General features: G+C 38.0%; 1 protein-coding gene across 2 annotated transcripts; it reads left to right on the top strand.

The window, feature by feature from the left end:
- Positions 1-56,667: 56,667 nt before the first annotated feature.
- On the top strand, positions 56,668-118,701 carry HECTD2 (HECT domain E3 ubiquitin protein ligase 2; the record flags this gene model as incomplete). 2 transcript variants are annotated; one of them, XM_084245654.1, is made up of 21 exons in its annotated part: positions 56,668-56,817; positions 72,887-73,016; positions 86,728-86,863; positions 87,529-87,631; positions 88,067-88,156; positions 92,434-92,498; positions 96,925-96,970; positions 98,564-98,673; positions 100,020-100,168; positions 101,019-101,142; positions 103,398-103,494; positions 106,269-106,376; positions 107,175-107,307; positions 107,705-107,793; positions 110,294-110,452; positions 112,469-112,543; positions 113,189-113,276; positions 113,362-113,468; positions 114,686-114,801; positions 115,254-115,397; positions 118,581-118,701. In XM_084245654.1, 21 exons carry the CDS (start codon positions 56,668-56,670, stop codon positions 118,699-118,701), a joined length of 2,340 nt encoding a protein of 779 aa, XP_084101780.1. The 2 variants fall into 2 exon arrangements, with proteins under 2 accessions (XP_084101780.1, XP_084101779.1); XM_084245653.1 differs by having other exon boundaries at positions 103,395-103,494.
- Positions 118,702-144,179: the final 25,478 nt, after the last annotated feature.

Genomic DNA, 144,179 nt, shown 5'->3' with positions numbered 1-144,179 from the left:
TGTTTTAGAAGGATTGGCCCAGCCTGGCCTGAGGGGCAGTTAAAAGAAAGCTAAGCTGTCATCACCTATTTGTCCTTCCAGGCCAGCGGGCCAGGACCGGAGCAGCCTGAGGCAAAGATCACAAGAGGCACTTTTGCTTCCTGGGAATGACTCCTGCTCAGTGAGCAACTCCCTGTGGCTGTCCGTGGGACTGAGGACTGAAGACTGTAGCCCCCTGATTGGGCAAACCTCTTACAAAGAGGCCTTAGTGATCCAGAGAGTCAGCAGCTTACAAACTGTGCTTTGCAAAGCCTTGTGGACACACCAAAGAGTCACCACAGATGATGGCAGGAAAGGTAATGAGATAAATGGAGCTAAAAACCACATAAGTGTCTCATCTTTTTTTTTCATACGGCAGAACCCATTTAGAATAGGCAGGTTTGCGGGGCTTGGGCTACCCCTCTCCCTGTCCTATAACACATTCACATATTTAATGTGAAACATTTCGCTTTTAGGAAAAAGTGCTGCCCCTAAAAATTGTGTGGAAACCACTGCAGGGTATAAAGAGGATGAGCTGTGGAATCAGAGCCTATAAACTTAAATCTCTGTTCTATCCCTTACTTGCACTCACTGAATCTCTTTGACTTCAATTCTCTAAAATGGGGATGATGATGCCAAACTCATAGGCACAATGTGGACTGGGTAAGATTATATGATCAGACAGTCAGGCATACAGTAGTTGCTCAAAAAATGATAGCTGGGACCTTTTAAAGGGTCAGTGAATATGACCCTCTTTTTCTCTGCCTAAAAACACTCAAGAATCAGACAGATAAAAAACAAAAGCAGCAAGTTGTTTGGAGAGTGAGCTTTAACTCTGTGGGAACAGAGGATTTTTTAATACTATTCCCTAGAATTAAATTACCCTCTCAATCACAGATGGAGCAGGGAGTTCATCCGTCTCCATGGAAGGAAGGATGCCCTAGTATAATTTACAACATAGAGACTCTACAGAAAGCCAGGTTCTAAAAAATAAGTAGGAGAGGGGCTAGAGTTACATAGCCTCAGTTATTACTCTTAAACTCACAAACAGTAACTCAGGGGCACCATACAGTTATATGTGTTGTTCATTGCGCAACTGTGGATTTATATGTATTCTGATTTGCCTTCTAACAATAAATTCATAAGTTTTCATAGGTCGCAACCCACAACTCCACTGATTTCCAAAAATTGTATATGAGAGCAAATGAAGAAAAAAATATCCACTGGAAAAGTATCAAAAGAGAAATTTCATCACATCTCAGCTCGGTCAACCTTGAGAAGCAGTGTTTTGTGAAATGACAAATGGATTAATTTTTGTCAAAATGGACAATGCTGCTCACTGTCTGAGAAACATACATGAATTACAAGTTACCATTGCTTTCTTCATCTGGGATGATTTCCCCAGGACTTCACACACCTGCTGGGTCATATGACTTATTTGTTTTCCAAGTTATTTTTGGAGTAGTTCTATGGGCTACTTATTACATGGTTTTAGTGATATTAGTTGATGCATTTACTTCTGTAGTCATATAAAGACTCTCGGTCCCCTGACTCAGAGTATCTCTATCCAGTCCCAGGGTGTAACTGAGCTGGCATTATGCAGATAAAAAAGGCTTTCTAAAAACCCCTCCATTCTTCTAATATGAAGGCTAATCTTGGGAGAGTACAAACAGCTCACCCTAATGTCACAGTGTGTGATGTGTACATACCCTACTGAGATGAAAATTTCAACTCATTGTGAAGATAAGCATTACCCCATATCTCTCCGAATACATTCAATTTAACTAGTATTAACACAAGTCTTTACTTTCCAGAAATACTTGGAAAGGGGAGAAAAGGGTGTTTTTTTTGTTTGTTTTGTTTTGTTCCCTTTCAAACCTTCCTAGCTTTTTGCTGGAAAGCTTTTTGCCATATTTAGCTACATGAAATGGATAAGAGAATGGTCTTACTTGTGGGATACCAGTAAGAAAAAATAACTACGAATTGTTTTGTAAAACAGTAAGCCCTTAGAGGAAACAGGAATACTTCTGAGGGCAGAGGTTTAAAGGATTGGAAGTAGTTCTCTATAACTACAGAATTTCTCTGAATTTTTTTTACCTTCCTAAACTCCATGGATTTGAACAAGAAAAAAATACAGTCACTAGTTAGCATTTGGGGGAGATTTTACTGGGTTGAGTGCCTTCAGTATAAGTACTTTACTTTCAGTATTTCTTATAATCCTTACCATATCTTTAAGAAATCAGACTATTATAATTTCCATTTATAGATGAGAAAACAAAAGAGATTAACTAACTTGCCAATCGACATAGAGCTAGTAATTTTCATAGTGGTACTTGGATGCAGGCATCCCCACTCCTGAGATTGAGAATATGTAGCAAGGATTGCTGCTCTTAAAAACATTCAGACACACATACCTTGGGTTATATTTGCACAGATTTTTCTATAGAAAGGTCACTCTGGTTTCAACTGGAGTTGAACAGAAATGTGTTGGAAATTCTCTTCCTTAGTATTAGGAGCAATTGTTTCCCAAATTCATGGAACAAGTCAGATTACAAAAGTACGTCCAGGCAAGGAGCTCTGTGAAAGAAGATTGCTTCTGTCTCCGGGACAAGTCATGGATTATGAGCGATGGCACAATAGCCTTTGCATTAGATGGATTAATTTCTATTAAAAATGGAAATTCCACATAATCAAGTTATCTCACTTATGGGCATTTACCCAAAGGATACAAAAACACTAACTGGAAGGGATATACGTGCCTCCATGTTTATTGCAGCATTATATGTAAGAGCCAAGAGCCGGATTAAACCCTTAGTGTCCATCAACAAATAACTGGATAAAGAAAGCATGGTACACACACACAAGGGAATACTACTCAGAAAAAAAAAATGAAATCTTGACATTCACAACAACATGGGTCAACCGAGAGGGTACTATACTTAGTGAAATAAGTCAGATGGAGAAAGACAAACACATAAGATTTCACTCATTTGTAGCACACAGAGAAACAAAACAAATGAAAGAATCAAATAAAAATGAAAATAAACTTTTAGCCTGTAAGACCAAATTAGTGGTTTCCAGAAGAGAAGGGGGACAGGGATGAGGGAATTAAATAACAAGGGTCAATTATAGGGTGCAGGATGGAAGTGAATTTTTAGTGGTGAATGTAACATAGTATATACAGATGTTGGTTTATAATGATGGATACTGAGACTTATGTAATGTTAAAATACAATGTTACTTCAATTAAAAAATATTTTTAAAATAGTCTCTATATTGTACTGAAAATGTTCCATTTCTGAATTCCTTCCCCAATTGTAAGCTGGGAAGCTAGTTTATACAGTCAGGGTTGGGGTAAACCCCTGAATTCAATTTAAAATGCAAAATACACAAGGAGCATAGAAATAATTCCTAATAGTATTGATACTAACAGGTATGGGGCATCTGAGAATAAAATAATATAACATTGGGTAAATTGGTATGAAAATTAAAAGATGAGGAATACTCTTGAAATTTCTTAATTTTTATTAAAGCTGTTTATTCCTCAAAGAAGCTAGTGTGTTCTGCTAAGAAAGCCTATTGGAATAATTTTATATTGCATTGGATTGGTCTTCTGGTTAAGTTTTCAGGGCAACAATAAATATTTTAACATCAAACAACAAGATTTAGAAACATCTTATCCAAGGGTTCTACTGGCCAGCATCTTTCAATTCCCAGAATACAGTCTTCCTAAATAAGCCTCAACTGTAGATTATCCATTACTTCATCAGAAACAATATCTCTACTCAGGGCTAGGGAAGAGAGGAAACTGACACTGGAAACAATGTAGGAAGCATTTTGTGGGCAGCCCAAAGCCATAGCTCTGTCTCAAATCCCATTAAAATACAAAACATTCCCAGGGCTACCGGGAACTCGGAAAGAATTCTTTGTTTGTCTCAACTAAGAATCAAGGTTGGATGATCCAAGGGCTACCTATGGAGCTGATTCTATATATTTGTATCAATGCCAGTCATCACCATTATCATTCAAAACTCAATGAACTATTGAGCACAATGGTAGGGGCTGGGGTATAACACAAGAAAACTGAAGAGACAAGGGCACATTCATATCATAACTCAAAGCATCATTTGACAATTGATATATAATTGTCCAGAAAAAAACATATCAGTGGTTCAGGGCCTCCCCGGTGGCGCAGCGGTTGAGAGCTGGGTTGCGAAGCTGCCCGCAGCCTCTGCAGTGCCGGTTCGATTCCCGGCTGCTCCCCGGCCACCAGAGGAGGGTCCCACATGGCGCACAGACCTCTCCTGCCGCCCGCTGCTCCCCTCAGCAGTGTACTTCGGTCCTTCTGCCTGCTCTGCTCCCCGCTCTGGCTCTGGTGAATTCTCTCACCCTCCCGCGCTTCTGACTGTACCCAGTGCATGTATAAACAAAACAAACGAACAAACAAATAAATAAATAAATAAAACATGCCTCTATTAAAATAAATAAATAAATAAATAAATAAATAAATAAATAAATAAATAAACATATCAGTGGTTCAAATGAGGGAAATCCTAGGGGCTGGGAGGCAAATAAGTCTAATAGGAAGTAAGGACTTTGGGGAAAGTAGAAAAAAGAAATGACTTTCAAAGTCTAGATGTTCTATCTTGAATATGGCTAAAACACTGACAAAGTTTTAATTAACATAAACTCAATGACACATTAGTGAGAATTTATTGCACACTATAGTAATTATTTGTGTACTTTACTGATTTTAATGTTATGCTTTATGTTTTTTAACTTTAATTTAAAAATTGTAAAGTAATAGATGCAGTTGAAAATCCATGTATATAACTTTTGACTGCCTAAAAACTTCACTACTAATAGCCTCCCCTTATCTGGAAGACTTACTGACAGAATAAACAACTGATCAGCACATATTTTGTATGTTATATGCATTATATACTATATGATTATGATAAAGTAAGGGAGAGGAAAGAAAATGTTATTAAATTATAAAGAAGATAATATATATTTACAGTTATATACTATAAATTTATAAATATCCCAAGTTCATCTTATCTCTTTGCAAGAAAATCCCATATATAAGTGGATCCATACACTGAACTTGTGTTCAAGGGTCAACTGATCAACTGTATTGAACATACCATTTCAAATTACATGTGCCCTTTTACACTCTTGCCAAAATACTTTTCACCTCCTGTATTGGTCTGGTTCTTCTTTCATAGGCAAGGGACAGAAAAAAATTCAAACTGTCTTTAGCAAAAGAGAAAATCTAATAACTTCTATAACTGGAAAAGGCCAAATGGGTGTGATCTCAAGTAGGACTGACTCTAAAACTTCAGTCAATGTCACTTGGACTTTCTCTTTACTTATCATGAAGCATGTTTTTCTCTGTGGTTCACTACTATTTCCCAAAATCTAGAACAGTAACTGACACTTAGAAAGGATGCAATAAAATATAAACATACAATGAGATAAATGAATGTCCAAGCACTCAGGCTTCCTCCATACAGTTACTCACAGTCAAGTCTTGTATTCTAAAGCCAAGCAACTGACCTGGAAGCATCTGTCTTCAGTATCTCTCTGTGTCTTGCATACCCATACCTGTATCTATATCTAACCTCCCAAGAAAGGGTTTTTATTGCCCACGTTTTTATTGCCCTTTGACTAGTAAACCCTAGAAGGTGATAGGACACTGTGACTGAGCAGTGTTGGTTCACATGACCCTTATACTAAAGCAATGTAGTTGGTAGCATTACACACATGAATAGATAGCCATGAAGAAAAAAGTTCCCAAGGGAGCAGGATGCTATTTGCAGAAAAAGGCAGGTTAAAATACTCGGCGGGTAAAATCACTGAGATGCAATGAATTGAGATTCACTGTCCCAAGGCCTGTGCACTGTTGAAAATTACTGCAATATAAATTGAATCCTATAATTGAGGGTTTATGCAAAGAATTGATCCCACAGATTCCCCTGTGACACCTACAAAGTTCTAGTACTTCTCCAAATGCTACAACATTTTTAGCAGCTGTGTGGAGGTATAATTGACAAATAACAAACAATATATGTTTAAAATGTACAGTTGGATAAACTTCTAGGTATGAATGCTTTGAGACCATCACCACAGTTAGGATAATAAATATATCTATCACGCCACAAATGTTCCCTCATGCCCTTGAGTCATTCCTTCACACTTGCCTACCACCCATGGGCAGCTCATCAATTTGTACCCAAATTTGCAAGAAAATTTTGATTTTGATTGCATTGAATCTGTGGATCAATTTGAGGAGAACTGAAACCTTATCAATATCTAGTCTTCCAATCCATGAACACAGTATATCTCTAGATATTTCATTGCTTTCAAGAACTTTTATGGGTTTTAGTGTCTAAGTCTTGAACTACTTTTGCCATACTTATTTTTACATTTTGTTATTATTTTAAATTGTATTGGTTTCTCATTTCAATTTCCAATTGTTATTGCAAATATATAGAAATAGAGTTAATTTTTTGATGTTGGTCTTGCTGAACTCACATTAATTCTAGTAGCATTTTTATATACTCCACTAGATTTTATACAGAGGTAATAATCTCTGTGAAAAAAAGTTTTATTTCATTCTTTCCAAATAGATGCCTTTTATTTATTGCTATTGTCTTAATGTACTGACTCGAACCTATTCATTTTTCTTCATGGATTTTGAAGTTCTGTTACCAAGTTCATAAACATTAGGATTATGTCCTCTTGATAAACTGACCCCTTTATCATTATGTAACAAGCCTCTTTATCCATGGTAATATTTTTTGCTCTAAAATCTACTCTGTCTGATATAAATATAGCTATTCCAGTTTTCTTTTGATTAATGTTAGCATTCATCACTTTTTTTAGGCCATAGGAAAATGTCTAAGCCAAAGCAGCTACATCAAAACTATTTCATCAAAATGTCATATACATAAGTCATATTAATAGTCCTGCCTTACAGATGAGTAAACTGAAACTCTAAGAATGCAATTTACTTCTCCAAGCTCATGTAACTGGTATGTGATTGAGCTGGGCCTTCAACCCACATCTTCTGAATTCAAAATACCATTCTCTTGCACTGACACATTGCAGCCTGTAGAGTTTCCTTCGTGATTTAATGCTTCCTTTTAGCTTAAGGAAAAAATTGAAGGTTATTGCAAACTATATACATGTCATATTTCTTCTTAAGTGTCACCATTGAGTACAACTGGGAGTTCAATTCCTCTTTGTAATGGAAGTTTCCAGAGTGTAAAACAAGGAAAGAACACATGTAATTCTTCAAGCAGAGCTTTATTTTTTTCCTTATAAATCAGCATGCAAAATCCCATAGGAATGCTATGACTTTAATACATATGGAAATCAGATTGGCCTCTGCCATTGTAAATAAAGTGGGTATCTTGATAGCCTGTATTGTTTCCTGCACATGTGGTTCCAGCTATGTTGTCAGCCAATAGCACCACCTCAGTAGGTCCAAAGAGTGTCTTTCTAAAAGCATTGTCCTAAGAGCTGCTGCTGCTAGACCCAGCACCCTCAAAATCACCAGCTTTGTAATGTGCCCTGTGGACCTTAGGCAAAGGGATAAAGAAACATTGTCTTTCACACTTCAGTTCAGCTGGGAATCAGGAATCATATGGAGCCTTTGAGTAGAGTACTTTGTACTTTCATCCAAAAAATATTTGTGCACCTATTACATGCCAGCATTGTGCTAGGTACTAGGGATATGCTAATAAGAAAAACAATTCCTATACTCATGCAGGTATAGGGTGATTAGGTAGGAAAACAGGCATTAAACAAATATTACCATTACATAAGTAACTCAAATGCCACTGTTCCCACAAGCATCCTCTCTTTTGGTCTCTTGTTAACCTTGATGCAGGAGACAACATCTCTCTTCTGTCCATAATAACCAACCTACTCTGCATCAAAAGCATTCATGAATATAAAGATGTTGACCAAGATTCTTTATAAGTGATGGAGGAAGGAGTTTGGTTTCCAGTGTTACACACTTCAGCAAAACACTCAAAATCCTTTTAGGAAGAGTGTGATCCCCAAGTAGGGTTCTTCTCTTCTCTTTTCTCTGTTTCAGCTGTACTTGTATCTCTTTTTTCCCATTTTTATCCCTTTGGTTTTCCTGCCCCCAACCCCCACCCCCATGGTGGTGAGCAATTCAATTCTGCCTCTGAATCTGCCTCCAGTCCTCCTGCAACATCTCAGGGCTCAGCAAAGAAAATGCTCTCCAGCGGCTGGAACCCACCTCCTCAGGAGAGAGACTTGTGTGTTGAGGTGGATACAACATCACAAGCTGACTGCTACACTTAAATAGGCAGTAATTATAATTGTGATAATTTGCTAAAGGGAGAAATACAGGTGTTAGGAGACTGAATAAGAGGCCAGCCTGTGCCATGGCCAAGAGCAGCTGCCAGCCACACCGTCTCCTGGCCTCCTGAGTCAGTCTGCATGTAATTAGGTACAGCCACGATTGCCATGTGAATAATTCTCTGGGATAGTTTCTTCCTGAATGACTCGATTCACATGGGATAAGAAACTGTCTCTCTACTAGGAAATGGAATAAAACAACTGACTCACATTTCACACTGCTGTTTTTGCCAAGGGTGGATGATAATGTCTGTTACTCACATCACATGTGGGTTACAGCTGAAGCTGCTTTGGATTACTGATTGATCTGACTAGAAGTTAAATCCAGGTACCAGGCAGTTGAGGGAGGTGGCCTGCATAATTTCCTGGGCCCTCAATTCCAGTCAAGTTCTAGTGTATGACCATCCTCAGCCTGGCGACCTGGGCCCATCCACGAAGGACCGAGGAGATCCTGTTGATTCAGAAGTTCTCTCCCACTGAGCTCCATCCTCTCAGGTTGTCTGGTGGAGGAGGCACACATCCCAGACATTCTTTGAACATAAATGATGTCCTAGACCTGGAACATGGAGCATGAGGCTTCTGGGGCCAACAGTGAATGCCACTTATAGACACTCCGGAAGTCAGTGCTGAGAATGCATGGCAGAGATCAAGCCCAGGGAGTAAGCTGGAGGCAAATCTCACCACCACGGCTGAAAGCAAGAACAGTTCCCAGATGGAGAGTACTGGAGGCGAACCAGGTCTACAGTCCCCGTGCCCAAAGGTTATTAGGAGGTAGGGGCTCCGATCTGAAATTTTGTGGTTTCTAATTACTGATAGTGATGAAGGAGTCAACCAGTAGGACCAAATTTTTTCTTTTAACATTATTTCCTAAACATTTCCCCACGGTATCATATATTGGAGGCAAGGTGGTTCTATTAACTATTACAAAATATCCTATGATTTATCTGTACACAATTAAGCAGCAGTGGGCCCCCATAACAATATACCATAGGCTGAAATTTCTCACATTCTGAAGGCTGGAAAGCCAAGATCAAGATGCTTGTGGGGTTGGTTTCCTCTGGGGTCACTTTCCTGGCTTTGCTTGGTTGTGTTCCTGTGATCGTGAGCCCCGATATCTCCTGTGTTCCAAATCTCTACTTCTTATAAGGACACCAGTCAGATTGGATTAGGGCCCACCCTACTGACCGGATTTTTAACTTAATCATTTCTTCCAAGGACCTGTCTCCAAATACAGTCACACTCTGAGGTCCTGAGGGTTAGACATATTAATTTGGGGGTGGGGGGCAGGCACAATTCAGCCAATAGTAATCACATAAATAAGAGACACTTGTCTTGCTTATTTTCCCTCCTTCTCACCCCAACAAAAGAAGAGGGGACACAAAGAAATGAAAAAGTTACACTTATCCTTTTGTACTCCAACCCCCCAATGAAGCCAGTCCTCACTGACAAGTTTGAGGAAGAAAATGAACATTAAGTTGGGTGTGAGATTTAACAGTTTTAAACTGTTCTAGAGATGAAAGGACATTTTGCTAATAAAAAGTGACTAGAAAGATGTGAGATCTGCTCAAGATATCAAGGGCCATAAAAGGAGATTCCATGGAATATGGTTGAAAGAAATGATTAAAGAGAAAATTCAAAGTTTCATATTTGTGTTTGACTTAATATAGATTATTTAATAAACTGAACATATGTTGATGTGGAAAGAAGTCCATGATATATAACTCACTGATTAAAACAAAGTGGTGAACAATATGCATGTCATAATCTCCTTGAATTTTTTTTTTAAAGATTTTTATTTATTTATTTATACAAGCACTGGGTACAGTCAGAAGCATGGGAGGGTGAGAGAATTCACCAGAGCCAGAGCAGGGAGCAGAATGGGCAGACGGATGAGGTACACTGCTGAGGGGAGCAGCGGGCGGCAGAAGAGGTCTGCACGCCATGTGGGGTCCTCGCCTGGTGGCCGGGGATCGAACCGGTGCTGCAGAGGCTGAGGGCAGCTTTGCAACCCAGAGCTCAACAGCTGCGCCACCAGGGAGGCCCCTCTCCTTGAATTTTTAAATGTGAAAGATGCCTATTGCTTTTGGCTGTCCAGCTTTCTTTTCTCTATGTTTGCTGGTAACAGACACTTTTTCCAGCAGTGGTTGAACATGTGACTCCACTTGAGCTTTTCATAACACCTCACACCTATTGTCAGAGTGATTAATCTGACAGAGTAATTAAGGAATTTAAGACAAGCAGAAACACTTCTGATTTTTCAAATCAGAAGAATGATGCCTCCCTCCCCTGGTGGTCATGACATTGTAAGGCTCAGAGACAGGAGCTGTTGGTGACCATATTTCCCGACTTATGGAGAATAATGTGGAAGAATGAAGCCAACACACAGAGAGAGGTAAAGAGGGAGACAAAAAAGTGATTCCTTAAAGTACTCTACTTCTGATTTCAATCATCTCTAAGGTTAATTCTAGTCTTGTTCTTCCAAAATGTTGAATACTTGAGCCAATTGAATTTTTGTTTTTTCTTTTTTTTTTTTTTTTTTTTTTTTTTTTTTTTTTTTTTTTTTTTTTTAAAAGGCATGCACTTTATTCCATAGGCAATGTGGCATCCTGGAATGGCTAAAGCATGAAAACAACTGCTAAGTTGCAAGAAAAAAGGATCAGGAGTTCTGTGTAGATTTCAGACTTCACCATTCCCACAGTTGCTTAAATTAGCATTCATCCTTAATGGTACATGTTTGAACCATTCCTTTTAAAGTCAGTAATAAGACAGGATTACTCATTATTCCTATTTTTACTCAACATTGTATTGGAAATTTCAGCCAGCATAGAATGACAAGAAAAAGAAATTGAAAACTTAGGGATTACTGTACCCATCTAGAATTATTCATTGCTGAGTCAAGGAGTATACTTTTATAGTTACTTCCTTTTGTCTTTATGTTTTTTCCTGGAGTTTTTTTTTTTTTTTTTTTTTTTTTTTTTTTTTTTTAATAAATTTTATTGTTATATTCCCCATACAATTGCAGCCCCCCATTCTGACCCCAATCCCTCCCCTCCCGCCCCCGCCCCCCTAAAAGTGTCTCTGGTTCATAGTTTTTTGTTGATTTTGATTTTCACTTTCTTATAGTTATTCATTTTCCTGGTCCATTATTTAAGTTTTCTAGATTCCTGCTATGAGTGAGACCATCCGGTATTTTTCTTTTTCTTTTTGGCTTATTTCGCTGAGCATGATCCCTTCCAGCGCCATCCATGTTGCAGCAAATTGCATGTGTTTATCTTTTTTGAATGCTGAGTAATATTCCATGGTATATATGTACCACATCTTCTTGATCCAGTCATCTATTTTTGGGCATTTGGGTTGTTTCCAAAGCTTAGCTATTGTAAACAGTGCTGCTATAAACATAGGGGTGCAGGTGTTCTTTGGAATTGATGTTTCTGTGTCCTTTGGGTACATACCTAGGAGTGGAATTGCTGGGTCATATGGAAGCTCTATGTTTAGTAGGTCCAGAAATCTCCACACAGCTTTCCACAGTGGTTGGACCAGTTTGCACTCCCACCAACAGTGCAGAAGAGTTCCTTTTTCTCCACACCCTCGCCAACATTTGTTGTTGCTAGTTTTTTTAATATGTGCCATTCTCACTGGTGTAAGATGGTATCTCATGGTAGTTTTGATTTGCATTTCCCTGATGACAAGTGATGTTGAACATTTTTTCATATGCCTGTTGGCCATTTGCATTTCCTCTTCAGAGAAGTTTCTTTTAAGCTCTTCTGCCCATTTTTTGACTGGATTATTTTCTTTGTTGTTGTTGAGTCTCATCAGCTCTTTGCAGATTTTTGTGATCAGTCCTTTATCATTAGTGTTGGGTGCAAAAATGTTCTCCCAGTTGGTGGGGTTTCTCTTTGTTTTTGTTATTGTCTCTTTTGCTGTGCAAAAGCTCTTTAATTTGATATAGTCCCAGCTGTTTATCTTTGCCTTCACTATCACTGCTTTGGGTGATGTGTCTGTAAAGATGTCTTTGATGTGCAAATCACGTAGTGTTTTGCCTATATTTCCTTCTATATATTTTATGGTTTCAGGTCTTATGTCTAGTTCTTTAATCCATTTTGAGTTGATTTTTGTGTATGGTGTGAGGTGGTGGTCAAGCTTCATTCTTTTGCATGTAGCGACCCAGTTTTCCCAGCACCATTTATTGAACAAACTTTCTTTGCTCCAATGCATAGTCTTTGCTCCTTTGTCAAAGATTAGTTGACCATAAATCTGTGGGTTTATTTCTGGATTTTCTATTCGATTCCATTGGTCTGTATGTCTGTTCTTGTTCCAATACCATGCAGTTTTGATGATTATGGCTTTGTAGTATAGTTTGAAGTCTGGGAGTCTGATGCCTCCATTCCCTTCTTTTTTTTTCAGGAGAGCTTTGGCTATTCGGGGTTTTTTGTGATTCCATATGAATTTCATCAATAATTGTTCTATTTCTTTGAAGAATGACATTGAAATTTTGATTGGAATAGCATTGAATCTGTATATTGCTTTTGGAAGGATGGCCATTTTAATAATGTTTATTCTTCCAATCCATGAGCAGGGGATGTCTCTCCATTTCTTTGTGTCTTCTTCTATTTCTTTTAACAGTGTTTTATAGTTTTCTTTGTATAGGTCCTTTACCTCTTTTGTTAGATTTATTCCCAAATATTTGATTTTTTTTGTTTCAATAACAAAAGGGATGGTCTTTTTGATTTCTTCTTCTTCAGATTTATTGTTTGTGTATAGGAAGGCTACTGACTTTTGCGTGTTGATTTTGTATCCTGCCACTTTACTGAACTGATTGATGAGTTGAATTAGCTTTTCTGTGGAGTTTTTGGGGTTCTCTATGTATAATATCATATCGTCTGCAAATAGTGATAGTTTGACTTCTTCTTTTCCTATTTGGATTCCTTGGATGTCTTTCTCTTGTCTTATTGCCCTGGCTAGGACTTCCAGTATTATATTGAAAAGCAATGGTGAGAGTGGACATCCTTGTCTTGTTCCAGATCTTAATGGAATTGCTTTCAGCTTTTCACCATTGAGAATGATACTGGCTGTTGGCTTGTCATAGATGGCCTTTATGATGTTGAGGTATGTTCCTTGTATCCCAAGAACTTCAAGGGCTTTTATCATGAATGGGTGTTGTACTTTGTCGAAAGCTTTCTCAGCATCTATTGATATTATCATATAGTTTTTATATTTCTTTTTATTGATGTGTTGGATAACGTTGATTGATTTTCGGATGTTAAACCATCCTTGTGCCCCTGGAATGAATCCAACTTGGTCGTGGTGAATTATCTTATGGATACATTGTTGGATTCTGATAGCTAAAATTTTATTGAGGATTTTTGCATCAGTGTTCATTAGGGAGATTGGCCTGTAGTTTTCCTTTTTTGTGTTGTCCTTGTTCGGTTTTGGTATTAGTGTAATGTTGGCTTCATAGAACGTGTTTGGTATTGTCCCTTCCTTCTCAATTTTTTGGAAGAGTTTGTGAAGGATAGGCACTAATTCGTCTCTGAATGTTTGGTAGAATTCATTTATAAATCCATCAGGTCCTGGGCTTTTGTTTTTGGGGAGGTTTTTGATTACCATTTCAATTTCGCTAATTGTAATTGGTCTGTTTAGGTGTTCTATTTCTTCTTTATCTAGCTTTGGGTGATTGTAGAGTTGTAGGAATTTGTCCATCTCCTCTAGATTGTTAAACTTGTTTCCATATAACTGTTCATAGTAGTTACTGATTATTCTTTTGATTTCTGCTGTGTCCGTTGTGATTTCTCCTCTTTCATTGATGATCCTGTTTATTTGTGCTTTCTCCCTTTTTTCCTTTGTGAGCCTGGCTAGGGGTTTGTCTATTTTATTGATTTTTTCAAAGAACCAGCTCTTGGTTTCATTGATCTTTTGGATTGTTTTTTTAGTTTCAATTTCATTTATTTCTGCTTTGGTTTTTATTATTTCTTTTCTTCTACTGGTTTTGGGGTTTTCTTGTTGTTCTTTTTCTAGATCTTTGAGCTTCGAGATTAGGTTGTTTCTTTGCGTTCTTTCTTGTTTCTTGATGTGAGCTTCTATTGCTATATATTTTCCTCTTATTACTGCTTTTGCTGCATCCCATACATTTAGGATATTGGTGTCCTCCTTGTCGTTCAATTCAAAAAATTTTTTAATTTCTTCTTTGATCTCCTCATTAGTCCAATGGTCTTCCAGTAGTGTGGTTTTTAATCTCCATGAGGTAGGAAAGTTCCTTGCCTTCTTTTTATGGTTTATTTCTAGTTTGATGCCTTCATGGTCAGAAAAGATGGTTGATATGATTTCAATCTTGGTGTATCTGTTGATGTTTGTCTTGTGCCCCAGTATGTGATCGATCCTGGAGAATGATCCGTGTGCGCTTGAGAAAAATGTGTACTCCGTTTTTTTGGGGTTTAGTGTTCTATAGATGTCTGTTAAGCCCAATTGCTCTAGGTCTTTATTTAGAGCTTTGGTTTCTTTACTTATTTTTTGTCTTGTTGATCTATCCATTGTTGATAGTGGTGTGTTGAAGTCTCCCACTACGTATGTGTTTTCTCTGATGTCTGTTTTCAGAGAGGACAACAGTTGTCTGATATATTTTGGTGCTCCTTCGTTTGGTGAGTATATGTTAATTAGTGTTATTTCTTCTTGAAGTATTGTCCCCTTGATCATAATGTAGTGACCATTGGGGTCTCTTTTTATCTTTTTGAGTTTGAAATCTGTTTTATCTGATATAAGTATAGCTGTTCCTGCTTTCTTTTTTGGCCCATTTGCTTGTAGGATTGTTTTCCATCCTTTGACTTTGAGCCTATTTTTATCTTTTGTAGCTAAATGTGTTTCCTGGAGACAGCAAAAGGTTGGGTTTTGTTTCTTAATCCAGGCTGCAACTCTGTGTCTTTTTATTGAAGAGTTTAGTCCATTTACATTTAGAGTTAATATTGATATGTTAACATCTGTATTTGCCATTGTGTTTGTCTTTCCTTTGATTTTATTTATTTATTCTTTTAATAACTTTTTTTTTTTTTTGGCCTTCTTTCATTGTTATTCGTCGCTCTGAGGTTCTGGCTTTAGGACTCCTTGTAGTATTTTTTGGAGTGGGGGTTTAGTTGCAATGAAATTCCGGAGTTTCTGTTTGTCTGGGAAGGTCCATATTCTTTCTTCAAAGAGGAAGGAGAGCTTTGCGGGATAGAGTATTCTTGGTTGGCATCTGTTTTCTTGGAGTCTGTTGACTATGTCCCTCCACTCTCTCCTTGCCCGTAGTGTTTCTTCGGAGAAGTCTGATGTCAGCCTGATTGGTTTTCCTTTGAATGTTATCTGTTTCTTCCCTCTTGCCAGCTTCATTATTTTTTCCTTGTCCTGGATTCTTGGGAGCTTTACTATTATGTGTCTTGCTGTATTTTTCCTTTCGTCGTGGAAGTTTGGTGTTCTTCTTGCTTCTTGTATATCAATTTTCAGCTCCTTCTTCACATTTGGGAAGTTCTCTTCAATTATCTCTTTGAATATTTTCTCTGTTCCTACATCTCTCTCCTCTCCTTCTGGTATTCCTATAACTCTTATATTTCCTTTCCTCATGGAGTCAGATAGTTCCCGAAGTCTTTCTTCGTTCTTTTTCCTTCGTACTTCTCTTTCCTTCTCTGTTTTGGTTCTTTTTATTTCTGTGTCTTCAAGATTACTTATTCGTTCTTCCATTTCATCTATTCTGCTTTCATTGCTTTTTCCAGAATTCTTTAGTTCTTCCATTAATTCTTTGATCTCCTGCATTTCTTTTACTTCCCTCTTTAGGGACTCAATTTCTTTCTTCTGACCATTGTTTTCCCTCTCTAGGGACTCAATTGCATTCTTCTGATCGTTGATTATTTTTCCCTTATCATTGTTTTCCTTTATGACTTCTGTCAGTTTTTTAATCACGGCAATTTTAAATTCTCTTTCTGGAAGGCTCAGAAATTCTTCCAAGTTATTGTCGTTGCAATCTGGGGGCTGGCTTTCTTTTTGTGGTGTGCTTTTTCTCTGGAGAGTTGCTAGGTTGCGTGTGGTTCTTCTCCTCCCTACTGTCTGTTTTCTAATTTGCCGTATGCGTTGGGACACTGTGTTGTTGGGACTTGCCGGCATCTTGGGTGGGCTTCTCTGTTCCCCTCTGGTTCTTCCAGGAGTCATCTGTCAGTTTCAAGCAGCCTTTACTGGAGAAAGGTCCCTGTTCTAAAATGCCGATGTGGGGACACACTCCCCTGTGCGCCTGGTCTGCCCCGGCGGTGGGTTCCTGCTCCCCTCTGGGCTTGGACTGCAGGCCAGAGGGGGTCTGGCGTGGGCGAACTTCCCCCGCTCACCTCTGGCTCCTGGGGAAGCCTTCTGCAGGTAGTCTTTACTGAAGAAATGTCCCTGTTCTAAAATGGTGATGTGGGACACACTCCCTGCGCTTCTGGTCTCAGGCACTCTATTCTGCGCGCCTGGTCTGCCCCGGCTGTGGGTGCTCGCTCTCCCTGTGGGCTCAGACTACTTGTTCAGAAGGGGCCCGGTGTGGGCTAACTCCCCAGCTGGCCACTAGCTCCTTCAGTAGCCTGTGCTGGGGTCAAGTCGCTAGGTGGCACCAGAGATCTCTCCTAGAGCCCTTGGGGAGCTGATTTTCCACCCCGTGGGACAGGGAGCAGAGCGGGGATGGTAGGGTACACCTCAACGGCTTTAGGGTGCTGTGTCTGTCTTGTGCCCCACCGTCGTGGGGAACCCACGCCCCTAATTTCGTGCCCCGGGTCTCAGTTCCAAAGCCCTCAGTTCCAGGGCGCGGGCTGTAGCCCAGATCAGTGGCGCGGGAATGGCGCCTTTTGAATCCCGCTCCCCTGCCTGGGCGCCTTGTTCCTGCTCACTCAGGGAGGGCCTCCGCCCGGGTCTCAGTTCCACAGCCCTCAGTTCCAGGACGCGGGCTGTAGCCCAGATCAGTGGCGCGGGAATGGCGCCTTTTGAATCCCGCTCCCCTGCCTGGGCGCCTTGTTCCTGCTCACTCGGGGAGGGCCTCCGCCCGGGTCTCAGTTCCAAAGCCCTCAGTTCCAGGACGCGGGCTGTAGCCCAGATCAGTGGCGCGGGAATGGCGCCTTTTGAATCCCGCTCCCCTGCCTGGGCGCCTTGTTCCTGCTCACTCAGGGAGGGCCTCCGCCGTCTCCCCGCAAGCCTAGGTCGCAGGCGCGGGGACCTGGGCAGCTGCAATCCGAGCACCGCTTTCGCGCAAGCTTACCGGGCTGGGCGGCCGGGGCTGTGTGCTGGTGCTGGTCTCCTCCTGGGGGGCGGGGCTCTCTTTTTAATGGCGCGTGGAGCTCACCTCCGCGGCGGATCCTGCAGGGTTCGCCTCAGCTCCCGTTCACGGGGTGTGGTGGCTGCAATAGTTCCTTTCCACTCACAGTCCCACTTGCTGTGTCCGTTTTTCTTGTTGGGCGTTTTGGTTTGTTGTTTTCCTCCTCTCTGCCGGTCGGAGAGTGCCGCCTCTGTGGGCGGGGGAGGGGAGCAGGGTTCTGCGCTTCCCTCCCTTCTCGTCCTCTTTTATGGCAACTTTCTTCTTCGGGCAGTTTGCTGGAGTCGTCCGTTTATCTTCCGTGTCCCAGTTCTCACTGGGACCTGCCGCTTTTCCTCCCTATTAACTTTTTTTAATGGGAGATCTTACTCGCAGCGTCTCCTTGCCGCCATGTTGCTCCGCCCCTCTCCGAATTTTTGTTTTTTCTTAAGCCAGTTTGCTTTTGTTTCTACTTAGGAAATCGAAATATATATAAAATTTATATATAATTATATTTCATGGAAAAATCTGAAAATATACATACAAAATTATTAACAATGGCTAATTCTGATAAATGGCATATTTTTTCTTTATGCCTTCCTGAAGTGTCTCAGTTTCTTTTAATCATTTGTCTCTTTCACAAGACACATTTAAGAAAAGGAGAACATAAAATAGTATAGCTTTGATGACAGCCAAGAAAAATGTACGGATATACATTGAACAAGATAAGGAAATCAACTTGGAGTAATGTGCAAATTATCTTAATATTCTCTTTTTTTCCCCTAAAGATTTATTTATTTATGCATACAAGAACTGGGGTACAAGCCAGAAGTGTGGAGGGTGGAGGATTCACCAGAGACAGAGCGGGGAACAGAACAGGCAAACTGACTGAAATACACTGCTGAGGGGAGCAGTGGGCAAGACAGGAGAGGTCTGCTCTGCCATGTGGGTTGCTCCCTGGCCAGGATTGAACTCGTGCTGCAGTGGCTTGGGACAGCTTCATAGGTTGTATTTTAACCCCTTGCACCACCAAGGAGGCCCAATCTTAATATTCTCGATGGCCCTCTCCATGCAAAGTTGCTTAAATTCTTATATGTTTGAATAAGTTAAATATAGTGAGAGCACTAAATGTATCCGGGACAACCAAGCAATCCCTGTGGGATGGACCTAATGCAATGGACATGAATTTGAGAATAAAAAGGAAAACAAAACCAAGCAAAAGCCATAAAAACCTTAGGATCTTTCCCTGTAGGGGTTGACTCCATTTCACTCATCTACCTCCCCACATAGCACCAGATATACACTTGATGCATTGCTGGTCCTTGTCCTAGTTACCTACATAACAAATTATCACAAAATTTAGAAGCTTAAATGGACAACCTTTAGAATCTCAGTTTCTGTGCTGCAGGAATCTGGGCATGACTTACTGGGTGCCTCTGACCCAGGGTCCCTCACAAGTGCAATCAAGGTGTCACTGAGGGCTATAGTCATTTCAGAGCTCCTCAATGAGGGACATCTTCTTCCAAGTTCACTCACTTGCCTGCAGACTGGCCTCAGGTTTGCCTCAAGTTCTCCCTGGCTATTTGCTTAAAATGTGAAATGTTGCCATCTGACTATTTCTAATATGGCAGTTTGCTTTCTCAAAATGGAGAGGAGCTATTGAGAGAGACAGAGAAAGGAGAGCAAGATGAAAGTCAGAACCAACCAAAGGGTGGGGCACTATTGGCATCTAGTTTGTAGAGACCCAGGATGCTGCTATTACATCCTACAATGCATGGAAACTCCCCTCCCCTTACTCTGAAGACACCACACCACACAAAGAATTATTTGGCCAAAAATGGAGAAGTAGAGAAACCCTGATTAAAGTGGTGAATGTTTGCAAAGAATTTTATGTACATACTGTCCCAAACCTCATGCAACCTTATCAGGCAACAGTTACAGTGTCTATATTTTATTGCTGAGAACAGGGAGGCTTAAACAGTTAAATTATTTGCTCCAAGGCATATAGCAAACAAGCAGAGGGGTCGGATTTGAATGCAGGTGGTCCTATTTCATTGCTAGGCTCTTAAGCTGTGAACCAGAAGAAGAGAGAGGTAAAAAAGAGAGAAAAAGACCCAGGAAAGGGGAAGGGAACAATGCCCTCTCCACCAGAAAATGATCCAGACACCACTCTTGTCACTCATTTAAAATTTGCAATGAGGCAAGCACATGAAACTGAGCAGACTGTTTTCCCGGAAAGGACAGCCTGGCAAGGTCCTGGTTTGCGTCAGAATTGAGTTGGAGCTGTGGATCTCTGTAGTCCTGGGAACCCACAGTTCCCCACTGATGGTGCCCTCTCCCTACTTCTTGTGGGCCCAGCTGTGCCTCCAGATGAATCACTGGTGACTGCTGAGAGAGCCACAGCAGGCTCTCTGCCACTGTTTTCAGCATGGGGGTGGGGGCTGGCTTCTTTCACATCCAGGCACACACTACCACTAAGATCGCATTGTGAAACCATCTGATAAATACATTTTTACATTCCCTACCATTTCTATCTGATTTTATATTCCCCAACCACTCCCTTTTTAAGACTTCAGGTCTTATTTCCTCCTGATCATCTCAGTCAGGATGTGAACATTCCACTTTCACAAATGATCATTAAATTAAATTAAAATTTACCAGGTTTGTCATCATGTGAAAGCCCATAGTTCTTAGTGAAAGTTTTATATAAAACAAAAATGTCTTGGGGGGAAATTGTTTTCTCCATGTTGGAGCTGCAAGAATAGGTGAAGCTTTCATTAGCTGAGAATTTATAGGTGTGTGCCTACTGGGGTTTCAAAGGGCACACATTCTTTAGCCAAATATGTCCTTGGCATCCAGCCAATCTTGTAGGAGCATTGGTTCACAGTTCAGTCTGTGGTTGAGTGACTAAAGTCATCCTCTTGTTCTTACCCTGACCTACACTGGGTGGTGTGTGTGTGGGTGGGGGGGTAGGTAGGAGACAGGGGGAAGAAGAAGGAAGAGGGCAAAATTAGCCACTGGGGCCCTTTGTAGACCAAATGCAAGGTGCACATCCTACTGACAGATTTCGGAAATGACAGCCACCATTTAACAAAAGTGCACAGGGTCTTTAAGAATCAACAGAAAGGGCCTCCCTCGTGGTGCAGGGGTTAAAGTCTCAGAGCTATCAAGCTATCACCAGCCACTGCTGCCTGAGTTCTATCTCTAGCCCAGGAGCTAACCCACATGGCACAGCAGACCTCTCCTGTCTTGCCCACTGCTCCCCTCAGTAGTATATCTCAGTCAATCTGCCTGTTCTGCTCCCCACTCTGTCTCCTCTGGTGAATCCTTTCACCCCTGCACCTCTGGCCTATACCCCAGTTCTTTTGTGCATAAATAGATAAAATAAATATTTTTTTTAAAAAATCAACAGAAAAGCACAGGGAAGCAAACCCCTATAAAAGGAACAACAAATCAGATTATACCTGGTAACCTGTCCTTCTACCAAGTTATTTCTGATTTCTAACTTATTAATTAGCTTTAGTTCTCAGATTCAGGTGACCACTAACAAGCTTCTGCTTGGCAAGAATTTTTCATTCGAAATTATCTTGTTTTTTCCTTCAAATCTATTTGTTGCTTTAGTGTGATATATACAAATCATTATCTAGAGATTTTAAAACATTTTTTAGCAATGACCACTCTAAGAAATTGTTTTTGCATTGTGATTGTGACAGCTGTATCACAAACATTACACATAACACACACATAACAAACTCTACAAAACTAACTTCTATAAAAACATATTCACTCATACTATTTATGATTCATTTTTATACCTTCATTGTATTCCATTTTATTCTGACCTAACCTAGTTATTTAAAAATTCTTTTTGTTGCCCATTAAATTAATTTTGCAACCTGCTAAAGGAACATGACCCCCGGTTTGAAAAATATCACATTACTTAAACTGTGGTTTAAAAAATAGCAATTTAGCACTCTGATGAAATTCAAAGTGTAACTAGAGAATGGATTTAGTTAGAATTTTTCCAAGACTTTTTCTCCTGTATGATCAGTAATATTACTCATCCAGTTCTTTGGTGGAACTGCAATGTACCCATAATTTCACACTTTCCTCTTCCAATTCTAGTGATCGTTGTGAAAACTGGATAATTTTGTCAGACCTTTTTCTACATCCTTAAACAGAATGGGTCTTTTGAAGTGTTAAGTGACAAGACTGGGGGCATGGTGCTGCCTAGCTGAGGGGTGGCAGGTGTTAGACATAAGGAATCCATGGAGACAGCATACCAAAGAAGACCAGGGCTTCACCAGATCCCCCACCAGGAAAAGACAAACCCAGTGAAAGTCAGGTAAAATGGAAACTGTAAAAGTCAGAAGTAAGGAGAGGAGAACATAAGGCAGTTCCAGAACTAATGGGTAAAAGTTCTAGGGCTCTTGGTCCTGTAACAGGGTGGTCCCCAGGAAAGGGGGAGGTTCCCTCCCTTGGGTGGGGCAGGGAACCTCCCCTTTTCCTGGGGACCACCCTGTTACAGTCCTATTCTTATGGCCTTGGTTAGTAACAAGCTTTAAATACTCGAAGAGGAATCTCCAAAATCTGTTAGCCAGAGTGTCACACTAAAGGAAACCCTGAGAATCACCCATAATTAATTCCATGAGCTATTTTCCTTTAAGAATCTAATATTTACATTGAGTCAAATTCTGCATTTCTCTTCACCTATGTTACATAATGGCAAATGCCAGACCTTTTACTCATTCATTCATAAATATGTCTGCATGTATGTAAAACAATTTTTAAAAAACAGAAATGAAAGTTCCATCACTATACCTAACATTTTTTAATAATGATTTTAAATAGCAGTCAATATCAATTAATATGTCCTAAAATTTTTGTGTGCTTGTTTCTATATTTTGTCTATTCTAATCAGGGTCCAATAACTGGGGCTACACATTGAAGTTGGTTGATTTAGCTCATAAAACACTTTTTACTTGTAAGTTTCCCCAGGTTTTTTTGAGTGGTAACAAGGTAAACTCCAAACCTACTTAAATAATTTATACTTATTAAGTAATCATAATTATTAAATAAGTTTTAATTATTTATAATTTCCAAGAAAATAAAAATTGTTTACTTCACCTTGTCTGTTAGCTGAGGACTATAACTGCAGGTCAGCTCTGCATAGAGAGGTGGGGGAAATTTGTTTCTAGTGATATGGTCTCAAGGGTGATGAAGACTGTCTGCCTGCCTGGCCTCCATCACTTCTGATATTTCCTACATGAGAATCACTTTTTTTTTAGATTTATTTTTATTTATTTATACAAGCACTGGGGTACAGTCAGAAGTGCGGGAGGGTGAGAGAATTCACCAGAGCCAGAGCAGAGAGCAGAACAGGCAGACTGACGAAGTACACTGCTGAGGGGAGCAGCAGGCGGCAGGAGAGGTCTGCGCGCCATGTGGGCCCCTTGCCTGGCGGCCAGGGATCAAACCGGCGCTGCAGAGGCTGCGGGCAGCGCATCCCAGTGCTCAACTGCTGCGCCACTGGGGAGGCCCGGAGACTCACTTTTTTATACTCTTAACAGGTCTCGTTTAAAACAATGCTGCACTAAATCTCCTTGTAGCTCACATTCCATGAACAGCAAATCTGTTCAGCGCTGATATTAATGTCTTCAATTCTTTGCCAGCACAATGTTTGTAAATGAATAGGCCTGCCCGGGGAATAGCAGGCCTGGTGAGTCATAAAAGATTCAGCTCCATTCAGCAGATTTTCAGTGTTAAGTACATTTAGTTGTCTTCCAAGTCTTAGGAAATTGATAATGCGTGTGTTAATTGTTTTTTGTGTGTACTGCTACATGCCAGGATAGGATGTCAGTTTTTCTATTTCTAGAATGAATTTTCCTACATTCAGTGGGATAAACTAACTTTCCTGTCACTATTCAGTGATTAGTTCCTACCCTTCAAATATTATACACTCAGTGGACTACTACTCTATTATTTTAAAAAAAAATAGATAAATAGTGTCTTTTGGAACAGAATGGATGCATCTTGGGTGACTGTGCTAAGTGAAATAAGTCATAAAATAAAAGACAGGTACAGGATGGTTTCACTAATTTGTGGACTATAAATAACCAAAGAAACACAAACTGGCAAAGCACAACAAAAATAATTCTTAGACTCTGTGAAAAACATATTAGTTACCAGAGGGAAATTGGGGAGGGGAAAAAGGGTAGGGGAAGGAAAAAGATAGGACCTTAGCAGGCAGTTCTGGTGGAGGATAAGTGAAACTCACTCACATATGGAGGTGTGAAAATGTACCCTCCAAGCTATATAGATATGTAAACAACTGACAAATTAATGAAATTTGTGGGGAAAAAATTATAAAATATATCACATTTTTAAGCTAATAGCATTTTTAAATCATGAATTTTAGTTCTTCTTTTAATTATTTCTTTTTCCTTTGTCATTTTACTATCCCTTTATCTTTGCCTGGATTTCTGGATGACATAAGATCTAGAGCATATATCTAAGATAGACATGCTGTATGACAGCAACCCATAATAATGTGACCATACCGATTTTTTTGAGATATAATTTACATAACTGCATTTTGAGGGTACAACTCAATAAGGTAGATCTGACAAATGTATATACTGTTTAACTTTCACCCCAGTCAAGACAAATACTGAGCATTTTCATTACTCCAAAAAGTTCCCTAGTGTCTCTTTGCAGTCATCGATTTTTAGCCCCACGCAACCACTGATGTGTTTTCTATCAATGAAGATTAATTGTGCTTGTTCTAAAATTTCTTGCAAATAAAATCATATAGGATAGATGCTCTTGTGCCAAGCTTCTTTAGTTCAGCTTAAGTTTTTAATTCCATCCTTGTTATTGTGTGTATGAATACTTGTATGCTTTTTTAATTACTGAAATACACTCTCTTATATGGGTACTCCATAATCTGTTTACACTTTCACCTTTTGATGAACATTGTTTCCAGCTTTTTGCTATTTTGAATAAAGTTACTAAAACAAATGTACACAGGTTTGTGTGAGCATATGCTTTCAGTTCTCTTGAGTAAATAATCAGGAGATGAATTGCTGGTAAGTGAATCAATAATTTTAAAACAAATTACTGAAGTGTTTGCTAGAAAGGTTGTGTCATTTTACACTTCCATCAGTCACGTATAAGAATTCCAGATGTTCTCAATTCCAAAGAGCACCTGCACCCCTATGTTTATAGCAGCACTATTTACAATAGCTAAGCTTTGGAAACAACCCAAATGCCCAAAAATAGATGACTGGATCAAGAAGATGTGGTACATTTACACCATGGAATATTACTCAGCATTCAAAAAAGATAAACACATGCAATTTGCGGCAACATGGATGGAGCTGGAAGGGATCATGCTCAGCAAAATAAGCCAGAAAGAAAAAGAAAAATGCTGGATGATCTCACTCATAGCAGGAATCTAGAAAACTTAAATAAGGGACCAGGAAAAAGAATAACTATAGGAAAGAAAATATCAAAATCAACAAAAAACTATGAACCAAAGACACTCTATGGGGGGTGGGAGGAGGGGAAAGAAGGGATTGGGGTCAAAATAAGGGGGTTATAATTGTATGGGGACTATAAAAATAAAATTTAAATTAAAAAAATGCTGACATAAAGTTAGGTATAATTAGAAAGTATCCTATGGAATCTATATAAAAATCTTATCAAAGTAAAAATATGGATTGCCGTAATGATTAAAGATCTTTATAGCTCTGATGAACTTATAAAATAAAAAGTATTTGTATATATGTTTAGGGAACTTTTGGATCTGTGCCCCAGAAAGTATTATTTCTAGGAATTTTAAAGTATAATAGCTATGTGCATGCTACTATCAAAAGCAGAAAAAATTGAGCCATTTATTTAGTCAATATCACACACATGAATGGAACAACCATATGCACATAGAAACATACAAATGCACACATTTACATGTATATGTATGTACACACACACACATATCTATGGAGCTTATGAAACACTGAGTGGACTATCATTCAGATTATACCTGCACAGAGATACAACACTTATCTTTAGTAAGTTAAACTTCATATGCAAGTTAAACAAAATTACTCATCAGACACCTGGAAAATGAAGAAAATTACCTTAGATTTTCTCTCAACCTAGACATTTTCTTCACGATTCCATTATATTAGACCACTAAAATTCTTGACACAGGTCCAAGAATGCCTAGAGCCTATTTCATATTGCCAATAGATCATTAGAATAAGAATATGGAGATTTCTCAAACTACTAAAAATGGAGCTTCCACATGGCCCAGCAATTCCACCCCTAGGAATCTACCCAAAGAACACAAGAAACATTAATTCAAGTGGATACCTGCACCCCTTTATTTATTGCAGCACGATTTACAATAGATGAGATATGCAGGCAACCCAAATGCCCAAAAAAATATGACTGGATCAAGAAGACTTGGAATATATACACAATGGAATACTATTATTCAGCAATCAAAAACAGATAAATTCATGCCATTCACAGCAACATGGATGGAACTGGAAGGGATTATGCTCAGTGAAATAAGCCAGAAAGGAAAAGAAAAATATAAAAAAAAAAAAAGAGTTCCAGATGTTCTAGATCATCACCAACATTTGCTGTTATCAATTTTCTTAATTATAATCATTCTAGTGTGTTTGTAAAAGAATCTCACTGTAGTTATAATTTGCATTTCCCTGATAATGGAAGATACTTATTGAGCATGTTTACATGTGTTGTTGGCTTATTTGTGTATCTTCTTTTATAAATTATCCAAATCTCTTGCTAATTTTTAATGGGTTATTTGACTTTCTATTATTGAGCTGAAAAAGTTCTTTATAAATTCTGGTTTCTTTATATATCTATATATTGGTTTCTTTATATATTTATATATATAATATATATATAGCCCTTTGTCAGATATATATATTATCAATTTTTTCTCCCAGTCTAGCTTGCCTTATTATTTTCATAACAAAATCTTTCAAAGTTCAAAATTTTTAATTTTTTATGAAATGCAATGTATCATTTAAAATTATTTTACACTTTGTTCTTGTCACGTGCAAGCCAAAAAATTTTATCTACACGAAGATCAGAGAGATAGTTTCTTATGTTTTCTGTTACATAATATAGTTTGCATGTTATATAATTTATTATATAATATATTTTTTTAAATTTTAGTTTAGATATATGATCCATTTAAAATAAATTGCTTTATGCAATGGTAGAAATTCATTTTGTCCACATGAATATTCTAATTGTTCCTGCACCATTTATTGAAAAACTATTCTTTTTTCACCTTTATTGAGAATCCATATATATGTGTGAATCTGTTTACAGAATCTTGATTATTCCATTCATGAAAATGTTTATCTTCATTCCAGATACCATGTTCTCTTGATTACTGTTGCTTTGTAATTAAGTACTGAGTTGGAGTAATTTAAGTTCTCCAATTTTGCTTTGTCTGAAAGAATTAGACAATTCTAGTCCAATTTGCATTTCCACAAAGTTTAGAATCAAGAGTGGACAATGAAATATTTCTAGTAATAGAAAGGAATGAAATATTGATAAATGTAAAAACAAATGATTACACTGAGAGAAAAAAAGAGAGTATAAACTTTTTGAGTGTATTTATATAAAATTCTAGAAAATGCAAAGTAATCTATACCTTGAGAATTTTTGAACCCCAAGATGGCGACAGAAAATGATATCATTCTACAACTATGTAATGATTTCCTAATTTCATTCTACAAATATGTAATGATTCCCTAACTATGTTCTCAGTACAGGAATATATCTATAAACAAAATAAAAATTTCTGTTTTCATAGACTTTACAGTCTAGTAGAATCTACTAGATACAGAATAATTATATTGAAAGTAAAAGTACGATAAAAAGCAAATTTGAAGATGGATTCAGCTAGTTTTCAAACCTACTTTTTCTTCAGTAACTCATTTATTTCCCACATGCTTCTTCCAAGAAACAACCTACTGATATGTGAAATGTAGAATGAGATTTCAGAATACAATGTCAAACTTGCTGTTGCTAATATCTACCACAGATTATCAAAGGAAAATTTCCCCCAAATAATAAGATGGCATCAGGGGGAGCTGTGTAGCTCCAGTTTTTACAGTATGTTAGAGTACATAAAATCTTTGAGAAAGTTGCCCTGAAACAACAGAAGTTCACAGCGTAGCAATAAAATCTTCTAAAATTCTTTTTAAAAGTCTTCTTTTAGGTTATCAGAGGCTCTTACTGTTAAAAAGCAAAAAGCTGCAGCAAGAATAGGTGGAGAACATTGAGGGGTAGGAGGGCCAAGAACTCTCTCCAGCGTTGTGCAAACCACCTTCACCATCATCACTTAACAGAAGTATAGATTCTCCAGTTCTTTACTTGTATTTGCTTTAACAAACTCATCAGAACTGACAAGGGACAAATTCTTAGTTCAGGGCAGAAAAACCTCACTTTAATTCTTTAGCCCGAGTTGCTAGGCAGCAGCAATTCCCACGCTGAGGGAGCCAGCATTTGCTTTCATCAGCAGTTGTCAATCATGCCCAGTCGGCAAGAGCCTCCATGAAAAGCTTTTTTCCTCCACTCTCTTGTTGGCCCTATCCACACCAATTTTTCCTATCTTTCCAGGCCGACGCTTGACTTTCAGGGGCTAAGGAAGTGTTCCCCTTTGCTCAAACATTGCCTCTTCTCAAGCAAGACAGACTGAAAAACCAGAAGATTTCACTCTTGGGCCCAAAGACTCTACATTGAAATCCAAGTCTATTCCTTTCATTAGCAGGTTTGGGTGAATGACTTTATCAAATTGTCTTCCACTGGAAAGCTGGGTGTGATAGAGGAGGGGGCACATGAGCAGAAGACTATTGGCAAAGAAGGGAGGAAATTGGGGAAAGATATTGTCAAGGGAAAAGCTAGGTCCACTGATGACAAATGCCAGCTCCTTGGCTTCCCCAAGGGGTGGTTTTATACTTGGCAACTAAGCCACGGGCTCTCCACAGAAGAGAGCCTGAGCATCCTGCTGCCCAACCACACAAATCAGGAATGGGAACTGGAGGTCAAGATAGAGGTGAATGTGGTGGACACTGGAATGTGCTACCAAGATCCCTCTTCAGGAATGATGGACTAATTGTTTCCAGCTGCTGGGACAGCTACTATCTCTGCACCCTTTGCTGTGAGAACTCTGTGGGGATTGCCTCAGATGGAGGAAACTGCCTGACCAAGATTACCTCTCTTTCCCAAAGGGGTCTCACACCTAACTGTGACAACTCTGAAGTTTCATTCTATTTTTATAACTCTCTGTATGGTTGACTGAGGTATCTTTGAAGATTGTATCACAGCTCAGCTTCTCCCCCCACCCAATTATGCTTTCTTTCCTTCCCTTCCACGAGAGTTGATTTCAAAAGCGTGCCCTAGAAAGTCTGCAGACTAATCTCCAACTCAATCTGCCCCCTGGTACACCAAACTGAAATAACTGGCCAGGGCAGCTTCCTTTTCCCAGATGAAGCTAACCACGTCCTACACTGTTAAGCAGATGAGAAGATTAGCATGTCTTGGCTGTTATACATGACTACATACACCGCTGTTTGTGTTGAAAATAGGAAAACTGGTTCAATGACAAAAGTAGTCCATTAGGTCCAGCAAAGTTTTCTGTGTCCCCAAAATTTATCTTCTCAGATATTATACAACCACAAAAAAGTTTGTTTTATTTAAGAAGCATGCACTGAGTATGAGCTTTATATCTGTTGCCATCTTCATCACTGTCTTCCTCCTCCTCATTGTCATTGCCCTTATTATTACTACTCGGTAGTATTTCAAGTGGCATTTCCAGATCTGGTATTCCAGGAATTACAAAACAAATCACTATTCATTCTTGTTCTGTTATGGGTTTACAGACAAAGATGATATCCCTGTTAGTCTTTATATTTCCTGATTGAAGTATACTTAGTTCGAACTGTCTAGCTGTAGACATTCCCCATCTGCTTGAGCATTCCAATTGAATGCCTTTCTCTGGAACTGCTTCACTTTTGCTGGCTTTTTTTTTTTTTTTTGAGTAGCTATAATTCTATGTGTTTTCTTTTTACTAGATATGGGTGAATCATGATTTTGAATCCAGGGAAGACTCTATGCTTTTGGATGGCTTCCAGTGGTCTCACTGAAGATATCCAGCCAGCAAGTCACTAGATCAGAGTGACTTTAGGGCTTCTGTGAGCATATCTGGTAGTTAGTTCAAAGTCCATCCCTAAGCAAATTTGAATCATTTTATTTTCTCACAGGCTAGTTTACATTCACCATCACTGACACTCAGTTGCTACTTTTCTTGTGAGTTCTCTATGATTATCTTTGCTGGTTGACATTTTATTCCCTCAAATGATTTAATATCTCCTTGTAAACTTAGAGGCTTGATTACAAATGTTTCTTGCCAGTAAGTTTCTAATCATAAGAGAGAGTTGTGTTCTGATCTTTCAGATCTCCATCATTCACACCTTCATTTAATGCCCATAATCCTACTTTTTGTTTCTTGCCTTTTATTTATACTCTTTTTCCTTTGCAAAATAATACCTAAAGTTCCACAGTGATGTGTGAGGAAGACTGAGATACTGTGGTGGCAACCAAAGGGCTACCCTAAGTTATACACTGATCCAGACATTCCATGGTATGTTGATTGGTCCTCAGCCAAAAGAAGCTTGGGTACTACATGGCTAAAGTGGAACTTAAGTCTTTTCAAAGTCCAGGCTTAGCTTCAGTCCGTGTTTCTCTTTAGTTAGTCTGTGGTGGGTTCATTGGCCCTAAACTCTTTCATTGGCCCTAAACCTGTTCTACTTTCTGATTGTGACCTAATTTAAGTATCCTGGGTATGACCTCTCTAGCCTTGCTCAGGTCCAATTCCTCCTGGAAATTCCAGTTAAACTCAGAATAAAAACACATCACAGTGGTCATTTTTGCTATGTGGCCAAATTACCTTAGAAACAATAATCAAAGACTTCCAATGTAGACAGAAATGACACTGTGTAAAACATCACATTTGTCAAGATGTGATAAGTTAGCAAATCCAGGGTTACATTTCAAGCATACTTTGGACAAAAATCTTGACATTATACTACTTATTAAAGTCGGGAGGAGTAATGTGTACATAATTTACAACCTCACAGGGAGCCAAAGCACCTTTTCTCTCATATTGATCAATGATGAACTGGAAAAGAGTGTATTTTATAAGGTGCGAATATAAAATCTTCTTCCTGACTGTGAATCATATCTCTAAATATAGATTTGCGTGTGTGTGCATGCACACAATTGTGGCATCTTTCCTCTTAACTCAAAGGATTTTATTTCAACTTTTCATTTCTAAGAAGTCACTGTTCTCTCCTATTCCTGTATGCTTGAGTCACATACCCTTCCAACCCTACCCCCACCCACTTTGCGCCCTGTAAGACAACAGAGACAGATTTACACAAATAAAGTACAGGGTATTTTTTAGGAACAAGCTGTTAAAGTTAGCTTTCTTGATAGGAATAAAAACTATCGTACTTCAGTACAAAGCTTCTCATCTAATGTTTACCGATAAGCCAGCACGCCTTTCCCACATCTTGAGTTGAATACTTTAACTGAGATTCATTACTTTATTCTTGTAAATATCTAGCTATAGTATAAATCTATTTAAGCCATTGGTAACAACACATAGATTAGATAGGTAGGTGGGTAGGTAGTTAGGAGGGTGGGTAGGTAGCTGGGTGGATAGGTAGATAGATAGACAGGAAGATAGACAAGACAGGTAGGTAGGCAGATAGATAGATAGATAGATAGATAGATAGATAGATAGATAGATAGATAGATAGATAGATAGATAGATAGACAGACAGACAGACAGACAGACAGACAGACAGATAGATAGATAGATAGATAGATAGATAGATAGATAGATAGATAGATAGATAGATAGATAGATAGATAGATGAGAGAAATAACTTTATTTGCCTGGATGTCTTTTCTTCACTCTAAACATTTGACTTGGTAATCTATGTGTGCTTAAAATAGACTGTCATCTATTTTTATGTCCTTGTTAGCATTACTCCATAAGACACTCAGTGTTCCATCAGTCATGTAACTGAATGGTGGAAAGCTGGCAGTCCAACTACTTGGCAGCTAGCAATGATATATGATAGTAATATAACAGGGAAAGCAGACTGATTAAAATTACTGCTCCATAAAATGTTAAATTTAAGCAGGTCTACAAGCAGGAAGTTTTCAAACCTATGAGACAAGGCTGTCCGATGGTCTATGAGATTAACTTCACTACTAAGCCTAACTCACAAATGTATGACAATTACATCACTTTATGATGGTGGCAATAGACGACTCCCCCAAACCCCCCCCCCATCATAATGGAATAATGAGAAACGTGGACTCACGAGGTTATATAGGTGAATGGTAAGGTAAAGAACAAAACTTAGGTCTAGGAATTCTTACTTCCTTTTTTTGTTTGTTTTAACCACAGGTTTGGGTGTGGTTTTGTTGTTGTTATTGTTGTTTTAATTATTTATTTATATATATTTTACATCATTGTTCATTTTTTAACATTTGCTTTCTTTTCTCAGGTGTAGTCCCATAGAATTTCCACCACCAATTCACCCGTGCACCATCACCATAGTCCCTTGTGCTCTTTCCTACCTTATTTTGATACTTCTCCCTTCCCCTCCCCTGCAGAATGTCTCTGATTTATAGTTGTCTGTTTATTTCTATTTTGTTTTGGTCTTTATTGTTATTATTTTGTGTGTGATTTGTGAAAGTCAAATATTATATTAATATAGTAATATATTAATATTAATATAACAATACAGTAATATATGTATAGTAATATAGTAATAGTATTGCTATATTAATATTAATATAGTAATGCAAATATTAATATAGTAATACAATATTATTTTATTTTATTACTTGATTGATAAATTGTATTCATGCACACTGTACTAATATAGTAATGCATGAAAATATCAAAATGAAAAACAGAAACATTTCAAAGATGAGATTAAAATAAAATGCTATTTTATAATATGTTATATAACATTTATTTTTACATAAATGTAATGTTTATTTATTGATTTTAGAAAAATACACATTACGCTCTTTCCTCAATAATAGCTGGCCTTTTCAAAAGAGATTTTTAAATGGAAAAAATGTCTTTTGTATTAGCCCACATATTTACCATTTTAGCTACTATTTATTTTTTTCTATAGATTCGGATTTCTATCTGGTTTCTTTTCCCTTCTACTTTAAAAACTACTTTTGAGATTTCTCATAGTGCTGGCTTGGATTTTTGAAGCTTTAATATGCCTGATAAGTTAATTATATTGTTTTCATTTTTTCAGTATATTTTTGCTAGGTGAATCCAAGTTGACAGGTTTATTTGTTTATTTTAGCACTTTGAAGCTATTTTTCCATTATCTTTTTTTTTAACTTATATTGTTTCCAACAACAAATCTGCTGTCATTCTTATCTTTGTTCCTCTGAGGTTTTATTCTGGTTCTTTTTTAAAGATTTTTTTCCTTTATCACATACTTTAATCAGTTTGATTAGAATGTGCCTTTGTGTAATATTTTTCACCTTTCATCTTATAGGCATTGAAATTCTTAAATCTGTAGATACATAGTTTTCATCAAATTTGGAATTTTTTCAGTCATTATTTCTTCAAAACTTTTTGTTCTCAATCCTTGCTCTCCTTTTGAATCTCTATGTACATAGTCACTTAAAGTTGTCATTTAAAGTTGTTCTAAAACTCTTTGATACTCTTTAGTGTCTTAAAGGAGTAATTTCCATTCTGCTGTTAATCTCATTCAGTGTATTTTTCATCTTAAACATTGTATTTTTCATCTCTAGAAACTTAAATAGGTCTTTTTAATATCATCTACACTCTCCTAGAACTGTTATTTCCCTGTACACACTTGAACATATACAGTGCATAATAACTGCTATTTTAGGGCCTCCCCTGGTGGCGCAGCAGTTGAGCGCTGGGCTGCAAAGCTGCCCGCAGCAGCACCGGTTCGATCCCCGGCCACCAGCGAGGGTCCCACATGGCGCACTGACCTCTCCTACTGCACCCGCTGCTCCCCTCAGCAGTGTCCTCCATCTGTCTGCCTGTTCTGTTCCCCGCTCTGGCTCTGGTGAATTCTCTCACCCTCGCGTGCTTCTGACTGTACCCAGTGCTAGTATAAATAAATCTTAAAAAAAAAATAATAATTGCTATTTTAACATCCTTCTCTCATAATTTTATTTGATTGACCTTCTTCATTATGGGTTTTCAACTCTGTTTATTTGCATCTATGAACATTTTGGGTTAGATGTTAGACATAACAGTGAATTTTATTTTGGCATATTGGATTATTTTTGGTTTTTGAAATATTCCTAAACTTGTTCAAGAATTTAGTGGAGCGCCTTCAAAATACCTTGATTATTTTGTAGCTTGCTTTTATTTTTTTTTTCTATATAGAACCTAGCAGCAAATCTTGTCAGTTCTACTTTATTTTACTTTATTACTTTTTAGAGATTTATTTATTTATATATACAGGAGCTGGGGTACCAGCCAGAGAGGTGTGGGGGGTGAGAGGATTCACCAGAAACAGAGTGGGGAATAGAGCAGGCAGATTAACCAAAGTACACTGCTGAGGGGAGCAGTGGGCGAGACAGGAAAGGTCTGCTGCACTATGTGGGTTCCTCCCTGGCCGGCCAGGGATCAAAGTCGTGCTGCAGAGGCTGCAGACAGCTTCATAGGTTGCATCTTAACCCCTTGCGCCACCAGGGAAACCCTGTAGCTTGCTTTTAAACCCATTAGACAAGACGAGGGCAGCCTTTAGTCTCAGCAATTAATCTCAATCAGGAATGATTTTGATACTAAAGAAAGGGAACAGGTGGCAATGTATGGAGACAGTTATCATGATTAGGGCAGGGGGAACGCCACTGGCATCTAGCAGGTAGAGGCTAGGGATGCTCCTGAACACCCAATAATGCACAGAAAGGCCTCACAACTAAGAATTGTTTGATCCAACATGTCAGTAGTGCCACGATTGAGAGCAGTGTGGGCCAGAGCAATGTGGGGTTCACCACTGAAGTTTCTGAGATACTCACGTGGCATGGCAGACCTATCCTGTCACGCTGGCTGCTCCCCTCAGCGGTATATTTCGGTCTGTCTGCCTGTTCTGCTCCCCACTCTGTCTCTAGTGAATCCTCTCACTCTCCCATGCCTCTGGCCTATACCCCAGTTCTTGCATAAAAATAAATAAATCTTAAAAAAAAATTATTGGGCATCACACAGGACTTGTAATAGTTTCTCTTCCCAATAGCAAGGGCAGAAAAATCTGATACACAAAATATGATATAATCTTTAAGTCTATTTAACCAAACAATATAAATTTAAACATGTGCTTTGTGCTGAAAGGGCACAAAACTTGAAGGTATCAATGTTAGTCTCTGAATTACAGAGCTCCATTCCTACTCTTCCCTCAAAATACATCATGCTCCATACAGGACACATTGAACAGGTGGACCAAGTGAGGAGCCCAGGTCAATCTGTATATTATAGTTTAGAAACATTTCATTTATTTCTTCTTAGATTAAAAAATAATCTTATTACCTCAATGAAGTTAATTCAAAAAAATAAATATAATTATAGATTTTATTTTCACCCCCCAGTTAATCATCTTGTATGTCCCCAGTGAAGGGCAGACAGCACCCACTTTGGAGATCAGAGGATAAAATTCAAACTTCTGAACTTGGTATAACAGAAGATCTATCAGAAGGCAGCACCTGTTCATATTTCAGTCTTATTGTAAACCTCATGTCCCTTTGCTGTAGCTGTAATCAAGGCCCTGTGGTTTCCTTAAAAAGCCCTTCTGTTTCAATTTCCTTCTCCCTACTGGCCAGCACACTCCTACTGCTATGCAACCTGCACAATCATTCCAGGCAAGAATGCTTCTACTGCACTGAGAAGAGATAGCTCCTCTGTGAAGTCCTCTTTGGCTTTCTCAGGCTGACCTAGGGCATGTCTTCCTCTAGGTTCAACATGATCTCTATGGCAAAAGCACTCATAGCTTTTTAGAGGATCTACCAAATAGGCCTCTCCCCTGACTCAAGAATCATTCTGCAGTTCTCCTCTGTTGAGAAGGCAGCTTCAGAAGGAGACATAAGAAGTGACTGAGAATAAGCTCCATCCAGCCTGTGCCCAATTCCGCCATACTAGTGACCTGCCTGGGGGTCTCTCTGGTAGACAAGGGGTTAAGACGCAGCACTATGAATCTATCTCCAGCCACTGCAGCACGAGTTCGATCCCCAGCCAGGGAGCAACCCACATGGTGCAGCAGATCTCTCCTGTCTCGTCTGCTGCTCCCCTCAGCAGTGTATTTCAGTAAATGTGCCTGCTCTGCTCCCCACTCTGTCTCTGGTGAATCCTCTCTCCCCCACCCACACACACACCCTCTGGCCTGTCCCCCAGTTCTTGTATTCACAAATAAATAAATCTTTTAAAAAAAACAAAAACCAAAAAACTGGCGACCTGCCTAGAGAACTGGCTGAGGGATCAGAGTGCGGGTATGGCAGGCAGAAGCCTCACTTCATAGAGAAGTCAGGTAGAAGCCAGTGTAGAGCAGCTCAGGGAAGCAGAATATCATTGTGATTCTAGAGGGCAACTCGTATGCACTGACCCTCTTGGGGACAGCAGGAAAGGAGGAGACGAAAGCCATCTACCAGGGTGGCCAAATCCAGGTGGCTCAGCCTCTTCACTCTCAATTGTACCTTATCCTACTCCCACTATCCTGCTGAACCCCACCCCCCATGTCAGGGCCTCCCTGCTCTTCTCCTGCTTCAAGTCTGCAAAAGCCCCCAAATCTGATTTGTAACAGAGAACTGGGAGACCCCAGATCATTTGAAACTCTGGGTCTGACCAGAAAGTGCAAACCAAAAACAACATTTAGCTCTCCAGTGCTTCTTCTATTGAATGTTCAATAGATTAGAATCCAGAGAAGAGGAGGGATGAACTATTAGCGTTCCAAATATTATCTCATCAATTAATCAACTAAATGTACTCCTTCCCAAGAGAGAGTAAAAAGAAATAGTCAGCCTAAAACTGCATCCAGGCTTCCTAAATCCCATGAAGAATGTATTTAAAATGTAAGTTCCAGGACCTTACAGATTATGATTCTGGAAAGTTTGGGATGACACCTGGGAATCTAATACTTAAGTTTCCCCAGTGAATTTAGAGGTAGGTAATTTTCAAACCAGAATCTGAGAACCAGTGGCCTAGATGATTAAAAAGGGGAAATTTAAAACATTTAAAGTTTGGGGGCCACCTGAGGGGATGGCCAGTCTGTTTTGTAAATGATGTAGCAAACCGCCCTTGTTCTGATTGTGGGGTCATTTACAACGTCCGGGTCATAATTCGAGACTTCCCTCGTCATTTGCCTGCAAGAAGAGAATCTCCAGATGCACTGACTTGCACACTCTGCTCCGGGGACCACCGTCTTTCTAATCCTAAGTGAATAGGTGAGCTCTTGGCCGATATTTCCATCACCGTGGCTTTGCTTACTATGGGGTGACTTCTGAAAGGCAGAGCTTCTCTCATGACGCAGATGAGACTGTTTTCTGCCACTACAGAAACGGAGCCTTTCTGGGAGCTGATCATTCTCACACAATGACACGTCCAGAAGAATGTTCAGAACAGTAACTTCCTGCTCAAACCATCTGCTCTAATCCCAACTGCGTTCACTCCGCAGAGCTCCGCCCCCGCCCGGCCTTTTTTCTCCCAAGGCCACCCACACCGTCACCCCTCTCCAAAGGCCCTGGGAGGCCCTTCTTTTACTGAGCGCTTCTTGTCCCCCACCACCTTGTCTTTCAAGCCCTCAGCTCCTCTGATCTCATCTCTTCCAGTCTCGACTTTTGGTCTGTGTTGTCAATCATTCCAATCCATATGCTTTGCTTTGCTTTTCACACCCCCCACTCCCACCCCAGGATGGAATAACAGAGAGTTTCCAGTCCCTCCTGGTGGAAGAAGTCCTGGCAAAACAAAAGATTCCTTTCTGTTACCCATGCTTAGTGCTTGCCTGACCCTGGAGGGGAGTTGGGTGTGTGCCATGTGGGGGGGGGTGGGCAGGGGAAACTCCTCTGCCAACGGGGTTAAAGGCAGACCCTTAATTGTGTTCAATTCACTAGAGTAAATGTCACCCTGTGCTGTGTCTTGGCAGCCAGCTGGCTTTCCTGGGCAATACCCCTGTGAATTCTGAACCACGTGCATTAGCATTCACGCTGCATTACCACGCAAGGAAAAGAACAGAAGAAAAGCTGAACTAGATTAGACCAATCTTCCTTCCCAGGCAGTCCCAGGCTCTTAACAGTGGCCATGACTGACAGGTTGACCTTCAAGCTATTTACCTCAATAGATGAGGAACAGCCCCAAACAGCTTCTTTAGTAACCTGGTATTTAAGCCTCTCCTTTAGTCCCTCTATCAAATTTGCTATCATGTCCTGCCAATTTCTGATGCCACCATCATCATTCTAACAGTTCCAATCCTCAATATCTTACATCCTGGCAACTGAGAGGATCTGATTTCTGTGTTGTCTGTCCTCACCCCCACAAGAGTGATCTTCATGACTTTTGTTATCTTACTTGATGGCTCAGAATCCCGTAAGGCATCAGATCCCAAGCCCCCTTCCCAGGCCTCAACAGCCCTGCTCCACCTCATGATCTCACTTCCCAGCACAGACTCCTCTCTGCATTCAAGCCCATCTTGGTCCAGTGTCCCAAGGCTTCACACTCATACTTGCCTCCAGGACCCTCACGTCTACTCTCTTCAAAATTCTACCTCTTGTTAAAATGCCAACCACAAACCTTGCTCTGTTTCCAATGGACAGGTAGAATACAGTGAGAAGGCACTGGGCATCATGTCCCAAGTCCTCAAATCTCTACTTTTCAACCACATGACCTTGGGCCAGTAACTTAACTTCTCTGAACTTCAGCATTATTAGGAAACAATCATATTTCACCAGGTTTTTGTGCTTTTAATCAGCTGACAACTTGAACTTGATGAGGGATAAACAGGAGGTGGTTTTATTTTCCTCCAGTTTCTGCCTTCTACCATGTTATATCAAATCTCCCTTCCGGGTCTTTGAACAAACAGGTTTCTGGAAAATTTTAGCTTATAAGAGCAAGTCTCACTGCCAAATGTTAAAACATTCAGTCCAATTCAAACAAAAACCTAAAAGCTCTTCCACCCTTACTCTTTCCCCTCATCACCAACACAGGCTGCCTCATATTCAGGGATCTGCTGCTGTCTGCCTGCCATTGTGTCCTGCTCTTCTACTTTATTGCCTGCTCCTGGGTGGTCCAGAGATAGAGCTGGAGGAGGAAGAGAAACAGAGGAAAAGTGGCAAGTCTTTTTACTGAGCTGGTATTCTCAGCCACTGGCACCCGCTGTCATGATAGAAGACAAACGTTTGGCCCTTTCATGGGGTGGAGATGTGTGTATGTGGTCTGTTTGGAGGTACTTGAAGAAACTCTGCAGCACATAGTTCCCCAGGGAAGACAGTGCACTTTCGGGGGTCCTCAACTCTGTTAGCAGCCCACACCATTTGGCTTCTTTATATCAAGCCCCTTCTGGGCAAAATGGTCTTTTCAGAGGGTTCCCATTAAGATAGATGGAGTCCAGTTATTTTCCCCAACATCTAATTGGCCCAGAAAAGTCTTGTGTATTTTTCCCCATACCAGTGCCAGGCATGCAGGCTATCATCTCCACACTCTCTCCTCCCGCTGCCACTGTGGGCAGGTCCAGCCCAGCTCCAGCCTAGAGGATCCCCAAGCAAAAGCCTTCTCAGTTTCTGTAGCTCAACCAGGAGCCAGCAGAGCAGGTGCCAGTTTCCTCTTTCTGCAGCACTAATCATTCTTGTGACCCTCCCCCCTCACCTAGCTTAAGGGAAGGTGGAGCTCAGCGCTTACTACTAGTCCATATCTCTTCTTCCTCAATATTTTCAATCACCCCTCTCTTCCAGTCTTCTCTTGGCAAAGGTTACATGGGCAGTGGCAATGAAGGATGAAAGACAGGTTTGGCAGCCTCTCAGTCTGGAAGGGATGTGTCTAACAACTCCAAATAAAGATGTGGAGTTACTTATATGTTGACTAACGACATTATTTAAATTCCCTACACAAATCCTGGCATATGGTTTATACTCAATAAATGGTAATTGATTTACACGTTCTCTGAGAATGATTTTTAAAAGTATGAAAAAGTAGTGTGAATATATGAGGTAATCGAATGCAAGTCCTCTCTCTACACGTGTTGCGCTTGTGTAGTTTTTTTGCTATCTAGACACCCAGTCCATATGATCTGATTTTATCCTTCTTTCACATGTAAATACATTTAACTTAAATGAGTGTAAACCTTCTGAGAGTAAATGCTTTTACATCTATAACATCAAAAATGGGGCTGAGAGCATAATAATCGCTTCAGTAAATGTTTGGTTAATTTACGTCCTCATTTTCCTTTATTTGGTCAAAGGAAGGGCACTGATGTCTCAAGATTAATAGGGGGCCATCATGGAGAGCTCAAGCAGACTGACCCAGAACAGGCCTTCTCAGCTGGGCAGGGCCAGCGAATATTACTTCTCAGGGGACATTTGGCACTACTCGGAAGCATTTTTGATTCTCATGACAGGGAAACTACCGGCATGTAATGGGTGGACCAGAGATGCTGCTAAAGAGCCTACAATGAACAGCTGTAGTTGCTGTGGCTTGGTACAAAGTTCATGGCCTTCCTGATGTGGGAACTTGGCATATGTTTTAGACACACACACACACACACACACACAGGGACATGTGCTTTCTTTTGGCAATGATTATGCTATGGGATTATGGGCAATTTTTATTTTACTATATATGTCAGGAATGAAGGCTAAAAGAAAGAAGAAAATAAAGAGAGAGAGATGGAGTCTCAAGTTTTAAAAAATAATCTACACTCTCTTGTCTTTTGGAAAGAAAAATTCCCCTGGGTTAAACTGGTATACATCAGTAGATTGACTTGCCTCATATAAATGCACAGAACTATTCAGTTGAGCTTTTATATTGTTTCGGACTTTACAAAATACACAGAATAGAGCAGTCACTTCAAGTCTACTATTACCTGCTACCCAGGACAATGGCAGCCCACCTGGAAAGATATTATACATAGAAAAATACATCTTGAATTTCTTTCTTGAAACTTAGAAGGTAGGAGGAGAAATTAAAGGGACTAAGAAATGCAAGCAAATATGAGTAATTATATGTGCAAATGTGTACTTACTTATTCTCTTGGGGTGTTTCATTTTGTCGTTATAAATATATATTCTGAAACCCCCTAGATCTTGACCTTAATTGCATCATTGATTTTCGTATTCCATGAAAGAAAGTCTCAGGAAAGAGAGAGAGGTGATGCATTGGGGAAGGGGTTTGTATTTGCAACAGTAATTCTGCTATAAGACTTTATTTTTTATTTTTTAAAAGATTTATTTATTTTTATACAAGAGCTGGGGTACAGGCCAGATGCATGAGAGGGTGAGAGGATTTACCAGAGACAGAGTGGGGAGCAGAACAGGTAGACGACCGAAATACACTGCTGAAGGAGCAGCAGGCGCGATAGGAGAGGTGTGAAATACACTGCTAAGGGGAGTAGCGGGTGCGACAGGAGAGATTTGCCACACCATGTGGGAATTGCCCAGGCTGGCCGGGAATCGAACCTGCGCTGCAGAAGCTGCAGACAGCTTCACAGTGCTGCACTCAACCCCCTGTGCCACGAGGGAGGCCCTCTGCTATACGACTTTTTTTTTTTAAGATTTATTTATTTATTTACACAAGAACCGGGGTATAGCCCAGATGCACGGGAGGGTGAGAAGATTCACCAGAGACAGAGTGGGGAACAGAACAGGCAGACTGACAAAATACACTGCTGAGGGGAGCAGGGGCGAGACAGGAGAGTTCGGCTGTGCCATGTGGGACCCTCTCCTAAATGGCTGGGATCGAACCGGCGCTGCAGAGACTGGACAGCTTCACAGCGCTGCGCTCATGCGCCTGTGCCACCAGGGGAGGCCCTGCTATAAGACTTTTTAATCCCAAACTAAGGGTTAGAAATATTTGCCTCTAGTGCCAAAGTAAAATTATTTCTCAGTGTTTCAAAGAAACACCCAAGTAACATAATCTCAATATGTTAAATCAATTTCAATTTCCGGGAAGTGTGAAGGAGTGTGTGTACATGTGTGTGGCTGTGTGTGTGACTGTGTTTGTGTGTATATAAATTCTTTTCTAAGTCTCTTGGATTGTACTGACACCATTGTTATTTCTTGAGAATAGATCCTTCCTAAGTCACCCACTCCTATTTTGAAACTTGCCAGGATTTTAAATAATTTGATGCATTTTTAATGCTAAAATTATCCTTGGAGGAAAAGTTCTACGCACCAAACGTTTACCAAAAAAAGGACTCTAAAAATGCAAATGTTTGGTTGTTAGTGCCAGGAATTAAGGCTGAAGAAGTGAAATCGTCCCTCCAAGTCAGGGAGGGAAAATTCTGCTGTGAGTCTTGCAGCACAGCTCATCCCCATGGGCCCTGGGAGCACATTCCCCAGGCTCTGTGTGCTCACTGTTGACACTCTCAGGCCTGGCAGCGCCCTTTTCAGTTAAGCAAAAGGAGGGGAGACTCCTAGATGTCCACTTCTACTGAATAGATGGATTACTCAGAGGGAAAGGGCAAAGACAGGGTGAATAAGTGATCATATTGTTAGACAAGAAACTCCCCATTTTGAAAGGTACTTTTTGTAATCTAGAAAAGGTATGGATTTAAGGAAATGCACATCCAAGATTATCTGTGTCTATGAAAAAGTACTGGCATCACGACTTCATGAATGATTATTGCTACACTGATACGGATGATAGGCAGTCACTAAACTGGCTGCTTTGTTTTGGTTTTAACTGGAACATGGCTATTATTTGAGATCAAAACAACCATTTTTCTAAGAAGCTTCAGTTTCCTGGGCCACAAAGTCTATTTATTTTATAACACTCTGTTCACCCTTTACATAAGTGACCAAAATATGATGTCCTAGAGGATTCGTTTAATTGCAAATGTGGCTTTGTCTCCTAACATCAATAATTTGCATTTCCTCTTTCTGGAAAAGCTCCTTTCCCTGTCCTCACCACCTCCCCTCTCCTTATTCCCATCCCAACTTCCTTGCATACTTTCATTTCCCACAAGGAAAACAATGACTTATCCTTCCTGACTTAGTTTACCTGCCCACTTTACCCCAAGGGTCAACCTGAATTGGCCCAACTTCCTCTATGGAGGGTTCCTAGCACCCTCCACTTACAACTTAGCATTTAAGTTGAATTACAGTTGATTTTTATCTGTCTCCTCTCTCCTGACTGGGTGGAGGGGCGGGGGTTCTTCTGGAGGCCAGCAATTAAGATTTTTAATGCCAGCATTTTATTTAGAGTATACACTAGCTCACTAAATAATGTGTAAGACATGTTAAAATGTCCTTGCTGCCAGTGTTGGGTGAGGAGCCAGTGTGATAACATATTTGAGTCTGAACTCCAAATCATAAGTTTCTTTCCAGATGTTAGATAGTTTTAGAAAAATAGAATAAACATAAAAGTTGTTCTTGGACTCATACTTAAGTGGAAGTTGATTTAGCATATGCTGTTATAACGTATGAAGAAATCTGGGGATGGAATGAACTTTTACTGATGACTTTCTCTGCACCAGGTACTTTTCATATATTCTTATTAATCCCTCCAGCAATCCTGGAGGTAGATGCTAATATCTCCATTTTACAGATGAGGAAACTGGACCATCAAGACATTTGCCAACATCACACCGGTAGTAAGTGACAGAGTGAAGGTTTGATCCCAGCTCTGTCTGCCTCCATGTTTCAAACATATAGGATGCTGCTCTTGCAAAGAGAAGAATCTTGCATCATAGACAATTACCCTGCTGACACCTCCCCTTCTGACACCTCCACTTCTGTCCCATTCCACAGACTTGAAAAAAAAATACACCAGTAGATACTGCCTAAGGCATGCATCCCAATGGTGGCTACTCTGGAGGTAGCCCAGGACACTGTACAAATGCTGACTTTATACCCAGAAATGATTAAGGTGCTACATTTCCTGCACAGCAAAAGAAAAATATATTCACCCACAAAGTAAGTCAGCAAATCCCAAAACTATTAGAGTTTGATAGTTAAGTGGGTGTATTTTTCAAGCTGATTTCCCCCCACAAATTAAGGAACAATAGGAATCTCTTAAGGGCTGGTATAAGCAAGTCAGTATTATACATCCAGGAAGGTGAGAATGAGAACTGTAGTGTGTGTTATGTAACAATATTAATCTGGGTTATCATTGAGAACACAAATCATTTATATATTGCTATGAAATTATTATATAATGTTATATATTATTATAATAATCACAATAGAGCAAAAACTTGACTATGATGTAAATGATTATCTGACTAGTTTGTCTCAATATTTCTAATATACAATCTGCAGTAAGTGTATGGAGTGTCATGGGGACACACAGGGAAAAAGGATTACAAAATCAGGTTGGAGCACATTGTGAATATCACATAAAAGGCACCTAACTGTCGTCTAAACACAGTAGGCATTTTAACAGCTAATAAAAGATTAGCTTCCATTACTCTGATACTTCCATCTTGAAGCAACACACACACACACACACACACACACACACACACACCCCTATATACACTATATACACTTGGAAAACTCCTATGCATTTTTCAAGATACTGCTCATTGAAACATGTTTGGAAAGCCCTGCCAGTCTTACTTGGGGAGAATTAATTACTTTCTCCTCTGTCTACTCATAGACCTTTCAACATACTACTGCTGTAGTTCCTTTTCACACCATTCTATGGTTGAATGCAAAATCAACAAGAGTAGGAACTATTTCTTATTAACCTCATATTCGTGGAACCTACCTCAGTACTAAGGATACAATTTCACTGTAGATATTTGATACAATACATACAATAGGTGCTCAATGAATGTGGAATAATACCTAAAAGGAAATATTTATTGAACTGTATACCCTCAGAGTACCACTAGAGGGCAATGTAATCAAGTTTACAATAGTAATCTCATAAACAGCACCACCTTTGGGTTACCAGATGTATACTAGTAGATTTTAAAAACAAATTGAGGGCTAGAATGTCATGGATTCTAGGGATTATTAATTTCCTCGCTTGCAAAGAAGAAACTGCCAACTACGAATGAGGCAGGAGATGTTCTTTATTCTTCTCACACATCAACCAACTATCTATATTAGTGCCATTTCACATTTTAAAATGCTTATCTTCCACATTAATCTCACGGTGAAATTACACATTGTTGCATTTAAGATAAAACTGAGGAATAAGGGAATTTATGGAGTACGTACTGAGAGAATACAAATTGAGTGCAAATTTCAGTCTAAAAAGTTTTTGCATAACTATTTCTGAGGCATAGCAATTCTAAGGCTGGTTTTCCTTTTGTTTAGACTTCAGATCTCTGATGGGACAAGAATCCAAGGAGCATATTTCTAATAAGTCACCTCTTCTGTAAAATGTAAGTAAATGCTGGGGGAAATGCCACTTGATAACTGCCACTCTGCTGTCTGACGCCTTTTGGTGTAAGAAAGCTCTTCCTGGATTTTTGTTCTCACGGTTCTTGGTACCCCAGATAAAGCACCCCTCAAATCCTACCTCTTATTGTATTTATGTGGGCGGCTGCCTTTGCGCCCTCCTAGACTGGAAATCCTAGGGTGAAGACATGTTTGTTTACCCTCATAATCCAAAGAGTGTCTATGAATATATGAATATCTTACATATAGCAGTAAATTTTGTTTTATTAAACTGTGTGGAATTGAGTTCATATTCCAATAACTGTGAATTTGAAGTCTTCTTTTTTTAGTCTGTTTCCACTTTCTCTTCACACAGCTGATTTAGCAGTAGCACTTACCACTTATCAGTTTTAAACTTGGATAGATTTTTGCTTGATAAAAACTTCCTATCATAACATTTTGAATAGCACCACAATTTATTTACCAGCTACATACTTATTTAATCTGTCTAATTCCCTCATTTGTATTTTTAGGGTGAGGTGTAGACAAAAATATTATTTTTAAACATATTAATAAATAATCCCTTTTTATTACTTTCTCCTGCCCATGAAGCCTATGCTTTAGATGATTTGGCAAATCTAACTACACTTATACATAAAACAAGTGTGTTATTATTTCCCTAATGAATTCAAGACATAAATAAATGGCAACAGTTGAATAATTGTTGTTATACTGATTTGGTACAATTCTAGCCCAAATCATTTGTTTAGTCAATAAATGCTTATTAACTACCTGTTGGGTATCAGGTTCTGTTCTTGGTATTGGGAATAATTGTGAACAAAAAAGCAACATTCCTGCCCACATGATACATATATTCTAGTGGGACTGAAATCAGAGAGACTTGATAGTTATCAAGATCAAGTTGACAATGTAGCAGTATTTGATAATGTATGACTTCATGTTGGTTTTTTAAAGTTTGAAACAGCTGCGGTTTCATACTGTTTCCTGTGTCTAGAGACCTCCTTTGTCTAGGGAACCAGCAGACTAGAAACATTCCTAGGTCCTTTCTAGAATATTCTGGTCACTTTTCTTCTGACTATGTTAGTTTTGTATTGCAGTGTTAAAAATTATCACAACTGGGCCTCCCCTGGTGGTGCAGGCGGTTGAGCGCCACGCTGTGGAGCTGTTTGCAGCCTCTGCAGTGCCGGTTGGATCCCAGCCGGCCTGTAGGATCCCACATGGCACAGCTGACCTCTCCTGTTGCACCTGCTGCTCCCCTCAGCAGTGTATTTTGTCAGTCTGCTTGTTCTGTTCCCTGCTCTGTCTCTGGTGAATCCTCTCACCATCCCACACATCTGGCCTATATCCCAGTTCTTGTATAAAAATAAATAAATAAATCTTAAAAAAAATTTATCACAAACTTATCTGCCTCAGATAACACCCATTTCTGATCTCACAGTTCTGTAGGTTAGAAGTCTGGGTCATCTTAATGGTTCTCTGTTCAAGATTTCAGGAGGCTGAGGCCAAGGTGTGAGCTCTGGTCTCTTGTGTGGAGGCTCTGGGAGGAATTCCCTACAAGCTCATTTAAGTTGTTGGAAGAATACAGTTCTTTGCAATTGTAGATCTGAAGTTTCTGTTTCCTGGCTGGCAGTCACTAGGGCCTCTCTCTTAGCTCCTTAGGGCCATTTACACTCCTTTTCTTGTACTCCCTTAATTGTTAAAGGCAGCAATGGCACATGGAGCCCTGCCCACTCTATAATCTCTTTGACTTTTGTCACCAACCAGAGAATGCTCTCCACTTTTCAGGGGCCCTGTAACTAGATGAGGCCCATGTGGTTAATATCCAGTCTTCAGGTCAACTGTGTGACATTACACAGTCACAGGAGTGAGATCTCATCCACTAGGATGAACATCTTTGAGACATTCTAAAAATTCCGATTAACAGGATTTTGGCCTCATTTGGAGAGCTGTTGTTGCCAGGCAGAAAAATTTCTAATTCATGTCACAGGTTAGGTTTTTAGAATCATACAAGGTTATTTATTTAATGGATATAGAGGTCTTTTAAAAGTCATGAGGGATTTTTATAGCAGCCTCTTAAAAATTGCTTTGGTCCTTCTTCCTTCATGTCCTTTCCTTAGAAAACTATTTTTTAGGAAAGTAAAAGGCTAGTCACAGGTATGGTGAGCACCTTCAAGTAAAAAGAATATTAACACCAATGAATTGTCATTTGTTGAAGTCTTACCAGATTTAATCTAGGATTAGTTAACTGTAATCCTCTAAAATATTGGTCAACAAGCAATGTAATTTTCATTTGCCCATTTTTATCTGCCATTTGTTAAACTTTAGTATTTCACCATTTCATCACTAGAATACAGATATGATGAGCTGAAAGGGCAAGATGACAATAATGGTATGAACCAATTTTATACAGCATTTTTTATTTGTATGGAGTTGAAGAGTAAAGGAGCTATTAGTTTTGTTTGAAATTTCTGATCTAAATGTTGACTATTTGAGGCGACAGTTCAATTTTCACTAAGTAATGATTACTAAAACCCATTTTCTCCACTTCACCACAGAAGAGGCATAAAATTGTTGTCATGGTGACTACAATGAAATCACTTATGACAGCAAAGAAGAAAACATGTGATTTAAAATTTCAAGAAAAAAATAAAATTTCAAGAGTGTTTATCTTTGGCCCATGTATTATGAACAAATGACTCAAACCTTCAAAATATAATTCATTAAATGATTTAAACTTTTTTTTATTAATCCCCATAGTTTCTTTAGGAGTTTTCAAAACCAGGGCAAACACTTCTACTATGAAAACAGTATCTATCCATGCATATTAGACTAGTTCCGGGCCTCCCTGGTGGTGCAAGGGGTTAAGACGCAACCAAATATTGTTTAAAAATGAACAATGATGTAAAAAATTAAAAAAAAAAAAAAAGACGCAACCTATGATGAAGTTCACTACAGCCACTGCAGCACAAGTTCGATCCCTGGCCAGGGACCTATTCACATGGTGCAGCAGACCTCTCCTGACTCGCCCACTGTTCCCCTCAGCAGTGTATTTCAGTAGATCTGCCTTTTCTGTTCCCCACTCTGTCTCTGGTGAATCCTCTTACCCCCCACAACCCTGGCCTCTACCCCAGTTCTTGTATGTATAAATAAATAAATCTTAAAAAAAATATTAGACTAGTTCCATCACCATTTATTTGAGAATCATCTGGAATAGCTTATTCAAAATGAGGATTCCTCCAAATTACCATCTGCAAGTCACCACAATAGGTAGAATGTATATAACTGCAAGTAACTCACAAACACACACCACATTTTCTCGAATGAGTTGAAGGGATTCATTGACTCATTAATGTCATTACAGATCTGCTTACTTTTATCCTTCTTCTCAATGCCATGGTGTCAGCTTCACTTTAAAGAGAGGTACCTCTAGTTCCCTGAGAATTTGCTTCCTCTGCTTCATCTTAAAAGAGAAGTTGTGGGCCTCCCCAGTGGCGCAGCAGTTGAGCACTGGGTTGCAAAGCTGCCCGCAGCCTCTTCAGCACTGGTTTGATCCCCCAGCCACCAGGCGAGGGTCCCACATGGTGTGCAGACTTCTCCTGCCGCCCGCTGCTCCCCTCAGCAGTGTACTTCGGTCCTTCTGCCTGCTCTGCTCCCCGCTCTAGCTCTGGTGAATTCTCTCACCCTCCTGCGCTTCTGACTGTACCGGTGCTTGTATAAATAAATAAATATATCTTTAAAAAAAAAAAAAAAGTTGTTCTTCTAAGTTCTCTATGTAAGGAAGTATCCTCCCCTAAAAGTTCCCTGAAAACACTGCTTCACCTCTGTTAACCTGAATTGGGTCATGTGCCCATTCCTGAGCCAAAGCCTGTGCTTGAGAGATGGGGTCCACTGATTACCTCTGAGCCAAACCCAACACGGAGACCCTGTCTCCAAAAGCACTTTGGGTAGAGATGACGGGAGGTACAATATTTAACAAAAGAAGGGGAATTAGATGTTGGGAAGACACCACAGACTCTACAATTACACAGGTGGTCTAGTCACATTTTGGAAAGCACCTTTTTTTTTTTCCCAAACAAGTACGGTATATATTATTGTTTCAAACATCACAGTGCTTACTTAAATGATCAAATGTACAGAATGTACTGTACATACACACGTTCTTAAATATTCTCATTCCCTTGAGATCATAAATAAATCCTCCATAAGTATTTCATTATGGTTTAATGAATTTCAACTTACTAATTTGTGATTGTGTGAAATTTGGGACATCTAAGAACTGGGGTAGAGTAATTCTAGATATTCTGCTCTTAAACACCACTGTGTTGTAAAATATTATTTTCCTTATCATTACAAAGGGGAGTACGTTAAGGGTCTACCAAGTGAAGTAAAACTTTAATTAATTCATTAATTAATTTGTGAGATTGTGTTACTTTTCATTGAGGTAATATTGGTATTCAACACTGTATATGATTCAGAGGTATAGAGTCACACCTCTTCATATAGCCTTTACCACACCAACCCACCACCGAGACACGCATAATCCTCTACCATAATCCATTGGGGCCCCTTCCCACTTTGCTCCCCACACTAGCCCTCCCCAACTGGTAGCTGCAATTTTATAGTCACATTTCTAGGGTTTGTTGGTTTGGTTTTATTTGTTCCTTTGAAACTCTTACAGCATACAACATGAAGGCCCACCCTCCACTCACCCCCACCTGATGATTTTGCACTTGACAACACTAATCTCTAGGTGAAGTCTGGAAGTCTGCTTTTTAATAAGATACCAAGACAATGTACTGCACACACAAGTTTAAGGATCATTGCACTACATCACAAATGTCTTGGGGTACCTTCATAATTCTTGTGTCCTAAACACCCAGTCCAATGTGTTGCCTACTGTACAGTAAGTGATCGATAATGTTGGCTAGTTAGTGATTGAATTTATTTTACTAACCAAATGAAGGTAACCAGGGAGGCCTCCTCTATCAAAACTTTCAGTGACACAATATCTACAGTGGGTGATAGCTGAGGACACTGTGTACAGACTGACTTTTCTGTTTTTATAGACCAGTGCAGTGGATAAGAGAACCTACAGATATCACTGGGCCATCATTAAGAATCTAGATTTGTCCTTAGACATGAGCATCCTAAAGAGGTTTGTAATTAGCATAATTATGAAACAATCTGAGATGCAAGGTAGTCATGGAACTACTTAACTTGCACCAGCAGCTTCCATATCAATTACATTGATAGCACTTTTTTCCCAAAAGATTTTATGGCTATTTAGTATTCTCACCAAGAAAACTCTTGCACAATGAAAAGAGGGGTCACGGATAAGAAACAATGGTCCACATTCATCAGAATGCATAGGCCCTGCAGCCAGGAACTCCTTGACATTCAGGAAGGCATCCTCATGTTGGCAATACCCATATCACAAGGTGCTTTTCCTGTGGTTGATGATGTGACTCAGCACTTCAGACCTTCTTTGAAGAAAACAGTCACCCCAAGAAGCCTTAATGAACTCCTTTGTTTTTTGAGATTTACCATGCGTGTGCATCTTATGAATGCTAAAATCTCCACCTACATACTAGTACTGGGAATCCCAATTTCACATTTGCCTGCCCTTTGAAAATAAACTCTAATATCTGGTGTGTTTAATAACAATGAATTTACGAAAATCTTTCCAGAACGTCCTCTGTTGCTCTCCCCATCAAAACATGATTGTAACATACTAATATTTGTAGAGACACAAAAAGCAGAATCTCTATGTAGCATTTTAGATTTATTAAAAAGCATCACATTCAGAGCACTTTTCAATATTTTCTCATTTTGCTCCACAACACCAATGCAAGGGCAATTCAAAGACAGAGTGCTCTGGCCAATACCATATAGTTAAATATTGGAAAAACCAGAACTTAAAGTCAATTTTCACTCTTAGTTTTACTCATTCCAGTATCTTGAGTTGAATATAGAGGCAACTTTTCTAACTCTGAAGAACAAAGTTCAAATTTTTTCGAAGGTTATTGCAATTTCTGAACTATTGTGGCCTCTCTATACACCTGTGTGAATAGAGTTTGGAAGAAGCATTCCTGCATGACTGCCCTAAGACAATGACCCACATCACTAGGCAAGCCTGGGGATGCATAGATAGCCATTGACTGAATGTGTGGCCATGGTCTGAGGTGGTCTGGGAATAGCTCAAAAATTACATCAAGCACCTACACAGGAACTCTTCCCTGTATATACTCCCTCCTGTCCCCCATAAAAATTGATTACCCTTTGTCTCCCATGGACCCTATTACTCCTGCTTTTGTTGCATAACCAATCACACTTGCTTGATATTGCTAATAAATAGCAAGAGGGCTGCTTACTGAGCAGTAGGATCTTGCCTTGCAAACATGCTCCACGATTCATCTCTCCGTGTGTCCACAATACAAGAATTAATAGTTGGCCTCCCTGGTGGTGCAAGGGGTTAAAACACAACCTATGAAGCGATCCATAGCTGCTGCAACACTAGTTTGATCCCTGGCCAGGGAGATACCTACATGGCGAAGCAGACCTCTCCTGACTTGCCCACTGCTCCCCTCAGCAGTGTACATCAGTCAATCTGCCTGTTCTGTTCCCCACTCTGTCTCTGGTGAATCCTCTTACCCTCCATACCTCTGGCCTGTATCCCAGTTCTTGTATGCATAAATAAATAAATCTTTTTTAAAAAAGAATTATTAATATGAGACATTTTACTTGATTAGGAAGTCTTCATAATTGAAACAATAGATTAAACTGGTAAAAATGCAACCAACTTACTAGTTTTGGGATCAATTAAGACAAAAAAATGTGTGTGCACACACACGCTGAGTATAACAGGCACAGGTTTAGCTGAAAATATACCAAAAAAGCAATCATCAATTTAAACAAAATAGGGATTTGTCTCATAAAACAAGAAATTCAGACATGGGCAACTCAAAATGGTGTATCAGTGCCATAATTTCTGGAATGCTCCAGATTCCTTCTGTTCTCCCACTATACTGAACTTGGCATTGACATTCATCCTCATACTTGCAGCTTCATGAGCACAAGATTGTAGAACCATATCCACACATCACATTCTCATCTTAGGCAGGACAATGGTAGCAAAAACTTGCTCTAAAATGCTCAGCTTACACCTCATTGGCCAGATTTTGTCATGTGGCCACTTCTAGGAACAAATATGTTCAGAAAAGAAACCATTTTTAATTGTATATGCTGTCATCCCAAATTAAACCAAGGTTCTGTTAGCAAGACCTAAGGAAAGAATGAATAGCAGTTTCTATCATTCTGACATGTTTCAGAGTCTTCAGCAACCTTCAAACATTTATAAGAAGATTCTTTAAGACTCAGATTCAGAGAAATTTGAAATAAGTACATCATGCATGAGATGCTTTGGTTGAGCTATTTGTTATATTGTTGCTTTTGTTTCTCATGAGTAGAAAACAAATGTTAAGGTTAAGATTTAGACCATCTATCAGTATATCTGGGTAAGTCTATTGGGAAAATCTCATAATTCTAAAAAAACTAGTCTATTAAGCAAACCACACACACACACACACACACACACACACACACATATCAATGCATGCAGCCATCTTAATTTTTTTTAATTTTTTTTTTTTAAGATTTATTTGTTTATACAAGCACTAGGTACAGTCAGAAGCATGGCAGGGTGAGAGAATTCACCAGAGTCAGAGCGGAAAGCAGAGCAGGCAGACTGATGAAGTACACTGCTGAGGGGAGCAGCGGGCGCGGCAGGAGAGGTCTATGCGCCATGTGGGCTGCTTGCCTGTTGGCCGGGGATTGAACCGGCACTGAAGATGCTGCGGGCAGCTTTGTAACCCAGCGCTCAACTGCTGCGCCACCAGGGAGGCCCAGCCATCTTAATTTTTAATGCTATTAACATTTTCTTCTAACTAGGTTCATAGTACTCAGTTAAGATGTAGCCAAATGCAGTTTATTTCACCAACAGACACAAAGTTCTGTGAAAACAACACACACACACATATAAAGGAGAAAGCTATCTAGTTTTCTAATCTTGTTGTCAGAGCTCTTCTAGACCTATCTTCATTACTTTGGCGAAACTTTGCTTGCATATGTTCAGAAGAATAAGGTTAAATATAGTAAAGCAAAACAAATTCACTATGTCAGAGCAATACCTTCTATAATTACTAATTATCAACCATTCAAAGGACTTGTAAAATTTACTTTATTGTTCTCTGGATTAGTATTACAGTATATGATGATAATAGAAAGTTATCTATAATTTAGACTTTACATTATCTTGCAATTTGCTTTTTCCTTTTCTGGACACAACCAGTTCTCTACCCTCCCCACACCCCAAACTTCTGTTCCCCATAGATATAATAAAGAATCTCAGGTTTTTCATCTGTACTTAGGAAGATGAATTGTTTTCTTGCCTCAGTTTTTTTTCCCCCAAGGACAGTGAGTTTATACTTGGATGCCATCACTGTTGCATTTCTCACCGACACTTGGTATCACTAAAAAGCATCTTTTCCATCCCTTTGTACAGTTGTCCAGTATGTCTGTATGTTCTGTTCCACAACCCTCTCCCTCCCATCTGGGCTGAAACATGTGGTTGGCAGGTGGGAATGTCTCTCTCAATTCCACCCACGAGTTTCCCTGGAGCCATTACTCTGCAGCTTGCCAATGGTCCCCTTCCCAATCCAACCCCCATTCTAGAGTGCATATACATAAAGGTGGGATAGGATGTGCATTGAGAGCAATATATTTAATGGGAAGAGAAAACATCCATGAGTTACTTATCAGGTATGCTGTGTAACTCACAGGTGAATTAATCAGTGGACTGGTTTATAAATGGATTATCTCTTCTGGTGCAGTAGCAGAAATTAAATTTTGACTTGCCTTGTTTTGCCAATATTTAAGCATTTTGTTCTACTGAATGTGACTACACGTACAGACACACTTTTATTTAGTCTAGCACATGAAAAGAGAAAGCATACGGCATGCAATTCAAGTGGTTTCTCATCCAAGCATTTTTATAGCAAATTACTAAATCTAGTTGAAAACAATAGCAAAGAGGATACTTTCCTCCTCCTAGTATTTGTTCTATCGAGCTAGATTAGAAGCACAGAATATCTTGAAGCTAAAGGCTTCAGTTTACAAAATAACATTTCAGTTGTTTCTGTATCGGGTCAGGAAGTTGATGTACTAAAAGTAGGAAATGACTGTGTGCTTCTTTCTTTTTTTTTTCTTTTTTTTTTTTTCCAAATAGAGGCATGTTTTATTTATTTATTTGTTTGTTTGTTTATACATGCACTGGGTACAGTCAGAAGCGCAGGAGGGTGAGAGAATTCACCAGAGCCAGAGCGGGGAGCAGAGCAGGCAGAAGGACCGAAGTACACTGCTGAGGGGAGCAGCGGGCGGCAGGAGAGGTCTGCGCGCCATGTGGGACCCTCCTCCGGTGGCCGGGGAGCAGCCGGGGATCGAACCGGCGCGGCAGAGGCCGCGGGCAGCTTCGCAACCCAGCGCTCAACCGCTGCGCCACGGGGGAAGCCCTGTGTGCTTCTTTCTATAAGATATTTCAAAGATTGAAATGAATTCAGGAAAAATAGGAAGAAGCAGGAGAATGCTTCAAACTGTCTGTCTACATCATTTCCCTCCAAGGCTAATTAGCACTGAAATACTTTCTGCTCACTGGATGGCACTTAATCCATACCTTTTACTAATTTACATTTAAATATGGGATGACAACCATATTAAAACTAGAGAGTTGCTATAAATGAAAATCAGAATTTATAATTAAAAGGTAATTCTGAATATTAATTACTACCTTCATTACTTTGCTTGCTGCAGACCTGCTGGTTACTAATTCTGGGTTTGAAGAACATGTAACCTCATCTCACGATGCACTGTAACTAGTACCGGTATAATGCTAGTAACTCTGAATTGTGTAAAACAACGGCTAACCCCAAAATCACCTGTAATTTTGTTTTGGAGATATCTTTGGTTCTTGCATTTTGATCTGGGTACCACTGATCAGAAAATTCAAACTCAAGTCCTGTAATAAAGCTACAACCGAAAAATCTAGAGTTGAATGTGGAGAAACCCCCCCCCTTTTTTTTAATAGACGGCACAGCGCATTTTCTCTCCCTTTTCTTAGATCAGCAGGTGTCTTCGCTGCTCCAATAGACTGAGAATAAGCAAAAGGAGGGGGCGATAGGAAAGGAAGTGTCTAAGTGGCTTGGTGGTGGGGTGGGCATGGGGGTGGTGTTCTAAGACCATGATTAAAACTGAAGAGATTCCTCTTCAGCTCTTGCCCATATTTTATAATGATTTGACATTAAGGATTATGCAGCAGAGTTTGGGTCTGTCCATCTGTAACTTACAAAAGGAAAGGAACAAAGGGATAGAGGCAGCAAAGGGAACCAAGAAGAGAACCAAATGCAGGCGCGTGGGGTCGTGAAGCAAGAGGCGGACTTGGCGATCAAAGCGGGGACCCGCGGGCCAGGAGCGGAAAGCGCGGCCCGGTGGCCCGGCCCGGGGGTGGGGAAGGGGCAGCCCACGACCACTCACCCCCCACCCCGTCGCCATGCCCCGCTTTTCCTTTGTAGGTGGGGGCTACCGGGGTGTCTAGAACGGGTCGGTTGACTAAGCAAGGCTGTCCCCGAGGACGCGCCGGCGCAGGCGGACGGTCGGGCAGCGATGGCGGGGCCGCAGCCGCCCAGGGGCCGACGACCTTGTGGGAGCAAAAGGCCCCCAGCCCTGCTCCCGGGGGTCTCGGCGCCCCAGCCAGGGCCGAACGCGCAGGGGCGGCTGCCGCCCCCCGCCCCGGGCCCCACAGGCGCCTTTCGGACCCTCCGCATCCCCGCCCCGCCCCCCGAGGGCCGCCCCGCCAGCCCGGGCCCCGCGCGGGCCCCCACCTCGCCCTCCCCGGCGACCAGCTGCCAAGAACATGGCGGCCCCGCGTCACTCGCGGCGCCCCCTCCGGGCCCCCGGGGTGGGCGCGGGGGGCAGCGGCCGGCGCCCCCGGCCCGCGCCCGCGAGCCCCGCACCCGGCGGGGGCGCCAGGCGGCGGCGGGCGCGAGCGGCGGCGGCGGCCGGGCGCGCGGGGGCGGCCGCCGCGGGGCGGGGCCTCCGGGCCGGTGCGCGGGCCGCGGCGCGGGCGCGGGCGCGGGCGGCGGCGGGGAGCGGCGGCCCAGAGCCCTCTCGCGGTCGCGCCGGCAGCAGCGCCAGCCCCAGCCGCAGCCCGGCCGCCGCCGCCTCGCGCCCGCGTTGCCCGGCCCGACATGAGTGAGGCGGGTCGGGTGCCCTCGCCCGCCGCGCCGCCGGCTGTGGTGGCGCCCGCGCCCGCGCCCGCGCCGGAGGAGAGGAGAGGCCAGGAGCCGGAGCGCGACAAGCTGCCGCCCATCGTGGCGCCCGGCGCCGGCGCCGCTGCGGTAGGTGCCGGGCGGGGGCCGCGGGGCGCCCCGAAGGCGAGAGTCGGGAGGGTGAGCGAGGGCGCCCCGGGACCCGCGGTCCCCCGGGGTGGCGCGGGGCGCTGCACCCAGACGGCCAGTCCTCCGCGGGCATCTGAGTTGCGCCTCGTGGACAGCCGCGATCACTTCTGGAGCTGTACCTTCCCCCCGCGGGAAGTGTTGGGGTGGCCGCCTCCCGGGCTGTTGGCCGTTATTGTCTAGGTTTTTTTTTGGGGGGTGGGGGCGTCTAGGAGCCGGCATTATCTGTTGGATGACGGATAAGGTGGCAGGCAGGCAGGAGTGGGTTTTCCACTGAGGTGCTTCCCTCCAGCCTTTGAGGCGCGGAGGTCCCCCCCCCCAACCTTATTCGCTTTTCTTTCCCTCCCCCCATTCGACTCGAACAGCTTCAGCAGCGAGTTTCTGCTTAACTGTGACCTTTCGGTTGCTGTCAGGGTAGCAGAAGGTACCAGCATCGGGGCTGGTTTTATTTTTCATATGGTACCAACATGTGACGTAAGGTGGGAAGGCTTTTTTAACCTTTCATTTCCACTCAATTTATCTATGCTTGACAGGGATGATTTCCCAGCTGGATTTTTCTAAAGATTATTTAGAGAGCGCTCTCAGGCTTCAAACTACGTATTGCCAGATGATGTAATGGGGCAGTCTCCCTTTCCCTGTTTTTACTGGTAGTTGTGGATTCTGGTTACTTTGGAGCGCACACACACAGACAAAATTTAACCTCTGATCTTGACATTTTTATTGGCATCATATTTAAATACTTCTGGAAAGTTTGCTAAAGTACATTTAAAACCCATGACTTGTCATGCCGCTGTGCGTGACAAAATAGTAAAAGTTTAGAGAACATGATACATTTTGATTCCCACTTGCAGTTCATTTCTTAAACCTCCCTCTTAAATGACTAAGAATTTACTAAAATAGCTCTCTCTTCTTTAAAAGTATTAGTACCAGGGATAATATTTGATTTGGTAGGTTTTTAAAAAATGCCCAAGGTCTGTGTTCACTGGAAATTGTTAGAACAAGCTCTTTATATTAAATCGGTGCAGCAAAGTGCGGAATAAAGTAATACAACAAAAAAGGACAAAAGAAAATGACACACATTTTAAAATACAGCTACAATTGGTTGGTAAGTTGGAGTTAGGAAGGACTGGCAAATGCTTTGAAGGAACTTGTCACCCAAACTGCTTGCAAACCCAGTTCCTGCTTTTAGTAACCTAGACTCTCGAGGCAGACTAGGAAATTTTAAATAGGCAGGTAGTGTTTCCACAGTTCATTTCTAAGCTGATTGTTTAAAACAATTAATGCTGAAACTTACAGAGTTATCTGAGTAAGTTTAGGTCCTCAAGTGAGCACCCTCACTAAAACATTTATCTCAGTGTAATTGGAAAATCAAAGGTTTGGGAAAACTTGTACAAATGGAAAGAAATAGTGTAGACACAGAGCAGCCTGTTATCCGTAACCCTGGGGGCTTTGAAATTCACAGTTTTTCAGATTTTAGAAAGATAATCTGATATATATATATATTACTCACAGTGGAATCCTGACTAGTTGCTCATAGTCAAGCCGTTTAATAACACTGATATATATATGTGTCCACAATAAATGAGGTTAAAAAAACTATAAGTGGTGTGATATCAGTTCAGATCTAGTTGGATGGTTAAAGAATTCAGGTCAGGTACATGTCAAGAGTCAAAAAATATCTTTTGGTTTTAAGAGTTTACATATCTTGGGAATTGTGAATAAGGGGTTTTGGACTTTACTACTCATGAGACAGAAGAATAGAGTTCAAGAAGTTAAAATCTTCTAAAGCCTTGAAAAGATGTAGTCAAATTAGAAGTAGATGAGTAGAAAATCGAGAAAAAAACTGAAGGCAATTTCTAGTGCTTTACAAGGTGTTTCAAAATTGGTTGCATCATTTTGTTTGTTTTGTTTTAATAACATTCAAAATTTATGGCTCTTCTTTTAATTTGACAGAGGTTTATCGTTAACATCAGTGTCTTTGATTCATGACAGGAGGGAAAGGGACTTTTTCTGAGGTTTTGCTGTTAGAAGAACAAGAGAAAGATAAGGAACTTATTGCTCTGTATGGACATGTGGACGAGTGTGTGTGCATGCGTGTGTGTGTGTGTGTGTGTGTGTGTGTGTGTGTGTTTCATCAAAGAGACACCATCAGAGCTGGAATTCTGAGCAGTAGCAATGAAAATCCTAAGCCAGGAAAGAGGATGGAGATTGAGTTATTGAGTTCACCATTAAGTGGAGAAAGCTTTGGTGTTGGGGGCCAGGGAAAGACCACTTGTGGCCTGATTATTATTGGGCCTTCCCAATAGAACTTATGAATTTTGGCTTAGGACCATAATTATCATCCATAACTTTTTTCTTTGAGTCATTTTTGTGATTCTTCCATTTTGCTCCACAGGTTAACAATTCTGTCTTTGTAGAAGGACTTCCGAACTCAATCAGTGTAGCACTACAGTGCTAACTTAAAAAAAAAATCATTGCGTCATAACTTTATTAATATGGAAATAATTTAGAGTGGCAGGCAGCCTACTAAAACATGTAGAAAGCCACATTATGATGACTAGCTTGATGAGATGGGTCTATATCCTAGAAGTTTATTTATTTATTTATTTATTTATTTTAATAGAGGCATGCTTTATTTATTTGTTTGCTGGTTTGTTTGTTTGTTTTGTTTATACATGCACTGGGTACTGTCAGAAGCGCGGGAGGGTGAGAGAATTCACCAGAGCCAGAGCGGGGAGCACAGCAGGCAGAAGGACCGAAGTACACTGCTGAGGGGAGCAGCGGGCGGCAGGAGAGGTCTGCGCGCCATGTGGGACCCTCCTCCGGTGGCCGGGGAGCAGCCGGGGATCGAACCGGCGCCGCAGAGGCCGCGGGCAGCTTCGCAACCCAGCGCTCAACCGCTGCGCCACCGGGTAGGCCCTATATCCTAGAAGTTTAAAGTGCAGGTGTGGGACATAGGGTTCTAGAAAGAACAGTACTAAAGTGATCAATCCTAAGATCACCTAAGTGTGAAGGAAGTCCTTTCTAGTCAGAAAGTACCTAACACAGTGGTGTCAAACCTGACTGACTACAGAGTTATCTTGGTAACATGTTAAAGTCCTGAGTCCTAGGTCCTTAACCCTAGAACACTGGTTTTCAACTTTTGATGCATAAAGCCATCATAGGCCAGGCCCAAATAAAGGTCAGTTAGATCACTTTCTGAAGTAGAGACAAAATAATTTGAAATAGTGTATGGTATGAAGCCTAATGATGAAGCTATTGGATTTACTGAGGTCGATGGATTGGGGTAGAGGAGAATGTGTCAACTGTGAAGAAAGGCCTTGAAGTTAAACGTAAACATTTAAGCTGGCTGCCCATAAAAGGAAGATGGGATTTGGGTGGGCAAAAGGAAGTGGAAAAAGTAATCCAGCAGGGAAAACAATATGAACAAGGCGTTCAGGGAAGAATTAGGGAGTAATAAAGTGAGCCAAATGGGAACATGCTGGGAGCTTGAAGGTAAGTAAGAATTACATGGGGGCTGGAGCCAGATCACTAGGTAGAAAAGTTTGAACGTTTATTTCTATAGTTAGTGGGAAGCCATTAGAATTTCTTAAATAGAAGTAGTCAGATTGGCGGAAAGACAAGGAAGAGGGTGAAAAAAGGAGCTCTGTGATTAGTGCCTGAGCTAATGGATATTGAATAGGTTAGTGACCTCGGGATAATGTGTGAGGGATGGAAGAATACATACAGTGTGGAACCTAAACAGATAGCAGGAAGCAAAGAGAAGATTAATCAGGAAAAAGAATCTAAAATTTCCAGAAAAGGTCTTTCAGAGAAAAATATTTACATAAAAAGACAGTCTAACCAACAGCATCCTAATAAACATTTCCTATGTGTGAACTCACATAAACCCGTCTAGATGTTTGGAACAATCTTAACTGGAAAATCCTGTACCCCTGTGCATTATGTTCTATACAAGAGTGCAATGGGGGGTGGGGGGGGGGAATGCAGACTGTGGTGGTAAAGGTGTCTAAACCAATTTAATAAACCACAGATATTACAAAAATATGTCTCATATAAATGATAGCTGCTGTTTATTTGCAGACCAACTCTGTGCTAAGCCTTTTCCACATCTCTTCCCTCTAGTCAGTTGATGCAACCTGAAACAATCATATACCACCACCTGCAGTTGTGAAGACACCATCATTCCCATTTCACAGAAAAGGAGTCTGCAAGTCAGAGACACTGCCCATGTCTGGCCAAAGGTTAAAATATCTCAAGGATGGGCAGAGATGTTTCTGACTCAAAAACTTGTGCTCTTTCCATGTCCCAGATATTGTGTATCTGTGGTCAGGGGCTTTGTAACCTGTACCTGTAGCAATATTTCTATTTTAGAAAAAGAGGATGTGATCCACAGATAAATTTGTCCTGGAGATAGAACTATTTGTTATCAGAGAGAGAACTATTTTGGGAGAGAAAGATGTGTCCTATAATGTCTAATCATTTGTTTTAATTATGGTATGAATATATTATTAAATTCTATGTACAATAAAGCAATCTCATTAAAGAAAAATAATCTAAGAGTCTTAAGACATAAAAAGGAAGGGCTTTAGCTCTATAAATACATCTCCAGGGTTTCTCTAGTTTTGAGTGGGTTGTAAAGCCTGTTTGTCGGCTTTTTTAAAACTGCAAAAACCATAATGTAGTTGTTTGCTTTTTCTCCCTTTCATAATTAATTGAAGATGTTAGGACACAATTGGAGAAAAGTGATCATGATAGGTTGTGAACCAGGGAATCTCCAAAAGTCAGATGCCATTTATGTAACTGTAACTCCCTTTCTATAAAATGGGAAAAATAGTAACAGAACCCCATTAATAGAGTCATGAAGAACACTGAATTAATATGCACAAAGCACTTAGAGAAGAGCCTTGACAAAGTAAGCAACTCAGTAAATGTTAGATGAATATTATTGCTATTATTACTCTTGCAAACTAACATCTATATCTGAAAAGTTGTTTATAAGCCAATCAGCCCTTTCTGCTACTATTCTGAGATTTTTAATTTCCTTCACAACTTGTATATCACACCTCAGATCCTGTAGATACAGCCTTTAAATCAAACTCATCTCCCTTATCCACCCACTCTGCTCCCCCACCACTGAATTCATGAATTAAGCCTCTGGACTCTTCAGGGCTGGTGTATGCCTGGGTTCATAAGAATTTCTTTTGAAGAGGAAAAGAAATAAGCTTTAGAAAGGGGTACAGTGAATGTTGCCAGAGTAGCAGCTTATTTTGGTATAGTGGTTGGAAATTAATTTGGTTATTTTTAGTTGGAGTTGAGGAAAAGAGTTGAGGAAAAGAGAAAAAGATCAACAGAAGACGAATGAGGAAGTAGGTAGATCTGAGGAAGCTCTGGGAAGCTCTGGTGTCCCTGTTTTTCCCCCTTAATATTATAGTTTATGAATGAAGGATCCTTCTTGCATTAGACTGCTAAGCCTTATGTAAACAACTAGTTGTTCCTAAGTTGCTATTTGTAACTTGGTGAAATTTTAGCAAGCAGTCAAAAAATATTTTGGGGGAATGAATGTAATAAACAAGACTTTCAGAAATTATAGAAATTTTACTAATTCAACTGAATTGAAAAGTCAGACTGAAGTTTGAGCCTTATCATTAAAGAAGCTATATTTTAAATTAACTTGATTATGATAGGATTTTTTAATTAAAGAAAAACAAATTGGTTGAGGAATCGTGACTACATTAAGGCACACATTTTTCTGTATATGTGTTTTACTGCATAAAGATAGCCTATCTGCACTTTCTTCTTTTCCAATATTGTAAAATAAGTGAATAAAATCTTCCAGGTTACCTTGCTTCCCTAATAAATGAACATTGAGTTTTCTCAGCTTCAGGATTAACATTTTAAATATTAAGTAGTGCTGATTTTTATCTATAAGATCAATTGCATTGTGACTGTTTTGGTGTCAAAATTTTGCTTCAAAATCCACATCCTTAGTTCCTAGTTTCCTTTGTAAGATGGGGTTTATATCCCTTAAGGCAATTCCACTTGGGCTACTTAATATGGGAGGGAAGTTCACACCTTGAAAATAGCTAACTTCTCACAAAGGATATAAAGCAGAATTAGCACTTGTTTTATAACCTAGCATCCTAATAGGGAACTGTGAAAAATATATATAAAAAAGAAAAACAAAATATCATTACCAAGTAACAGGACCCAAAATAGTCTTTGTAGAGTCTAAATACAATTTAGACTTCTCATCTCTTATGGCCCTAGCTGTATTTTAGGTCAATTTATTTTAAAAGTTGGTAAGGCAGAATATATTAAATGTTTTTCATTTAACTCAAAACATTTATTCACCAACTTTTGACACAATAACCTTTGCTTAGTATCTCAGAAAGCCACTTACTCTTTTGTAAAAGTTTTCCTATGCAGCATAGGTAGTCCCTGGACTCAGTGAGACTGAGGATATATGCTTTTTATCAGGCTCTCTTAGTATGTTGCCAAAATATTCATCTTTGGATTTGAAAACTAAATTTCATTGAGGTATGTGACCAAAAGTATATATAGATGGCCAGTGTCCCTGTATGCATATCAGAAGTTATCAAAGTAAAAAACTCATTTTATTCATTCAAACATCTTTTATGCTTTGTTGTTAGAGTATTTTATGCCATGTTTATAACTGCTACCTTTCCAGGAAATCCCTACATCCCTTTTTCCTAAGATTTGGGAAAGCATATTTTCATTTTACCTCATTTTTTATACCAAATCTTGAAAATTGTAGTTTACACTTACTAGCTATCTCAGTTTGAACTAGCTCACTTTACGTGCTCAACAACCACATGTTGCCAGGGGGCTATATAAGTGCAAGTTTAGGTGTTATTTTCTTATTCTCCCAGTGATTTTTTTAATTCATTCTTAGTTAATTACTGTTTATCTCTTCAAAATGTGATCTTCCATATCCCTTTAAAGGTCCCTGAGGTCAGAACTGCTTTCATTATTATACTAATAGGTTATTTGCTTTATTCAAGCTCATTTTCTCATCAATGTACAGTGCTGTGTTTTAGAGACTACATGACACATTGATATTGCAGCAAACAGAATGCAAATACAAAAACAGAAGCAAATCTAAGAATACAAATCTCTTCTATTAAATTTGATATTAAAAAAGTAGATTTGCAAAATGTAGAATAACGCCATTCCCACTGAAATTTTTTTTGTTTGGGCAAATATAATTTTCCGTAGAATGTTTATTTAGTAAGAAATGGGTTTGTTATTATTTTAAAAGGAATTAGTACATGCATACAATAATTTTTAAGTGTAAAGGGGGTCCTGAGACCAGAAAGTTTGAGAACTACTACCCTAATGTGTGGTTATCATTAAATATGTTTTATTTAGCATTACAGATGACAAGTATTCTACATAGGTGAATTTTCCAATAGCAAGTGTTATTGGCCATTTTGGAATACCCAAGCATTATTATATGGAGGATTTTCTAAAATATATTATGTACATCTCTTTTCAAATGACTGAACATAAATTTTATAACTTTTCCTGTTATTGAATCCCCTGTGACAGCTACAGCCACAGCTGACAAACTGAAGATCTCTATTACCTTCAAAATATGAATTTGTAATATGCTGTCTCTTAAGTAAATAAAATTTCTGCCATTGTGACCTACTGAAATAGATAACTAGAATACATTACTTTTTACTTGATATAGTTTAAAATGCAAGCATTTCCAGCTTGTTTACTAAGCTCTGGCAGTTTCAGATATGTTATAAATCTTGAGTTTCATAGATATATAAGTTCAACTTAAAATATTTTAATTAAGAAACTAATGTAGTGAGATATGGCTATAAAAAAAGTCGTGATGGGGCCTCCCCGGTGGCACAATGGTTGACCGCTGGGTTGCGAAGCTGCCTGCAGCCTCTGCAGCGCTGGTTTGATCCCCGGCTGCTCCCCGGCCACCAGAGTAGGGTCCCACATGGCGAGCAGACCTCTCCTGCCGCCCGCTGCTCCCCTCAGCAGTGTACTTCGGTCCTTCTGCCTGCTCTGCTCCCCGCTCTGGCTCTGGGGAATTCTCTCACCCTCCCGCACTTCTGATTGTACCCAGTGCTTATATAAATAAAAATAAATAAATCTTAAAAAAAAAAATATTCTTTAAAAAAAAAAAAAAGTCGTGATGGAATATAATCAACAATTATTCTTTTACCAAAAGTTGGTTTAGCAACCCAAATGCCCAAAAATAGATGACTGGATCAAGAAGATGTGGTATATATACACAGAGGAATGCTATTCAACAGTCAAAAAAGATAAAACTCATGCCATTCACAGCAACAAGGATGGAGCTAGAAGGAATTATGCTCAGGAAATAAGTCAGAAGGAAAAAGAAAAAAATCAGATGGTTTCACTTACAGGAGGAATATAGGGGAACCAAATGACAAGTCAGGGGAAAATAGAACAATACAAAACACAACAAAACAAAACAAAACAAAAACAAGCAGACACTTATAAACCAGAGACATCCTGCGGGGGTGGGGGGAGGGAGAAGTACAGGGGACTGTGGTGATGGTGCACAGGTGAAGTGGTGGTGGAAATTCTATGGGGACTACACCTGAGAAAAGAAAGCAAAGATTGTTTAAAAATGAACAATGATGTAAAAGATACATTTTTTTTAAGTTGATTTAGGATCTGAAATAATTCATATTCTAGGGCAAATTTTTTATATTTTTTTAATTTAAAAATAATTTTAAATTTATTTTTTAAATTTTCTTACATCATTGTTCATTTTCATTCAGTATTTGATTTCTCCCTTCATATGTAGTCCCATAACTCTCCCATCACCAGGGGCACCTGTGGCCATCACCATAGTCCCTTAGGCTCTTCCCTTGCCTGTTTTGACACACCCCCAACCCCCACCTCTGCTGTATGCCTCACGTCTGTGGTTTGCCTGCAAGTTTTGCTTTTTCCTGATCCTTTGTTTGGTTTCCCTATATTCCATATCTGGGGCGACTTTTGAGGATAGAGGATGACCAAGAAAATTTTGCCAACATTTTACATGTAATAGAACTTGGTATTCATTACAAAAGCTATCACAGAAAGCCATAAATATCCTTTTTCATAGCATCTGATATAAAAAAAATGTGATAAAGAAATCAGAAATCAAACTAGATGTAGTCTGATTATCAATATATATTGAAATTAGGAACTCATTATTGAAACAAAATTTAATATAAGGGTGACTCTGTTAACAGGTACAGAACAGGAACTCTTACGTATTTTTCTATTTATAATTGTTTGACATTATAGTGCTCGCTTCGGCAGCACATATACTAAAATATAATTGTTTGACATTATAATCTTACATATAATCTGTGTGATTATATAGTCAAAAGACCACTAATATCCTTGATAGGTACCTGCGATATATGATTTTGATTAGTTATGTAATTACTTCATAAGATTTTTCTGCTTATTAAACTTGTGATGCCTCTGCTTAGAAAGTGAATTCTGCTATTTATTATTATGCCGGGTTGAAGTATTTTGAGGTTTTTTCCTTCAGTGAGTTCTTAAAAGTTTTTCTGTCCCTGGGTTCCCTGTTTGTACTTCCCTTCAATCTATAACAGCTGGTTGGGTGTCCTGCTACTATCTATTCTTCAACACATCCAGCCCACTGTTTTCAGGCTGGCCACATTCCAGGACTTCATCTTTAGTGTTCTTCTGCAAGATTCATAGATAACATTTCCAAAACTCCTCAGGAAGCCAGATGTAGGAACTGTGGTAGATCCTATTCTCAGAGGCTTGTAATGTTCCCTGACATTTAATTTAGTCTGAAGTTTGCTGTCATATTAATACCCAATAGCATATTGATTTCATTTTATAATTTTTACTCATTTTGCATTTGTAAAATATGCTGCCCTGTTTTTCTCATGAAAATCTTGTTATTTTTAAGATTTCTTTTGTGAAAGTGAGTATAACTGCTGTTTTTATTAATCTGTAGTGCACTATCAACATAAGAAATTGCCCACATTTAATTTCATGGTATCTCAAGTAAAAAGGATCAAGAGCACGTTTTTTGATTACAAGGAAAAGGGGATTTATTGGAATGATACACATAGATTAGAAACAGGAAGCCAACAGGAACAGAGATTTGACTGCTCTCTCTGTCTGCTGTTCTCTCACTCTCTGCAGTCATTCATTTCCATATTCCCTCACCTAAAAGCCTCCTCTGATTAACAAATGGGAAGCCTCAATGCCCTTTATGGCAGGCACCCTAATGTGTGGTCACCCAGCCTACAGGTGTCTACCTTTCTGTTGAGGGCCTTTCTCTGCGCCAATCCTTTGCTATCCAGCATAAAGAACAGCAGTGCTTATGGGGACCAGAACTGATGCAGTTTAAAAAGGAGTGAACATTGGATTTGGCAACTGTGATAACATGCTCAATGAATCTTCCCTCTAACCTTTATACCCTGACAACCACTGACTTTCCTTAAAGCTCTGGACAGAGCAGTCCCTCCTCACTGCCTTCATTTCCTAACTACACATGCATTTGCCATTCCATTTCATATACTTTCTGCCACTACCATTCCCCTGAATCTGCTGTCCCTGTAGTCCCCAAGTTTTACCCCTAACCATTCTTCATCATTTAATGTTTTGGACCACTTTTTCTCTGGAAACTATCCTGTCTTAGTTTTTAATATATCACCTTCTCTTGGATTTCTTATCTCTATAGCCATTTGTTCTTAATCTTCTGTATCACCTAATATCATACCTGCCATTATTTCCCAATTCTATCCTTATATTCATTTTGCATGATTGATATGTAACAGTAACATAACTACTTTTATCAATTATAAAAATTCCATTATTCTGGCATAGAAGCAAACTTTTACCTATTGAGCATTAGTTCCTTTTCTGGTTACTCACAAATTATATGTTTCTTCAAGTTTTTTTTTTTTACATATTCTTAAATCATATGCATTCCTCTTACAATGAGATATCAAACTATGTCTGTTCTCTTAAAATCTGAAATAAAGCATTTTCCCTTGTACATTTCATGTATTATGTAATTTATAGAAATTTTCTCTGATTGTCATTATATTTCAGACTTGAACCTGAAATAAGTATTAACATTTGCCATTACTTTTACCTAGGCTGCCACTCTTCATCGTTCCCCATTACTGCTGTTTTAGGTCAGACTCCCATTTTTTCCAGTAGGCCTGGTTTAGCTTCTGGTATTACTCCTCATCCATCTATTCCCTACATTGCTGCCAGAGTGATTTTTCTAAACTACTGGTATGATCATGTCACCCATTGATTTTTCCCTAGCCCCTTTAAGACAGAATCTGTACTGCATAGTCTAAAAGCTTCATGATATAGTCTCTACCTACATTTCTAGTTTCATCTTTCTGAGCCATTCTCCCTTTCTGACTGTATACTGTATTCCAACCTCACTGCTCCCTAAGTCCAGTTGTTGCTCAACCTAAAGAGAGCACTGTGACAGTTACCAGGGAAAGAAACACCCTGAGGGGAGAAAAGGGAACCCTTTTACACTGTTGGTGGGAATGTAGACTGGTCCACCCCTATGGAAAACAGTATTGAGGTTTATCAAGTCTTTAAAAATAGATCTACCTTGCGATCATGCAATCCTACTCCTAGGTATCTACATAACAGATGCCGAAACACAGATATAAAGGGATATATGTACTCCTATGTTTACTGCAGCACTATTTACAATAGCCAAGCTATGGAAACAAGCTAAGTGCCCAATGGTGGTAGACTAAGAAACATTGTATATATACACAATGGAATACTACTCAGCTATTAATAAAAATGAAATCTTGCCATTTGCAACAACATGCATAGAACTTGGAGATTGGGTCATGCTAAGCAAAGGCAAGAGAAGAACAATAAATACTGATAATTTTACTCACGTGGAATATAGACAAACAAAACAAAGGAACAGGAAAAACTAGACCAAAATAAATCCTAGAAATCTGACTGTAGAACTGAACCTAGGAGACAGGGTGGGTAGGAAAAGGGGAACAAAGTGCGGGTAGAGGGTCCAGTGGAATATAGTGGAGGTTTATGGGTGCTTTGGTTGTGGACATGGTGTTATCACATACATCTGAAGAATTGTGAACCCATACTGTTGTATCAGGGATGTGCTAATAACATGCTGAGAGAAATGACTTATGTAACAGGTTTGCAAGGCAAGACTCTGCTGCTCAGTGAGCAGCCCTCTTGCTATTTATTAGCAGTATCAAGCAAGCATGATTGATTATGTGACAAGAGCAGGAAATACAGGGTCCAGGGGAGACAAAGGGTAAGGGGAACTGAAGGAGAACATGTCCACATATAAGGAACTGGAGGCTCTGTGCTGACTATACATACAAAAAGGGCTTCCTGTATAAATGGCAGTATGTACTTGATATAATCTCTGAGCTACTCCCAGACCACCTCAGACCATGACCACACAATCACATTAATGGCTACCTATGCGTCCCCAGGCTTGCCTCGTGTTGCGGACCATTGTCTTAGGGCAGTCATGCAGGAATGCTTCTTCCAAAACCTACACATACAGGTGCAAAGAGAGGCCACATTATACCCCAAATTACATACAGGGTTTTTACCACAATAAAAAGAATACAGTAAAAAAATTAAGTTGTTTTTTTTTTTTTTTTTTTTGGTGGGACCCTCACTGGTGGCCGGGGATTGAACTGGCGCTGCAGAGGCTGCGGGCAGCCTCGCAACCCAGCGCTCAACCGCTGCGCCACCAGGGGAGGCCCAAATTAAGTATTTTTAAAAAAAAAACACCCCAAGGGGCCATTAACTAAGCTCATTTTACAAATTTGTTGTTTTTATTAATTACCATGTATAATTTAAATATATAATGTATCAAATTTGGCATTGTTCCCACTATTAAAGATATTCTGATAGAACAAAACATACTAATGAACAAACTTGGCCTCTGAAGTTAATAAAATTCTTATGTAGGTATCCTAATAGAGCAAGGAATGATTTACATTTTCAGTGAATAATTCGTTTAGATTTTATTTTACTAATCAGTACACTAGTTGTGTAAACCTACTGCTTTAATTTACAAAGATTATGTAAATTATGTAATTTACTAAGACTATTATATGGAAAAGTATGTCACTGTCTTTTTAACGCTCTAATTTTCTCTCTTCTTTTTGGAAATCTGCATTATAAATCTACTAGAGATTAGAACTAACAGTTGTTAAATGGCATTATTGATTGAATCACTTATTTGTTATTTGGAAATTCCACAGTGATCTAAACAATATTCTTTGAGACCTCTTTCATTATGAAGGGGTAAGCGAAGGGGGTGGAAAATAAAAATACTGAGTCTTTCCTAGATTGCTCGAACATCAAAGGTTTCTCTAAAATAAACTTACCTTTCTTGCTAATGTTAATTCCCTCTGGTTAGGTAAACTGCTCATAAAGCTATTAAATTTCATTCAGGATACATTTATAAAATTAGAGGTCATATCAGTCACAAAGAGCTATGAAAATAGGTTGATATGTGTAACATATATAATAAAGCCTTAATGAGTGATAACAATATACTATAGCAGGAGACTCTGAGATGTAGTGATTTAAGAATACACACTTAAGGGTCAATTAGATCACAGTTGAATTTCCACTTGCCAGCTCTATGTACTGGGTATGATACTTCAGTTTCCCCATATGTAAAATGGGGTACAAATACATTCATAGAACTAATATAGTACTTGGCATATAGCAAATACTCAACTTGTTTTAGTAAGTTACTATAGGAATGATAATTTATTGAGCACCTGTTGTTTTGTAGGTTCTATATAAGACTCGAGATGATGTTGTCTATGATTCTGAAACTAAAGATTAGAATACCACTTTTTTCTACTTCAACAGTATGTTTAACTTTGATGTACTGAATGATTATGTAGGATGATCTTAACACAGAATTATTAACTCAGACTTCACTGAGCCTAAATCTAAAAAGAAGCAAACAAAAACACATAACGAATTCTATGAGCAGCCAAAGATGTCACACATACAAGCTGCATCTATATATACTTAACTCATTAAAGTATTCCTGAAGTTCTCATGTAGTGTCCAACACATCTCTGTTACTTGTTAACTGAATGACTTCAGGTGAGTCTCTAAAAAGTTCAGTCTCTCATCTGTGATATAAAGCAGTTAAATAACTAATTACTAAAAATCTATTAATTCTAGAAACCTTTTAATTCTGGTGTATATTATCTGACATTTATTGTTTGTGGATTCTTTTCTATACTAACCCCTTTTATGAAAGAAGAAATGGAATAAATTTTCTCTAAAGTACAAAATCTATGCCCAAGATTCACTATTTGTTAAGCTCTATGATAAATAGAAAGTTTCTAGTCCAGTATGAGGAGCCAATATGAGAATAGTTATAATTTCAGTGGAATAATTTAAGTAAATTGCAAGCAAAAAGTGATTGAGTTTGTGAAAATGGTGACCACCAGATAAAGCTTTACAGAGAAGTTATGCTAGAATTGGTTATGCTGCATTTACAAAGTAGCTCCACATTATAATGTTCAACAACTCTCAAGTTTTATTATTGCTGATGGTATATAGTCTAATGGTGGTCACTAGTGGCTCTGCTCCACCTAAGTTATTCAGGGACCCAAGCCAATGACTGCTGTATCATCTCAACTTTTAGCTCCATGGTTGTCACAGAGAAGGAAGGAGAGCAGAGGTGGAGATTTGCCTTAAAAGCATCAGTACTTCCTGGTTCACAAATGACAGGCATTATTTCTACTTGTGTTCTATTAGAATTAATTAGATGATCCTCCTAACTGTAAGAGGAATGGAAGTGTAAGGAAGTGAATGTGGTGAATGTAAATGTTTTTGCTACATGGCATATGAACTGTTTCTGAAAAGATAATTGGAAATTAGTCTGGTGAATGAGTAAAGAGGAAATGTACAGAAACTGTTCTGTAAAAGTAAAGAAATTACCTTAGAGTGAAGAAGTAGATGCAAGGAGGAAATTACTATATTCTATTAAGCATCTGGCAGCTGGAACATAGTGTAAGCCAGAAAAAGCTGAGAATTGAGAATAAACCCTGAGGTAGTTCTATTAACTGAACATTATACTGATGATGATTTTATAATTATACAGATTATATATTATGAACTTAGAGTTGACTTTATTTTTAGATAATAAATTTTATTGTTATATTCCCCATACAATTGCAGCCCCCCCATTCTGACCCCAATCCCTCCCCTCCCGCCCCCGCCCCCCTAAAAGTGTCTCTGGTTCATAGTTTTTTGTTGATTTTGATTTTCACTTTCTTATAGTTATTCATTTTCCTGGTCCCTTATTTAAGTTTTCTAGATTCCTGTAGAGTTGACATTTTGTGGAAGGGTGTTGATTCTGTGCTACAGGAAGATTGCTCTATATGTGCATTTAACAATCCCGAAGTACTTAGCACTCTTCTTTTTTTTTTTTTAATCCTGTTGTACACAAAATACAATCACAGTGCCTAAAAAGAAATGAAGTCTAAAGGGTTTATCTTTTTACCTGAACTTTTAAAGCTGCATCAAAAACCAAGAAAACCTTCAGTGAATCAACCAGTGGGGTATCACATGCATGTTAACTATTGAAAATAATCTTTGTGGAGGTCACAAAACTCATGTTATAGAAATACAAAATCAAAATAGTTAACAGTAATGGAACAGGTGCAGTGTACAAGAACTGTGCTATTATACATATTATCTCAGTTTAACCTCACAATAACCCTGTGAGGTAGGAGCTATTATTATTCCCAGTTAGATGATATGACTTTTATTTTATGCCTAAACAGTTTATCCCTAAAAAAGGTAAGTCAATTTTATATACATGTTTAACCTATCAATTATCAAATTAAAAGCTATTATAAATGTTTATGATTTCTGCACTAAAATAATTTTAATAGTTTTAATATAGCTAGCTGGAATTATGCTGCAATATGAATTTTTCTGCTTTTAGGGTTTGGACAGAGGAGCCAAAGGCCAGATTTCCACTTTCAGCAGTTTTATTTCAACTGTTAACCAGAAGAAAGAAGCCGCTGAAAACAGAAGTTCACCCACACATCTTGTTTTCCCTAACATCAAGAACGGTAAAAAAAAAAAAAAAAAAGGTTTTTTATAAATCTAATTCTTAAAAATGCATGTAGCCTCTCTATATAGTAACTGAAATTATACTATCAAATTATTTTTAAAAGTAGATTTTCATTATTCAGCATTACTCTGATAGGTCCAGTTAATTAATGCAATAAGAGGAAGTAATAAACAGTATAATTATTTACAAAAAGAAAGAAAATCATTCTTTTTTGGTGATTGTTACCAAGAGTAAGAGAATGGAATGAAAAGTTTGTGAATATTAAGAAAGTTTGGCTAGGGAGCGCGACACAATATGAATATACAAAAATTCAATGGATTGCCTTTATTTAAGCAGTAGTCAGAGGTACATGAAATGCCTAGAAATAAACCTAAAAGAAAATGAGGAAAGCCAATGTCACAAAATTTATTAAACTTTATCACAGGCCTAAAAGGTAGTTTGAAATAAAAAAAGCTCACATAAACAGTACAGATATGTCAGATACAGCCAATTTACTCTCTACATTTAATATTAATACATTCAATTATAATCTACATTTATTGATTTTTTAAGAAGGTTTTTTAGGGAAGCTTAAGAAAATTATACTCCATTTGATTTGTAAGAAGAAATGTTTGAGAAGATGCAAGAAAAAAATGAGGGAGCCCATTCATTCCCAGTACCCTATATTATGAAGCTATTGTTGATAACCCTGCAACCTAGATGCAAAATAGATGGAGATAAATCAGTAAAAAACGTTATATATAACTAGTGTTAAGTTATTCCAAGAAATGGAATTGGACCAACTGACTAACCTGTTGAAAATAATAAATTAGATTTTTAAAAACTACAAAAATACTTAAAAAAAAAACCAACCAGGTTGTTTTATAATAATCCTTCTTGAAATGCCACCAGTGCTACCTTTTACTTTCATTCAAGTAAAATGAAAAAATGCAGCTTACACAATAAAAGGTAGAATCTGACACCATTTTTTCATATTTATATACATATTTTCTAATTTTTTTTTTGAGGCATTGCTGGCTTACAACATCATATATGTTTTAGGGATACAGATTCACACCTTTTCAAACAGACTTCAGTTTTGTTGTTGTTTTTGTTTATTTGTTGTTTTTTTAGTGTAGGGAAACTAATTGCTTCTTTGAGCTGTGAAAGGATGCCCACCAATTTGCTGATAGCTACCTCAGTAAGATAGGATTGGGTGTATATTATTAATATACTTTATTTCTTTATACAACTCTATGTTTTTTTTAGAACACATATATGATTTGCATAATATTAAGTGCCTTTCTCACTGTGACAAAACAAAATAAACCTACAAAGATTTAAATGTCCCTCACCCCAACAATGCAAACCTGGAAGTGTTTAAGGACATAGTAAATTGCCTGTGACCACAAGATGGAAGAGACATAAATTACTGCACAGATTTTCTGTTGCCACGCCTCGTTAGTACTAGACCTAATGTACCATTTTGCAGGTTAGTATTTACCTCATTTGTGAAAGTTTGCCTTTGATAAGTTCTTTCTGCCTTTATTTACACACACACACTACATCACCTTAATCTCTGACCCACTACAAAACAAAACAAACCTATAATTCTGATACTATTGTAGGAATAAAGAAAATGAGCCTATTTGATGGGGAAGAGCAGTTGGGAGATGACTTCTAAACTTTTTAATTAGATAATAATTATAACTTATTTGGACAATATAAAAATTTAGAGAAAACGTTGATATACACCATTTTATTTGAGCCTCACAACATTCACATAAAATAGAACAGATATTAGAATCCTGGTCTGTTAGTTTCCTGTTGCTAAGTAAAAATTACCACAAACTTGATGACTAAAAACCAACACCCACTTATTAGCTCACAGCTCTTTAGGTCAAAAGTCTGGCTGTGTGTGGATGGGTTTTCTATTCAGGGTCTCACAAGACTGACATCAAGGTGTCGACTGGGCTGTGCTTTGGGGGAAAAGTTCTTCAAATTTCTTCAGGTTGTTGGCAGAATTTATTCCTTGTGATTGTGAGATTGTGGTCTTGTCTCCCTGCTGGCTGTCATCAGGGCCTCCCTTAGCGCCTAGAGACCACACTCATGGTTCCTTGCCACAGGCCCTCTTGCATATCACAGCTCACTGTTTCAAGGCCAGCAGCAGGATCCCCCTCATGCTTCTAATCTCTCTGACTTTGATTGCTGCAGCCAGTGGCAGAAAACTTGGATTCCTTTTTTTTTTTTACATCATTGTTCATTTTTTTAAAAGATTTATTTATTGATTTTTATATTCCCCATACAATTGCACCCCCCTTATTTTGACCCCAAGCCCTCCCCTCCTTCCCCCCCCCATAGTGTGTCTCTGGTTTATAGTTGTTTGTTGATTTTGATTTTTTCTTTATTATTATTATTCTTTTTCCTGGATCCTTATTTAGGTTTTCTAGATTCCTGCTATGAGTGAGACCATCCGGTATTTTTCTTTCTGGCTTATTTCGCTGAGCATGATCCCTTCTAGCTCCATCCATGTTGCTGCAAATTGCATGAGTTTACCTTTTTTGATTGCTGAGTAATATTCCATTGTGTATATGTACCACATCTTCTTGAGCCAGTCATCTATTTTCGGGCATTTGGGTTGTTTCCAAAGCTTAGCTATTGTAAATAGTGCTGCTATACACATAGGGGTGCAGGTGCCCTTTTGAATTAATGTTTCTATGTCATTTGGGTAAATACCTACTAAAGATAGAGATTCCATATGATCCAGAAATTCCACTTCTAGGTATTTACCCATCATTGTTCATTTTTAGACAATATTTGCTTCCCCCCACCCCCTCAGGTGTAGTCCCCATAGAGTTTCCTTCACCACTGCACCCGTGCATCATCACCTCAGTCCCCTGTGCTCCCTCCCTCCCTCTGATCCCTCAACCTCCTCCCCTGCAGGATGTCTCTGATTTATAATTATCCATTTTTGTTTTGTTGTGTTTTGTACTGTTATTATTTTTTTACACTGATGTCTTATTGGGTTCCCCTATATTCCTGCTATAAGTGAAACCACCCAATATTTTCCTTAGAAAACTTGGATTCTAAAGCATTTATGTGATTAGGTTTTGTCCATCCCCCTATTTTATTTATTTATTTATTTTTAAACTTTTTTTTTAATTTTTTATTTATTTATTTATACAAGCACTGGGTACGGTCAGAAGCGCGGGAGGGTGAGAGAATTCACCAGAGCCAGAGCGGGGAGCAGAGCAGGCAGAAGGACCGAAGTACACTGCTGAGGGGAGCAGCGGGCGGCAGGAGAGGTCTGCGCGCCATGTGGGACCCTCCTCTGGTGGCCGGGGAGCAGCCGGGGATCGAACCGGCACTGCAGAGGCTGCGGGCAGCTTCGCAACCCAGCGCTCAACCGCTGCGCCACTGGGGAGGCCCCCATCTCCCTATTTTAAAGCCAACCAATTAGTAACCTCTGTTATATCTGCAAAATAGTTTTTGCCATGTGATGTAATAGAATTATGATGAAAACCTAGGAGGCTGAGATTATGGGAGCCCTCTTAAATTCTGTTTATCACACCCATTTTATAAGTAGGGAAACTAGTGCTCAGAGAGGGTAAATGACCTGGCCACGGTCACAATGCTAAATGACAGACCAAAATTCAGTCCACATTTTCTGACAACAGAACTCTTGTTCTGATATGTGGAGGAAACTTCTGATAGACTGGTTTCTGTTGGTTGATAAATCATATGTAAATCACACAACTCTAAATACATCTCCATCACTCCCTAAGGCTTCCAAATTCCAAAATTAAATAAAAAATTTGACCTTCACACTCATGGATTTTTCATAATATGACAATATCTTTTCAACTTTATCTCCTACTTTTCTCCTGCATGTGCCTTGCATTTTATACATTCTCCTTGATATCTCCATACTTCTTAATTCTGAGTTTTCCCCAGTCTGTTCCCACTGCCTAGAAGACACTCTTCCTTTTTTTGCTATCAGATCCTACCTTAATATTCAAAGCTACCTCTTTTCTAAACACTTGCTAATTCTCTCCAACCAGATAGAATTCTTCCCTTCTTTGTCTTGCCATTTAGTTGGGGTTTTGCTGTTACCTCTTGTAATCGCCTACTCTAGTGTGGTGTGATTTGTATACTGTCCTCTCCTAGACTGTGGGTTCTATGAAAGAATAAATACTTCTGTAATCCTTGCAGAGCCTAGGGCAGTTCCCTTTTTCATCACAGATTTTTTTCTTCTATTTTTTTATTATTTTTTTAATGTTATATATATATATATTACATTACAGATTTTTAGCAAGTATTTACTGCATAGAATAAAACAAGAGGGAACTTGGGGCTGTGAGAGTGGATTTACTAGAGCAGTAGTAGCAGCCATGCCAGTACTTTCTTATAGAGCTTACTATGTTCCAGACCTGATTCTGAGCACCTAGCACTTTAATATATTCATGTGGTCCTTACAGCAGCCTGAGGGAAATAGGCATTATTTTCCCATTTTAAAGATAAGGAAACTTAAGCCACAGAGAATTTTATGTGACTTGCACTGCATGGATTTACATAGCTAATGAATGGAAGAGGCATGGAAAGGAAAAGAGAGCCAAAGGTAGTTTGGATAATACCTCTATTAAAAGAAGGTACATTAGTGAAAGAATTGGAAGTAGCTATAAAAGAGAAAAGAGGATTTGGTCAACAGTATGGTTAGAAAAGGACAAATGTGAGTAAGCACTGAGACAAGTCCAAAGCTTTGTTGTTTAGCGTGTTCATCAGTGACTTCTAAGAAAACAGTTTCAGTGGCATGGCATTAGGAGAATTCAAATCGCAAAAAGTGAAAGGGTAGATTAGTGATGAAAATACAGGAGTGAATGCAGACTGAAAGAAGGAAGAGAGTGACGGTCAAAGGAAAGAATCTAATGTATATCCTAAGGTGGCAGGAGGGACACAGAATAATAAAATGAACAGAATGGAGAAGTGTTATGAGGATGGGATCAAGGAGGAAGACAAGTGCAGGAACTGAGATGTTGACTCCAGCTGAAGAGGTCACTTCTTACTCCGAGGCTGTGGAGAAGAAGGAAGATAAATGTGGAAAGTAGAAGGAAATAGAAATCGGGAACTCACTTTTAGCTTAAACTCAGGGTATAAGGAGGGTATATTAGTTTCCTAGGGCTGCTCTAACAGAGTACCCAAACTTGGTAGCTTAAAACAATAGAAATGATTCCTCTGGCAGTTTTTGGAGGCTAGAAGTCTGAAATCCAGGTATGGGTAGGGTTGGCTCCTTCTGAAGCTTTGGCGGGAAAATCTGTTTCATGCCTCTCTCCTAGGTTCTGGTGGTTGCCAGCAGTCCTTTGTGTCCTTTGGCTTGTAGATGCCTCCCTCCAGTCTCTGTCTTTATCCTCATATGGCTTTTTCCCGTTTTGTGTCTCTGTCCAGATTTTCCTCTTTCGATAAGGACAGCAGACATTGGATTAGGGTCCACCATAATCCAGTATAACTTCATCTGAAGTAGATCACATCTATAAAGATCCTGTTCCTAAATAAGATCATAGTCATAAGTGCTGAGTTTAAGAATTCAACATATCTTTTTGGTTCATCCCACAATAGAGGGTTAGGAATCTTTAGAAATATCTGTTATGGAGAATGATAGGAAGTAAAAGAGAAACGATGGCTAGCCATAACTTTGCTTGAATTGTTTAAATTCCATAGCCCTTGCTGAGTCAGGAAAAAAGAAATGATAATAATAATTTTTTAAAAATCCTTATCCTTTGATTCCATACTCTCACTCCTATCTACTAATTCTATCTGTACTACCATCTTGATTTCTGAATCCATCTTTCCAGCTTGTATTCTCACAACCTGCCTTTTTCCTTAAGTGGATGTACTCTGGACCCCCTCATGAACATGGTCCCCCTACTTGAGCTCCCACCATTGTCTGTTTCCCTCTTAGCTATGCCAGTCTTGTGGAATCTATGCTAAGCCCTGTCCTAAACTTAGCGTTCTACCACTCAAGGGAAGTGATAAACCTTTCAGTAGACTTCCTTACCAGTACTCATCTCTCTTAGCTGTTCTACCTAGACAGCACCAGAATTCAGATATGACATGGCACTCATGTCAGGGTTGCTGCTGAAAGAATTATTTTATTGAATGGGAAGTTAGACTAAGTCTTCCAAATGTAAGCACAGTTATAATCCCTTGATCTTTTGGGAAGCCTCTCTTGTGTTACCAATAATATTGTTTCCTCAATGATGCATCATTCTTGGCAGTTACTACAGTTTTCCTCCTTCTTTTCTGGTGGCAGGACCTATGCTGGGTATTCTCTAACAGCTTGTCTCTCCGTCTGATCTTCATGTGGTATTAAGAGAAGCTGCAAAAGCCCAGCGTGGGTTTACCTAACAGCTGAGGGATGCCTTTCCTCCCTGTAGATCACATGACTAGGTATGCCTGTTGAGTTGGCTGTCCTTTTAAAGATCAGAGGAGTGTAGGAGTTTTACCTACTATAACAGATGCTAGGGATGATGCATCTTCAGAGAAATAATATAAATGATAAGTAAATTGGGAGGGGATTAGTACTCCATTCTCTCTTACTTTTTTGCATCTTCCTTTCTAAAGTGATAGGCCCCTCTCACACATAACTTAAAACATCTATTAAACATCTTTAAAAGAAATGAAGCATTTGCAGTAACATGGATGGAGCTGGAGGGCATTATGCTAGCCGAAGTAAGTCAGAAGGAAAAAGATAAATATCGGATGGTTTCACTCTATGGGGAACATAGAGAAACCAAACAAAAGGTCAAGAAAAAATAACACTAGCAGCTGACCATAGACCTGAGACCAACATCAAGGGAAGCGGGTCAGAACAAGGGCGGGAAGAACATAAGGGAATATGGTGATGGCTCATGGTGTGTGGTGGCGGGAGAACTACAGGGACTATACCTGAGGGAAGAAACCAATTACTGTACAAAAATGAGCAATGATGTAAGAAAATAAAATAAAACTTAAAAACTGAATAAGAAAAGCAATTCCTCATGAATTTTAAAATGTCTCTACACTCTCAGTCATTCAGAAGAGAGTAGACATGAGCTCTAATATTTACCACAGTGACACTCTTCCACTCCCCGCTTAGTTCATTTCGTGAGTTTACTCTAGAAGGACCCCTGGTGTGACATAATGAAATGCAGTCTTTAAACACTCTGGAGAAATGTGTCTTGTGGTCTCTGTCACTCTGAAATAGCCAAGGAAGTACTAGTTTTCCGCTCAAATAGTGATTTAGTCTGTGTGCAGTGGAATCCTGTAGTCTGTTTGCAGGTGAAGTACTCCAGGTTTTCAGTTTCTCCAAGAACAACTTGAGAGACAGAAAGGGAACCCAGCACAGGTCTTGCACTCTGGAGAGAAAAGGACCTGCAATAGCTGCATTAGGATTCCTGCCTTACAAGAAGTATCTCTTAAGGCCTCAGATGAACCCTTTTCCACACTTCCTTGGACAATGGACTGCTTTTGAACTGAATCTCCAAGATCTTTCTCTAGGTCATAATGAGTACCTTGGGCTGACTTCTCTGAACTCTGCCTATGGGAGAGGTGAACTCTTCTCAAGAACTCTGAGGACCTATTGCACTTTCTCTTCTGTAAGCTCATTAGGCTTTTTTCTTTATCCTTTCCCCTTTTTTGATATTAATTTTTTAATAGCTTTCAAAATTCAAAACCTAAAAATAAGTGTTTCACATTCTTTCCTGCTGTCTTTTATATTCCTTCCTATATTTCTTTATGCAAATAGAACCAAGTATAAATATACATTGTGTAAGGTATTGTTCCATTAAAGATAACTTGCCTTAAAAGGACCTTTGAATATTCTTATAACTAAGTCTATAAAAGAATATTTTGTCTATGCTTTTATTAAAGTTTTATAAACATATCATTGAACTTTATGAAAAGTACATCTCTAAAAAACAATTAATATATTACTGTATTTGGCTTTGAAAGCTAACGTCCTATGAGTCAGAGGGTTTTTTCCCTCTTTCATCCTTTCTTTCTCCCACCTTCAATTTTATTTTTTGCCAAATGTTCAGAAAAGTTACCTTATAGACAGTGATTAAACACCACCTGTTATGACTAATGCACTGTCTTCTCTCTCTTTCAGCTGCCTGCCACTAAGGAAGTAGTCAGAACCAGTGCCAAAACTGCACTGACAGAGGGACCTTCAAATTGTAGCTCATACATTACCTTAGTACATTATAAATACATTATAAATTATGATATTAAATAAGAACCCAGTCTTTGAATCCATTACTATGTTCAACTGTCATTGTAACCTTAGACATTAGACTTAGCCCTCAGGAGCTTTCATTACTTTGCTTACAAAATGAGCATAATGGGGCATTAAGAGTTGTAAAATATCTTCTACACCTAAGTTTTATGATTTAAAGAGTTAATTATGCAGTACCGATGATGTTTGATCCTTGTTGAGTTTTTTTGTTGTTGTTTGACATTTCCTAATTTACTAGTTTCTACTTCCATTTAGAGTAAGGGTTCATTTTTACTACTTGCTTTTATACCAGTAGAAAATCTGTTGTTATTTAATAATGGAAATAATATGGGTTTATAACTTGATAGGCTGGGTTTGAATCCTTATGAACTATATGAGAATGCAAAAGTTATTTAGCTCTTCTGCATTTGTTTTCCCACCTGTAAAATAGGATAATAAAGAAGCTACCTCATAAAGTTGTAAGGATAACATAAATGCAGAGTATAAATGTAAAGAAAGCTCTTGAAAGTATTCCACTCAATGCCTTCTGAAATGCAGTAAATGGGAATAATACTGCATAGAAGTGCCTAAGTTACAGGGAAAGGGATTGTGATGGAGTGGGAGTTTCAATTACTTTTTACCTCATCGGTAACTCTTCACAAATTTTGAAAAATTTGAAATGTGACAAATATAGAAGAATGTAATCAACATTTGTATATAGTTTTAATAATAATAATAATCAAATGAAAATGCATGAACTTAGCACTCAAATTCATTTAAAAAAGAAACAAAACAGCCCCTTAAAAGCCCCACTGAGCCTGCCTCAATCATATTGCCCCTCCTTTTTGTCCAGAGATAACTTCTATTCCCTTGATTTAAAAAAAAAGAAGTTCCTGGGGGCCTCCCTGGTGGCGCAGCGATTGAGCGCTGGGTTGCGAAGCTGCCCGCAGCCTCTGCGGCGCCGGTTTGATCCCCGGCTGCTCCCCGGCCACCGGAGGAGGGTCCCACATGGCGCGCAGACCTCTCCTGCCGCCCGCTGCTCCCCTCAGCAGTGTACTTCGGTCCTTCTGCCTGCTCTGCTCCCCGCTCTGACTCTGGTGAATTCTCTCACCCTCCCGTGCTTCTGACTGTACCCAGTGCATGTATAAACAAAAACAAACAAACAAATAAATGAATAAATAAATAAAACATGCCTCTATTAAAAAAAATTAAAAAAAAAAGTTCCTTTATTTCCGTTGTACATCCATAAACAATACTGTTTAGTTTTGAGAAACTGAGTAGCAAGCACAAACCTTGGAACCTTGTTAACAACTGACTTTGGCCATCTCTTTCAGTTCATATGTCAAAACTAAGACCTAAGGCATTTCAATGACTTACCTAAATGGAAGAAAGTAACCCAGCCAGCCAGAGGAACTAGTCTCTTTACTAGTTCCTTACTTACTTCCAAGGCTGGTGCTTTTTCCATCAATTATTTAATGGAAGATTATTAGAGATGAAATTTAGAGTATAACATTTACAATAGTGTATCACCAGCAGCAAACCTTTTATATCAGTGTTTCTTCTCTAGTATAGAGGCATAGGGAATGGAGGACCGGGTTCCTCCTACTGAGCACTCAACCTACATAGAAACTCTTGTTCACCTCTGATACTGCTGTTGCCATCTGTACTAGCTGACTTGGAACAATCTTTAGCCTACTAGTCATGTGCCAAATGTGAGTTTTGTGGAAAGCTACATATTACTAGTTTCCAGCCAAAATTAGTCTCTGATAGCTTCTTGAAAACAGCTGGCAAAATTTGGCTCATCTCATACCCTTATACATAGTTGTATTATGATCTTCAGATTTTTTTCAATATACTGCCAGCTCCCACCACAATCCTTATTCTTCTTACACTGGCTTTGCGTATTTTACTTAATGTTTCTAAGCAACCAACTAAAATTGGCAACACTATATTTAAAGAAAGGGAAAATGATTACTGCTTATCAATTAATACAGAGAGTTCCCAAGTACTTGCTGAGTGAAACCTAAATGACAGGTTTTCACTGGTAAATATATTTTGTCCTTTTTCTAGGTAATATGATGTCCTATATTACAGAAAAAGCTGCATATGATAGGACAAAAATTTGTCTGTTCTATTTATAATATCAGTTTGAGATTTAATTAATCTCTCATCACCAGTTATTGATTTTCTCTTTTGAATTAGATTTAATAACCATCTGTGAGAACAGGCTGAAAGCCCGGTCTCTGGAAACAATGCCTTAATAGTCAGGGACATGAGAGCAGCTGTGAGCTGTTATTCTTCCTTTCTTAATAGCTGAATGTCACATCCTGTAGTTTGGCTTTCATTCACTAATATGAGGGGAGAGACTGCCTTTCTTTCTGACTCAAATTCCATTAACATAGTACGTTAACACTATGAGTTACTCTTCAGTCCAAGTTACCTTCTGAACTAAAAATATCTCATCTCGGTCTCTGGTTGTAACCTCACCCTACAGTCCTCTTGGCCTTGGCTTTACTATTCTCTTACATAAGGATCTCCCCACTTTTAGGCTTTGCCAAAATCTAGTTCTGTTACTAACTAAAATTCCATTTCCACCTCAGCATGATATTAATAAAAATGAGTGGGTATAAAAATGTGTATATATGCTCTGTGGGCGAATAAGTTAATTTTATTTGAATGAGTCTGTTTGTATCTAATAGTGGGTGTTTATAGCCAGGTTGAGAAAGGTGTGGGAAGGGATAGGAAAGGGTAAGCCTGGTGAAGAGGAAGAGAAACTGTAGAGGAGCCTCAAAAGATAATGTAGTAACACTGGTATTGGGAAAAGGAGACTTTTTATCATCTATTTCTTTTCTGCTGAGAAGCCATTTCATTCCTGTTAGTAAAGATTTCTAAACATAATCCATAAGGAATTATTTGCAGAGATATATACTTTCATTTGCTGAACATTTGTCTACTTTATACCTAAAGTACATATGACTGGAAGTTGGATAGTTCTGTATTTGCTGAAGGACCTAAAAATTATAGGCTGAATTAAAGCACTTTTTTTAAAATCTTGTCACCACCAATGTTCTCTCTTCTAAAACCAATGAAGAGGGGCCTCCCTGGTAGCACAAGGGGTTAAGCGCCGCACTATGAAGCAATCTGCAGCCTCTGCAGCATGAGTTCAATCCCCAGCCCGCCAGAGAGAACCACATGGTGAATCAGACTTGTTCCCCATTCTGTCTCTGGTGAATCCTCTTACCCACCTCCCCATATCTCTGGCCTGTACCCCAGTTCTTGTATAAATAAATAAATAAATAAATAAATAAATAAATGGTAGGTAAACAACAGATTCTGTGAAGGTAGTAGCAGAAGCATTGTTTTTTTTTAATCTTCCCGAATTCCCAAGAAAACAGACCAACTATATAGCAAATTAAAAATCAGGGGCATCATTTACAACAGAATTAAGTGATAAAATGTTCTCATAAACCCCAAAAGATAAACAGGACAAATCACCAAAACTGTAAGTTTACTATGGAGTTAGCTTCTGAACAGGAGGAAACAGCAGGAAGGAAGCATTGGGGCTGTTTGACAGACCTGAGAACAGAAAAACTTCAAAAATACTGTGTGGGAAAAACAGGAGGCAAATCTTAGCAAAAAGGCTGACTAAGAGGGGTGTAGCCTAGAACGGGGGGCTCAGAATGAGCCTAGAATGCAGAGGGCTTATGTGAAGATCTTAACAGATAACCCCTAGGAATTCTTTTTTTTTTTTAAATATTTTATTTTATATAAATCTTATATCATTTCTCATCTTTGTACAATGTATGCATTTTCATTTTGGTTATATTCCCCATACAACTGCACCCCCCCCCACCATTTTGACTCTAGTTCTTCCTCTCCCTGCCCCTCCCTCCTCCCACCCACCCCATAGTGTGTCTCTGGTTTATAGTTGCTTGTTGATTTTGATTATTACTTTGTATGGATTAGTCTTTTTCCTGGTCTCTTATTTAGGTTTTCTAAATTCCTGCTATGAGTGAGACCATCTGGTATTTTTCTTTTTCTTTCTGACTTATTTCGCTGAGCATGATCCCTTCTACTGCAAACTGCAAATTCTTTATTTATTTGTTTGTTTGTTTATTTTTATTATTTATTTATTTATACATACATACATACATACATACAAGCACTGGGTACAGTCAGAAGCGTGGGAGGGTGAGAGAATTCACCAGAGCCAGAGCGGGGAGCAGAGCAGGCAGAAGGACCGAAGTACACTGCTGAGGGGAGCAGCGGGCGGCAGGAGAGGTCTGCGCACCCTGCGGGACCCTCCTCTGGTGGCCGGGGAGCAGCCAGAGATCGAACCGGCGCTGCAGAGGCTGCGGGCAGCTTCGCAACCCAGCGCTCAACCACTGAGCCACTGGGGAGGCCCAAATTGCGAATTCTTAAAACTAACTGACTAGTGCTTCCTTCCATACCAGGGTCCCCAGGGTCCCCATACTGATTAGAATCAAATTTTGAGCAGTGCTGGGAAAGAGGACACCTGAACAAAAGTGAAGGAGGGAAAACTGACAGTGAAAGCCAACATAAATCAGGGTTGTAAAAGCTCAAAAACGAGAGGCAAAGGAAAGAATTAAGAGAATGAGAGAAATTAACTAAACTTGAAATGGGCAGTCTATCCAACACAAGTGTGTGAAGGGGTAGGGGGTGTGGTGTCAAAGGGCACTGATAACAGTCTATACCTTGAATGGTTAATGCTTTCAGAAGTATTTGTGTTGTAATAATTCATTAACCCACATATTTAATTTTGTATTTGTTTTATTTCATAATTAAAGGTTATGAAAGGCGCCATTTTTGTCTAACATCAAGGTAAATTGGTGGTAGGTCTCTCACTGTAAAGCATAAAATACATTCAAGGTTTTTCTGTTATATGATCCCAAGGTAAATGCAGTACAAAATCGTCTTCTGTTCATGTTGAAATAACCAGGCATTTTATAATATGAAAAAGTCTATGACTAATTACACTGAATGTGTTTTATACTTAACAGAAAATGAACTGGTAAATACTTGAAAAAATAAAGAAAAAATACTTTTAAAATTGCACACAAATTGATAAGAAAATCCTAAAAAGCCAATTAAGAACTGCTGAGGACATAAATTATTTGTATATTGCTCAGAAAGCTAATAAACATCAAAAAATTAAAATTCACTAAAATATTCCTTGAAAGACAGCTTTTGGGAAGGGGAGGGAGAAAAGAAGTTCTACATTAGCTCTACAGATAACTTTTAGTGTAAGATAGATCCTAATGTCTGCTTTGGGAAAAATTAGGGAGGGGAGATTGCAATAGACCCTAAAATAAATGCCCCTCACTCTGGTAGGTTTTTCTGTTATATGATCCCAGGTAAATGCAGTACAAAATTGTCTTCTGTTCATATTGAAATAACCAGGAATTTTATAATACATAAAAGTCTATGACTAATTACATTGAATGTATTTTATTCTTCACAGTGAGAGACCTACCACCAATTTGCCTTGATGTTAGACAAAAACAGCGCCTCTCTCTTGATGCATCATCAGAAATGAAGGCCCCAGTTCTTCCAGAACCTGTCCTTCCTACCCAGTCCAAAACTATGAAAGACTTTCAGTAAGTTTCAGTCATTATTATATGTATACATATGTTCGTGTGTATGTCAGCATTTTGTATAATTTAGGATCTTTGTATGAGAAACTGATTGAACTTGTGGAACATTATAAGACATTAGCTAAGCACGAAGACACAAAAGAGTAGATGTCTCTAGTTGAAGGTGAAAACAAATTTATAAATAACAGGTAAAGGGTAATTAATGTTGCGGCAAAAGAAACACTAAATAAGAGAAACTGAGTCAAAACAGGCAAAAGGAGAAAAAGGTAGTGATAATAGAATTTTTTCTCTTTAAAATATAAGATGTCATCTACTCTGATACATAAACTGCATAAGTTATGTCACTACTAAAAAAAAATAAAACTAAATGGTTACCTGAAGGATTAGTAAAAGTTGAGAAAGTAGAAACAGAATGTAAACAAAATCTCTCAAGAAGTTTGGTTACGAGAAGACTTAATTGTAAGGAACGTGTCAAGAATAAACTTTCTGAAAAAGCAGAACTGTAAATTCATAAACTATTTAAGTGCAACTATTTAAATGGATACTTATGTATTTAGCTTCAGTATTCCAAATTGCATGTTTGGTGACATTTATTTATAAAAACAGTAAAGCTATTTTAGCTGAATAATATTTCTATATGGTATGGTTAATGTATGTTTTTATTTTAGGGAAGATGTAGAAAAAGTTAAGTCATCAGGAGATTGGAAAGCAGTACATGATTTTTATCTAACAACATTTGATTCTTTCCCAGAACTAAATGCAGCATTTAAGGTAATAATACATATAACACATTTTTCACTTTTGATTTTAAATTTTATTTAATTACTATAAATTTACCTTTTTTCTAATATCGACTTAAATTGCTGTTTAAATATAAATATGTATTAATATCTGAAATTATATATATATCAAGTAAATATTACTTAGTTAATTAACAATTGGTTTTATTTGTACTAATGTGGATCTGTCTTCATTCTTTCAGTTTTAAAAAGATATTAAAATAATCCTTCATTTTTATTTTCATTTTAAGCAATTTTTGCACTAAAAGTTCTTTGTTTCATCACACTAAAAGGTATTAGAAATCATGAAGGAATAGTTATGTTTCAAATCTTACTAAGAATACAGTCAGCCCTGTATGAGGGGATGTAGTGAGGAGATGACTTTAGACCTTAAAATGTTATATACACTTAATTCTTTAATTTGCAGAAAGATGCCACCGCTTCATTTAATACCATAGAAGACTCTGGGATTAATGCTAAATTTGTGAATGCTGTATATGATGCATTACTTAATACTGTAAGTATTCTTCATGAACACACAAAAAAAATAGTTCAGTTCTTTGTCTCTTCTGTATTTCAAAAGCAACCACACTAATATTGTAAAAATCACAAGCAACATAATTATATTAGAAACTGATACAACTTTTTTTGAAATTGATATAACTTTATAGTAAATTTAGTTGGAATTTTCAGTTATATTTTTATTTTTCTAATTAAATGAGAATTAACCATGAAATACTTTTGTGTCCATTCTTTGTTTAGAAGGTCTTGCTAAAATAAAATCATACTTCCTTACTCAGCAAAAGTTATTTGATTGTATTGGCATGCACTGAATCTGTAAATGAGTGGTTTTCAAACTTTGTGCGTATATCAGAATCACAGAAGGACTTGTAAAAATAAAAAGAGTTTCTGGTTCCCAAGAGTTAACATTTGTGACAAGTACCCAGAATATTATGATACTCTGACCCAAGACCCAGATTTTTGAGAATCCCACTGCTGTAGATCAGTTTGTGAAAAATATTTAATACATGAGTGTGGTCTGTGCCTCCAATTACCTAGATCCTCTTTAGTTTCTCTTGACAGTTCTTTATAGTTTTCTGATTAAAGGTCTTACACATATAAGTTTCCCCCACTATTCAAAAGCAGAATAGTCCTAGTTGGTATGATTTGGTAGATTATTTTGGGTGACTGGGAATGCTATTACCACTAATTTAAGTGGAAAAAAATTTAAACAGGTAGTGGAGGTGACCTGTTTTATTACATTTATTTCTAGGTAGGTGATTTTTTAATGTTATTTTATTTTCTGATTGTTACTAGTATATGGAAATACTTATTTACCTTTAGTTACTTTGCTAAATTCACTCAATTCTAATAGTACATCTACTGATTTATTTATTTGGAATTTCTATAAAGACAGTCTTGTCATTTGTGAAAAATGAGTTTTATCTCTTTTCCATCCTTATATCTTGTATTATGGATGGGTGCATATAAGAATTTTCCCTATTGTACTGGCCTAAGACCTCTTGTATATTTTTTAACAAAAGAAGTAATGGCATACATATTTGTCATAATCTCAGTACCTCACTGTTAAATATATGAAAGGGTACTTAGTAATAGTTGTCATTAGAAAAGTGAAAATAACATTATATATCATTTAACAATTAGTACAAAAAAGTTTTGAATATCTTACCAAGAACTGGTAATATTGTGAGATAACTATAACTTTCATACATTGATGAGAGAAGTATACACAAGTACAACCACCTTGGAAAACTAATTGGCTTTATTTACTAATACTAAGAATATGCATACATTTGACCCAAAAGTTCTACTCCTCAGGACATATCTCCCAACTTCTTTTGACTTAGAAGGAAGTTAATGTTTTATAGACACTATAAAATTAATTCCTTAATTTGAGGGAAGATGGTAATGAAACAGAAAAAAACCTGTTCTAAATAAATACCACAATTATACTGTTAAAAAAACTAAGCCAAGTAATTTTCATCCATGGTATGTTATATGTCTTAAACCTAAAGATATTTTCAGATAAATAAATCTTCAACTTAGCTTTTTATTTTTCTCTCAGGGGTATGGGTTAACAAATCTGAAACTACTTGTTGAAATAAACAAATAAGTAAACATATTGGTGATCTTTGGAGTCAGGTTCCTCACTTTTAGAGAAGGGAAGATAAAAATACATGAGGAGAAAGACTGAAAATAAACCAGGATGTAAAGGCATCATCATGAACTCAGGGATCTTAATAAGTAGATACAAGAGATGTGTGTGTGTCTCTGTGCGTGTGTATGTGCGTGCGCACTTGCATATCTACCCAAAATCCTTATTCATAATTCCCCCAAATTGTAATCAACCCAGATGTCCTTTAATAGGTGTATGAAGACACAAACTGGTATGTCAATACAACTGTGTATTATTTAGCAAAAAGAAGAAATGAAAAGACATGGGGAATCTTAAGTACAAATTGTTCAGTGCACAAAGCCAGTCTGAAAAGACTATATATTCTATGATTTCTACTAATGTAACATTTTGAAAAAGACAAATTTGATGGAGATAGTAAAAATATGAAGGGATAGGACCAAGAGAAAGAGAGGAATGAAAAGGTGGAGTAGAAAGGATTTTCAGGACAGTGAAACTTTTCTGTATGATACTATAATGTTGCATACATTTGTCAAAACCCAATTATAGGATTATAATAAAGAGTAAAACCTAACATAAACTATGAACTTAGGTAATAATGTTATCAGTATTGGTTCAATAGTAACATGTACTGCATTAATGCAAGATATTAATAAGAGAAACTATGAGGGTAACTGTACTTTCTCCCTTCTCTTAGTTTTTCTGTAAAACTAAGACTGCTCTAAAAAATAAAGTCTTTACTAATAGAGAAAATGGGGACATGACAAAGGAGGCAGCTTTAAAGCATAATCACAAAATAGAAGGATTTCGGTTAATGGGATTATCAACAATGAGCCTATCTAGAATAATTGGTCAGGTTTAACACCAAATAGATGTTTTAGAAGTGGATAATGGTGTTTCTATATGCAAACAATGAATTGGGAGAGAAAGAAACCAAGAAAAAATACCATTTATAATTTCATCAAAATAATACCTAAGAATAAACTTAACAAAGGAGGTGGACCTATCCGACAAAACTAAGACATTATTAAAAGAAAGAGAAGACCTAAAGAAATGGAAAAGATATGCCCTGCTCATGGATTGGAAGGATTAGCATTGTTAAAATGACTATCTGAAAAGCAATTGTGCAGCTCCTATCAAAGTTTCAATGGCACTTTTCAAAGAAATACAGGGAACATTACTAAAATTTACATGGAACCACAAATGACCCCAAATAGCCAAAATAATCTTGACCCCCCCAAAAAAAATTACATGCCCACATTTCAAACTATACTACAAAACTATCATGATCAAACAGCATGGTAATGAATAAAAATACAAACACATATAATGCAGTAGAATTGAGAGCCCAAAAATAAATCCAGTTACTGATATAGCTAGTTAATCTATAATAAGGCAAAGGAGCCCAAAGTATACAATGGAGAAAGGAGAGTCTCTTCAATAAATGGTGTTGGGAAAACTGAACAACCATATGCAAAAGAATGAAACTAGACTACTGTCTCACACCATGTCAAAATTTAACTCAAAATAGATTAAAGTCTTGGATGTAAGGCCTGAAAACACGGGCAAAACACTCCATAACACTGTCTTCAAGGATGTCTTTGGAGACTCTACTGCAATGGCAAGGGAGACAAAAACTAAACAAATTGAACTGTCAAACTAAAAACCTTCTTCAAAGTGACAGAAACTATCATTAAAACAAAAAGACACCCTACCAAATGGGAGAAAATATTTGTACATCACATATCTTATAAGGGCTCCTGCTTAATATCTGCAAAGAACTCATACAACCCCAAAAAAAACCCCGTCAAAAAATGGGCAGAGAATTTGAATGGGTACTCTCCAAAGACAACATACAGATGGCCAAGAGGCACATGAGAAAATGCCCATCATTATTTATCATCAGGGAAATGCAAATCAAAACCACAATGAGATACCACCTCACACCTGAAAGACTGGCCCATATCAGACCAGAAACATGATGGAGAGGGTGTGAAGAAAAACCAGTTCTGGCACCTTGTTAGTGAGACTGAAGACTTATCCAGGCACTATGAAAATAGTATTGGTGGGGGGGTTCTCAAAATATTACAAATAGGTCTACCATGTAATCCAGCAATTTCACTTCTAGGTAGCGACCCAAAGAATACAAAAAACCACTAATTTGAAAGGGCATATGTATGCCTATGTTCATGACAGCACCATTTACAGTGGCTAAGTTATGGAGACTGTGAAGCTGTCTGCAGGCTTTGCAGTACTGGTTCGATTCCTGGCCGGCCAGGAAGATTCCCACATGGTGTGACAGACATCTCCTGTCGCACCTGCTGCTCCCCTCAGCAGTGTATTTCGGTCATCTGCCTATTCTGCTCCCTGCTCTATCTCTGGTGAATTGTCTCACCCTCCTGCGTCTCTGGCAGGTACCCAGCTCTTGTATAAAAATGGATAAATCTTTAAAAAAAAAAAAAAAAAACCCTAGAAATCTAACCATAGAATTAAGATTACCAGAGGGGAAGGTGGGGATTAGAAGACAAAGAGAGGAAGTAACCCAGTGGACTATGTTGGAGGGTTATTGGTGCTCTGATGGTTAGTGTGGTATGGTAACATGTTTCCTAATTATCTAGTAACTTTCTTTTTGCTTACAGCCTCAAGACATTCAGAAGACAGTATTAAAGGGAATCATTAATAGCCTGTTACGAGAATGGAAAGGGTAATTATAACTAATATTTAGCTAATCAGTACTGATGGTTAATTTACACATCCCGTAAACCTTGAATGTATCTATATATTTTACTTTCAGGAAAGATTTAATTGAATTATAATGAGAAACTTAGATCAGAAACAAATTATAAACCATTTATAAAGTTTTGTTAGAATTTTCAGAAGGATCCTTAGGTAGGCTTCAGAGGATCTGTGAGTGCTTTAAAATTTTGTATAAAATTTGTGTGCCAGATATATGTACTTTACAAAAATGGAATTGGTACATGAAATACCATGGAGATAGAATTTAACCTTGGACTTCCTAGTACCCAGGGCAAAATTTTTCATATTTCTAATATAAGGAAATGTAAGCTTAGCTGCTGAAATACTTTTCCTTGAAATTAAATATTGAAATGGTTTTTATATAAGGAATGATGGATAATATAATTGATAATATTTTGAAGTATAATTATGTAGAATACATAAAAATGTTCAAGTGTTTTGTAATATTAATTGTACCCTATGTATTTTAATAGCATTTTCTGATTTTCAAAGAAATTCATGATTTTTATAGAAAATTTAGAAAAGGCAGAATAGTATAAAATGTTAACATTTTGTAGTTTTTTTCTAGTCACCCTTTTGGAACAGTTAAAATACTATATACTTTCATTTAATATTCAACAGTATTCCCATTTCATTATTCTAGTAATAAATTTGCATTTTCCTTCAGCCATATTTTTAATGTGTGCCTAGTATTCTAGCATATGCATGTACCTAATCATTCACCAAGGGCTGGTCAATAAGGTTGTTTGTGTGAGTAATATCAGTGAACATTTTTGTACAAAAAAATCTTATTTCTGAATGTTCATTTAGAAATGTCCTAGAAGTAGAATTACTGCATCAGGGTGTAAATACTTTAACATGCTTAACTATATCCTGCCAGATTACTTTCCAAAACAGTTATGCCAGCGCACACTCCTAACAGCAGGATGTAAGTGCCTGATTGACTGAGCCCTCAATAGTATCGCATAACAAAACTTGACCTAAATAGATATGTGAAAAATGAATCCATTTCCTTAATACTAGTGAGGTTAACACTTGCCACTTATTAGCCATTTATATTTCTGCTTTAATAAATAAATTATGTAACTTTTTTCCATTAGAGATTTGCCCTTTTTTTTTTCCTGGAACTCTTGCTTTGTTATATTAGGAAATTGACCATTTTGTATTACGTGCATTTTCCTGTATTTTTGTTTGAGAAAGTCATTTACTGTCCTCTGAGAGAAAACAATCCTGTTATTTCTCAAGTTTATTGTCTGAAGACAGAAGGGTGAAGGCCAAATAGGACCTTAGTCAAAATATCATCAAAATAGAATCAAAAACATTCTGAAAAGTCAACCCATGCCCACATCCAATAACTATAAGTGATAGTGAAGTTTTAAAACAGGAAAGGGCAGGGAGGCAAAGGTGATAGTTAAGTGTTGGGGCATGAAGATAGAGCAGCATGAATGGCATGGAGAGCTGATCATGTAAATGGTGTCAAATAACAGAACATCTTTTGATATCATGACTATAGATTTTAAAATGGTGGGTATATTCCTTCATTTTACTTTGATAAAATATAAGCTCATTATTGAAATGATGCATATCAGATCTATTTTCTGCAAACCAAATGATTTAGATACATATATTATGCAGTCACTGATTTTGAAAACATAAGATTTATTTCTAATAGCAAAACTGCTAAATATTGCATTTAACATCAGATGAAAGGATTATTTAGCAAATGATGTTGAGAAGACTATTTGGGGGGGAGTCAGATTTTGTCATGTTCACTGAGAGTCCTTTTATGAACTGGTGTCAGCTCTCTTAACATTTACTATACAGGTTCTGTCCTGTTCTTCCTCCCCTTTAGTGTTTTGTTATTGACTCAGTATTCCTGTTCATGCTTCTGATTTTGTTCCTGTTGTAACTTTGCTTAGGGTTTTGTGTTTTACTTTTTCTTTTCTTGTAAAAGAACTCCTTTCAGTATCTCTTACAGATAGGGCAGGTATGGTGCTAATAAACTCCATTAGCTGCTCTTTGTCTGGGAAAGCCTTTATTTACCCTTTATACCTGAATGGTAATTTTGCAAGATGGAGTGTTCTTGGCTGGCAGCTCTTGTCTTTTAGGATTGTGAACATTTCATACCAGTTTCTTCTTGCCTGGAGGGTGACTGGAGTAAAATCAAAGGAAAGCCTAATTTGAATGCCTTTGAAAATTATCTTCATTTTGGTGGCTCCCTGTAAATTTTTTTATAATCTTTGATTTTTATAACAATGATGTGTTTGGTGTAGGTTATATTGCATTAAGAAGTTTGGGTGTTCTCTGTTTCCTGGATATTCATACTTATTCCTTAGGTTTGGGAATGTTCAGCTATTATTTATTTGAATAGGATCTCTGCTCCCTTCTCGCTTCACCTTTTGGAATACCTATTATCATTATGTTTTCCTCTTCTAATTGAGTGTGGTATCTTTCACAGTGGTCCCTCAATTTTCCTAAGTCTTATTTCTCTCTGGTTTTCTACTTGGGTGATTAGTATGTATGAATCTATTCCTGAAATTCTCTCCTCTGAAAGTTTAATCTATTTAAAGTGCTTTCCGTATTGTCTTCATTTCAGTCAACATCTCTCTTTGTTGTCTTTTAATATTTTCATTCACTTTGGTGAGGAACTCTTTTTGTTCCTGGATCTGCTTTCTAAGATCTTGGACCTTGCCTGTCGTTGACTGATTTTCTAATAACTCATTTAGCACTTTTAATATTATTGTTTTTGTATGATAAGTCCTCTACTTCTGTATCCTTTATATATTCCCAGGACTTCTGCTTTTGCTTTTTCATCTTTTGTTCAGACTTTCCTTGCTTCTTAGGCATGTGTGTTGCCTTGTTTACTTTTTCACAATTGGGATTTAGTTTTGTTTCTCTTCTTTGTTTATCCTGACATGAGATGGGGCATGCAGGGAAACTGGGGCTTAAATCCTCAGTCTTGTTTCAAGAATGGGGTAGGGACCTCCCTAGTGGTGGAAGGGGTTAAGATGCAGCACTATGAAGCTATCTGCAGCCATTGCAGAATGGGTTTGATTTGATCCCCGGCCAGGGAGGTGACCCACATGGCGCAGCCGACCTCTTCTGACTTGCCTGCTGCTCCCCTCAGCAGTGTATTTCCGTAGATCTGCCTGTTCTGTTCCCCACTCTGTCTCTGGTGAATCCTCTCAGCCCTCCGCACGTCTGGCCTGTACCCCAGTTCTTGTATATGTAAATAAATAAATCTTAAAAAAAAAAAAAAAGAATGGGGCAGCTTCTCTTCTCTCTTCACAGCATGCTTCATTCAGTGCTTCAGTTGTTTTAACTTCCAGCCCTCCCTCTCTGCTGCTCTGTGATACCATGGGTCTTGTCCCACCAAGCTTGCATCTCCTAGCAAGTGGTCCACAGGGCTCAAGCTCCAGGACCCAGTGGGCCCTGCAGGGCAGGCAGGCAGGGAGGCACCCGAGCTGGCTGTATGCTCTGTTGCTAAGTAATGGCTATAGGCAATGGCCACCACCACAGCTCCCACTGCAGCTGCCTCATGCATAAGGGACCCAGGCTGCAAGTGCTGTGTGTGCCCACTAGATTCTTTACAAGATCACTCTCTTAGTAGTTCCTCCCTCTTCTGTTGGGTTTGTGACTGAGCCCGGGAGGGTTCCACCTGAACCCTCCCCAATTATATTATTATAATTGATAATATTTTGAAGTATGATTATGTAGAATACATAAAAATGTTCAAGTGTTTTGTAATATTAATTGTACCCTATGTATTTTAATAGCATTTTCTGATTTTCAAAGAAATTCATGATTTTTATAGAAAATTTAAAATTGTTCACTTACATCCAGGTGGGGACTGGGGAAAGCTTTCCTTGCCCATACCAGCCACAGAATTCCCAGTGATCTAGACCAGACCTGCACCCATGCATGACTGCATTCTTTTTCTGAAAAATCCCTCCAAGGAAATTCAGCGTTCCCTGGTGCACCCCTTCGAGCCATGGATGGCCAGCGCCACTTGTTCTGCAGCTGAGTTACCTATTAATACTTTCCTGGCCATGCTGCTCTTTGCCATCTCCCTCTCCTTCCCTCCAGGAGTGCAAGTCCTGCATGGAAAAGTCCTAGGTTTCTCCGAGGGCACTTCAAAATCTTCCTGATGATGTCAGAAACATTTCTTGGATGAATAATTCCTAACTCAGTTTTTAGGCATTTTTCAGAACCAGCTTGGAGCAGGCACAGAGGGACCTATATTCCCAGCACTTTATGGACCTGGTACTGTCTCAATAATAATAATAATATTTTAGTCTAGGTTCAGACTTCATCATTTTTATTAAGTACTGTAAAATTAAGCATTCATCTATAACCAATTGTTTCTTTTTCAGTCCACGAACAAAAGATGATCTTAGAGCATATTTTATACTTTTACAGGTAAGATAGCAAGAATTTATTTGAAGTTGTCTAATTCAGATCTCAATCTATTGCATGTATAATTGAAACGAAATCAAGTACTAAGAATTATTTTAAGCAACATCATTGATATTTTTTAGAGTATAATTAATTGTGACCAGAGAATTAAAGTTTTAACAAATACATACTGGAAAGGTGAATATCTACAGGATCATATTTTAATTTGGTTCTTGCCTTTCTGCTGTGTTATTCTAGAACAAATAAAATAGAATTTCTTCCTCCTCTATTCAGTCTTTTATATATATATATAATTAGTTTTAATTGTATCTAAAACTTTACTTCCCGAATTAGTAGGTTTCTAACTTCTCCACATATTTTCAAAAATATTTAAATTATAATTCTAATGAAAAAATAAAATCGGTAGTTTATATTTGCTAAAGCAAAGATGATGAACTTTTCCTCTTTAGAGACACAGATTCATAGATACAGAAAATAAGGTAAGGTTCAGACAAATAAAAAGTAAGTTTTAGCTTTAATTATTTTTTAAGAAAGAAATGTTATTACCATAGCTAACATGCTATATTTGTATTATTTGTTACAATTTACTAAGTGTTCATGTATATTATCTCATTTAAAGGTAAGAAAAAGTTACATTAAGATATAGTGTTTAGTTCATTATTATGTCCAATTAAAGAAAAACATGCAGGGTAGGGATAGATGAAGGGGGAGAAAAGAAAAAAAGGAAAAGGGGGAAGGGGAAAATACACAAGAGATAGTAAAGAGATGTAAGGAAGGAAAATAGAGAGGTGAGGGGGATCAAGCAAAACTAGGAAAACAGGAAATATATGTATAGAAAGTAAAAGCTAGAAAATAACAACTGAAGCTCAAAGCTTTTCAGTATACTAGCCAGCAGTAAGCTTTGATCAGATCTCGTTCTCATGAGCCATCACTAGATAAAGTTAACAATTGGGGTCACCCCATAATTTTGAATTATCTGACTGATAAGTCAGTTTTGAAAAGTGCATGGTGCTCTCTTATTATTTATAATTGCAATTTATTTCTCGCTATTCATTTTTTCGTGACATTCTGAAATGTCCATTATGATGGAGTTTAAGATTTTGGAAATACAACTAGAGATTCTGCTTAGTGTACACAAGCGCTCCTTAAGTGTACCTTTAACATTTAAAAGTTGTCAGAGCTATTATGTGGTATTATTTTATTCCTTGTGAAATATGCAAGTTACTCATTTCACAGTAACAAAAATTTCACAGCTAACTTTTATGTCATTTTTATTGCTTTTTTTTAATCAAGGCGGAGCTATTTTTTGTTTAATTGGATGACAGCGGTTGCTCCCATTTTTAAGAGCCCTGAGCTAGGTATTTTACATACATTTTCTTTTTTAATGCTCAAAACAACCTTCTAAGTTAGATGTTATCATTCCCACTTTACAGATGAGGAAACTGATTTAATTAATGAAACAAATAAGATTATGCGTTAATGGATTTCATAATCACAAATTTAGTCTCCTGATTTTGCTACTTAACTCACTAAGCTTAGTGTTTTTCCTTTTATGTGTTAAAGTTTTAACAAAATTATCCTGACTGTCTTTTTCAGAATCCTCAATTTAATAACACATCTACGTATGTCATCTATGCTCACTTGCTACGACAAATAACTACCTTAGCGGAAGCTGATCATCATTTCCTAGTTCACTGGTTTAAAAAGTAAATCATTCTATATTTAGAACTTTTATAATCTTACAACTTTAAGTTTGATACTAATAATTTTATAATACAATTTGTTAAATGTTTTAGGTCTATAAAGAAGATAATTTTAATATCTGTTTTTCATATAAGTAACCATTTGGCTTGTGCAAGCTGTTGTTGAGATCTCAATCTACAGCTTTTGCTTTTTATGTAGTACATTCCTATCATTGGTTTTTTATATCTCTAAAATGGCAACTGGAGTTACTCAGACATTACTGTTTTAATTTGTATCTTATTTCCTATATGTACTTCAAAATCTCGCCATTATTTATGTGGTGCCTTTTCTATATCCAAAAAGTCTTTGTAAAATATAGGATAGTCATCAATATCAATTTATAAAATATAATACTTTTTCACAGAATTACACTTCTGTTAACAATTACTGTATGATTAATAAAAATTAAAGAGGCAAGATATCTCCAAAATTAATTTTAAATACAGTGGTTCTCATTACTCACAATAGCTGTGTTCTATAAAGTTGCTGTGAACACTGAACTGGCAGATACTGAGCCTTTGCTCCTATGGGAATTACAGGGTTAGTTCCCTGTAAGCCTGTGATCACATTTTCATCAACTGATAAGTGTGTAAACTTGCTTTTTCTGTATTTCTATTTAGATACATGTTATTTAATATAAATATTTGTTCATTAGCATGACCTCACAACCAACAGTACTATAATTCATTTCTGAATGAATTTTACCAAACACATATATTCTGCACAAGGCACATCACATCTTCTTGTACTTAGCCACTAACAGAACTTTAGCACTATATTTAGGAGGCATTTTTAAACAGTAATCACTAGCAAAAAGCACAAAATATTGAAAAACATCACACTCAATAGACAACATAAAGGACACTTCTTTACAGTATGAAACTTAAACAGGAAGACAATATCACCTAGTTCTGCCTTGGCTGGGAATATGCACATAGGGCAACTCAATTTTTTTGCCACTCTTTGCATATTTGCAAATGACCTTGAAAGTGCTACAGTGATTTGGGGGTTACAGTTAAATTTTGCAAATAGATGAATTTGCAGATATGGAGTCCATGAATAATGAGAATTGACTTGAATACTTAAAGTCTTAAAAATGTTTAATGCTAACTTTACAGTAATTTTGATGTTTATCTCTTATTTAAGAAAGTAACATTTTGCATTTTTCAGGTATTTAACAATTTAAGAAGTAGAATTTGAGGATATATTCTAAAACTCTATGCATATAAGATGAATTTTGATAGCTAACAAATATATTGCCAAAATAAAATGGGAATTTTGACTGGCATTATTTCAAAATTCTTACCAGATTATCCCAGAAGAGGTTCAAACAATTGGTAGAAAGATTGCTGCAATTTATTTCTTTACGTCTGTTTCCTGCAAAACCTGAAGAATTTCCACCTATAACGAAATGTTCCTGGTGGATCCCATCAGCATCAAAAGTGCTGGCTTTACTTAGTAGGTTTTGTTAAGTTACCATCTTTTCTCTTTTGTTAAATATAAGGGACATATTTGTAAAGATCTTAAAGTACTATATAGGCATTCTTCCATTTTTAACCATTCCTTAAAAATGAAGAGTTGTAGTTTTGTTTTGATAACAAATTTCACAACTTCTAAGCATTAAAATATTTTATTGTTCAGTATTCTATATTGTTGCTGTCAACTGCATATGACCTTCTAAGTACTGATTCCTAAGACAATAAAAACTCCCATTCATTCCTGAGCAGCACTAGGAGAAAAAACACTGATGGGGAAACAACATCAGTAGATAGCCTCTTCCCACTTCCTTTACTAGGGTATTATAATCCCCACCAAATTCTTTTATTTCTTAAGCAAGTAATTATTAGTTACAATATAACCACAATTTCAAACTTAACTTTTTTATTGGAGCTATAATTGCTTACTATAGAAATGCCTATATAGAAACTATATATGATGGGGATTCTCTGGTGGCTCATGGGGTTAAGCACTGCACTATGAAGCAATCCGCAGCCTCTGCAGCACGAGTTCAATCCCTGGGTGGCCAGGGAGCAACCCACGTGGTGCAGCAGACCTCTCCTGGCTCGCCCGCTGTTCCCCTCAGCAGTGTACTTCAGTCAATCTGCCTGTTCTGTTCCCCACTCTCTCTCTGGTGAATCCTCTCACCCCCTGCATCTCTGGCCTGTACCCCAGCTCTTGTATGCATAAATAAATAAATCTTTTTTTAAAAAAAAAGAAACTATATATAATGAACATTAAAAGTTCTTCATATCAGAGTGAATCATGTATGTGTTGGAAAAGATCATCATGTTAGAATTTATCTTTACAGATACTGCAAACAATTTTGTTCATCCTTCCCTTATTCCTTATACTGATTTCTATAATTCTACATTGGATCACATTGATCTCATGGAGGAATACCATACCTGGCAGAGCTTTGGAAATTCTCACAGGTACAGTCAAAAATTCATTTGATTACTCATCTGAATGAAATAATATTTAAAATAATGACTGGATTTAAAGTCTATATTAATAAAGTTAAAGGTATACATACCTTTATGTAAAACTTACAGTTTAGATATCTAGCCTTGAAATAATTCTGTTTCTTAAAGCATTTTCTTTTTGTTACATTTTGAATTCATTTATGTGTTAATTTTGGGTGTGTGTGTGTGTAAAAGCATCTTTTTAGGAAGGAAAAGGTTCTATCTTAATAGGTTCTATCTTAATAGCAGTCTCTTATATCTTCTTATTTTGTATGCTATCCCACACAGAGGTCTGCCAACTTTTTCTGTAAAGTAATAGATGGTAAAAGTTTTTGGCTCTTTGGGCTACACAAGCTATAGTCTACCATTACAAAAACAGCCTTAGATTCTTTTTGTAAATGAATGTACTATAAATGAGTGTGTCTGTGTCATCAAAAACCTTTATCTGCAAATGCAGGTGGTAGGCCATATTTGTCCCATGAGCCACTATCTTATTTCATATCTGAGCACTCAGAACTGATTAAGAATGCAGTTTCTGGAGACCCTGGTCAGTCTAGCAGGTATTTTCTTGGTAAAGTTTATTTTACAAGAACATTTTTTCTCCCACTTTAATTAATATGTAGCCAAAACACAAAACAACTCCAAGAGAAACTGTGTATATTTCATTGACAATTTTTTTTTTCTTTTATAGAGGCATGTTTTATTTATTTATTTGTTTGTTCGTCTGTTTCGTTTATACATGCAGTGGGTACAGTCAGAAGCGCGGGAGGGTGAGAGAATTCACCAGAGCCAGAGCAGGGAGCAGAGCAGGCAGAAGGACCGAAGTACACTGCTGAGGGGAGCAGCGGGCGGCAGGAGAGGTCTGCGCACCATGTGGGACCCTCCTCTGGTGGCCGGGGAGCAGCCGGGAATTGAACCGGAGCTGCAGAGGCTGCGGGCAGCTTCGCAACCCAGCGCTCAACCGCTGCGCCACCGGGGAGGCCCTTCATTGACAATTTTTAATACAGAACTTCTCTAATAACTACAGCATAGCATTGGTATACTAAGAATGAGTTACAAAGGAATTCTGATCCTGTGGGAAGCCAGCCAGGACTTAGCATAGGACCTGGAACCCTAGGGCAAATCATTTTTGTGTACCATTTGTGTAGCATTTTTGTGTACCATGCCAAGGGAGAGTTGAAATGCACTGTTACAAAGTACAGAAAAAGATACACACACACACCCTACTAAATTAATTGCACTTCTTTTCATTTCCAATTTTTCAGTTAGCACTTAGTGAGTGAAAAATATTATACATTAGTACTGAACATCTCACTGATTTTTAGCAATTTCATTCCAAGGGTAAAGTCATTTCACTTTCAGTTCACACCAAGGCTATCTTTTTATCTCCTCTCATAATACCTTCATTGCATCCAATCAAGTCACAAATGTGCTGCTTGACTATACTTGAATTCCAACTATAACTGATGGATTCCTTGCTGTCACTTCTGAAGGGAGTCTAAATCCTGACCTGTCATCGCTGCCATGCTAGTTCTCTCTAAATGAATTCTCTCTGTGTAGTTTCTGATTTTTTAAAAGTAGCATAGAATGAGCTCTGACCCAGGAAATAAATTATTTTCATGACTTTTAATCATAATGTCCTTAACAAATACATACTTTTTCATGTTACTATACCATTAAATACAGTTTTAACAGCAATATACTTTTTTCCCTTTTATTGATCTTAAATTTATTACTTTGCCTTTTTTTCACTGCTGTAATTATTGCTAGATTCCCTTATTTCTAAAGTTCGCACATCAAAAATACTCATATAATAATGAGTTCTTACTTTAATTTCTGCACATGAATTTTTTGTCCTAATTCTTCATCAACAATTCCGCCTCCTGGTTCTGGTCTCAGCCATATTTTTTCACAGGTAATGATATACAAGTGACTATATACAAACTGAAATTATTTGTCTAAACAACATAAGTAATTAGCACGTATCTTAGAACATTATATGTAGTTTCCTCTAGAGATTAAAGGCACTGAACAACTAGTCATGATACTTATTTCATAGGGCTATGGGGATTAAAGGAAATAAGGTACATAACATCATTTTGTAAATGGTAAAACACAATATGAAAGTAATGTTTTATGTCAACAAAAGGATACCTTAGGTTGCCTTAGTTTAACTTTGCTAAAAATACATCTTTTTGCTTTTTCTGTTTTCACTTATTAAGCAGGTTTTCCTTCTGTCAGTACCCATTCGTTATCTCCATAGCTGCAAAAAAAATCATTATTCAAAGAGACTCAGAACAACAGATGATAAGCATCGCAAGGGTAAGCCAGCTATGAAAACATATTTATGTTTACTATAATCAATATAGTTAATAATTTAATAACTAAGTCAAATGTCTTATAAATTTTTCTAATATAATCATGAAATGTTAAAAGAAAATTCATATTATACTTCCCTATAATTCATGGACATGCTTAACCCTATGATATGGGGAAATATAACCCTCATCATCTTTTCATTATATTATAAATATTGCAGGAAGGTTAAATGCCTCTCATAGCTCAAGTACTGAGAATTTGTTGGACATCCTTTTGTAAATCTCATATTCCAGCAAAACTTTGGCAAAAACTACAATGAGAACAAGTGTCTTTATGAGTAATACACTTAAGCCACTTTAACATTATTCTAAGTTTTATGAAAATCAAAGAGAAACAACCAAAATTTAGAAGATATAACAAAAGTTATAATCCTGGGAAAATGAAAAATAGTCTAAAGAAGGTAAAAGATGATTATTGATTCTTAGGAAACCAAAATACCTGGAGGCTATAGAAACTGGGGTAACAGGCAGGCAGGCCTAAGGCAAATCAGGAAGCAGGAAGTTTATCTCTGGGCTTCAGCACAGCACAATAAAATTACATATTACAGAGCTCTAAACTATTTAATGCTGATATGTTTTGCATATTTGCTTTTGTGACATTACTCAGAACTTAAAAAAATGAGGGAAGACTGTAGTCTCCTTAAAAGAGACACAAAATAGAGAAAAAGAAATTTTTTCCACGCCTTATCCAAGAATACAAAAGGAATCCTAAAACATAAATCATAATACTTCGAAACATTATAAAAATAAAATTGTTCATTCTTTAGTAATTCAGTTCCCAGAGAGTATTTTCTTCTATAACAGAGGAAGACAAAAGATTAGAGTGGTAGGAAACATCCCAAAGCCAGCTTACACCGAATATGGGAATATCAAAAGGTACTTTATTGCTTGCATGTGCCAAGGACATTCCATAGCCACACTAACCCCCAGAAGAACTAAATTTTAAATTGTATATTTAGCAGAAGTATTGCTTTATTTTGGATAGATACTGGCTTAAAAATTAGTCTACACACTGTGGGCCTCCCCTGGTGGCGCAGTGGTTGAGCGCTGGGCTGCAAAGCTGCCCGCAGCCTCTGCAGCATCGGTTTGTTCCCCGGCCGCCGGCGAGGATACCACAAAAAAAAAAAAAAAATTAGTCTACACAGTCATTTTGACATTTTCTGTTATTTGCATTTATAAAGTATAACCTGCCTTCTTAGTACTTTTCCACCTTGGACTACGATATTTCTATTTGCAACAAAAAATCTGAGGAGCGAGTAGTTTATCTAAATTTCTCTCTTCCTCAGAGAAACTTGGATAAATTTCCTGTGTCACTCACACTTAAGATACCAAATATCTTTATTTATGGAACTTTTTTCTTCCAGTATAGACTGTCAAAAGCTAAGTGTTCCACAGAACATTGACACAAATGTGTAGAGATTGAAGAGTCAGTGGCATTATCAGTCTTGTGGGTATTTCCCAACATTTTAACTTGTTAAATACTATACCACTTGGAATTAATGTCTGGTTACTATTTTGACACAAGGACAGCCATGTAGTTACTATAATCAAGAATTTATATGGTATAATCTAAATTACACCATCTATATTGCAAAAGAGATTCCTTAACCTAAAAATAATTTTCTCATCAGACTGAATCTGAAATTTTACAATTGTGGGGTTCTTTTATTTGAAGATTTTTCTATCAGAGGTGAATTCCTAATAGAAGTAGCCTGTAAGGCTTTGTGGGGCCTTAAAATTTTATCCACTAAAGCAAATTGCTGCATGTATTTAAAATGCCAGAAATAGTCATCTTTTATCTAAACAATAATTTGTTTTCTTTGCTACCAAAGAAGATAAGGTAGACTATGAGGACTATTTAGATAAATGAAATATACAAGAATGTAGAGTTTATGATTGATACATAGCATTCATATTTTAATGTGTTGTTTTTTACACTTATTTTTTATATTTTGAAGAGATGTAAAATACATTTTTTAATCATCCATATTTCCATTACTCATAACTATTATTAATATTGTACTAAATATTCTTTTGATATTTTTCTGTTACCTTTTTTAAAAGGCTACAGAGCTGAAACAGTTATTGCAAACATAATTTTGTTCCCTGCTATTTATAGTTGTACCTTCCTCAAATATTTTTCATGTTCTTTATATAATTTTTTGACCATTTTTGATAGCTGTAGTATATTCCATTTCTAAATTTTCACTTTTATAGCTAATGCTGTGATGAATACCTTACCTGTATAAAATATTTAGTGTTTAGAATTGCTAGAAGTGGAATTACTAGGACAGAGGGTATGAATATTGTTAAGGTTTCTGATAAGTGTTAACAAAGTACTTTTTAAAAGTAAGCAAACTGCTTTGAGAGTAAATTCAGTATCTAAGGAAGCTTAAGCCAAGTTTAACATCAGAAATACATACCTTATTTCAAATGTTTCCATTTTGTGTTTGTATTTATTAGACGGAAATAAACCAAAAATTGCTATTTAAGAAATGAGACAGGGAAAATATGATGCAACTTTCTTTACTATAGAAGGTGAATTATTTTTGGTTTTTGATTTCTGAACCCATTTAGTTTCACTGTTCCAAAATGAAATAAAAAAGCATTTTCATAAATCAAAATGTGTCTAATTGATTTTATAAGTTGTTCATATAAAATGTTTTAAATGAAATTGTAGTCTAAAAAAAGTTAATATTTGCCTTCTTTTTTAATTAGCAAAGTCTGGTGGATAAAGTATCTCGAAGACAGAGACCTGATATGAATATGTTATTTCTAAATATGAAAGTAAGACGGACACATCTTGTTAGCGATTCACTTGATGAGGTATAGATCATTTATTCCAAAATCGTATTAAAACTTTTATAAATCTACAATATGGTTTATTACTAAAATCTTATTTTGTATTTCTGTATGCCAGTAAGTGTGCTTCCTTATATTTTGATACCATAATCAGTTCCTTATCTGAAATTAAGCCTTATATTCATTTTTTATATGCTTATTAATAGTTTGTGGTTAAGTCTACAGAAAAGGTTTTTATATAGAACTTTTAAATGAGTATTTCATGTTCCTGAACATGTAACCTGGATTCCAGACCTAACCTTTGTTAATGGCTAGGTATGAAATGAGTCGTTTTATCTTCCCCAGGCCTCCTATTATTCATCTAAAGAGGTCTGACCTAAAAGATATATTGTTTTGGGTCTGTCCAGGTTCAAACATACTCTGATTGTATGTATACATATTGCAGAGCTTCATGTGTGTACAGTCCTTCAACCAGTTCTTCAAATAGCTATTAGAAAATGATGGTTGACTTAGTGGGGATTTCTTAAAGTTCAGTATTGAAGAAAAGTTAAAGTAAATTATTTTATATTGCAATCTGCTAAACTGAAAACTTGGAGGAAATACACCAGGAAGCAGTACCTGATCTTTCAACAAAACAAAAACAGTAATACCTAGTTTATACAGTACCCAGTAAATGGGATAGATGCATGCATGGATGCATGGATGGAGTTTTGTGACACTGTAAATAAGGTAAAGATGCATAACACATTTCCCAGAATTGAGAAAGTTAATTTCCTTGTTATTCCATTTTGTTCTCCTCTACTATATAATTTCTTCAATTAGTTAACCCGGAAAAGAGCAGACTTGAAAAAGAAATTAAAAGTTACATTCGTAGGGGAAGCTGGTCTGGATATGGGTGGTTTGACTAAGGAATGGTTCCTGCTGCTAATTCGTCAAATTTTTCATCCAGATTATGGTGAGAATCTAATTCTTATGATTAGTGTTTCTTCATAATTGTTAAATAGTCACTTTTATGTTTAACCTACCCTGTGATTTTTGTCAACTATAAATGTTCAGTAATTTTTAAACACTATTATTTACATTTTAAAAACCAATTTTTGATGATCAAAATGTTTATTATCCTACTAGAATCCTATACAAAATGCATATGACAAATATATGAAAGTATATATTTGCAAGGAAACATCCACATCTTTTCTGAGTAAGCCAAACGCATGAAAATTTAATTTGTCTTTGAAATAAAGAACATTCAAAAGATGGTTTGTAATAGAACTGTTGCTGAAATGTTTTCTTCTAATTAATGCACTGATTGTTTTAATCACTTATGTTTATGAAATTATGTTTCTTTTTAGGCATGTTTACATATCACAAGGATTCCCACTGTCATTGGTTTAGCAGCTTTAAATGTGATAACTATTCTGAATTCCGATTGGTTGGAATTGTATCCTTTAAACTTTCCACTAGGAGGTGCTAACAGATTAGAGATTTTATTTAATGTTATCAGAATTTTGGAAACTTCTCATTAAGCATTCCATTCAAATTGAAATTCCTGTCAAATTTAGTATTAGATTTTCAATAGCCTGTATTATTTGCTACATCACTGCTATATAACATCAACAATTAACTGAAAGAATGACTTAGTTTATGTTTTGAGATAAGGACTGAAAACATCTCAAAATAGAAATGGTTATTTCCTATTTCATATATAACTCAAATTGGGTGAAATGTAAGACACCCTTTTAAAGATTTTTTTTTTACACAAGAGCCAGCGTACAGGCCAGACGCGCGGGAGGGTGAGAGGATTCACCAGAGACAGAGCGGGGAACAGAACAGGCAGACTGACTGAAATACACTGCTGAGGGGAGCAGCGGGCGAGACAGGAGAAGTCTGCTCGCCATATGGGTTGCTCCGAGGCCGGCAGGGATCAAACTGGCACTGCAGAGGCTGTGAATAGCTTCACACTGCTGCACTCAACCGCCTGTGCCACCAGGGAGGTCCTAAGACACCCTTTTAAATGTCGAAATATCTTTCCCATTCATAATGAAGTATTTTTCTGTGAGTTCTTTTACTTTGTGTTTATTTCACTTAGTTTCTAAATCAAAATTGTAGAAATTAAAGCTAGCTTTTTAATATGCCCCCAAATCCCAAGATTTCCATAAAAATTAAAAATTGAATGTAATGGGAGTATCTAATATGGTATTATTTTGTAGTTTTTAAAAACTACTTAAATCCCTTTACTATCCTCTGATCCCTACCAGGCATATTGGAGAGGGCATTCCCCCATTGGGTAAGAGACTGGATAAGACTCCTACATTAGCTTTATAGATTCTAAGAAATATTTTTTTGTGGAAGAAATGGGGAAAGAATAAATAAATGAGCAGGCACTGAAGATGCATAGGTTTAAAAGAACAGGAAAAACCTTTGCCTTTAAGAAGTTTACCACCTAGATGTATTACAGGGCAGGGAGGGGGCACCCCTGAACCCTCAAACCTGACCATTTTAAATACTGCGGTACGTAAAACATTCAGTGGAAAGGAACTTTAATGCAATTAATGTGCAATACAGAAAAGGGGAAGAATATACTTTCCAAAGCAAGCACCCAGAGTTACCCATCCTCTTGTGGGTAAATGCCCAGCCTAACAAGATTGGCCTAAAGCAGGGCCTCTGAGGCATTTAAAGCATGCCACAAGTCTAAAGCACCTTCTGGTAGGTACCCATAGAAAAGAGTCAGAAACAGCCAGACAAGTCTGGAAGGAAAAGAACAAAATCAAAATCAAGATCAACACTGCCCCTGTTAACCTCCCCACAGGTCTCTCACCCACATCTGTTTCAGCTGGTCCAGTACCAGAAAGCAAGTGCAGCTTCTTCACATGTCTCTCTACTCCATGTGCCTCCTGCAGGTCTCCTTGCTCTCCATCCTTCCTCCCCTCCCCCCTTCCTGCTTCAGTCAGAGCAGGCTAAAATAAAATAACATACTTTTGCATATAATAGTGTCCGGTAGCAAATCCTTTGAGCCTCATCTATTAAAAACCTCCCTTCAGGATTACAACTTTAAAAACTTGTTTAGAGAAAAACACTTAGATAATGTTATATTAATAGATCGTCATCAGGGGTAACTAGAGTAGAATTGTGGTTATTATCACTATTGCTATTACAATTACAGTAGCATATTGAAGCTTATTTTCAACATCTGCCTCTTGAATACACTGCTCAGTGTGTTGATATAGTTACCTATACAATAGCATATCTATTTATTATTACTAGCCTTCATTCTGCCTTACCAGTTTTTTAAAATTGTTTTTCAATAATTTATCCAGCCCACATATTTAGTACCATGTAACTGATAGATGAATAACATATAATTGGGCAAAATTTACAAATATCCGTAGCTTTTTTTTTTAACACTGTAAGTGCCACATTATTAAAGCCTTTCAGGCATTACTGTAGGAAATTAATTGCCCTGTTAGCTTATCAACTGTGTGTAACCATACATTTAATCAGTTCAGTTCTCCCTTTAGATTCTGTATTTAATCTTAACAAAGCTAAAGTGGATTGCCAAAATCAGTAGTGTATTTCGTAGTGAATTCTGTTGAATAAATTGCCACTGCTACTTATAAAATGCCCAACATCTTTAAGTTTAGAAAATATGGTTTTACGTTAATTTATAGAAAAGTATGAAATAGCTATCAATCATGATCTTAGATAAACTTTTATAGGAAAATCATTAAATACTGCCAGGTGAACACCTCCTTTAACAAGATGCTTGGTAATCAAGGAATTTGTTATGTAAAATAAAGGAAAAAATAAAGGAAGTATGTGGGATTGATTAGAAAGGCAGTGTTTGATCTAAAAGAAGTATGCAAGAAATAGACTGATGCATAATTCAACACTCATTTGTTGTCATGGATTTTATGTTAATGCTTAACATTCAGTATGCATAGCTTATGGGACTAGCTGTTTATAACAGCATCACCTTGGATATTCGTTTCCCGCCCTGCTGTTACAAGAAATTATTGAGCCCTCCTACCGTTCCTAGTGATCAAAATATACCAGTAGGCATCTGCAGTGTTACCACTGACGATTTATGTCAAATTATGCCGGTAAGTATAAAATTATTAGCATCTTATCCTTTCATGTTAAATCAGCTTTCTTCTACCTGCACAGCCTCTGCTTCTAATGCTAGTCTTATTTTTTTAAACATGGTTTCCTTCCACCTTTGTAATCCATGTCCTTTTTCATCTAGCTTTCTCCTTCCTAATAGAGACACATAACCCACTTTGCAACACTCCTGAATGTTTGCAGCATGATAGAACTGGCATAGAGTTTTGAATCTGGGCTTTGCCACTTACTAGCTCTTTGAACATGGATAAGTCGTTGAACCTTTCTGAGATCTGATCTCCTTATGTAAACAATTGGGATGGCAAAACTTATTTATTGGGGGGTTTACATGAGATAGTAGAAACACATAATACTTGACTGCCTCTGTGGCTGTTTATTAAAATGATACATACGCAATAATATCATTACAGTATTTGCCACACATCTTTTACAATACCATAAATGAATTTTACTTATCTGTCTCATAACATTCCACAGTTCAGAAATTTATTTCTGATCAAGTTAAATCCAAGTTAGAATTTGATAGACAAATGGATAATATACACCTCCCTCTGACACTCCCCTATTATATTTTTTACAGCTGAGTTTTGACACCTGTTGGTCAAGAGGGAATTCCTGGTAATATGCTTAGCACTCACCTGGATGCAGACATTCTTTGTTGCTCATTATGGGCCTATCTAAATATCTCTTTTAATGGTCAGATGAGTTTAGTATAGGGTTGGTGCCTTCTGTGAAAGTTGAGAAACCTCTCCAGAACATGTGTTCAATTAGAAAGCTACTCTTCATTCTACCCAAGAGATGGCAGAGAGGGGGAGGATTAATAGTAGACACATTTTTTGGAGGATGGTTTGGTTTCTTTCAGATTTAGAACCTAAATCCACTTTTATGAAACTCAATAGAAATATGACAAGATAGCATGCTCTGATTTAAAAGCTGAAAGGCTCCTTTCTGTAGTCTTGGATCTGTAATGTATAATACGCTAGCTATGATCCTAGATGATTCACCTAATTTCTTACTTATAAAATGATGGGGGTAGACTAATCTCTGAGTCTAAAGCCTACAGTTCAGAATAAAACAGATCTGAGTATATAACTTCATGACCTAATGATTTTATATTTTGTCACTAAAAACTTAATCTTTGAAAGAAGATGGTAAGTCCTGTTCCCTGGATTCACCTACTAGTCCCTGAAATTCTTAATAAAAATCACACTTCTCCCAATTATGATTTTCACCATCCATAATTTTTATTAGTAATTGCAACAAATGATATCTAATATAGCTTAGATTCGCTTAAAATTTTCTAGGCTTAATGGAATGAAGAATTTGTTATGTAAAGTACATAAGATCATTGTAATTATGCAATTCTTTATCGTCTAGTTTAATATAAAAGCCATAATTTTTTATAAAACCTGAATTTTTTTTCAATATTGGGTTAATTTTTCTCATTTTAAATCTTTGTTCCTGGATAACATCAGTTGTAATGTAGGAAAATTTCTCCCAGTGTTCTTAGGAGAAAAGGCCATTCTAACTGAAATGTGACTAATATTTTTAGGATTCATCTTTTAAGCATAAAAACTGTGGGGGGTTTTTTGTTTAAAAAATTAATTCTAAAATACTATCAGATTTTTAAGAATATAAACTGAAAGTGAGAAGTACTGCAAGTTCATAAATAGTAATGTTGCAGAAAGCAGTGAATTATAATGGAAATTATACGCTTAGCTCGCTGCACCAGAAAAGACCTCAGACCACAATGGTTTGAACTGGATATTTTCCCCTTAAATGACCTTTTCCAATGAATTTCTTCAAGCTTTTCACATGGTAGAAATAATTAATGAGCATTTTGTGCCCTGGAAAATATATCTCAAATATTAAATTTATTTTAAAATCTGAGTTTCTCTACTGTGTCTCACATGTAAGTGAACTATAGTAGTTCCGCTTAATTATTTTAGACAATACTATTTGATTTAAAAACATAGATAACATATTCCTTTTTACAGGAATTGGCCCATGGATTAAGTGAACTCCTATCATATGAAGGCAATGTTGAAGAAGATTTCTTTTCAACATTCCAGGTACTATTCAGGGCAAATAGCTTAACGTTAACTGCATTTTGTATACAAAAAATGCCATTTGTTATTAAACATCCATCATTCAAAGGGTGGGTAAGGACTAAACAACAGCTACCATACCTTATCTTAAAGGATTTTAACCTGATAAAGTAGACCATGAAGTAAACATGTGTACATGAACAATAAAGTGCTTAAATTCACCAAGGGGAAGGATTCTGCTAGGCAACTAGCAGATTTCCTTGACTCAGTTACCTTCTTGGAACTTTCACCGTCTAAATATAAGCCTTTCCTGTAGCTTCAGTACAATACAAGAAGTAAGGAGCAAAAACTAATGGATCAGACCAAAACACTCTCATGATTAGGAGAAGGAAAGTATAGTAATTCATATAGCCCCAATACTTGAATATTATCTAAATGGCCACACTAGTTTTATGAGCATCAGTGAAATATTTAACTGTAAATAGGGGTGAATTAGGACCCTACTCTTTTTTTACCCTGAAATGCTAATACAGATATCACAAAAGCTTAGTCTTCTATAGTTTGTAAGGGGAAAAAAACCTTTTTTCAAGCCTTACTAACCTATTCATTGATGCCTGTTATTGTAGCAACCATACCAATAAATTATATTGTGTTGGACTCTCCCATCAGGTTTTTCAAGAAGAATTTGGAATAATTAAGTCCTACAATTTAAAGCCAGGTGGTGATAAAATTCCAGTTACCAATCAAAATAGGAAAGGTAAGTAAAACCAATTTCTTAACTAAAATGCATTAGTTTTAACTATTTACTTATAATACTTAACAGCTCAAAAATTACTTTCCAGAATATGTACAACTTTATATTGACTTCCTTCTCAACAAATCCATCTATAAGCAGTTTGCTGCATTTTATTATGGATTTCATAGTGTATGTGCTTCAAATGCTCTCATGGTGAGTTTAAAACTTTAAATTATGCTTTCAGTTACTTTGTAATACTATAATATTGACAAGTAATTTCTTCTCTATTTTAGTGGATAAGCTTTTTCTATTTTGAAATAGAAAATGTTCTCTACTTTCTAAAGCTAAAGCTGGAAATAAAAATAGTTCTCCTATTTCAGCCTTAATTTTCTAAAGGGAAATATACAGTCAGATCCATTCTTTACTCTCTGTGCTATATCTTATATTGATTAGGACTTCAAAAAAATTTTCCCAAGCAGAGTGGATAAAGAGATTCCATGGACTCTGGCTTAATACAAAGAGGCAAAGCACAGAAAATGGTTAACAAGCTCCAGAGCAAAAGCTATCACTTATTAAAATATGTATTTATTTGTTTTACCTATAGGAAGTAGTTTGTCTCTAGGATCCTGAAGGAGTCTGTTGGTTTGACTTGACTTAGCCTTGTGAATATGGGTCATCTGCTCTGTAAAACACCTTGTTGGAAATATAAGATAAAAACACCATTTTCTAAAGCACCTGTGTTCTTCACCCCCAGCTAACTACAGCATACCTCATCATGCCACTTATCTCTCCACTCAGTTTTATTCTGAGGGTTTGGAGGTCTTTCATTAGAATAATTTTTCATGGGAGAGTGCTTTATCACACATTCAGCACCTTTGAAAATGGAGTGGTTTATTGAGCGCTAATTGAGTTTTGTCTGTTGTGGGGGTGGAGGGAGGGAAAGTAAGAATTAAATGGCATAGTATGGTCTCTATTTTTAAATTTTAATCTCTGTAGGTGGGAGAAAACCTATATAGGTGAAAAAACAAGTGAACTACAGTAGACAGACTATAACCAAGTACCCAAACTCGGAGTGCACACAGAAGGCAGCAGGCAGACCAGTAGATGCTGTAGTACCTAAGAGAGTTTCAAACTGGATTTTGTAGAAAGTAATTTGGATTCATGCTTAGTCATCTGCTTATTTTTCTGTCTGCTAATTATTATGCAAAAGAGGGAACCTGATAGTTTGATAAAATTTATAAACTTTCAGAGGCAAAAATATGTCACCTTAGAAGGAATGTATAAATGGGAATTTTTCTTTCTTTACACATGCAAGGCTTGATTTAGTAGAAGTCATGATTTTTGCATTTGATTCAGTGAAAATAGCTTCAATTTCACTATTTAAAGTCATTACTTTTTTATAATCTATTTTGGTAAATTATTATTGGTAGCTGCTTCGTCCAGAAGAGGTTGAAATTCTGGTCTGTGGAAGTCCTGAGCTAGATATGCACGCTCTACAGAGAAGTACTCAGTATGATGGCTATGCGAAAACTGACTTAACCATAAGGTAAGCTCTTTCTGCTTCTGGGAGTGAAGTGGTTGAAGAGAGAATGAAAGATAATGTTATTTATTTGTATAACTTACAATCTTGAAATAATTGGAGGCTATTCAATATGACATCACTTAGCAGTCCCCTTGGGACAAAGTAGTATGTTTCTACAAATATAGAGACTTCACGTTATTAAAAAAAATAGCTTTAAAATTTCAGGAATACTATGCTTAAAAATATTTTATAGCACTTAGACTAATGATTTTATAAAAATGTTATCTTTATAATAATGTTAGTCAAAAATCTAATTTACATAGAGAAACCTGTCATTCCTTAATTTCACTTTAAGGATATTTTACATACAATTGTGTGAGGAAGTTTTTCCCTAGAGCTTATTTTACATTACTTTATTCTAAGCTACAGGATTTTTGTCAAGACAGTTTATGTAAATTTCCTTTGGTATTCTCTAGGTATTTTTGGGATGTTGTGCTTGGATTTCCTCTTGATCTTCAAAAGAAGTTGCTACATTTTACTACAGGAAGTGACAGAGTGCCAGTAGGAGGAATGGCTGATTTGAATTTTAAAATCTCAAAGAATGAAACATCTACAAACTGGTAAATTTCCAGATAATAATTTTATTTTTGCTCTATAGGCTTTGCTAATAATAATTGGAGTTAGAGGATTCTTTCACTTTGAAGTGATTTTCATAGAAAAATCTTGGGAGTAAACATTACCTTGAAATGAGATAAACTATAGCATAAAGTTCTTTATTAACTATAGCTTAAGACATTCCTACACTAACTGATAATTCCTTTCCATAAATTTTTTAAGTTAACTGCTTTGTTCTTTTAGACTAGCTCACTTTTAGTTGTATATTGTCTAACCTTTATTTTTATTTAAAGGTGTTTTTATTAAAAATATTAGGAGTGGGCCTCCCCGTTGGCACAGCGGGTTCAGCTCTGCGCTGTGAAGCTGTCCGCAGCCTCGACGGTGGGAATTCGATCCTGGCTGGCCAGGGAGAATCCCACATGGTGCTGCAGACCTCTCCTGTTGTGCCCACTGCTCCCCCCAGCAGTGTATTTCAGTATCATCTGCCTGTTCTGCTCCCTGCTTTGTCTCTGGTGAATCCTCTCACCCTGCCGCGCCTCTGGCCTGTACCCCAGCTCTTGTATAAAAATAAATAAATCTTAAAAAAAAAAAAAAATATTAGGGGAACTTTGGGGGGGGGCTTTTTGTTATTAGTACTACAAGTAGTACAATTCATACTTCAAGTCCTCCAGCACAGTCCTAGTACTAGTCCTGCACTTTTTAAATATGGTGCTCTGCATATGAAAGGGATGATGATGGTGGCTTTAAATTATTTAAATTTGTGCTGATCTACTTCTGTCAAATACCTTGTAATTTCTAATGCTGATTTGAATAGACACAACATATTTTTTTCTTTTTACCCCATATATTTCTGATTTCTTTTTTTTTTTAAAGGAAGGTCTACGGTGGAAGAAGCACAGGTTTTATTTATTTATTTTTTAAAGATTTATCTATTTATTTATATATACAAGCACTGGGTACAGTCAGAAGCGTGGGAGGGTGAGCGAATTCACCAGAGCCAGAGCAGGGAACAGAACAGGCAGACTGATAAAGTACACTGCTGAGGGGAGCAGCGGGCGGCAGGAGAGGTCTGCCCGCCATGTGGGACCCTCACCCAGTGGCAGGAGATCAAACCAGTGCTGCAGAGGCTGCGGGCAGTTTCGCAACCCAGCGCTCAATCCCTGCTCCACCAGGGAGGCCCCCATATATTTCTGATTTCTCTCAGATCTTCCTTTCATTTTTAGAACTGGAATCTGTCCTTTGCTTTTTCACAGCTACTTGGTGTAGTTACTTTTTGCCTTGAAATTCCTAGCTTATCTAGTCTCCTTCCTCTTCTGCCTACTCAGTCTCCCCTTTCTATTTCATCCTATTAAATTCTGTTTTTTAAAACACTGATTTGCTCATCAGTTTAAGTACAGAGCTCTAAAGACTGTCAAATAAAGCTATGTAGCCTTCTCTCAAATTTACCATGCTTAGTCATCAGGTTGTTTTGCTATTCCTTAGACACACCTTTCTTCCTCCCTCCATACTTTTAAGCAGTTCTCTTTACATGTCATTATCTCTCTACTCATGAAAATTCTACCTCTCTTTAAAAACCCAATTTAACTTTGACTGTCTCTGTAAGGTCAAAAGTCATAATTTCTTCAATGAACTCCTCAATAATTTATAGAAGTTATGTAACTAATCATTTTGTACTTTTTCTTAGTCATTTAATCCTTCAAGGCAAAGGTCTTCCTTGATAAACCTTTGTATTCTTCATGTAGCCACACATATTCAATGCCCACTAAAATGTTTCTTGAATTAATATGTAAGTGAACATTATATTTAAAACATAAAACAAATATATATATATAAAGTTAAGAAATTTAAAGCCCTATACTGAAAAAAATTCAAGAGATGCCTTTTAAGATTACAATTTAACAGAAATTAATATTTCAGAATATATTTACAAAAATATTGTCAATTGAAAGATAATATTAGTAATGCATTTTCATAAAAAAGGTGACATCACATCTAGACTTTTCCTATTATTATTTCAAGGGTTAGTTTATAAGCTCACATGGCTTAGGCACTAACCTTGAACAACTCTAGGGTTTCCAGTATGAAGTGCATATATGTTAAATATAGTCGACTATCAGACAAATAACATCACCTTTAGACCCACTAGATTTTTTTGTTTAATAAGAATGTTAGATATTTATATACTTAAAGTAATGGTTTTGAAGTCAGACTGATCTAGGTTTGAGTACCAGACCTACAGCTCTACCAGCTATATAGCCTAGACTAGATTACTTAGACTATATATTCCCATGTTTATTCTGCCTCATAACAATCACTTTTTACATTGCTTTAAGGTTTAAATTAAATGAAATACATAAAAGAACTTAGCATGATGCTTATAGATGAAGCACTAATTTAATGGTGATTCTAATCAGAAAGTCTTACAATACAGGAGACTTCTCAAAGTTTAAGTTGTAATCAGTTGATCTTTTAAATAAATATTCTCCTTTTCTCAGGGGTATTCCCCATTTTTATTCATTGACTTCCCTTACAACTATTCTGATGCAATAAGCTTCATAAAGGGTCCAAGATATTTATAGAATTCTATATTCTTGACTGAAGATAAAAATACACCAAGTAAAGGAGTAGGGAATCTCATCCAAAAGATTGAAAGGATGCATGCTGCCAATGCGTTGAGGGCAACAATGATAAAAATGTGGCTATCAAGTACCCAGACATGTTTTATTATTTTTTTGACAGTCAAGGCTGAAATAATAATAACGGATATATTATTTACTTACTATTCTGCTAGGTGTTTTATGTTGGTAGCTCTTTTAAGCAACCCAGTTGCATACTTTATGCCCTATGGTGGCTATGAGGAAACAGGTTTGGAGACATGAAGCAATCTGAACAAGATTCCATAGCAAGTAAAGCGGGGGAAACAATATTCAAATTTTGACACCCAAAATAATACCTCTAGAATGAATGTTTCATGAGAGCAGGGACATTCACTGTCTTATCTGGAAACCAGGCCCCACTATGTAGAATGGTGCCAACTATTTGTTCACTGAAAGAATTAAAATGAGACATCTCTTCGCATAGTAAAATAGATTTCAATGTGTGTATACCAGTGTTTTGAAAGTTGCTTAGCAATAAGTCATTCTCTATGAATCTTAAGATTTAGTATCTTTTTAAAAAATTTTCCCCAGGTTGCCTGTGGCTCACACCTGCTTCAATCAACTTTGCCTTCCCCCCTATAAGAGCAAAAAGGATCTGAAACAGAAATTGATCATTGGAATTTCAAATTCAGAAGGTTTTGGACTTGAGTAATCTAAAAGACTTGAAATACATTTTATATGTAGCATTCACTTCCCTCTTATTGTGCCTTTAACCTTTTCATGTTTGTCTCAAACACCTTGACTAAGCTCACCAACTTTAGAATAATGATTTTTTTAAATCTATTATGAAGTATGTTCAGTGGAAGTAGAGAAGGCATAATTTTCTAAAAACAGAAATAGCTTGAATAAGGAAAAGACCAGATTGCATACGTAGGTGTGGGTCCAGTTCCTCTTTTATATAGCACTTTATCATTTTCCATAAGTAGTTTGTCACAGGTATTCCACTGGGAAAACAAAGTACAGTAAAGAATATATTAGTGATAGAGTGGAACCCAGTGGCAACACAGCTACATTATCATTAATGTAAGGCATGTAGCCATATTTTCATATAGAGGTAAACAACAGTATAATTGCAAATGCAATTCACAGGGTTTTTTGATATACTGGCTTTGGTCCTATAAGATTCTTTTCAACTGTTGCTGAAAAGCATGTAAATAACTACATAATAGCCTGAGAATAATGGGATTTTGATAGTGCCATTTATTGCTAAAGATTTATTTTTACAAAGTAAATTCTGGATTTTAGATGTGTATACAGCTTTTACAAATCAATAAAGATGATTGTACAAGAGTGTAACTATTTTCAGACTAATTGGATTTAAGGTTATATTCTTTTAAGTATTATTGTTAGTCTGCATGCACATTGGCAGTAAACTAGTTACTTTTAGTACTCTATAATATTTGTATAATGATCACTACTTCTTAAGGGTCAGAATATTAGAAAGGAAATCAGATCTAACTAATCATTGATAAATTAAATCAACTACAAGCACAAAAGAAAACTATTTTATATATGTACTTTGATTGATGTACAAGGCTTAATTTCTAACATTTTTTGACCACCAGTTATACTGAAACACTAATTTTTGGAGAAGATAGAATAAGATATGAATACAGTGATAACATTTGTATAATAAAATGATGTAGCGTGGTGTAAAAATAAAGCTGAACATTCTGGCCACAATGTTTGTTTTTCACTGGATTCTGAACCTAGTAAATGCAAAAGTACCCTTTTTGGAGTTTCTAATAAAGTAGCATGTAAAAAGAAATTGCATTTTAAGTCGGACAATAAATGGGTTTTCTTTTTATTTCTCAGTAAATGAAGCAGTTTTATTCGCATGTTACAAATATTTCCAAATCAATTGTCTTATTATACTTTGAATAGCTTTCCTTCAGAAAATTCTGAAGATATATTTGCAATAATAATGAGCCAGCCTTTAAAGTGCCAGCATATGGTTCACATGCAAATAATAGTTTCCTAACATTTTTTCTGAGTTACACTATTTTCTTATTGCTCTGTTTCCTGCACCCAACCAGCAGAATTCTTTTAGGGTGGAGGAATTAGTCAACTTGTTCTCTCCTGCACTTCTGAGGCCAATTTACCTTTGAGGAAAAGGAGTTACTTAGTCTACTATTCTCCTTGAAACAGAAGTTACTCTACTTTTCCATTTGAATATATTATTTATAGGATTTTTTCTCCTTAAAAAGCTTGGGAAGCCTAAGAGTTAAAGGAATGTTGTTTTGTTTTGTTTTGTTTTTTGCTCTATTTTTAATCCATATGCAAATAAAACTGCTTCTCTCTTACACTGCTTGAACTAGAAAGTAGGATGTCTATTGTAGGTTACTAGTAACTAATAAGCACAAAAGAATTATGTATAAGAAACAAGATTTAAGTGTTTTAAATAAAATAAACAGTTTTTATTTGATAGAGATGGAAAATTGTGTTGGCTTGGTCTGCATGTTTAATGATGTGCTTGTATATCGATAACTTTGTCACTTTTAAATAAGTACACAAGCAAGCCAAATTTTTCAATGACAGAGTCCATAAATAACTGGAAATTTTTGTCTGTTGTTATTAAGTTGAAATTTATAAACATTTATCACTAAATTGCACATTGCCTTTATTTGTGCTGTTTTTGGTTTACAGTGTAATAATACCTCATTTTTTAAAAAACCACTACTGTTATATTTTGTTAATTTAAACAGCTAGAAAATTCATGTAGTTGCTTTTTTTATATGTAATCTGTTAATGAATTCTTGATTTTTGTATCTGCCACAGTAAATGAAAGCATTACATAGTATTTATCAGTACTTGCAAACTGTTCTGTCCTTTTTTAATCTTTGTTTAATCATATTTTTGTCTGTATGATCAGAAGTTTTTAATAGTCCCTCATTTTTGTACAAATCTGTATTGTATTAAGTTGTTAATTTCCAGATAAAATTTTTCAAATATTAAAGTTATACAATCAGTCAGACTTCAGTTCATTATTTGAATATTAGGCAATTAAAATCATAAGTTAAAAATATCTTGTAAATGTAGACTGTTCTCTTCATTATACTATCTCTTAAACTAGTGCTTAGGGAAATTGCTAATACACATATATTTCAAAAAATGTGTGTTGATGCCAAATATGAGCAACTTCTTTAGCATCCTTTTTGGTATGAAACACTGTACATTCAATGTTTGGATGATCACACAAGTATTCTGCGAAATAAATGTTATAACACCATGGAGGCTGCCTACAAATGAACTAAGTATGACATTTCATTGACCAAAAATAAACAACTTCAGATAGTGAATATTCCTCCTCAAAATCATGAGTTTAGTCTTTTTTCCCCTTGCCCACATTTCCTATGTGTAAGGGAAGGAGATTATGAGAATGTAGGAGAAAGTGTGATTTAATGTGTGTAAGAAAGATGTAGGGTAAGTTTTCACAGGATGAAGGTATAAGATCAATTCATCCAAATGGCCACAAATTCTTTAATCCAGAGTAATAATTAAGAACCAAGTTGTGGAGTCAAACTGCCTGTGTTTAGGCTTACTTCACTAGCTGTGTTTCCTTGGGCAAATTAACCCTCTCCCCATGCCTCAACTGTAAAATGAAAATAGTTGATAAAATGGGCTTAATCAAATAATACAAATAAAATGGATACAAAATAAACCTAGTATTGCATAGACAAGATAGTTGGGAGGATTAAATGAATGAAAATGTATAAAGCTCTTATACAAAGCCTGGCATATAGTAAGCAATATAATATGATACACAAGAATTAGTGCAAATGGGGTAACATCTTACAAAACCTGCTTTGGGAGCCTTCTGGATTAACTACCTGACAATGATATGATGACAGATTAAAGAACACAAAGTGGTTTTCAGGTATTAAAATTGTGTTTGAACATAATTATATAAAGCCAATATCGCTCTGAAACCAAAATCTGACGAAAAGGGCCTCCCTGGTGGCGCAGGTGGTTGAGCTCCACACTGTGAAGCTGTCTGCAGCCTCTGCAGTGTGGGTTGGATCCCGGCTGGCCAGGGAGATTCCCACATAGTGAGGCAGACCTCTCCTGTCTCGCCCACTGCTCCCCTCAGGAGTGTATTTCAGTCAGTCTGCCTGTTCTGTTCCCTGCTCTGTCTCTAGTGAATCCTCTCACCCTCCCACACATCTGGCCTGTACCCCGGTTCTTGTATAAATAAATAAACCTTTAAAAAAAATGCTGTCGGGGTACAAAGGAGAAATATTAAAAAAAAAAAAAAAACTGACAAAGACATCACACAATCACACACACACAAAAATTATAGACCAGGGGTGCAAGGGTTAAGTTGCAGCCCTATGAAGCTATCCACAGCCACTGGAGCACGAGTTTGATCCCCAGTCAGGGAGGTGACCCACATGGCGCAGCAGACCTCTCCTGTCTCGCCCACTGCTCCCCTCAGCAGTGTGTTTCAGTAGATCTGCCTGGTCTCTCCCACTCTGTCTCTGGTGAATCATCTCACCCCTCCCCCATACCTCTGTCCTATACCCAAATTCTTGTATCCATAAATAAATAAACCTTTAAAAAATCATTTCCTTTGGAGAAATTTCAAAAAAACATTATTGAAAAATAATTACAGACCAATATCCCCGATGAACACATGCAAAAATCCTCATCAAAATCCTGGCAAACCAAGTCAACAATACATCAAGAGGATCATACATCATGATCAGGTAGGGTTTATTCCAGGGACCATGGTTGGTTCAACATTTAAAAATAAATCAGTGTTACTCACCACATCAAAAGGAAAGATAAAAATCACGATACCAATCGATGCAGTGAAATCTTGATAAAATTCAATATCCATTTATGATAAAAACACTCAAAAAATTAGAGATGGGTGGAACATACCTCAACATAATGGCTATATGTGACAAGCTCAGAGCTGACATACTCAATGGTAAAAAATTGAGTTTTTCCTCTAAGATGTAGTACATGACAAGGATGTCCACTTTCATGAACACTACTATTCAACAGAGTATAAGAAGTCCTAGCCAGAACAATGAGGTAAGAGAAAGATATAAAAGGAATCCAAATTGGAAAAGAAGTGAGACTATTGGGCCTCCCCGGTGGTGCAGCGGGTTGAGCGCGGAGCTGTGAAGCTGTCCACAGCCTCTGCAGTGCGGATTCGATTCCCAGCCAACCAGGGAGAATCCCACATAGCATGGCAGACCTCTCCTGTCTCGCCCGCTTCTCCCCTCCGCAGTGTATTTTGTCAGTCTACCTGTTCTGCTCCCCACTCTGTCTCTGGGAATTGTCTCACTCTCCCGTGCCTCTGTCCTGTACCCCAGCCTATTGTATAAATAAAAAAATAAATCTTAAAAAAAAAAGAAGACTATCACTATTTGCAGATGGCATGATAATATGCACAGAAATCCCTAAAGACTTCACTAAAAAAAAAATTGAAATAATAGTATAAATCAAATACAGTAATGTGGTAGGTTAAAAAATCAATTTACAAAAATAAGTTGTATTTCTATTCGCAAACAAGCCAGAAGAGGAAGAAATCAAGAAAACAACCCCATTCACAGTTGCATTAAAAAGAACTAAATATGAGTAAACTTAGCATTGAAAACTACAAGATATTGTTGAAAGGAAGACTGCACACACAAGAAATGCAAAGATAATCCCTGCTTATGAGTTAGAAGAATGATAAATTGGCTATCTTACCCAAAGCAATAGACACACAAGAGGATTCCATCAGCATTCTCCAAAGAAATAGAACATAACTAAAATTCATATAGAACCACGAAATATCCCAAATAACGAATGCAATCCTAACAAAAAAAGAGGAAGTGGTGACATCACACTCCCAGACTTCAAACTTTACCACAAAGTTATATTAATCAAAACAGTAAGTACTGGAACAAAAACAGACAAACAGAACAATGGAATAGATTGAGAGCCCAAAAATAAATCTGCACATCTCTGGACAGTTAATCTATAACAAAAGTGCCAAGAGTATAAACTGGAGAAAGGAGAGTCTGCTCAACAAATGATGTTGGGAAAATTGGGCTGTCACATGCAAAAGAAAGTACATCACCATGTCACATCTTATACAAAAATTAACTCAGAATGGATTAAAGACATGGCTGTTAGACCTGAAACCATAACTACACAGAAGAAAACATAGGTAAAACACTATACAATATTGGCTTCAGTGATGTCTTTGTAGATTTGTCTCCAGCAACAAAGAAAACAAAAGTAAATATAAATAAATGGGACTACATCAAACTAAAAAGTTTCAGCACAGTGAAAGAAACAATCCCTAAAACAAAAAGACAGCCTACTGAGTGGGAGAAAATATTTGTACATCATACATCTAACAAAGTGCTGATATCCAAGATTGTATATGAAGTTCACCCATCTGTAAAAGCCGATGGGTGGACCTGGAAGGGGTAATGCTAAGCAAAAGAAGTCAAAAGAAAGACAAGTGCTGGATGGTTTCACTTATATGTGAGGTATAGAGAAATAAAACAGTCAGACAAAGCCATAAACAATCCCTAGAAATACGATTGTAGGTTTGAGGCTACAAGGTAGGGGGGCAGCGAAGAAAAAAAGAGGGGACACAATGGACTATGGTGGAAGACTATGGGTGCTTTGGTGGTGGGTGTAGTGTGGTCACGTGCATCTGAGGAGGTATGACCCTCTGAATCATACAGTGTTGTAAACTAATGTTGCCTCAATTTAAAATAAATAAATTGACAAAAGATAGAAGGTTAATTTGCAAAATATTCAATACAGTTAGTAAAATAAGCATGTCTCATAATAAAATGTCAATCAAAGCCAGGAAAACAAATTATGTTTGGAGAATCTTACTCTAGAATCTGTGCTTTAGAATTTTTCCTTATAGAAGACTCACTATAGGCAAGGGTTTTTAATGTTATTTTAAAGATGTGTAGCAAGGTATAGTTTTAAATTCAAAAATAGATGGGCATTTATTTTTAATGAAACATTTCAAATGTAAAGAAAATAGATTAATATAATAAAAATACCATATCCCCACAACTCAGGTCAGGCAAATGTTAACATTTTGCCACATTTTTTTTTTAAATATAAAAAATTACAGATGGAGTTGAAGTCCCTTTTTGTGCCCTTCTCCAACTCCAATACACCATCCTTTCCCCCATTACGTTGCAGCTGGTATGAATGTCTTAGGTTTGTATCATCCATTTGTCTATCTGTAAACCTTATGTAGTTTTGTTATAGTTTCATATCTAATAGCACATACTACCCTCTGACTTTTTGCACTCAATGTTGTCTTTTGTAGATTTATCCCTTATACGTTTAGATAAATTCATCTATTTTAATGGCAAAATAAGAATCTTAAGTGAACATACCACAATTTGTTGATCCATCCTCCCACAGACTAATGCTTAGATATTTTCTCCAATATGAACCAGGCTATGGGGAGCACCCTTGCCCTTGTTCAGCATATAAAAGTCTCCCTAGCTCACAACCCAGATCTGGAATAGCTGAATCATGGAGCATATCTTGCCTCAGCCTCACCAGATACTAGCCAATCTCTCTCCAGAGTAGTGGTTTCAGCATTAATTTCTACCATGTTATAAGAGCTGTCATTTCTCCACCCATCTCCTTATGTTGGGTTTTGGCTGACCTTGTCTTGCCAATCTGAGCAGTGTGTTTTAGTTTACCTTTCCATTATTTGCTGCTGGTGTTGAACATCTTTTGCATGTAGGCCATTCAGATTTTTTCTGTAAATGGTTAGTTTAATCTTCTTTGCTTAATTTTTTTCTATTTTTTTTTCCTGATTAGTTTTTTGGGGTTATTTCTTTATTCTGGATATTGATCCTGTCTTAACAGTTTGGAGATATATTGCCTAGTTTGAGTCCCAGATCTGCCAACGACTATATAACTTTCAACAAATTGTTTAAAATCTCTTTACCTCAATAAAAGTCTAATTGGTCATCTGTAAAATAGTCATGTATAGCTTACAATTATTAAATAAACTGATATATAAGTGTACATTGGTATATATTTGTGGGTATACCTATTTGTATATAGGTATGTACCTTATATATGTAACAGTCAAGTTAAATAAGTTTATAAGTACACGTGTGTACACATATTAGATATATAGTTACATATAAACTTAATTAATATGTACATATGTATATAAATAGTTATATTTATGCCTGACCCATAAGCATGTTTGGTATATTACTATAATTATTATCATCATTACGCTTACTCATGCATTATTCATGCATTGTAAACATCCTAATATGTGGCCTGCATTTATCTTTTATAAAACATTATTTTATTTGATATTTGTTTTGATTTAACCACATATTTATTATTTCCTTGCGCACAAGCTCCTCTTCTATTGTTTTACAATTTTGTTCCTCCTAAATTATTAGAAGCTCTTATAATGAGGGTTGTTGGTAGTAAATCCTTTTTTTCATTTGTCTGTAAATGACTTTTTTTCCACCTTTATTTATGAAAGATTGATTTGTTTCCTTGTGTGATCTGCAATTTTGTAATTTTGCACTTTTAATTTAATTCTGCATCCTGAATAGTGCAAGAGCAGACTAGTTTCATGGTGTTCTCAACCAAGGCACTACAGTTTCCCACACCAATTTTTATATTAACTTTCTAGATGAGGGCTCCTTTTCCATTTGTGTAAATATGGACCCCATACCTATAGAGACACAGGTTGGTGTTTGACAGTAGTTTTTCTATGCCCTTTTCATACACTTAGTACCCTTTTTAACTCTAGACTTTATAAAATGGGGTCAATTTTGACTCTTCACCTTGAATAGCTTGAGTGATGTCTGTTGAACTGAGATGGGCATTAAATTCACTAGCAGGTTCATCACCCTTACTAACTCACATCATCCTGCTTACTACTTTTGACTTCATTTCATCCTCACTTCCTATAGTTAATGAATTCCCTTCCTTTCAATCATCTATATTGATTTATAATTTATATTTTCAGAATTTTATAGATACACCTTTATAGTAGTAAATGACCTCTTCCATTTCAACTCAGCCTATACAAGCATTCCCACTGGTTCTTTTTATTCCATCCAATACAATAAACTTTTAAATACTTTGTTCTTTGTAATTGCACCAATATTTATTCATTGGTTCATTTAACACTTGTTTATTAAATGCCTATTATACTTCAACTGGAGGTTGATCTTCTCCCCATACATCACTTGCTTATTCTTTACAGATATAAGATGCTGATATGATTCTGAATACTTACAGTGCATTGAAATGTGTATCATAGCAAGAAAATTTCTCCAGGATTTTCATGGCAATCATGCAACTCAATGTTTTCATGTCATTTAAATATTTCTTCTGAATCCATGGGTATATATACAATAGGACCATTAGGCACTACTGAGTTAAGCTATTAGGCTTTTCTGTAAGTCAACTTGATTTTTCTGTGCACACACACACAAATTATAACAAAAAATATATAATTATTTCAGGTGGATTTTTCAGGGAGCAAAATCTGTACTGTTCTATTCACATATATGCTGCTTCTACTTATTACACTTTGAATATGCCTTTCTTACTTGTCTATTTCTGTTACTGGCAATCTTACTCTGATTTGCTTGGCTTGTAAACATTGGTCTCATTTTGACTTTTCCTTCTCATCAATCTCATGTCAGAAATCTTCATTTTTATAGTGTTTCTCCAACCATACCCTTCTTTCTACTCCATTTCTATAGCCTCCTGTTTGGTTTAGACACTCTCCCCTTCATAGCTAACTGTCTTCCTTACTATAGACATAAACTTCCACCACTTATCCTAAAATCCCTACAGTTAATTTTTATAAAACTCTGATTTTTCTTATGTCCTCACTATTAGGTATCTAAGTTATACCTGGTACTGATCTGATCACCTTCCAATTTCAAAGCTTACTTAGCATCTCTTTCACTTTCATCTTGCATATTCCTATTATTAGCTTACAAAAGGACAGCTCCTTTGTTATGCCTTAAACATAATTTACTCAGTCCTATCTTGAACAGATGAGAGTTTGAGGTACTCTTTCTGGTTCCTCTACAACCAACCAACTTCCCCTTCCCCTCATCCCCCATTCTATGCAATCCAGCTCAGGTCTTCTGCTCTCCACAACCTCCCCAAACCAAAGTGTTCTCTCTTCTGCCAAACCTTGCCTTGAACCAACACCACCTCCCAGACAAAAAAAAAACTAGCTAGAAGGCAAATGTCCCTCTTTTTCACACCCATCCACTTGTCTTCACTTCTCAGGTAACACAGTATTTTCAAACTTGTATGTGGCTTCAACATGAACATAACAGCTGCTTGAGAACAGAGGTATTTCCTGGGTTTCCATCTAACATGCAACACAGAGCTGGGTCCAGAAACTCATATAAAATCCCACCTGACTTAAAAGTGGAATTGCTGGATCATAGGATAGTTATATTTAATTTCTTGAGTAGCCTCCATACTGTTTCTAAGCAGCTGTACCAAATTATCTTCCTACCAACAGTGCATAAGTGTGCCTTTTTCTCCACACCCTCACTAACACTTATTTCTTGTCTTTTTGGTACAAGCACTTGTTACTACCTCTAGGTATCTATCCAAAAAATATGAAAACAATAATTCAAAGGTATACATGCACTCCTGTGTTCATTGCAGAACTAGTCACAATAACTGAGTTATGGAAACCCAGATGCCCATCAATATGATATGATTTCATTCGTATGTGGAAGATAAGAAAAAAGGCAAACAAAAAATAAGCCCTTAGATTCTGACAACAGAACAGTGGTTACCAGAGAGGAAAGATTAGTGGGGGAGGAAGAGTAGGAGAGGTCTTTTGGGTGGCTCTGGAGGGTTAGTGGTGCAGGGTGCAGTATCATACTTTTGAAGACATATGAAGCTGCACTCATACTTCTGCCTATAACTTTTTTTTTATAAATTTTATTTTTATATTCCCCATACAATTGCAATCCCCCCATTCTGAACCCAATCCCTCCCCTCCCGCCCCCCACCCCCCAAAAAGTGTCTCTGGTTCATAGTTTTTGTTGATTTTGATTTTCACTTTCTTATAGTTATTCATTTTCCTGGTCCCTTATTTAAGTTTTCTAGATCCCTGCTATGAGTGAGACCATCCGGTATTTTTCTTTTTCTTTTTGGCTTATTTCACTGAGCATGATCCCTTCCAGCGTCATCCATGTTGCTGCAAATTGCATGTGTTTATCTTTTTTGAATGCTGAGTAATATTCCATGGTATATATGTACCACATCTTCTTGATCCAGTCATCTATTTTTGGGCATTTGGGCTGTTTCCAAAGCTTAGCTATTGTAAACAATGCTGCTATAAACATAGGGGTGCAGGTGTTCTTTGGAATTGATGTTTCTGTGTTCTTTGGGTAAATACCTAGGAGTGGAATTGCTGGATCCTGTGGAAGCTCTATGTTTAGTAGGTCCAGAAATCTCCACACAGCTCTCCATAGTGGTTGGACCAGTTTGCACTCCCACCAACAGTGCAGGAGAGTTCCTTTTTCTCCACAACCTCGCCAACATTTGTTGTTGCTATTTTTTTTTAATATGTGCCATTCTCACTGGTGTAAGATGGTATCTCATGGTAGTTTTGCTTTGCATTTCCCTGATTGCAAGTGATGTTGAACATTTTTTCATATGCCTGTTGGCCATTCGCATTTCCTCTTCAGAGAAGTTTCTTTTTAGTTCCTCTGTCCATTTTTTGACTGGATTATTTTCTTTGTTGTTGTTGAGTCTCATCAGCTCTTTGCAGATTTTTGTGATCAGTCCTTTATCATTAGTGTTGGGTGCAAAAATGTTCTCCCAGTTGGTGGGGTTTCTCTTTGTTTTTGTTATTGTCTCTTTTGCTGTGCAGAAGCTCTTTAATTTGATGTAGTCCCAGCTGTTGATCTTTGCCTTCACTCTCACTGCTTTGGGTGATGTGTCTGTAAAGATGTCTTTGATATGCAAATCACGTAGTGTTTCGCCTATATTTCCTTCTATGTATTTTATGGTTTCAGGTCTTATGTCTAGTTCTTTAATCCATTTTGAGTTGATTTTTGTATATGGTGTGAGGTAGTGGTCAAGCTTCATTCTTTTGCAAGTAGCGACCCAGTTTTCCCAGCACCATTTATTGAACAAACTTTCTTTGCTCCAATGCATAGTCTTTGCTCCTTTGTCAAAGATTAGTTGACCATAAATCTGTGGGTTTATTTCTGGATTTTCTATTTGATTCCATTGGTCTGTATGTCTGTTCTTGTTCCAATACCATGCAGTTTTGATGATTATGGCTTTGTAGTAGAGTTTGAAGTCTGGGAGTGTGATGCCTCCATTCCCTTCTTTTTTTTTTTCAGGAGAGCTTTGGCTATTCGGGGTTTTTTGTGATTCCATATGAATTTCATCAATAATTGTTCTATTTCTTTGAAGAATGACATTGAAATTTTGATTGGAATAGAACAATCCAAAAGATCAATGAAACCAAGAGCTGGTTCTTCGAAAAAATAAATAAAATAGATAAACCCCTTGCCAGGCTCACAAGGGCAAAAAGGGAGAAAGCACAAATAAATAGGATAATAAATGAAAGAGGAGAAATCACAACGGACACAGCAGAAATCAAAAGAATTATTAATAACTACTATGAACAGTTATATGGAAACAAGTTTAACAATCTAGAGGAGATGGACAAATTCCTACAACTCTACAATCACCCAAAGCTAGATAAAGAAGAAATAGAACACCTAAACAGACCAATTACAATTAGCGAAATTGAAATGGTAATCAAAAACCTCCCCAAAAACAAAAGCCCAGGACCTGATGGATTTACAAATGAATTCTACCAAACATTCAGAGACGAATTGGTACCTATCCTTCACAAACTCTTCCAAAAAATTGAGAAGGTATAATACCTAACACGTTCTATGAAGCCAACATTACACTAATACCAAAACCGAACAAGGACAACACAAAAAAAGAAAACTATAGGCCAATCTCCCTAATGAACACTGCTGCCTATAACTTAAACAATGTTGTGTACCAATCTTACCTCAAAAAAAAAGATTAAATCTTACCTGACTAGTAGACTTGGCATATGAAGCATTCATCAGATCAGTGCAGTGAACCAGAGACCTGTGTGGATAAGAGTTTAATCTTTAATTCATAGCCTGACTCACACAGACTGGCTCACACCTGTTTGAAGACTGAAGACAGTAAAGACTTCAGTGTGTCAGCATCAGGGCCTTCCAAACCCCCACTTACCTCCATCTTCTCATCATCATAGACCTACCTTTCCTTTCCGAACTACAAAATGTCTTAGCCTGCCCACCTCCAATAACCAAGTGGTTCATTCACTAAGTAAGACCAGTGAGCATTAGTGGCTATCATACATAAACTGTGAGGGGTGTACTGGGGTGGGGAGGTTGCAGAGTAGCTATGCTATAACCCCAGTTTTGAGTAGATATATGTGTGTGTGGGTATGTATGTGACTATGTGTGTATGCATGTTCTGAAAAGTCACATTGCACTTATCACAGTGCAATGTGATTTAAATAATCTTTTCTGCTTGTGCTATTTAAACTTTTCTGCAATGAACACTTCATTTTTTAACCAGTTATCTAGTACCCTAAGATCCTACAGAATATTAACTGAAGGAGTAGAGATGAATATTTATTGATCACCTGTGACTCATGAGGCAATTTCTGTACATTGTTTCATGTTTCACTTACTCTCTACAACAACTATGTAAAACTGATGTGATCTTCCCCCACATTACAGATAAGAAAATTGAAGCTCAGATACGCCTAGAGCTTATCTAAGGTTACTCAGCTGTCAAGGAGCCAAGGCAAAATTTGAACTCACATCTGACTCCAAAAATCACAACTTTCCATTTTATATGCACCCCCCAATTAGTGAGGCGTTTCAGAAACTTCCACATTTAAACTATTCGACTGGAAGTGAATAAAATATTTTCTTACTGATTGGAACAGAAGTCAATCCAGCTGGGTTCTAGTCCTAAATATGACATGAATGGTTATAACCTTAGGTGATTTCTTTGTTTGCCTTTCTTCTGTTTTCAAAAGAAAATGAATATTTTCAGAGTTTTTAAAATTTAGTTCAGAATAACAATTTCCTCTCTGCCAAGGAAGAAATTAAATCTATAATAGTGACTAGTCAGAAAACCCTGACAGAGAAAATACTTTATATCTGACCACCTAGGATAAGGGCAAAGCAGTAATTTGGAGGGAAACATAGAACTCTAAACATATTTAATACCCAAAGATAAAAGTAAGGGCTTCATCAAAAAATAAATAAAATCTCAGAGGGGGCATAGGTAACAAAGAAAAAATAAAGATAGATGCATCCGCTAACATAAGTTAGAAAACATGAAAAATAGTATATAATTGTGAGATGAACCCAAAAGCAGATTCCTTGAAAGGGCTGATAAAATTAATAAAACTTGTAAATATTCATCAGGAACAAAGAAAAAACACACTAGATTAGAAATCAGAAGCAGGTGCAAATAGCAAAGGATGCTACAGAGTCCAAGTTTATCTTGTTCAGCAGAGGCTACAGCTCTTTTACTGGAAGAAAACAGGTTTCATTAGGAAAATGTCAGAGGCTATCCTCACAACACCTGCCAGAAACATAGCTAAGGATTTACCCTGCAAAGAAACCGTCTATTGGATATTCATCACACTTGGGGTTCTTCCAGTTCTGTTCTGCCCCTTAATCTAACCTCTTCTCTGAACTCCACTTCCAAATTTCAGCAGCTACACCTGCCTCCAAGATGTGGTCACTTGCATCTCAGATCCCCTTTCTTCTGTTCTTCCTCTGCGTCCTTCTTCCTCCTCTACCTTCCTTCTCTGGTTCTAGAAATTGTACCATCCACTTGGCCACCCCAGCTTAGCCTGAGGCACTGTTTTCTATCTCTCTGTCCTTTGTCCTGGTCCTTTTTAATTCCAAGAAGTTGTCTAGCTGCATCAATTCAATTCACAAGTTATCTTTTTAGAAGTCCAGGCCTTGACCATTGTAAAGGCAGGAATGGACACGGTGAAGGTTTTCTAGGATCCCATGCAGACCGGGTAAAGGAGCAGTCAGAGTCCTCAGTGGGTTTTTGCAGGTCTTTTATTGGGGTTCACCAGGCATATGGCAGGCAGGAGTGCTGGGGGGCCGGGAGGCTGGCAGTCCTCCCAGCCCCCAGCAAATCCTCACTCTATCTGGGCTCTCTGGCGTTCTCTGCTTCTGCTGCTGCTTCTTCTCTGCTTCTCTGTCAGCTTCTCTTTCAGCTTCTGCTGCTGCTGCTGGCGTCCCCATGACGCCGCCCTTAAAAGCCCAGTCTTAGCCCAGGTGAATCCCATCTACCTATGTCCACACCCTACTCCAGGTGCCCGCCATCAGGCATGCATTCAGGACCGCAGGGTCTATCATCTATCCTGATGGCGGGAGGGCAGAAAAGCCTGACATTTTCTTTACCCTACAACCACCTAATAATTTTATTATCAGAGCTCCAATTTGGTCTTTCTGAGGCCAGTCTCTCTTCCTTCTCAAATCCATCTACACACAACCTACCACCACTCTCACTGACTATTGTTGACAACACAACGTGAAAACACTGTTTACCCTTAGTGTCTATGCTTCTCCTTCAAGTGCATCTAATCCTTCCAAACAGAAGAAAACTTGTAAATGCATGAGAAGAGTTCTAAAAGAATATTACCAAGAAATTGTGTGTCCATCAAGTTGTCCTTCAAAGAAACAATACACATTTTTGAGCGAGCAAGAATTTAGGGAATACAGTCCTTACAAGTCCACCTTAAAAAAAAAAAAAACCACTAAGTAACAAAATCCATGTTATAAGTTGCTGAGTTTTAAATATAATAAAATGAAAGCAAACAAAATATTCTATGGGGTAAAAGAAACCGTATATAGGACAAACAAAACAGGTTCTTTACCATCCTCAACCTAGGATAAGGATATGGAGCTGCATTTTAAAACTCACTTCTGAGTCAAAATTAAAATTGAATCCTGGGGCCTCCCTGGTGGCGCAATGTTTAAGACCCAACCTATGAAGCTGATCCGCAGCCACTGCAGCTGGAATTCGATTCCCAGCCAGCCAGGGAGCAGCCCACATGGCACAGCAGACCTCTCCTGACGCCCGCTGTTCCCCTCAGCAGTGCATTTCAGTCAGTCTGCCTGTTCTGTTCCCCACTCTGTCTCTGGTGAATCCTCTCACACACCCCATCCCCGCACCTCCAGCCTGAGCCCCAGCTCATGAATGCATAAATAAATCTTAAAAAAAAAAAAAAGAATTTGCTTTCTGTCCCTTCTCTGACTAATGCCCCCAAGGCAGGCCAGCCGCTTTTTGATAGATAAGAGTCTGAGTGCATTGAACCACGTGTTGCTGGATGATGGATGTATGCACGCCCCCAAAAAGCCACACAAGCGCTGCTCTTAGTCCCCTGGGAACCTCCGCCCCGCCTGGACCTGGGCAGTGCGGGCTCTGGTCCCCCCGCAGGGAGCCGCCCCCCGCTAGGGTCTGGGGAGGCAGTGAGGGGGGGAAATAAGTCAAGGTAAACGATATGCTCCTATAACTGATAGATGTCCCAAATTCAGTGACTTTGTATAACAGAAATTCATTTCTGACTCACTTAACAGTCCTGGAAACTGGCTGGTAGTTTCACGGCAAACAACTTTGCCGAAAAGCTTCACTGTTTGGGGGCTTTTTTGCGACATAACCAGTTGGCCGTAGAGCAACGTTGCCGTAAAAGAAAAGCGCACCTGTACCTGGCTGACGGCTTGGTGTCATTTCTCCATTAACAAATCAATCAATTTAATCTGTTTAAGCTTGCTGTCAGTTTGGTTTCATTTCCCCATCGATGACATAAGAAGCCAGTTCTGCAAATTGATGTTATCATTTTCTAGTACATGATATACGATCTGGCTTTACACTTCCTGACTTTCCATTGGCAGTAAATCTGATCACAGAAAAATACAAAATGTGTATAACACTATGAATGAATAAAGGACTTGGAAGACAGATACAACTTAGGTACAGCCAGCAAAAGAATTTCAGTTCTTTGAGCAATATTGCCGTAAATACACAGACGTTTGTTAACAGATGGGACCATTTTGTTTTTTTGCTATGTATTCATATTTGAATATTCTGGGGGTTTTTTAAATAAGATTTATTTATTTATGCATGCAAGAACTGTGCTATAGGCCAGAAGTGTAGGGGGTGAGAGGATTCACCAGAGACAGAGTGGGGAACAGAACAGGCAGATCCAGGAGCACTGGGCAAGTGAGGAGAGGTCTGCTGCACCATGTGGGTAACTCCCTGGCCAGGAATTGAACTTGTGCTGCAGTGGCTGCGGATTGCTTCATAGGTTGTGTCTTAACCCCTTGACCACCAGGGAGGCCCTCATATTTGAATATTTTGTCTCCCATCTTTTTAGTTTTGTTGTTCACTTTCTGTGTTTAATCCTGACCTTCTGAAAGACCCTCTTGTATTTTTTGTTCTTGTAGTGCCAGGAAGGCACAGAGCAGGTTCTCTATGGATCCGAACAGCAGCGTAAAGGAGGAATCCTGGATCCCTTAATGGCTTTTTCAGGCTTCTAATGATCTTTCTACACCATTTGTAGTGAGGCAACCAGGTGCAAGGCTGTTAAGGAGTCCCCAGGGCAAGGAGGCTGGGACCGTCTCAGCCCCTCGGGGGGATCTTCACTCTTTCTGGGCTCTCTGGCATTCTGTCGTGGTTTCTCCCCTGGTCTCTTCTACACTCTGCCATGTGGTCTTCTGCTGCCACGTGTCCTCTGCTGCTGCTGCTGGGCTGCCCTTATATGCTCAGTCTCTCGACTCAGTTATGCCCAGTAACACACAACCACACCACTCTCCAGGTGCTGATATCAGGCATGCATGTGAGACCACAGGTATTGATCATTGATGATAATGGCAGGAGGGTGGAAAAAACCCGATCACTTCCATTTACCCTACAGATCTTTTCTCTCTTATATCAAGGTTGTCTCATGGTCAACTAGTTATGTGACGAATTGCTTGCAGCAAAACTGCTTGAGGTAAAGATGTTTACAGAGAAATTATCTGGAAGCATGTTCAGGTCAGTAGGACAGTTCCCCTTCTCTTGATCCTCAAGCTAATTCCATCATGGCTTCCCCAAGGGTCACTGACATCTGTATCCAGGGGACTGATGGAGAAAACATAATGGATCCACCAAAAAGATTTTTATGGGCCAGGCCTGAAAAATAGCACACACTGCTGCTGCTCACACTGCATCAGAGAGAATCCAGGGACATGGAATTTTAGGATGAATTCTTGGGAAACTCATGCTGACATGCGGCTTGAGGATGCATGAAGTTTATTAAGGATCATTACCTGTAATTCAGATGGTCTACAGGCACATGAAAAAATACTGATCATCACTTACCATCAGGGAAATGCAAATCAAAACCAAAGAGAGGTACTCCCTCACACCAGTGAGAATGGCCCATATCAAAGAACAGAAAGTAGTGTTAGTGCAGATGTAGAGAAAAAGGAACCCTTCTACTCTGTTGTTGGGAATGGAGACTTGTCCAGTCTCTATGGAAAATAGTGTGGAGATTTCTCAAAATATTAAAAATATTTCTACCATTATGACCAGCAATTCCATTCCTAGGTATCTACCCCCAAAATGTAAAAACACTAATTCAAAAGGATATGTGCACGCTTATGTTCATTGCAGTACTAGCCAAGTTGTGGAAACAGCCTAAACGTCCAAGGACAGATAAGTAGATTAAGAAAATGTGGTGTGTTATCAAAAACAGAATAATACTCAACTATGAAAAAAAATGATGAACTCTTGCCATTTGCAACTATATAGATGGAACTGAAGAGGATTATGCTAAGAGAAATGAGTTAGAAGAAGAAAGACAAATATCAGATGGTCTCACTTACATATTGAATATAGAGAAACAAAGCAAAGGGTCAGATAAAACCTGAATAAAAAATATCTCAAGTCCCACATTCTCTTCTACAATGCAACTTGCCGCGCCCCTATCAGAAGGCAGAGTTGATTTCCATTACCCTTGAATCTCAGTAGTAACACTGTGTGACTTCTGGAATTGAGTCATTAAAAGTGATACAGCCTCTACCTTGCTCACTAGACTACTCAGTAGACTACTCACTAGACTACTCAGCCTCTACCTTGCTCACTACACTACTCACACAGTCTTTGAAGAAGTCCCACTATGCTGAGGCTGCCGTGCTGTGAGGAAGTCCAAGCCACATGGAGAAGGTAGTACTCTGGCTAGTGGTCCTAGTCTTCAGGCCATGTAGCTCAGGCACCTGGCAGGAGAGTGATGGAAACTCCAGATGTTCATGGCCCCTAGCCTTTGAGTTACCCCCAAGCTTTGACTCTTCCTGCAGAGGTCCTAGTTGTCATGAAGCAGAGATAAGCCATCCTTTTGTGCCCTGTCTAAATTCCTGACCATAGAATCTGTAAGCATAATAAATTTGGTGGTTGTGGGCCTCCCCTGGTGGTGCAGCGGTTGAGCGCTGGGCTGAGAAGCTGCCCGCAGCCTCTGCAGTGCTAGTTCGATCCCCGGCTGCTGGCTAGGGTCCCACATGGCGCGCAGACCTCTCCTGCCGCGCCTGCTGCTCCCCTCAGCAGTGTATTGGTGCTCTTGCCTGTTCTGTTCCCCACTCTGGCTCTGGTGAATCCTCTCACCCTTCGGCGCTTCTGACTGTATCCAGTGCTTGTATACATAAATAAAAAAAATTAATATAAATAAATAAAAAATAAATTTGGTGGTTGTTTTGAGTCACAAACTTTTAGGGTCTTTTTTTATGCAGTAATAGTAAGTGGACCAAGGAACATGTGTATATGGGCATGAGAAAACATGAGAGTTTTGGTTGGTATCAATATCTCTTTTATATCAACAGGTGACTCTCTTTATGCTTCTATTGACTGACATTAAGGCTTTTGATTGAGGACTCATTTATTCAACAATATAGTTTAGGGTCCAGTTGCTTATAGGATCAAAAAGGCAAAGCACAGATGTGGTACCATTTCCAAGGAGCATATATTCCATGTGGACACTTAGTCAAATGCTAGTATCACACAACTGAAAATATTCAATAGGAAAGAGGGACTGGGGGGAGGAAAAAGACAGAGAAACTCCCTGGTAACCAGGAGATAAATAAAGCTCTGGGGGCGTGAAGCCACGAAGACAGTAAATCAAATGGCTTGAAGCCGGAAATGGTTTTCCAACCAGCTGTGAATTTGAAAATCCCATATGTGGTACAACATTAAGCTGCTATTTTGGAAATTCTTTCATCTTTTTCAGAGGCATCTCAGGAGCCCTTCCTTCCTCTTGGAAAGCAGCCAGTTCTCCGAATAAATCACTTCATCAGCAGGAGCTGAGGCATTTCACATGCAACTGTATAATTCTGGAATTGTGGCTTAAAAAATATTCCCTCCTGGGCAAAGAAAGAAACATAGCAGAGCAGTGTTTCTATAAGCACCAGATGGGCAGCTTTGAATGCACTTCCCCACCCCTATCCCTAACCCCTCTTTGAAATGGCAGCGTCTTGGCACCTGGATCTGAATGTAATGTAGCATTGTTGATTTCCTTAAAAGAATGATGATTCCACTTCTGAATTATTGAGATTTTTCCTCTATCAGTGTCTGTGGCACCAGTAGCTTCTTCTTAAATGTTCAGTTCAATTTGTAATTTTTCATTGAGTATTCTTGCTAAACACTGTGTCAGGAGTTGGAGATGGAGTAATGAACAAGATAGCTATGGTCCCTGACTTTACATAACTCGCACCCTAGCAAAAACAATAGCAAATATCACACAAATGATTATAAGTGTTCTAGGTACAGCAAAAGGAGAAGGTGCAGACTCAAGGGGAGGTCAAGGAAGCCCTCTAAGCAGGTACTCAAAGGAGAAGTAGGAAGTACCCAGGTGATAGGAGGAAGAAAGCTGGTGGAGGAAAAAAATAATCACAACCAAGTTCTAGCCCCTAGAGAAAACTGTGGGTATTTGAACAACTGAAGGGAAGCAGGTGAGGCCTGAGAAAACACAGGAAGAGCAACATGAGATGAGGGCGAGGGTGGGCCAGGCTGGACTCACGCAGAGTCTTTGAGTATGATGAGAATTTGGATGTCGTATAAGTATATGGGATATCACTGATGTATTTTAAGCAGGGAGGCAGTGTAATCCCATTAGTATCCTAGACAGATTGCTCTGGCTTTAGTAAAGTATGAATTGGAAAAAGCCAAGAATGATGTCAGAGAGACCAGGTGAAGGACCGCTGGGTTCATCTAGAGGGGTCACTGTGTGGGCCTGGGAAGACATTGCCAGAGGCAGAGAGGGTGTGGGAGAGGGAGTTGGGAGCTGAAAACTCTGTTTTTTGTTTAATAAAATACCCTGATGTGTCTTTTCCTTGTGGTAAGAGGTAATGGGACATGGTCTAGAGCAGAGGAGTTGGACCAAGGGAAGCAGGTTCCTGATTGAATGATATAAGAAGATGAGCTGTCCGTGGCCATTTCAAAGGAAGGGGTGAAAGAAAGGGGAATGGGGAAAGATTACTGTAGTGGGAGTAGAGGCGGTCTCAGCAAGATGGCACAAGGCCAGGATCCTGGAGAGAAGCAAGCCAGTGAGACATCTCAGACAGAGTAGAGGGACATTTAAGAAGCAGGATGCAATTTTGTGTTGTGTGTCCTCCACTCATACCTCCCATTTCCAGTCCCCCTGAGTCCCCTGAGTGTTCTGTGCAAATAGTGTCTTGAGGAAATGAAGGAAACAGGTCACAGTGCATGTCTGGCTGGGCACTTAAAGGAGAACAGCAAACAGCCTTGAGAAGCGGATGTTGAGACTCACGAAAGCAGGAAATTGGAACAGAGGTGACAGTGAGCACTGCCCTGAGAAAGGCACAGGAAACCAGGGGTTATTTCCACAGTATGTGAGGAGGGGATTTGTACCAGGTCAGGAAAAATATTAAATCAATACTATTTGAAGGCTTTATTTGGATTCTGGTTTGAGAACCAATCTTGAAAAGTAATTGAGCTTTCCAGCAATGATGACCTCCCTGCAAGAGCATGCTTCTTGCAAGGGATTCCTTCATCCCTACATTCCTTTCCAAAGGAGGAAACACAAGAAGCACCACTTGTTTCAGGGCCCCGACTCCTAAATCATGGATGGGGAGTGGCCAGAGGCTGTAAAATCACTGCGGCCTAGAGCATGGCACACATGGTAGCTTACAATGGCAGCAGCCCCATAGTCTTCAGCTAAAATGGGAGGAAAGCAGCACAAAAAGCACCCTGCATTCGGATCGGTGGAAAACCATCCTCATAAATACATTTTGGGTTAAAAAAAAAGCAGAAAATAATTGAGGCAGCCACAGAAATCTGACTGTGACTTTGACAGCAGCGATATTTAGCAATTATTATTTCTTTTATGTGATAATACATTGTGGATGGGTGGGTTGATTGTTGTTTTTGATTTTATTCCTTTTGGTTACAAATATGTAATGAGGTAGTTATGGGTGAAATTATATACTGTCTGGAGTTTGCCTTTAAAAGTTCTAGGAAAAAACACCGCAGAGACATGCAAATATAGGAGAGAGTCAGAGAGAGACAGAGAGACAGAGGAAGGGCCCAGACCCAGATGGCTTCCCAAGGGTATTCTGTCAACTGTTTAGGAACTGATCATGGCAATGGCATGGAAACTCTTCAGTGCACTGAAGATGCAATCATTCATTTAATCCGCACAACAACACCTCCCAGGCAGGTAGTAGCCTCACTTCATTTCTGAGGTCACTGAGTCAAAAAATGTAAAGAATCCAACCCAAAGTCACCCAGATAGAGGTAGCAGAGGCAGATTTGAAGCCAAGTGATGCTCTGCCAATGAAAGTACCCCTAAGCTAGGGCTGCCACATAAGGTCCTTGTGAATAGCACTCCCTGGAGCTGTTTAGGACACAGTACAACCTTCAAGAACCTCCCTTTGGGCTTACTTTAACCACTATATTATTCTGCCTTTCATAAACGAATAAATATATGATAAGCAAATGAATACTCTTTGTTTATTCTTAATAGTTTCAGCCTCAGCAGATGGGTTCCCTAAATCCTGCCTTGTTCTCAAGAAGGCTGAATGTAGAGATATCCATGCCAAGACTACAATGATTGAGTCCCAGCAACTTCCTTGCTCACGCTGCTTTAGACAGCTTGGGAATAAATCAGTTGTCAAAACTACCTGTTGGGAAATGAAGTAATGTTGGCATAGTTCCTCCTGGCTATTCTGGCTTCCCCCAACTGAGAGGGTCAGCAGACAGTTCTGTCAAACACCTGGCCTAAGATGAAGAGAAAAGCCACCAATACAGTGGGGCATTGAAGCCAGACACCCATCTGCACAAAATTACTTACCTGCTTCTCTGCTTGAAACACCTCTCATTGATTTTTCCCCTGAATAAAGGCCCAGTTAAAATGTTAATCTGTAAGCTAAGGATAAGAGCTTATAGATAACCCTAGTTAACATGTTCACATGAACACAGATCCTTAATCTACAAACTATGAAAGAGTAGAACCAAAATGAATGACATCCAGATGTGCATGATGAGAGGAAAGAGGAATCGCCAGAAGTCCCAAGTGTGGAATTACTTGTGAGAGTTATCTGTCTCTGTCTGGTACCATTTTGGAGAGAGAGATGGCCTGGGAAGATGGGGCCATGTCACAGGTGGACACTGGGAGACCCGTAAAGAGGGCCTGGGAGACCGGAAACTGTGAGAAGAGAGAAGACAAAGTTGTGATAGATCACTTGAGTTTCATTTTTTGTGTGCTCAGCTCAGTCTACCTTTCTGCTTTTTCCTTTTAATTCTTTGGGGAATTCCTCCCCATTTCCAAAGGCTGTCGACCACAGTACCTGACTCTCATCTCATGAAATAAGCATGATTCAGGCTAACCAATTAGGCTCTTCCATGAGATTGATGTATGGGTATTGCAAGCTAAAAGTTTGCCATCAACATCCCCTTAGCCTCCCCTTCTTTTTCTCCTCTAACTTTCCAGCTTCGGAAGGAAAAGCAGTCACAGTTCCCTTCCACTGTGTCCTTATTTCTTGAAGGATAGACCTACCTCTCTCTGGGCCCAGAAAATATCAGGAAGATACCCCAACACCTCTGCTTGCTCCTCCCACCAGCCTGGCCCCTATCACATCCTCCCCAGAAACCAGGCAGCAGGGGAGGGTCAGACAGGGAGTCCTTCTTCCACCAAGCTGCTGCCAAGTAGTCTGTGGGGAGAAGGGACAGAGTGGCATTTAGAGCAGGCAGAACATCAGCCCATTAAAACAGCTGGCTTCTTCTGCAAAGGGGTCACCCGTATGTATTCAGATGCCTATGACCAGATGCAGTCAGCACCACCCTCTGCCAGACGTGCCTGGTCTCCTCAAGGGGGCAGACTGCCCCTGTGTGTGTATGTGTGCATGGGGGAATAGGTGCATCCACACACACAGAAGCTCACCCAACAATGGGGGAAAAGTCACTCCGTTGGTAGGGAATGGACTCTTGCAGCTCCAGAGGAGAATGTGAAAGCCCGGGGCAGCACGGAAACCAGCCTCCACCACTTTACTGAGCTAGTCGACTCCATTAATAAATTCTGGTGCCTGAGAAATCCTGTTGGATCTCCAGCTGGGGAAGTTTTGCCTGTGGAAGGCATCTGACCCACATAGGCTGAGATTTCTAAGCCCTCTCCTTTGGGCAGTTGTCAGGAGAAAACCATTTCCTACTGCACACAACCCTCTGCACACTGGAGGCACCCCACAAACACTATGCACCAGGATGTGGATTTTCCTGAGAAACCGCTAAACCACCAGTGGTCTTGGCTGCAAGGAAGCAACCTCTCCTGTTTGTAATTTATCTAAGGCCATTCAGTTGTAAGGACCGCCATAACAACCCATATCAGCAAAGCAGATGATATTTATACAAAAAGTGTCAAGTGAGGTCAAACCAATGAGGGGTGAATGATGTTACCGGTATCTGGAATGTGCACCAAAAGTACTGCTTCCCCCTGAAACATCCTCCCCCATACACCCAGGTGCGCACACACTCCATAGAAACACTCAAGACAATTATGTACATATATTACCATATTCATATGCACACAAAACTGCACACTTTCTATTCTTTTCCAGGTTTTGTTGTTGTTGTTGTTTTTAATTACAAAGGTCTCTATGCCCCATATTGCAAAGATAATACCTTAGAGTTATAATCTCAATCACTAGGTGTAATCACCATTAGCAGTTTTGGAGGGTATTCTCTGTATCTTTCTCCGAACTGATGCAAACATACACAAACATTCATCAAGGAATTTTAGACCTAAAATAGGATCATAAAAAATTTTAATTAAAATAGGATCATTACAAAATTTGCTTTTCAGCAACTTGTGTCTTAAACGCTGTATTTTGGGCATTCCTTCAACTCAGTAAGTATGGATTTAACACACACATACTTAACCCATGTCTACTTGTGCTAGTGATATATGTGAGTATATTTACACACACATACATACACACAAACACACATACACACCCGTTCCCATGCCTAGTCTGCCAAATATGAGGTAACTATTGTGTGGTTTCCCCTCAACCAGATTCTGGCTTGATTCTCATACATAGTTGAAGGGTGTCACCCGGCTTGGGCTGTGCATCTGAACTGGCTGCTCTTGAATCTCACCACCCCCCACCCAGACTTGTAGGGGTAAACACTTTAGCCAGGGTATGCAGACCATGTTCAGGGCCAGAAAAAGATATTGGAAAGCTGCTATGATGGTGAGAGGGGAGAGAGGAAATTGATTCTGATTACAAATGTGGTATACTCATATTGTTCAAAAGCCCCATAGATGTTTAAACTTAGTAAGTACAGAGTTTTCCAAAATTATATTCCAACCTCCTTCCCACAAATAGCCATTATTAACAGTGTGGTGACATTGTTTTATACTAGGCTTTCTCAGTTTTACACTACTGACATTTTGGGCCAAATAATTATTTCCTGTAGGGTGATTAGCAGCATATCTGACCTCTCCCCAGAAGATGCTGAGAGTATCTCCTCATTTACAATGTCCAAAAATATTCTTAGACGTTGCCA

This window comes from Talpa europaea (genome assembly GCF_964194135.1).
Source record: "Talpa europaea genome assembly, chromosome: 10".
NCBI lineage: Eukaryota > Metazoa > Chordata > Mammalia > Eulipotyphla > Talpidae > Talpa > Talpa europaea.
The sequence above is the reverse complement of the archived record's forward strand: the minus strand, read 5'-3'. Positions and strand labels throughout refer to the sequence as shown.